Source organism: Thermobia domestica, chromosome 14 (genome assembly GCF_964235325.1).
Source record: "Thermobia domestica chromosome 14, izTheDome1.hap1.1, whole genome shotgun sequence".
Classification (NCBI taxonomy): domain Eukaryota; kingdom Metazoa; phylum Arthropoda; class Insecta; order Zygentoma; family Lepismatidae; genus Thermobia; species Thermobia domestica.
In genome coordinates, this window is record NC_137467.1 from 171,967,032 (window position 1) to 172,077,912 (window position 110,881).

Sequence of the window (110,881 nt, forward strand, 5' to 3'; positions counted from 1 at the left end):
TTATTTGGTTATAACTATGTTGACCTTTGACCTCGATGGCCACTATTTTGGAACTTGTGGTACCTGATGACCTATTACTCAATGTGGAAACAACACCTGAGTATGTGGCTCCGTTTTCGAGATATTAGGTTTTAAGTATGTTGACCTTTGACCTCGATGGCCACTATTTTGGAACTTGTGGTACCTGATGACCTATTACTCAATGTGGAAACAGCACCTCAATACGTGGCTCCGTTTTCGAGTTTTGACCTTTGACCTCGATGGCCACTAATTTTGGGACATGTAGTACCTGATGACCTATTGCTAAATGTGGAAACACCACCTCAAAACGTTGCTTCGTTTTCGAGTTTTGACCTTTGACCTCGATGGTCACTATTTTGGAACTTGCACTAGTTGATGACCTATTACTAAATGTGGAAACACCACCTCAATACGTTGCTTCGTTTTCGAGTTTTGACCTTTGACCTCGATGACCACTAATTTTGGGACATGTAGTACCTGATGACCTACTGCTAAATGTATGATATTCGTACTCAGCATGGTCGAAAACCCCCATATGCCGAGTTTCATCCAAATCGGTTCAAAGAGCGTATCGAATCGCTATGTTACATAGGTATTCATTGTCTTAAAATAGGGGTTGAAAAAAAAAATGCTATGGTGAAATAGTGGTTGGAAAAGTAATCATAAAAGGGAATGAATACACCTCTAAATTGGATGGATGTTGTGTGTTCATAATCTCAGTGTAATTTCTGCTATGTTAAAATAGGGGTTGGAAAATAAGCCATGTTCTTTTATTAGCTCTGCTGTGTGTTCATAGTCTCAGTGTAATTTCTGCTATGTTAAAATAAGGGTTGAAAAATATGCTCATAAAAGGGAATGAATACACCCTTGTGTGTTACGTATTCTTATGTATTATCTGTTCTGCTGTATGTTCATAATCTCAGTGTAATTTCTGCTATGTTAAAATAGGGGTTGGAAAAGGGAACGAGTTCACCCCTTAAAAAGTGGTCATAAAAGAGAATGAATACACCCTTGTTGTGTTACGTATTCTTATGTATTATCTGTTCTGCTGTATGTTCATAGTCTCAGTGTAAGTTCTGCTATGTTCAAATAAGGGTTGAAAAATATGCCATGTTCTTTTATTAGCTGTGCTATGTATTATCTGTTCTGCTGTGTGTTCATAGTCTCAGTGTAATTTCTGCTATGTTAAAATAAGGGTTGGAAAATATGCCATGCTCTTTTATTAGCTGTGATTTCTGCTATGTTCAAATAGGGGTTGAAAAATATGCTTATAAAAGGGAACGAGTTCACCCCTGAAAGAGTGCTCATAAAAGGGAACGAGTTCAATCTGCTCTGCTGTATGTTCGTTATGTTACGTAGTCTGATGTTCTGTTGTATGTTCATAGGGGTTGGAAAATATGCTCATAAAAGAGAACGAGTACACCCCTGAAAGAGTGTTCATAAAAGGGAACGAGTCTTATGTATTATCTGTTCTGTTGTGTGTTCGTAATTTCTGCTATGTTAAAATAAGGGTTGCAAAATATGCTCATAAAAGGGAACGAGTTCACCCCTAAAAAATGGAGGTCATAAAAGGGAACGAATACACCCCCTAAAAAGTGCTCATAAAAGGGAACAAATTCACCCCTAAAATGGAGGTCGTAAAAGACCGTGGGTTGACAGTTCACGATGCTCGATTTCTCGTATCCTCCCTGTGTCTTCCGGCATAGTGTGTCAGGCGGCACTGGGAAACTCGTTGTCTGCTTCAGGCGGGACCGAGAAAGTGGGTAGAGGGTCAGTGGCGCAGAACTGGCATTTTTCTACTACTGATCATACAGCTTTCATTACAGTAAACATTCGTTGGACATAAGAAAAGTGACTTACCTTACACCTCCGTGTTTGTTACTTTAACTGTATATTTATTTCCTCACTGGGAACGTACTTAGCACCACTTTTATTACTGTGTCACTGAATCCTTACCTTTACTCCTACTGTAGTTTTAGTTTATATATATATATATATATATATATATATATATATATATATATAAACAACATTTGCACCAACTATTCCGTAGACTTAAATTCGATTTATGATCACTTCTGATTATTCACTGTTTGTATGAACAAACTATTGTTCTAATATAAAATACCACAATATTTCAATTTATTGCTCTAACGTGGTTGCTGCTGAATTCAGTTTTTCACCACGAAACATGAACACTGTTTTCACAGGCAGATTTACACTCCTCAAACATTAATGTGAATATTAGATCTCATGTCGCTAAACCACTTATTTTGACTCTGTATAGTTTGTCTTTAACTTTTCTTCTAATCAAACTAAAGCACTTATTTTTAGTTTAAGAAATGAAACTGCGAAATAATTTTAAACAATTCAACGCTGAGTGAAGGCAATGTGGCCGGATCTAACTTGTAAAGTGAAGTTATAATCCTCTGAAAACACTTATTGAGATCTTGTTACTAACTGGTAAAGTCAAAATATATTGCATTATTTAGAATAAGTTTGATGTATATCCTTCCTGTCAAGTCTTGATAATATAGATTTCAAAACAGAAAGCTCATTATATAGTTAATTTCAGTAGAATTAAGTTCCATCTCCGCCTTGATAAAATAATTAAATGTAATGTGCTGATGCCGCGCAACAATACGGGCGTAACAATGAACATAATTTATACCTAACCTTGTGTTACATTAAAAATTTCAACAATAACATCCTTTTTAAATAACAACAACTACAATATACATTAGAAGCATAAATAGCACAGACAATTAATTAATATGTACTTTAATATTAATCCCTACCTTTACTTCACCCGCAGACATTTAGAATGCATTTCGAACCCAGGTACTTCGGGTGGCACCAGGAAATCTGGCAGCCTAGTCCATAGCCAAGTTCTAGCACGCTTTACTAAGGTATTCGATTGTTGAGGATGATCGGTTAAACGTTTATAGAGAAAGGTGTATGTGGTATTTACTGATCTAGAAAAGGCTTTTGACAGCGTGAATCTGGAATTGTTGGAAGTTCTAAAGATGGTTGGGTTGGAATGGAAAGATCGAAGACTCATAAGAAACTTATACATGAACCAACAAGTACGTGTTAGAATAGAGGAGGAAATGACAGAGGAGAGTGCAATTGGAAGGGAAGTTCGGCGGGGATGCTGTCTCTCAATTACATTACTTAATATTTATCTAGAAGAGATGGTGAAAAAGAGTCTACAAAATGAAGATAACATTTCAGTAGGAGGTAGAATGATTGGGTGAATACAGATGATATGGCGCTTGTTGCAGAACCTGAAGAGAAAATCAATAAAATGTTAGAAAACTTGAGAAAGGCTGTGAAGAATATGAGATGAAAATAAACGTTAGAAAGACAAAAGCCATGGTGATTGAAACGAAGGGGTCTGTGTCAAATATAGAAGTAGGAGGGGAGAGAATAGAACAGGCGACTAGCTTTCGATACCTGGGTAGTATTACAGGGTGTCTACTAAAATTCCAAAATGAAATTTCGTGACTTTTTCGTGACCTTTTCTTTACCAAATCATAAAATTTCCTAATATTTTCAAGAGCGAATTTGGGTGCGAATTAGGCCGAATTTTCATCCGTGCGATTAAAACGTACTTTGCTTGCGAGTTGGTAGCGTCTAAAGCCGACCATAGACATTTTTGGTGGTGAACTTTGACGTTTTATAGAACAAAATTTTCCAATCTGTACTTACATTTGAACAGTTAAAAAAAATCGTGACCCAAAAGCTAAATTTCGTGACTTTCATGACCATTTTTTTGATTTCGTGACCAATAGACACCCTGTATTACTAGTAATGGTATGAAATGTGAACATGAAATAAAAGCAAGGATAGGAATGGCGAAAGAAGCCTTTAGGAGAAAGAAAATGCTATTTTGCGGGGCCTTGAAAAAGAAGCGTGTTGAGAAAAAGACTCATAAAATGCTTCGTGTGGAGTATTGTACTATATGGGTCAGAAAAATGGACATTACGTAAAAATGATGAAAAACGACTTGAAGCTTTCGAAATGTCGGTGTGGAAAAGAATGGAGAGAATTAGTTGGGTCTAGCTGAAAACGAATGAGTGTGTGTTAGTAATTGTGGGGGAGGAAAGAACAATTTTTAGATATTATTAAGAAAAGGGAGAGAAACTGGTTGGGACATTGGTTAAGAAGGAACAATATCTTGAGGGACGTGCTAGAGAGTACGGTGGCAGGAAAAAGAGAGAGGGGCGAAGAAGACTACAATTAATGGACGATACCAAAACAGAAAAATCGTGGAGCATGGAAGCTTTTCAGCTACAGCAAGTGACCTGCCAATTATGGCAGAATACCTATGATGATGATGATGACTAATATAATTAACGTAGCCATTAAGCGAATAGGGGTAGGATAGTCAGTTTGTTTCCGAACAAAGATATACATTTAAGAGATAATAAACTGGTTATGAAGAAAAAAATAAAAACACAAATTATACACTTGTATGTACTTGAAATATATTTGTAAAAAATACAAGATTCAAGCACCGGGTGGCTGATCTTAAATCAACCACAAACAATAGTTACGCAATAATTAACTCCACACAAAATAAATATCGTACCTAAAATTAAAGTTCTTAATTCAATCAAAATGTGATAATTTTTTCTATCACATTTTACAAAGAAAAAAAAATAATATCTTATCACCTTCCAATCAGTACAACAGTATTTGTAGTCCCCCATGTACAAAAGCATTAAGTAATCCTTATACCTCAACAACAAAGGAATTATAACTTAAACAACTGAGGATATTCAGAATATAAAAAATTCCCCGTATTTTTCTTTCTTTCTCTCAGTTTGTACAAAAGAACGAAATTTTCACAGCTCTCAGATTGATCTTGCTTTTTGTTTAGTTCCTGGCGATAGACAGTAGAGCAGCAGTCCCGCGGTTTTATTTATGTTACAACTATATTACAGAATATTGTCCAGAGAAGATAGAATGTTATTATTATCTACAGTACAACTAGTTATTATCTAAAGCAATTCATTTTTGTTATTATTATTATTGTTTATTTCTGTACAATAACAGTTTCTGTTGGCCTGAGAACTTAACTTTAAAAAAAAAAAAAATCACTGAATGAGAAACAACAGGCACTGTGGTTGAGGGTGCAATGGCACTCAATAACATCCGTCCATCCAATCGGCTTTGGCCACAGAATGAGTACTGCTGCTGCTACTACTACTACTGTATGCCGCGCTTCTGAAACGCATAGAATCAAACAAAGGCAATAAATTATTAACTTTTAACCACATTCTAAACGAATAATTATATTAGAACAAACACATTCTTAACTGTGAATAAATGACGAACTGATCAATACACTAGTTGTACGAGGTATGATTAAAAAAATATGGTGAATAATTTAAGCTTATATGAAATCTGAGTTACTCTTCAAAGTACTGTTCTTGGCTACCAATGCACTTATCCCAACGTTAAACTCATAACTGGAAGTATTTCTGAGAAGTTTCTTTTGGTAAGACGTTCAGCTGCTTTGTCGTGGCTCTCTCAGTATCAAGAATGGGGTCAAAACGTTTTCCTTTAAGCGCGGTTTTAATTTTTGAGGGAGCCAAAAATCGCATGGTGCTAAATCTGAAAAGCACAGCAAATGTACAGACACGAATGTTTTTGTTGGCCAAGAACTCGCGGATCAAAAGCAAGGTGTGGCACGGCACGTTTTCGTGGTGAAGAAGGAAGCCATTTGACCAATTAATCGGTGGTTAAAATGCTTTTCATGGACCCATACGAGATGTTTAATATTTAGGAAAACTCTCGAATAGTGATTCGTCTGTTTGAACAAGTGCTACTTTTTGCACGTTTCTATCTGCTTTTGATGTCAAAGGACATCTCGATTGTTGCTCGTTTTCAATCGACTCTTTGCCACTTTTAAATCCCTCATATCACTTGTAAACGGTCCTCAATCCCACCGCTTCATCGCAATACACTGATTTTGACATTTCGTGAGATTTTTGACACTTTTTTTGCAGTTTAGAACAAAACTTAACGTTGACGCGTTACAGACATTCTTAACACGTCCTCACTCTTCTGCCTCTGGAAGCCAACTAATATATCACAACTCGTTCAAACTCAAACAAACAACGTGTGCGTGGGTTTTCTCGGGGTTCTCCCGTTTCCTCCCACTTTCTTCATTCCACTATTTCATTCATTTCTCATAATCACCACCTCCTTTAGCCTAACCGGCATAACCGTGGGACGTAAAACTCAAAGATTTCATTTTCGTTCAAACTCAACATTGACTGTACCAAAAGTTTAGGCTACCGGGCTTCCTAGTTGAAAGGAATACAACATCGATCAATAGATGGCACTGTGCAACTATTCACCATATTCTTTTGACCACACCTTGTATATTAATAATGCAGTGATAACGTGTCTCAGGAAGGCAGTGTTCAATTGTACCATGTTATGCAAAAACGAACTACGCACCAAAATTAGAAAATCCAGGTAAATGTGACAGTTTGTTTCTTGATGCGCATTCGAAACGTTATGAAAAAGGAAATGAGCGAAAGAGAGATCATTTCACTTTATCTGATACCTACACTACTGTTCGACATCAAACTTTATATTCAGTTTTCCTAAAATTATTAAAATAGCACTTAGTTCGTTTTCGCATAACATGGCGTAACTGCTGAAACTGATAGCAAGAAGTTATAATTATTACCTAGTCAATGCATTCAGATTTTAAATTAACTTTCTTCAACTCCATGTTCCTTGAAGTACCCAAATATTTAATAACTTCTAACCAAAGATCCATTCAATAAATAACCGGAAAAGTTGTATTAAAAAAAATACAAAATTTCGACTTTTTTTGGGGGGGGGGTCATTACATTTCTGTCAGCTGAAGAGTTGAATCCAATGGAAATTCACCGTCAGATTGCAGTGTCATATGGTGGAAGTTGTTTGAGTTGAACACAAGTGTACGAGTGGAAAGATAAATTCAAACGGGTGTACAAGGGCGGGGTGAAAAGTTCTCCGCTTGACCCAGAGATGGCACTCCAATCAGCAAAATTTTATTGTTCTTGCCTGGGGACTCTTTTCAGTTGTTCGTATAACAAGTGTTAACTTGTTCTCTCAAGTAGTTTGTGTGCAGGAATTGTTGCAGTTACACGTCTTGCTTGTTAGTTGTGAAAATGCATAAACTTAAATATCGTGCTGTAATCAAATTTTTCGTTTTGGATGAATTAACCCCTACGGAAATTCGTCCGAAGTTGACAAAAGTTTACGGGGGGACTGCTCCTTCCATGTCAACCGTTAAAAAGTGGGCAGCTAAATTTAAACGTGGTCGCACATCCTTCGAAGATGATCCACGTGAAGGAAGGCCGAAAACCGCAACCACACCGAAAACAATCGAAAAAGCGCATGATATCGTGTTGGACGACAGGCAAGTGAAGATGACAGAGATAGCTGCGAGTGTGGGGATATCGGAGGAACGGGTGCGAAACATCTTGCACAAAGAACTAGGGATGCGGAAGCTCTGCGCAAGATGGGTGCCGCATTTGCTGGGTGTCGACCAAAAGCATATGTGAAAACGATTTTCGCAACGATCTTTGGACCGATTCAAAAGGGATCCGAACGATTTTGTGCGGCGATTTGTGACAATGGATGAGACAAGGGTTCACCACTATACTCCAGAAATGAAACAGCAGTCCAAGCAGTGGGTGGAAGCCGGTGATGTAGCGCCGAAGAAAGCGAAGACGATCGTATCGGCCGGAAAGGTCATGGCCAGTGTGGTTTGGGATGTGAAAGGGATCTTGTTAATAGATTACCTTGCAGAAGGGAGAATAATTACCCGCGAATATTACTCCAACCTTCTTGACCAGCTGGATGCCAAAATTCGCAAGAAGAGGCCTGGCTTGAAGAAGAAAATCATCATTCACCAGCATAACACACCTGTGCACAAGGGTGTGTTGCCGATGGGAAAACTGCGGGATTTGGGGTACGATTTGCTCGGCCATCCCTCATATTTTCATGATTTGGCACCATCGGACTTCTATCTGATCCCAAACTTGAAGAAATTTCTTTCTGAGGGACGCTTCACATGGAATGAACAAGTTGAGAGGGTCGTGGATGACTATTTTCACAAACTTCCAGACTCTCACTTCCGGGAAGGAATACAGATGGAGAAAGGCTGGACCAAGTGTAATGAAGTTAAGGGAAATTATGTCAAAAAATAAAATCATTTTTGAACTGAAATGTGTAGACTTTCATTGTCAGGCCGAGAACTTTTCATCCCGCCCTCGTAGCAAGTATTGAAGAATTCACCACGCCCAGGACGCTGTTTGTGCAGCCACGGAGAACAACATTGCGAGAGTTGGTGAGTTGATACGGGAAAATAGGCGTATTATGGTGAGTGATATTGTAGCAAAGATGAACATTAGTGTCGGATCAGCCCGCCATATTGTTCAGGACGTACTGATGTTCAAGATTGGTTTGAACCCTTCTGCTAACAGAAATGTAATGACACTCCGCTGGTCCACGTTGGTGCAAACCTGCAAGGGTGCCGCCATCTTGTTTCACTGTCCCAGTATCCTGTTCGCCAGCCCATCTGATAATAGTTCTAAAACACCACCAAAAAATAACAAAGTAGTACAAACGTTGTTGACAGTTTTTAAACAACTTTTCCTGTTATTTATCGAATGGATCTTGTATAACGGAAAAGTTACACATATTTATTACAATATCAATTTGATACGAGCAAATATTAATGAAGCAGAAACATTGCGCGTACTATTATTTTGTGTCGTGGCAAAATCTACTGTTCGAAGAAACTGGTAAAAATAAATACGCAATGGTATAATAGATGCAGATACGTATTATATACTCACGCACTAATTAATTATTTTGTTGTAAATCCTTAGTGAATTTCAGTCTCTTTTATACTTATATAAAGATCCTGTGCAAAGTTAAAAAAAAGGAAGTAATATTTCCGCTTAATAAGCCATCTTTTCATTTGTATGTGAATCAACGTTGCAACCTTCACCCATATATTTATTTTCGTTGGTAAAATTTTCTGAAATCTGGAGATTTCATGAACAACGAAATTTTAATAATAATAATAATAATAATAATAATAATAATAATAATAATAATAATAATAATAATAATAATAATAATAATAATAATAATAATAATAATAAATGTAGACAAAAATTGACTTAATCCTGATCTTTATTTAGGAAATTCGTGATCTCTATCCAAAGAAGTCGATACATTAATAATATGCCAGTTTTTCCATCACATGTTTGATTAATCTGGTGAAGGATTTTTTTTAATACATATTTAGAACCTATTAGGTACTTGGATACTTCAAGGCACATGGAAGTAAGTGACGTTATTTTAAATAAATTCCCTACGTTCTATAAATAATTATGTTTAGATTTTTTTTATTCAGTTAAAGGAACGTAATATAAATAAGTAAAAAATAAAATTCAAGAGCTTTTCCTGAAATATTAGTCAAAATTATATGCACAGAATCTTCGGAACAAATGAAGAAGAAAAAGGAAAATTAATTTATTACTCGCAAATAGTTTGCTTAGCTCTACTCTGCCCTAGACATATGTCAACTAGCTATGTCAGTTTTTTTTCTTCTTGATCAAATTAGAGTCAGGAGTAAAACACAGTACAGTATCTACAACTACAGTATCTACAAGAAATCCATCCTCCTTACAAGTTTGCTTGAAATTATTTTATTATGGTTTATTGCGAAGTCTAACAATATTTACCTACAACATAGATTTAATTAATATAAACGCTACAAACACTTTTTTTCAGGCACGTGCGTAATTACAGAGCTTCTTGTCCGGTGAAAATTAAGATATCGTTACATAATCACGAATATTAATTTGCATACATCAATATTCTTCAGATATATATATATAGCTGACATCTTATAGCGAACAAGACAGATTCCAAGGAAACGAATTACAAATAAAGAAAAGTAGTCCTGCATATTACATCATGACTAAGAAAGGAAGGTGCAATATATGGCTATGGGAATACCTTGCTCTTGGAGCTGGGATCCGTGACTGTATCGGGATCCTGGACTGGGGCCGTGGAATACTGCTCGTAGGTCTTGCAGGTTGTGGCCTGTTCTGATTGACGTTCACTGAAGGCGGTCGGAGACCTGATACCATTCGTCTCTGTTGATGTTCAACAGGCCTAGTCACCTATAAAACAAAAGATCAACTTTATTAGAAAGTCTTTTACTTTCATACAACGTGGGTCATAAGTTGCTTGACAATTAGATATTCAGTTCTCAATTGACTACAGTACCACAAACTTATTAAAGTAAACAATACGACATGGTGTGGTTCGTGAATAATACATTGCATGAAGTGATTTTATAAAGGATTTAAACCTTACTACACTTATAATTAGGTAAGTTTACAATAAACAGTAAATCATGAAAGTATGAACTTGTGTTCGTAATTCAAAAATAGTGGTTACATGGGAGTTCAGCGGATCGCAGCTCAAGAACTTCCTGCCTGGAAATAATGACAGTAAAGATAAAGCTATTTCTGAAATAATTACGGATCCAGAACATTTAAAAGGGAAGGTTACTTCTGAATTTAATAAATTATCATTCAACAATATCAGTGACATCATATATTCTTCTGTGATTCCAAGAAGTAATGTGTGCATTGAAAATGATGGAAGACATTTTGTACATTTGATTTTACTTAATATTATGATACAACTTGAATCAACTACATAGTTTCGTACTTGGTAAAGAATTCATTACAAAAACAATTCTGGCAAATGACTTATGGTCCGCCCTGTATAACAAAGTATCCTAATGTAAGCATTCGAAAGGAATGTTTCGAATACACAAGACAAACTACGGGTCATGGTCATTCTGTGGGATATCTGTGGGTCACTTGCGGGATATTTGAGAATTTGTGTTGCATAGATCTTCCACAGAGCTAAACAAGCCTACAACCACCCCATAACTCGAGAGGCTGAGTTCGGGTGCTTCGACGCACCCCCTTGCAAGTTCACAGCAGTTTTCATTCCTGTAGAAAATGGTGGTGCTTGATACAAAACAATATATGAATACTGTTAACGAATGCATCAAATTTATTGAGCAAGCTGATAATCGAATGATATATTTTGATGACAGGTAATTTGAAAATCGGCACTGATTCTTGAAGGAAGATTGTGAGATATTTTGTTTCTGATAATACAATGGAATGATATCTTTCAGTTTAACGTCCAACAATCATGTCCTTTAGGCTAAGGGAGACAGATGATTAATGCAAATAAATGATGATGGAATTGGAGTGAAAATGTGGAAGGAAAGGAGAGAACCCTGAGAAAAGGACTATTCTCTCTAAAATTCACATTTCTCCCAATACGGCCCGGGCGATGATAGGTCACCCACTTCTACTATTTTACACAATATATAGATTATTATTAAATATAAAGAGAATGGATATGCGTCTATTTCCAGCTTTTCACATAGAAGTCAGCTAGAACCATCAAAATATGTACAAAGACAGATCTTCATCAGTTCTAATCATTTACAAAGCTTTTGTCAAACTTTATACAGGGTGCGGCAGCGTTCATAGCGTAATTTGACTTGCGTAGTACAATGACGTACTGCATGAATGCGCGCCAATTCGTGCCGCATGCGTGTACTAATGAACTGCCATTTCGAGTGTGACAGTGATATGGAGCGGTGGAGTGCACAACATCGTGCCTTTGCTGTTGAAAGTTATTTCAAGAATAACGACTCTGTTATTGCTACCCAGCGTCTATTTCGGCAACATTTCAACTTGGGACGTCATGGGAAAGTTCCAGATGGACGGAGTATTGTGAGGTGTATACGTGCATTTCGAACAACAGGTTCTGTTTGTAATGGCAAACCGGGAAGAAGTGAAAGAACTGTGCGTACACCAGAAGCCGTGGAAAATGTTCGTGCTGCAATATTGCGTAGCCCAAAAAGATCTGCTCGTCGTCATTCGCAAACTGTACATATGTCCGATCGCTCATTCAGGAGAATATTGCACGAAGATCTCCAATTTCACCCATATAAGCTGCAGAATGTTCAGGAAATTAGGCCTCGCGATTGGGTTTCACGAGAAACATTCTGCTTAACCATGCGCGATCTCCTTCGCCAAAATCCACAAATGTTTCACACCATCCTGATGTCAGATGAAGCTCATTTCGAGTTGTGTGTTCAGTGAATAAACAGAAAATGGGTTACTGGAGTGATGTAAACCCGCATGAACTGCACATCAAGCCCTTGCACAGTTCTCGTGTCACAGTGTGGTGTGGATTGCTTCCTTTGGGATTATTGGCCCTTACTTCTTTGAAGATGACAGCGGTGTGGCTGTAACTGTCACCAGTGAACGCTACCTAAAGATGCTGCAAGACTTCGTTCCTCCCCAATTAGGTATAGTCGATGTGGATGTGCAACAATTATGGTTTCAACAAGACGGAGCGACCTTGCATACAGCTAGAATTTGCATGGATTTCTTGCGACAGACATTTCCAGGTGGAGTAATTTCCCGTTTTGGTGACATTTCCTGGCCGCCTCGCTCACCTGATCTTTCATGTGCAGACTTTTTCCTTTGGGGCTACCTGAAACAAGAAGTGTTCCGAACACATTGTGCCACCATTCCTGAGCTGAAGGATCGCATCAGAACTGCCGTCGGCAATGTCCCAGAGAATACGTTACGCCGAGTTATGGAAAGCTTCCAACGCCGCCTAGATGAGTGTGTTGTGCAGATGGGGCATCATTTGACAGGAGTCATATTCAAAAAGTAATCCACGCAATGGGCAATGACTTACACATTAGTAAATGGCATACCTTTAACTATTAATTGACATAAGAGGTAATAAATAAATTACAGTTACTGCCTGATGGTGTGTTTTTAATATCCTACTATGAACGCTGCCGCACCCTGTAGTAAGTATGTGTATTAAACCAGTGATTCTCAACCTTTTTTGACTGGCGACACACTTTACTGAACGTCAAGGACATAGCGACATTCCTGTTTGATATATTTTTTTTAAATATCTATTATAATAGTAAAACCAATTAATTTCTATAATAACTCCATATAACACTGAGCATTATTGCTACGTTGGAGGTGTTGACTGGTACAGTCTGTCTCGATTTTAACTAATTATTACTAAATTCTTCGTGATTTTTAAATTCTAAAATTTCGTGACACACCTTAGGGGACTGCGCCACACACCGGTTGAGAACCAATGTATTACTCCATCTTTGTGAATGTGAGGTAGGCAACCCACACTACTCTACTGTTATCAGGGTTATTGGTCGATAATCAACAGGGGCATTGTCATTATATATTTCACGCATTTCTTCACTTTCAAAGATGTTGCATAAACATTATTTTCCCTGTGCGAAGAACGGACATTTCAGCCAATAAATAATAAATAAAACAGCTCAACGCTATTAATTACAGTTTTTAATTTACGGTGCTCAGTACTGAAACTGGAAATCGTACACTTGTACCACTTTCAGTTTGAACAGACGGATAGAGGTAAAGATGAAACTATCCTTGGGATGGTGAATCCGTAACAAAAAGTCATTTCTCGCCCTTTCTTACTGTTTTTGTTCTTTAGAAATCAATACTGAAACCGGAAGTGGTACTAAATTTCTACCTCTTCCAGTTTTAGTAGAAGGGTGAGGATGGAATCTATAGTTGGGAAGCTGAATCCATTTCGAAAAATATTTTTTTCGCTATCTCTTACAGTATTAACTCCAATATCTGTTAGACAGACGGATAAATATAGCTCTTTTATAAGATTTCCCATACTTATACGTAGCATAGTTTGGAATTCCAAAAATGCACTGCCAAATATAACTCACTCCATGGCATATGAAACCCGTAGGTTCAATGCCGCATTCACAAAAGCTCTCCACTGACTTCTGTCTTCAGCCAGCTGGTTCCAGTTTCTTCTCTGTATTCCTATTCCTGAGAGATCCATCTTAATACTATTCTCCGAACTGCATCTAGGACTTTCTAGTGGTCTTTTTCTGTACAGTACAACAGGCATAATTATCATTTTCTGTATTTTAAACTTCAAGTTCTTCGACACAAATTCGAGAAGACAAAATATATTGGACTGGATAATAAAGAAATCCTTGCTTTCAGTCAACATATGGTTTTGATCTGTTAATGTTGATCCTAGATATTTGAAGTATCCACTTTTTCGAAAGTATTATCTCATATTTTGACGGATCCATATAATTTGTAGTATTACGATCCCGGCGAACTTCCATATTTAGTTTTCTCTGCATTTACTTCTAAAACCCATGATCGTGCAAGCGTTTAATAGGAAAATAAAATTAAATATTTCAGTTTAACACCTCACGATTATGCCCTTTAGGCTAAGGGAGATAATAATTAAGGCAAGTGAATGATGATGGAAGAGCTGATGAAATGAGAAAGTGGGAGGAAACGGAAGTACCCCAAGAAAACCCACAGACACGAAAGCGCTTAATAGGACCTCCGCATTTCTTTGTATTGCTCTCCTATCATCTACTATATTACATCATCAGCATATGCCATAACCTGGTGAATATCATTCAGCTCTAGGTCCTGGTTGCTATCTTTGATTTTCCTTATAGCATATTCTAGAACAAAACTGAATAATAATGGAGACAACGCATATTCGTGTTTCAGGCCATTCTCGACGTGAAAGCTCGTGGACAAATACTTCCCTACTCCGACTTTACTTTGGGATAAAGACTGCAGAATGAATTTATGAACTTACCTCTGCATTAGAATGTATAGTCCTTGTGGGCGGCCTTATTTGCGGTTTCACTAGTTGAGCTTCACTACTTTTCGGGTGCATAGGTTTACTTAACGCACTCCCTTGATATTTAGGAACACCATCTACAAATAAAAAAATTAATAAACACAGTGAACTATGTTGCGTTCGCCACTTGTTAACTTAATCGCATACTGGAAGACCATACATACATATACAGGGTGTAATAAAAAGGTACAGCAAAATTTTAGGGGTGGATTCCTTATGGGTGGACAAAACGGTCATATGACCATTATGTCGGGAAATGCATCGTTACAGAGTTACGGTCATTGAGCCGCCTGGCGCTTTGAAACAGTCACATTCTGGTCGCTTCTTAATGTGACTCAATTTAAACCTCAATAACTAAGCCAGGGAGATAATTTTGGTATCTATGTATTCTTGAAGGACGATGATTTCCGCCGATATGTATTTTATGTACGTGGAGGGTACCAGGGCGGACGGGGAGGGTAATTACTTTTTTTTTGCATCAGAATTTTGGGGATAGCATTCCTTCCCCCTTAGGGATACATCCACAAAATGCATATCGGCGGAAAGCTTCATCCTTAAGGAACACATTGTTGCCAAAATTATTCTCCTAGCTTAATTGAATGGGTGAGTTGAAAAAGGAACACATTCCAAAACCTCAACTTTCAAACACTGGGTGGAAAAATGAACACATTCCAGAAATATGTTCGATTTTTCACTCATACTTTCCCGGAGACTTCAGTAAAGAGGACCTAAAATTAATGAATGACTTCCTTGTTCCGCTCAAGCGGTGTAGGTACATATAAAATGAATATAACTATCCCCGTTTAGCTTATCTATTTTCTGGAATGTGTACCTTTTTCAACTCACTCATTCAATTAGGGACTGAGTTATAGAGGTTTAAAGTGAGTCACATTAAGGAGCAATCACAATGTGACTATTTCACACCATCAGGCGGCTCAATGGCCGTAACTCTGTAACGATGCATTTTCCGACATACGGTCATATAAACTTTTTTGCTTGTCTACCCATAAGGAATCCCCACCCCTGAAATTTTGCCGTACATTTTTGTTACACCCTGTATACAGGTGCGGAAAAAGTCCCGGAACGGTCCAATATCTCGCGAAGTATAAAGATCAGCAAAACAAAAATAACACAGGTTAAAATAATTTTGAAAAAGCTATCTAATGATACCAAACGCAACCCTCTATCCCCACTCCCTTCGGGCGTACGGGGGTTACTTTAAAATTTTAAATGGGAACTCCTATTTCTTATAACACATTTGGATTCTCCAGAAAAAGTGACAGTGATTTGACCTAAAATTGAAAACAGTGTCTTCACACATGACGGTTGAATCGACACAAAAAAATGGCGGTGTACCAAAACCTTACGAAAATGCTAATTGTCAGTCCCGTGCTCTGTAGCAGTACGGTTTGCGTATTGGATTGCGGAGTCAGAGATTCTGAGTTCGATCCCTGTTCAAGGCAGCTTCTCTTATTTTATTTCCCCAAAATAAATTCCATACGTTTTACTTCAATTAGTACTTTTTTGAAGTTACATAGAATACAAATTTCGATAATTTTTTTGCAAACTAGCTTTATGAAGTAGTTCTTAGTAATAGGGTTATTAGGGTTAGAGTTCATAGGGTTATTTACAACGAAAATAAACCATTTTTGTCGCCATTTTTATTTTCTTGTAAATTAATAAATATGGACAAATACATTGTTTTTATCGAAGTTAAAATGTATGAATTCATTATTTGGGTATTAAAAATTCACATAAAATGTTACTGTGCGCGGGAATCGAACTCATGACCTTTGATCCGCAGTCCAGTACGATAACCGTATGGCCACAGAGTACGATACAGACAGGCCACATTTTCATAAGGTTTTGCCGCCCCCTTTTCTTCTGTGTCGATTCAAGTGCCATCCGTGAAGGCACTGTTCTCAATTTTGGGTCAAATCATTGTCACTTTTTCTGAAGAATCCAAATATGCAATAAAAAATGGGGGTTTCAATTTAAAATTTTAAAGTTACCCCCGTACCCCCGAAAGGGGTGGGGATAGGGGGTTGCGTTTGGTATCATTGGATAGCTTTTTTAAAACTATTTAACACGTGTTATTTTTGTTTTGCTGATCTGTATATTTCGCGAGATATTGAACCGTTCTGAGACTTTTTCCGCACCATATTATATATATATATAAACATATTAATATTACACTATATTTCGCTTGGGCCAATCACTTACTGAAGCTAAAATCCGTGGTCCTAAACACGGAATGCACTGTATTAATGTCACAAACATTTATGGGTTACTAAGTGAAATCAAGTTGTATGAATATATTAAATAAACAAATAATATACTAATTGCCAGTACATGAATAGAAATAATTAATTCTAAACATTTTGTTACCAAAGATAATATTTTATTGTGATACACTGAACTGAATGTAACACTGGTGGTATAGATTTTAATTGAGTAAGCTGATAATATAGTGAAATGAAATGAAATCTGAGTTTTACGTCCCACGGTTATGCCGGCTAGGCCAAAGGAGACGGTGATGAGTAATGAATGAAATGGTGGAATGAAGAAAGTGGGAGGAAACGGGAGAACCCCGAGGAAACCCATGCACACAGTGTTTGTCCACCACAAAGTTCACTTGGCAATAATATAGTGAAGCTAGCAACACCAATAATATATGGAGCTCCCTTGTAGCTATGTGGATAACGTACGCGTCTTTAGTGTAGGAGATCCGGGTTTGATCCCGACAGGAACTTACGTAGTTCGGATCCCGCAATAAGCTATAAGTCTTCGTCTCATATAGCCTCGCTGTAGAAAGGGACACTCTAACCACTCCACTCATATATGGTGTTGAATTAATGAACTTCATTGTACATGCGAGAAGCACTTAAAATACAGTAAAGCCCGAATTATCCGTACGCGCCGCCAAAAATTTTTTAGTCCTGGTGCAGTCGCGTTCAATTATTGTTTACTGTTTTTTATTGTTTACAATACAGAATTGTTTTCTGTTTACTGTTCTTTATTTTAGTGATGTAGACGTAGAGCAAAGGTTTCCGTTTACTGTATGTACATATTTTAAAAGTTCTATTACGTTTTTTGTACAATGAAACGTAATTTTATGCTGAAATATTTTTTCGTGTTTGGTGTTTTCACCTCATTTTTAGTCTTTTTTGGGTTCTCCGCGACTTTCGCTATTTGCCAACCAATTCCGCAGATAATCGCGGCTTTACTGTATATGTATAAAAAAAAAAAAAATCGAAGTGTTTTTATATTATTGTGTGTTCTATACGCTCAATAACCAATCATATAAGGACTACTCAAAACATTAAACAATTATAGAAAAATACGTCTGTCATTTTATTATGATCGTGTACATGGTAATAGATGTGTTCGTTACAATGAAATGTACTCTTATTAAAGAACAGGATTCCTGTAGATTTAGGACTTTTCAAACTGTTTGAGATGTCCAATCGGAGTATTAAGGAGGTTAAAATCATCAGAAAAACTACATTCTATATTGAAATGTGTATGTCAATGTCAAAACTTTAAGTCTATGAACATCTGTAAGTTACTGCAAGGAGATGCGACTTTTCGTTTGGAATCCGTGACGCTTCCAACTCTGGTGGGGTTTTAGAGGAAAAAGTATTCAAGGACCACGAATTGGAATTTAAGCTGAATATGTGGTCAGCACATCTGCTACCGTCGTTGTCTCTGGTTTTCATCGAGTTCATCAGCAAGGCTACCTGAGACGTGGACCTACAGCTTAACGTAGGAATCGAACCACGTAAGCTCTCACTGGGAACTGAACCAGCGTACGCCGCGCCACATCTAAGTATGCTTACCATATAACCATGAAGGAGCTGCTTTGTAGACAGAGTTCGCTACCTCTTCATCTATGTAACTCCCTAACAGCTTCACAGCCCCATCTGAAATCGAACTCGGGATCATACACATGAATGACATAATTGATAAATGAAATGAAATCTTTAAGTTTTACGTCCCACGGTTATGCCGGTTAGGCTAAAGGAGACGGTGATGATGAGAGATGAGTTAAATGGTGGAATGAAGAAAGTGGAAGGAAACGGGAAAACTCCGAGAAAACCCACGAGCACGGTGTTTGTCCACCACAAAGTCCACACGGCGCGAGCTGGGATCGAACCAGGCACCCCAAGCACCGGAGGTGAACGCTCTACCACTGAGCCACCGCGCCCCCAATGACATCATTTGAATACAGGATAGTGAGGTAAAGAAGGAATCCTCCTGAGGCCCGAGGCTAATTTTTGGTTGCTCATGCAACCATTGGGTTCTTGCGATTTCATGTGTCGCCTTAACTTCCAGTGATCGTGAACTTGATGGTGGTTCAAGCAAACTTGTAGGGACGTAACGGATTTTGCCGAAGTTTTCGGCCACAAGTGGTAGCACAGTCGACAAGTAACCAGCAGTCCTACTAAAATGGACGTGCCTGCAAGACGAGGTATGTTAATTTTTTTGATCATCATTTGTAAGTTATGCAATTACCTTTTTTTTTTTTTTTTTTTTGGTAAAATGAATGTATAAAGAATTACCACATATACTTAGAATTCTGAATTTACAAATAGTGTGATCGTAATGTTTGATGAAAGTAAGTGGTTGCTGTAACAACCATTAGGTTATTATTGGTATAATCTGGTAGTTGTTTACGTAATAATTGCATTATTTGAGCCTACATTTTATAGAAGTTTTATATATATATATATATATATATATATAATATATATAATATATATATATATATATATATATATATATATATATATATATATATATATATATATAAAACACGTTATTCTGACGGTTGCTAGAGCAACCTTCCACTCACCTTACAGTTCCATGTTTTTCAATAAAATGTAATGTTACGTTTTAGTGAGTCCTCAATACTGTAAAAACTATAATGAAACATTTTTGCAACACTCAGGTTGATCCCGGGAATCAGGAGGTAGAACTGCGGACAAATGATGATATTCTAAAACATTTAGGAAAAACAGCTCTCAACACACTTTAACACAATAAGCGCCCCATCCGCATGCACTTCCCTAACCATGTTGAGATGAAGCTAACTGAATAGAAAAGAATCCTTACCATTTGAAGGAATGGTAGTTATGGTCTGGGAGCCGAAGGGACTCCCTGCAGGGCTGGAATGCAAGGAATCACCAATCACAGAACTTTGGGAACTACGTGTTCTCGGAGGCACTCCATCAACTGACGAATGGTCCGAACTGTAGTCCTGATTGTCCGAATGGTAACCATGGTTGTCATCTTGACATTTCAAGATAGGTGATGGCATACCTTCTGGTTGATCATGGGGACCAAAACCTGAAATTCACACACAGAAAAAATGTTTATTATTATATTAAGAGTATTAGCATTATTCACATTTATAATACTATTAGTGTAAAAATTACCTAGAGTTAGTTATAGTTACTAATTTAAAAGTTTAGAAGTTTTCCTATCTAGCATGCATATTAACAATTCCGAATCTGGCAACTTTGAAACCAGACATGGTCATACCAACTTTACACACTTGAAAATCTGTTAATTCCTTTTAAAAAAGTAAAAAAATTGATACAGGTAAATGTTGATTAAGTAAGGAATGCACCAGTAGTGCGGCAATAACAAAAACAGTACCACGAGCTTGCAACAATTCCTTCTTTAAAAAAAAAAAAAAAAAAAAACTCCATTTTGTAGTGCCACACCGCCACGACTGACAAGCAGCAATTGACAATGTGTATCTTCCGCGGTAAGTATTCGTTTATATTCCCTTCATGTTTTTTTCTTCTTCTATTTTTATTCTCCAACAAGGAAACAAGGGCGCAGAGGAAACCGACAGCTTGAAAGTGCAAGAAGGGTTGCCAATCTCCCAACACTGCCCGGAGTGCCCGAGTAAGAAATACATTCTGGGTGTCTCCGAACTAACGAACTAAATCTACGGACTTACATAATTACTTGTAATTAATTACCTGTCCAACTGATACTTTATAATATACATGATTAGGAATTAAATTGATGGCCTTTCGACATCCAGGCCTACGTTTAGCCCGTCATGTATGAGGGATGACATCCCTCCGCGATCACACTACTCAGGTAATTCGGGAGGAAGGAAGGAAGCGTCCTGGGATTATGTTACGTATCATCCCAGCATTTGCTTGGTGTGAATGAGGAAAACCTTATTGAGGTTGGCTGACCTAAAGAGCTATTACACCTTTTCGACCGAGTTTCCCCACCGGAAATCGAACCCGGGACCGCTCGCACCAAATGCTAGTATGTTAGTGGCTATGCTACGTGGGGCTGCCTTATATGCACACTGTACAGTATGTTGTACTTAGATGTTGTTAGTTACCTAAAGGGATTTTTTTTTTTTGATGTAACAAAAGACTAGGCTTAAATTATTTTCATTGTTGCGCCTGTATTGTCGTGCGGCACTAACACTGTCTTTACTTCGTGGTTTGATACAGAGGTGCAGAAGGAACTTAGTTTTGATGGAAATAATAATAACTAATTCTATGGCCTATGAACCAGGAACTTCAAAAGCTCTCCACTGACTTCTGTCCTTCGTCAACTGAATTCAGTTTCTACTTTGTATTTCTAGTATGTGAGACCATCTTAATATTATCTTCCCATCTGCGCCTAGGTCTTCCTAATTGTCGTTTTCCGATTTGATTTCCAACTAAAACTTTGGAAGTGTCCCTACTTTCTTCCAGTTTGTCTACATGACCAGTCCACCTGAGCCTCCTACATTTGATGGCACTAACAATATTTGGTAAACGATATAAATTACGCATTTTTCCATTATGAAATTTCCGCCATTCTCCATTCCCGTTCCTCTTGGGTCCGAGTATTTGTCTCAGGATTTTATTTTCAAACACTTCCACAGTCTGCATTCTTCCCTCAGAGTAAGTGACCATGTTTCACAACTATTCAGCACAACAGACATTATTATCGTTTCATATATTTTAAGCTTCAAATCCTCGACAGAATTCGCAACAACAAAAGATTTGGAACAGAATACTAACATGAATTCCTGCTTTCACTCGACATTTAATTTCTTCGCGGAATCTTCGACTTCTGTTCAAAGACAATTGAACATTTTTAACAATGCAGAAAACCGAAAGACAGTTACCTTATCTGCTGGCTTTCTCAACTGTACATTTGTGTCATTCTGTATCGGTACATTGCATTTTATTGTAGCTATTTAATTAGCAAATTTATTTGTGATAATCCCAGGTTCAACTTTTATGTGTATTTGAAAAAGAAAAAAAAAGGCTATAAATATCAGAAACGTCCAACTTTGAATGTTCCTACAACAATAATAACATAGTGAAATGGACGAGGCAAAGCGTATACAAAGTACTAAAGCAGTGTCTTTGTTGTAATGTTGTATCAGGTTGTCTAAACAGTACTGAGTCTTTGAAAGACAAAATGGAGGAAATATTTATTGTGATTTGACGCTACTTGTTTTATGAAAAAGTCATTACCCATTTTTTGCAACAGATGGCGCTACTTTAGTTTTGGAGTACTAGAGCCATTCACATTTATTTTATTGCTGTTAGTTAATGGGGTTAGACTGTTCGTCTGACATAAAAAAAAGCAAGAGAAAATCTTTCAAATGGTATATGAACACACTACAATATCCTGCCTGTAACTTTAGGGAAGATTTTGAGGGGTAAACCAGCCCCTATAAGGAAAGAATGATATGCACCATCAATGATGTATTCAGCATATTCCCAGGAGGAAACTGTGCTATTATAGCTTTTGTCCATAAACTGAATCATTTTTTGGGAGACATCTTGAGTTTTTGAGCACTTTCGCTGCCAGAACTAGAATTTAAGCAACAGCAATGACACTCTTGACCTCGAAAATATGGAAACTTCCTCTAATATGCAACCTTTTATTTCTCGTCGAATTTGGTCACCATCTTGGCTTTCATAGTAGTATGAACCACTTCAGATGATCGGATTATAGTTTGCAAGTCACAAATATATTTCTTGACCTCGAAAACTTAGGAACAGATATATCACACGGCAATATTTCTACCTATTTTTGAAAATAAATTTACAGACCAGCCATTTTGGATGCCATCTTGGGTTTCGGCCATTAAGGAAGCAAAATTCGACTTGGAAACATTCCGATTTCTGTTCAACATGATCTCACTACCCTAAAAATAAACGTTCTCCAAAGGTCACAAAAATATAGTTAAAATCACTTGAGAGAATTTTTCAGGAATGTTTAGTATACCACTCGCTTCCAAATTTTCACCGACATACCGTTTCTTAAGCGTTTGTATTATAGAAAAAAGTTATTGAACTTTTTTTTAAGCTTGATTCAAGATCTTTTAAATGGTGTATTGAAACATGACAATATTATGATTGGTAATGGATATGATCATTTAAATAGATCTATGTCTCTCGACATGACAGCCATTTTAACGTCGTCACCACAAGGATTCATTACCTCTGATCAAGTGTCTCTCGGTGGTTCTTTTATACACAGGGTGGCCCAACAGTAGGTATACAGTCCCGTAGTGATCAACTCATTGCTTTTCATATCATTTCTTATTTTTATCCATCAGATGACTTAGTTTCTTAATTATTTGTTTTTAAAGCATTTTTACTTATATTTTAAGCTTGGAACAGCCGAAGCAAATAAATCCATAAGCTAGAATGTTATATTTGATCAATGCAGGGGTGTATACCTACTTTTGGGCTACCCTGTATATACAAAGTTAAAGATAACGGTGCTCTCCATGTCAATCAGTACCAACGATGCTTCACGAAATTCTGTGTGCTGCGGATTTTGATCTTAACCCTAGGTCAGTGGGGAGGGGGGCTTACCGAAGTTCTTTTTTGATTGTTTACATAAATGTGGGGTCTCAGTGTGGTGGGATTTTAAAGGTGTCGTATCTTTCGAACCCTCACCAAGGAACCAATCAATTAGAACTGTATTGTTGCAAATTAAACAACTTGAACGAATCCACAGCGTTCAAAGATTGTTAATCGTACACGTGTTGTGTTTCATCACGACGAAACGAAACCACATCTAAGTTTTATCATTCGTTAAATAATAATAATAAAAAAAAAAGTTTGACAAGGGCGACGATCCTACGGGGCAGGAGGGCCCTGCCTCCCAATGCTCATGTGGACCCCATATATTTTTATGAATATGTATTTTTCATGAATATACAATATTTGACATAATTTGAAATCAATTTGTCTTAAAATACTCATATATACCTTCTTAGACCCTTGACTGAAACGAAACACATCTGAATGGTTCCCTCCGCTCACAGTTACAGAGAAGTCTGCGACCTTGGAGTTTTCTTTTTCGATAATCTGATAGTAGATATTATTTTGACTGTAGGGGAGCCAGCCATTACTCACGTGTCAAGGCTTTTTTTTTGCGGTGCATCTATAGTGCCAATTTAATTAATGGTATACGACAGAGTGACCGTGGTTGGTAACACTAGTACCAAAGTAGGGGCTGCATTGTCCCTCTGCATGGGGTAACAAACGTCAAAGACAATCTCTTGTTGGCCCTGTTATAGCTCCTAGTACTTCAAATAGAAACGGTGAACAAAAAAGTACATCCCTCTGAATTACTATTTTAACTTACCACTACGGAAAACGCGGGATGTAAAATTACTTAAAGCATTGTACCAAATGTTCTATTCTAATTCAATTGAACGAACTCTCAAACTCACCGTCCGTTACTCTCTCCGATTTTGGCGTAGACATTTGTTTTAAGCCTGAAAGAAAAAAAAAAAACAACTATTATAATGCATCAATGGAAGCCAACACATACATTCAAATATACATAGAAAGAAGAATTTAAGAAAAAAAAATATCCCCAATTACAACTTACACATAATCGTAACAAAATGCACATTCGTTAATGTGATATGGTTTATAATTTAAATTTATCTTTCTTTTTTTTTTTTTTTTTTTTCTATATTCCTTTCTATTCTTATACACATGAAGAGACATACCTTGGATCACAAATTTTTATACTTCAATAAGACGGCTTCAGTGCCCTACAAATATATCATATGAACTGTGTACTCTTCACAGATTTCTACAATTAACCAAAAAGTGACTCACAGTTACCTAGAGATTCAATCTAATTTTCACTTACAGGATAGACATTAAATTTCACTGATCAGCACATGAGCTGTGCATGACACTTCATGAACTGTCCAAGAAACCAAATTCGTTTCACTTGTAGAAAATGATTACCAGTTATCTGGAATTACATTCCATTCTTACTCACAGGAAGAACAAAAAAACTAAAATTCATCATCATCACAGGTATTCTGCCTTTATTGGCAGGTCACTTGCCGCAGCTGAGAAGCTTCCATGCTCCACGGTCCTCCGCTAACTTCTTCGTCTTCGCGTATCATCTTTCTGTTTTTATATCATCCATTAATTGTAATCTCCTTCGCCCCCTCCCTCTCTTTCCCGCCACCATACCCTCTAGGACGTCTCTCATGATACATTCTCTTCTTAGGCAATGCCCCAACCAGTTTCTCTTCCTCTTCCTAATAATATCTAAAAGTGTTCTTTTCTCACCCACCATTTCTAACACACTCTCATTCGTTTTCCGCTCGACCCAACTAATTCTTTCCATTCTTCTCCACACCCACATTTCGAAGGCTTCCAGTCGATTTTCATCACCTTTACGTAATGTCCACGTTTCAGCCCCATACAGCACAACACTCCACACGAAGCATTTTATGAGTCTTTTTCTTAACTCTTTATTCAAGGTCCCACAAAACAGACTTTTCTTCCTCCTAAAGGCTTTTTTCGCCATTCCTATCCTTGCTTTTATTTCATGTTCGCATTTCATGTTATTACTAAGAATACTACCCAGATATCGAAAACTATTCACTTGTTCTATTTTCTCCCCTCCTACTTTTATATTTGGCACAGACCCCTTCGTTCCAATCACCATGGCTTTTGTCTTTCTAACATTTATTTTCATCCCATATTCTTCAAAGCCCTTTCCTCATTTTTTCTAACATTTTATTGATTTTCTTTTCAGATTCTACAACAAACGCCATATCGTCTGCAAATCTTATGCATCTAATCATTCTACCTCCTACCGAAATGCCATCATCATCTTGTAAACTCTTTTTCACTATCTCTTCTAGATAGACATTAAATAGTGTTGGCGAGAGGCAGCATCCTTGTCGAACTCCCCTTCCAATTGCACTCTCTTCCGTCAGTTCTTCCTCTATCCTAACACTTACTTGTTGGTTCATGTATAAGTTTCTTATGGGTCTTCTAAACTAAAATTAGTGATGTGCAATACATATTTTTCAAGAAGAAAATTTTGTTAGTTTTGAGAAATGAGGTTTTTTACTTTTCCCTCAGAAGAGATATATATGAAGAGACGAACTTTAACATGTATGTTCAATTCACCAACTTTTAGATGTCAACGATAAAAGTGAGTGCTAACACTGAAACAGTCTCAATGAGGCACAAAACTTCCTGATAGTGATACGAGATAAGGCTGTTCACTTGTGAGTTCATATCCTATAGCATCTTTCCGCGTTTTCATTGTAATTTTCTAAGCGCATGGTCCTGCGTTAGACCCAATGGTACCTGTCTCAGATACAAATGGAGTAGTGGTTTAAATTCCACTTTAAACGGGAAGTCCTGTTTTATATCACCTCTGTGTTTAAAGTAGAGATGTAAATGAGCGAACTTTTCATAAGCAACTTTTCCCGAACTTTCGCTTTTATTTACTAATTAGCGACACTCATTTTATAATAACTTATTCTGAACATAGTGTGATGACTGTGAGCTAGCTATGTGTTATACAGTATAGTTATTTGCACCATAATGATACAAGATGAACTGACACATATTGACATTATACATGATATGGATAAACACGTAAACATATTATTGTAACTAAATTAGTGCTTTCCACAAAGAAAAAAATATTAAATAAAATGATTAATTTTGTATTGGTAATGCGTGAGTTTATGATATAAACTTGTTTGTGCAAGTCAAATTTAAGTTTTCGGTTGTCAGCATCATGTAAAATTGAAGATTTCTGCCGAAAACATACTGTTTTATGATATAGGCTTGAAATTTGAAATACATGATTGTAACGCTCCGTAACGTCTTTTGAAAAAATGTGAGAATTATGCACTATTAGAAAGAGAAAAAACTAAAATAAATTTACTTTGATTTTTAATATAGCCATGTTATATACCAAAATGTCTGTAATTTTACAGGGAATTTTTAAATGGACAATTTTAAAAAAATGAGCCGAACTTTCGCGCGAACTTTTCATGAAATTTTCCAACACTAGTTTAAAGATGTTAAAGTAGGATCATCATCATCATCATCATAAGTATTCTGCCATTATTGGCACGTCACTTGTCGCAACTGAGAAGCTTCCAGGCTTCACTGCTAACCTCTTCGTTTTCACGTACGATTTTTCTGTTTTGATATCATCCATTATTTATGATCTCCTTCGCCCCCTTCCTCTCTTTCCTCCCACCAAACTCTAGCATGTCCCTCATGATACAGTTCCTTCTTAGCCAATGTCCCAACTAGTTTCTCTACCTCTTCTTAACAGGTTGACTGCCATGAGCATCTCACCTTATTTTTCTGTGGGGCCATGAGCACCATATATGATGCTCATTGTCACAAATTACTGTGAGACCATGAGCATGACATATGGTGCTCGGTTCCCATTGGTACATTTTCGGGAGAAGCAAAATATCGCGACAAAAATGTGACATGACTATCCAAAATTCAGCCAAAGGTAAGAAGAAACATATGGCCTCCTGGGAGCAGTTCCCTCAAATCACCTTGGCAGTCAACCTGTTAATAATCAAAAATTTTCCTTTTCTCCCTACCACTTCTAATAGCCTCTCATTCGTTTTCAGCTCAACCCGGCTAATTCTCTCCATTCTTTTCCAAATCCACATTTCCCAAACTTCCAGTATTTTTCATCATTTTTTCGTAATGTCTATGTTTCTGACCCATACAGTACAATACTCCACACGAAGCATTTTATGAGTCTTTCTCTCAACTCTTTGTTCAAGGTCCCACAAAATAGTCTTTTCTTCCTCCTAAAGGCCTTGTTTTGATTTCACGTTTGCACTTCGTATCATTACTAATACTACCACCCAGGTATCAAAAATTAGTCACCTGTTTTATTTTCTTCCCTTCTACTTCTAAATTTGACACCGGCCCCTTTGTTCCAATCACCATGGCTTTCGTCTTTACCAATATTGCAAATAGGATCAATCAATCAAATTTACTACACGGTATTTTATAAAAAGACTGATGCTTTTGTTTGGTTGTTTATTGATGTTTAGAGTCCCTTTTCAGTACTGAGACTAAAAACGATATCTTTCTTTTTAACGTCCCACGATTATGCCTTTTAGGCTAAGAGAGATGATTTAGGCAATAGAATGATGGAATGAGAATAGAGGAGGAAACGGGAGTACCCCGAGAAAACCCAACCGACATGATGTTTACCACAAACCTACTTGGCCGAAGATTGAACAAGGGACCCCACACACCAAAGGTAAGCGCTCTACCACTGAGCCACCGTGCCAGTACCGAGAAAATATGAGACATAACCTGCAGTTTACGGTGAAAAATTGGAGCGCCGTAATGCGTTGCTCTGTCACCGGGACAACGTTTACTAAAGGTGCGCGGGCTAGCCAGAACAACAGAAGGCGGAAAACAAAATATTGTTTTTTGCTTGTTTTCTTAAGATCAATTGAGTGAATTTGTAACAGATAAATTGAGTGATTTTTTCTCTCTTATTACGCTTACAGTTTAGTTCATTTGAAACTTAGAAGTAAAGGTCTTGTAAGTACTTTGGCGCCATGTGATGTGATTACGAGTACCAGTACATGTTTTGAAGCACGTCGATGAAGAAAACAAAATTCCAATAATAATTAAGGATATCGACGTACAAAACGGTGAATAAAATCTATTGACCTTCAATATATATGTTCTTAAAATTCTTAAAATATAATTTAATCTTGATCCGAGACATTTCGTAATTCTCGCCTCTCGCAGATATTAGTAGTTTAATGTATTACAGTATACATTAAGTTTTCAGTTAAATTCACTTTTCATATGCCCCATCAGGTCTTTAGTTAAATTGTTAGCACACTTTTATATTATTTCACTTCAAATCTCATATCAAGATTAAGTATGAAGTTAAAAATTATGTTTAACATCAGAAATAGACGCATGTTAATAATAATAAGTAAAACTTAACACTCATTGTGTCTTGCTGTAATTTTCCTAAAAGGTTCTGGCAGTTTTGCCTGCCATCCAGTAGATTAGATAATAAAAAAAAAAAATCTTTAATCTGATAGTTTTACGACCCACGATTATGGCAGAATTGGGGAAATAAGAATGTGGGAGAACCCCGAGAAAACCCCCGGACACGATGTTCCGGTAGGATGGAAATCTTTTTACTGGATAATCATGTCATCTTGCACTTTTGTATGTACAGAATTAAGAATAGGGTCTAAAATTCATTAACTAGGTTTCTCTTCACTTCAGGAGTTTTTGGAGAAAAAAAGGTACATTATTTTTATCTCTTTTTCCCTCCGCTAGTTAGTATAATATATATGTAAATAAATAAAAGTGACTATGTTTGTGAGTTAGTAACTCTTGAACCACGAGACCGATCTCGGTCAAATTTTCAACACAGATAAGGTCCGGGCCTGGAATGGTATTTATCATTTCACTTTGACGGTGCAACAGTAAGACAGTGGAGAAGAAGATATTTTATTTATATATATATATGATAGAAAATGACTGATATTAGTGTCGAATTCGTACTTTCCGGGGTAGCTTGGATGAACAATGAACAGTGACTCTTTCGATGCCGTTTAAATCCAAAACATCGTCTATCAGAGAGCGCTTTAGTAATAGTAAAAAGTGACCAAGGATGTTATAAATAGAGGATCTGCCCATATGTATCTTCATCCTATTAAATCGATGAAGCAAAAAAAAAAAAAAAAAAAAAAAAACAAAAAAAACAACGGAGCATCGGCACGTCTCATTGGCTACTCTCGTTTCCGCCATCGTCTTATTGGCTATTTTCGTTTTCGCCATGATTGTTGGCTCAAAACATTGCGATCCTATTGGGCGGAGTGGGCAGAGTAGGAATGGAGAAACTGTGACGTATGGCTTCAAGATTTTGTTGTAAGGGCAGATCCTCTATTTTATAAGATCTTTGAAAGTGACCGACTGACAGAACATATTACCAATTTTTCTTATTTTAAGCCAGCGAGGCCGGTATTCGACGCTTAGTACGACATAATGAAAAATTTATACGAAATTATAAATTGTAAAAAGAAAGAAAGTGGAATCTCCCATTTCACGTCGGACGGTCTCACTCTCTATGTTAAAAATTACAATGATAAATGGAACGACTGACGGAATGAGAAAGTGGAAGAAACAAGAGAGCCCTGCGAAAACCCACAACATTATTCAAGGACCTGTGATGAACCAGGAATATTACGGCCTATGTACGAACACAATGTTATTGAACCATCTCACTGATTATTACTGGTCATCTCACTCTACTGTTATAGAGGTCTTCAAAATTTGAACGTCTATTATTCTGTATCGTCCTTAGTTTCCAATACTGAGCAATAAGTCTGTTATTGTATGTTTTCGTTTAATATGTAGATTTGAAATTTATAATAACCTGACGTAATGCCATTTGAGGAAGAAAAAAAAAACTCTTATGTTCGGTTGGCAACATTATACACCTGGAAGTACTGCAGAGTATGTCAAAGTATGTATCTCTGTTGGTATTTGCATCGTTCAAAATTTTAGCGTTTTCTATATATTAGATTGAACGTTATAAAAACATTTCAAAATAAGTGGTACACATTATATATATTTGGTCTGGGAGACCCAGGTTCGATTCCTGGCGGGAACGATAAGATTCCATAATGTCATCGCTTCCCACTTACGCTTCTTACCCCAATGTCGATGGGGGATGAACTTAAAGGGCATCAGGAAAGTCACAATTCATCGCAGCGACTTCGAAAACTATGGATTAGAGACTAATATCAGTTGTTTTCGTTTATTTTTACACGTTACCCCTTTCCCACTTCACCCTTCTTCACAACCCATCCCGATAATATAATAAAATCCCGAGTTACGCCATGGTCCACCCATATACCAAAAATCATCAAATTTGGTGGAACGGTCAATGAGTAGATGGCCACCAATCATCATTATTGTTGTTATTTATATAGAAAACTAGCAGAATACCCGTTCTTCGCATGGGGAGAACACGTTTCATTTTGCACATAAAGGGCTAAATTTGGATTTAAATTGCACCGGAAGTGTCACTGTTCATCTTAGTGATTCAGAAAAGTATGGGTTCGGCATTAATATCGCTCATTTTTGATCAATTTTATATATCTTCCCTCCCTCAAGTTGCGGGGCTGAATTTGGATTTAACTGACATCGGAAATGACACTGTTCATCTCAGCGATCCCGAAAACTATGGATTCGACACTAATATCGGTCATTTTCGATCATTTTTACATATCCCCTCGCCGTCCTCTACGTTGCACCTTTAAAGTGAAATGACAAAAACCATCCCAGGCTCGAACCTCATCTATGTTGAAAATTTGATTCAGATCTGTCGGATGGTTCAAGAGATACGAAGTCGCAAACATAGTCAAATTCATTTTTATATATATAGATTCGCCAATGAGTATAGATTCGCCCCCCTCCTCCCCCCCCCAAAACAAGGGAAATTTCTAAAACGCTGGGATATGTGAACTCTAAGGAGTTTATATAGTTTCAACTTTCTAGAGTTTATATAGTTTCAACTTTCTAAACCCTCTAACTCCTCTTAAAATAAGCCATTTCGGAAAACTAACCTGATAATATCCAAAGATCCACTCATATAACGAAAATAATTAATATTGGTCCAAGGGCGTAGGAGTTAACCGTCAAACATTGTTACATTTCATTTATATATGCATATATAGATAATAGATACACACACAAATTATTAATAAATCTGCTGATAAAATTACACGCACACACAAACATTATATGAAAATTAATCATTAAGTTATATCTAGTATTAGAAGGCACACGAACTCATGGTAAATAATGCCACACATTTCAAACGTTAGTAAACACTATTGGGATTGCCACGAGAGATAGGATACTTACTTTCCTCTTGCATCCGAGCTATCGTTTGGACATCGCCCACATTTAATAATCGATTAGAAAAACTACTGTCGGAGGCACTGCTTAGACGGTCCTCTTCTCCACTATCATACACTAACCTCCCTTTGCGGTCCTCTTTGTTTCCCTCACTCCCATCCATCACCACAAACGTATTGTTCAACGCACCACTGCCATCTAACTTAGTGGACCTATTACAAATAGGTGAGCTGGATGCAATGGCACTACTGGGTTTATCAAAGGTTGCATTCAATGCGGTACTTACAGACTGAGGATTCGATTTTACACTGTCTCTATTCTCTGATACACAAAAGGTGCCATCCAGTCCCCGTCTGGGAGACTGAGAGATCACAGTCATTTCATCGTCACCAACGCTTCCATTGTTTTTGAATCCACTACCTGCAGATTCTAAGATTCTCGTCGTGTTCCGACCGTTCTCCTCGCTTTCAAAATCATACAGTGCCGGTCGAAGACCTAATTTTTTCTTCGGTCTCGTGAAAGTTCGAGTATCGATCGGTCGTCTAACTCCTGCAAAAAATTAATAATAATAATAATCAGATAATATAAAATACTGCTTATTTTATTAAGAAATAAAATCTCAAACATTTTGCAATTTATTCAATATTCAAAGAGTGAGAAAGATACGACTGGACCGAGAATAAAACTCAGGACTTCGGCTTACCATTTGATGCGTTAAAGAGGGCACAGGAGTGAATACAGCTAGTATGGATTAAGAGCTTTGATTTGACATGGGACATAAACACTTTTCATTACCATGTGTATTAGAAGACCATAAGCCAACTCCATTATAAGTAAAAGATACGAAAAAATGCAAAGAAAGAAAAATTGTTGGAAATAGGTAGTTTCCAATCTAAATTGTTATTTTTTTTTATTATTTCCAGTCGCAGCAGCCGTTTAGACTCCACACTGGTAAGACTCTGTATGTTAAATGAAAAAGATACTTTTCCAGTTCAGTAACCTGTTCGAAAGAACGTAAAGGCAAGCGAAAATGACACGAGGAACGTAAGGATGTGCAAAAACATGAGGAGCGTAAGGATATGTAAAAATGGCATGAGGAACGTAAGGGTATGCAAAAATGACACGAACGTAAGGGGACACAAAAATGACAAGGGGAACGTACCGGTTTCCCAACAATGTTGTATTGTTAGTATGATGAGTGCCCAAGGAAAAAGACTGCTGAGCTAGCAACGTTGCTATTTCATTGAACATACGGAGTCTTACCAGTGCGGAGCCAAATAGCTGTGCGATTAGAAAAATTCGACCAAACTTAGATTAAAAACAACCTACTTGCAACAACTTTCTTCTCTTTTCATTATTTTATATCTTTATTCGCAAACGGGGCTGGTCTATGGCCCCGGAATTTGGTACTCCCTGTATATGACGAAAAGTGTTTACAACTCGTGTTATATCGAAGCTCTACTCCCGCTCCTTGTTAACCACTACCTTTTCAATCTGTTTCCTTACCAGCCACACACTTTCTCACTCTTAAATTGGGTGCTTAGCCATAAGATCACATAACATTTATCAGTTACTATTAAATAACAGACAGCCTGATATTCTATTTGTCTTCAACAGATACACTTAATAATAATAAAGAATTAACTCTTACAGTAGGAAGAACACTACAACTATTTACCACCCATAGTTAGCATAGTAACGACTACGCTGAGAGCATTCACATTCGTGTTTAGCACGTAGAGTCCATTACGACATTTAAAAGAATGCATCTCTCTCCTCCAAAAGAAAACTAACTTTCGATTCTATTTATACTATACTTTCCTCAGACCGTAATTTAAAAGTGCACACCCTATTTCTCTTCAAATTTCATAGTAGCTGAAATTCCTTTCTTCGTACGGGAAGAATAAGGTTTATGGGAAGTATGCTGTGTGCAAAAAATTATTTTACATAGTTTATCAGTTTCCTCACATAAAATCGAAAATTATAATATTAAAGAAATTGTCTCCCTTATCCTTCTTCTCTTCCTTAATAGCAAATTTTCTAGAACGCTAAGACATATGTTCAGTTAACTTTTAATGAAAGTTATATGCTAAGTTCCGTTTCTTTTAACTTGATGGGATTGTGAGATACTTTGTTCTTAGTAAGAAAGAAAGAAAAACGTTTCGCTACTTAAGATATGTATTTTAATCAAACTGAAAGGATAAAAAAAAAAAAAAATCAACACAAGTACAAAAAAGTTTAAAATTCAGTTCAAACAGTTCGATCGTTTCTTGATATTAGGCATCTTATGAACACAACATCGGAAATTCAAATTATAGAAACTGTTCCCTCAGAAGCGGAATTTTCGAAAAAGATAGGATATGTGTCCTTTTATTATTATTATTATTATTATTATTATTATTATTATTATTATTATTATTATTATTATTTAATGTGTTTATATGCAGTTTCATCTAAACCTGATATTCTATTTTTCGGAAAATCCTGGATTCCTTTCTTCCCCCTTACGATACGCATTTTAATGAAAATGAACACAATAAAAACCCAGTTCACGAGAGAGAATATTTTGAAGAACAGCAGACAAACCCTATTTCATTTTTATTTATATGATTGGCAAATGTAAAAGAGCTCACCGAATATAATCAGAAACTGATTCTTCACACAAGCAAGAATGAGAGTTGCAAAATCAAAATTATATCCCGTTATTATAACTGCTTTTGTAAAATGAAAATTATATCCTCTGGCTCTGAAAAATAATATTATAACTTATTAAAATTAGCTATGAGCTGCTTCGTGGCTAAATGGTTACGCGCTTATGGCGGGTTCGATTTCCGGGGGAAGCTTATGTGGCTCGGATTCCACATTAATCAGTAGGTCCACGTCTCATATAGCCTCACTGCTGAAAGGATGCTAAACTCAAAATCAATTCAACTAAAGTTAGCTATGTGCATGAGCACACTCTTTACACTTATACTCATCCGACTAAAAAGGGTAATAGCGATCCGATGTTTCCTACTACATGTAAGTTCAGCTACTAAGCCTGAAGTGGCTAATATCCACAATTACAATACGAAACAAAGAAGACTAATACTTTTAATCAAGCACACTACCAATTTTGACAGTGAAAAATATATGAAACACTATAATGCAATAGAATCAATATTTTTAGTTTGAAATCAGTACTTCCAAACTGAATCCGATATTTCAGAGTCTGCTCGTTGTTTCCAAAACCCATTAAATCACGGATAAGTGTAATTCTTTCTTTCAAAAAATATAACGTATCTCACCAAAATAGCCAATGTTCCTAAAATACCTAGGTAGTTTCACAGCTGGCAAGTGCTCTTCATCTATCTATTTTATAAATCAATAAGCAAGTTTATACAATATAAGAAAATGTAATAACTGAACTTACTGCGTTCAAATGCACTGAACTGTTTGAAGAATTTTGACTGTCTTTTATAAGTCCTACGTCTATGCACCGAGGCTAAGGGAGACAATGATGATCCTAATGAACGAAATGGTGAAATGAAGAAGTGGGAGGAAACTACAGAATCCCGGGAAAACTGGGAACACAGTGTTTGCCCTCTACACTTGATGAGAATTGAGAGTTCTTTCTGCTCCCTTTGTCAGTAGCTCTGACAAACTACTCTGAAGACATTTTCCACTTTTTCTATATGTGCAGCTCAAACACGACGAGTTTAACCCTTGTGTACTACCAAGAACATTGTTACACAGGAATTGCCATGGGGCCTTCTAGAACACCATGCACTATCTAAATTATGTTCTTTACGCAGAACCATCAGACAGACAACTGAAATTTTTAGAAGGCATCTTTAGCATACACTCGAGATAGAATGCAAGAAAAGACTGAATTGTAATCTCACTTGATTAAAGATGTATCATGATAAACAAATCTGGGGTTCCAAAAGACCCCATGGTAGTACACAAGGGTTAAATTCTTGTTACTGTAAGTCTTTTGTGCTTGAACAAACTTTTTTTTTTCGGTTACCGCTACAAACACTGTGCACTAGAACTTCTTTCGTAATAACATATGTAATGTAAAACTAGTCTTGTAGAATTTTATTCACCACTCAAAAACACTTGTAAAAGTTTAGCTTTTATCTTACAATCTATAACCACAACAGAAACTTCACAAGCGTTTTTCAATGGTGAACACAATTATTTCTACATCACATATGTCATCACAAAAGAAGTTCTGGTCCACAGTTGATCGCTCGAAAGAAGAGTTCTTCGAGTACACATGATTTAAATTAACAAGAGTTTAAACCTCATATTTTCAACTTGGCACACGAAAAAAGTTCAAAATGTAATTCTGAAAAGTAAAAAGAAGAAAAAATTGTTCTATATGTGTTTTCTAGAGCTACTGATGAAGATAACAGTGACTGCCGAAACTGTTTAGTGCATTTGAATGCAGCAAGTTGTTATATATTTGTACTAATTATATAAATATGCGTTTAATCATTTCTTTAAACAAGTAAGCTTCAACTTAGTTATTATTAATTGACTCTATTCAATGCATAAGCTTAATTAGCGTAACAGTGGAGCAATTAGCATACAATTATCAACTAGTAAAATCTACATGGCTTATGTTCTGTGAAGTGATGTTTTGACAATTGACAAATAACGAATTTTTTGTTTCTTGGCCAATATATCATGGTTTACCGTATTTGATGTCAGTTATGGATAAAGAAATACGTGAATTTCACCGATTTTCTACTTGGAGCGACCAAGGTAATAGCAGCAGCAGTTCTTGAAAAATAATTATTTTGGCATAAACATATTAGCATTGTGTGTTAGTCACATCATTTAATACTCATTTCAATCTTCGTTTACACATCCTAACCCTAACTTCCATCCACGGCTACAATTATTTAATGGCTTAACTTGAAGTTTGTACAAGGTCGTAGCTAGTGATCAAATATTAGGCGCTCTCCTTGCTGGTCAAGTGGCTAGCGCATGTGCTTTTAGTGCACGTGGTCTCGAGATCGTTTCCCAGTGGAAGAGCATAAATATTTAAATTCATCATTATTCATTTTCATTAATCATCATTATAAAGGACATGAAAACGTGGGATGTTAAACTAAAAGACTTTTTTTTTTCTAATATCAACGATCTGCACATTGTTTACAAAAGAAGCTGTATTGCTGTTTTACGATGCAATTTCAAGGACATTGTTATTATAAAACTAAATAAATACAACAACACACTAAGCAAGGCTATGTGATAAAATATACATAAAAACACAAACACGTCACCGTTTCAACAGCCCAGCTGTGTCTTCATCAAATTTCCACTCCTTCTCTGAGTACAAGTCTGATATGTTGAGACTGTTACGTGTTTGTGTTTTTATGTATTTTTATGACATACCCTTGCTCAGTGCAGGAGCGGATCCAGGGGGGGCGATCGGGGCAATCGCCCCCCTCCCCCAGAAGAGGAAACTTTCTTATTTTATATATATAAATAAAGCCCATCCCAAAGTTTGGAGCCCTTAAAAGTAGCAGTATGACAACCCACCGCCCACCCCCAGAAGTCTGTCCTGGATCCGCCCCTGGCTCAGTGTGTTGTGTTTAGATTGACAATATGAAAACAAGGCCTGATAAAATAGTTATCTTTATTGTAACAGGGAAACGTCTTAGTCTCTGTGCAACACTTCCTGCCTGATGTCAATAGATGGCGCTAGCGTGCAGAGACAATTTGCAGATTTACAACTATTCTAACAACTTAAAAATTGCATTGTTTCAACGTATATACTAATTTCAAAATAGGAGGGCCGTATATATATATAGTTAGATGCACTGATTTGTGTAACCTGACGTTAGTTCGTGGGCAAATTGAAAATGTTGGATGTAAAGCATTAGAACTTTTAATTAATCAATATTTTAACCTATAATGTACAACACGCCAAAGGCTTTAGGAGGAATAACTACTTCGAATTATGATGGTTTTCCGCACGAATCTTTATACATTCTTCAGTTCTTAAAATTTCCTTATTAATAAATACATTTCAGGATTTCGTGTAAAGAGTTGTATTTGAAGTGTTACAATAACACATTACTTTTTTCCTATCTCGACTGGTGTAAAAACATCTACAAAACAACATTGATAAGTATGTTATTTAATTACGCAGATGTAGTCCAAAATACATTTTTAAAAAAACTATTATTTACATACACTCAATTACAAATATATATTTACCTCTTTCTAATTCATCCAACTTATTCACTAAACTTTTCCTTATTATTTGCAACTCATAATCTTCATCTTTCTTCAGCCATTCATACAAGCTACACTTCTTTTCTGATCCTGGGTCCGTCCGTTTTGGTGCATACAACCTGTAATAATAAACAAAAAAATGAAAATGAAATCTTTGAGTTTTACGTTCCACGGTTATGCCGGTTAGGCTAAAGGAGACGGTGATGATGAGTAATGAATGAAATGGTGGAATGAAGAAAGTGGGAGGAAACGGGAGAACCCCGAGAAAACCCACGTACGTGGTTTGTCCACCACAAAGTTCACTTGGCGGGGGCTGGGATCGAACCCGAGACCCCAAGCACCAGAGGGGAACGCTCTACCACTGAGCCACCGCGGCCCCAATGTAATAATAAACAGTATTATAGTAGAGCACAAAAAAATTTCTATCATAACGTTATGATTAAAATATACATAATGTTTTAAAACGACACCGACCACGTTTTGGAGGTGATTCTTGACACCACGATAAGACAGAAAGCATAGACCAACCTGGGTGCACAAATGCTTCCTTTTGGAGTTATAGGCGGCTGAAAACATGAAAAAATGAACTTTTAAAGATCAATAGCTCCTAAAATATGGAACCTGCCGTAGTCGGGTCAAGACTTCACTTAGGAACTAGTATGTATCCTATCCAAAATTACATGTTTCAGAATCCTTCGGTACTTCCGCAACAATTTTTATAGAGGTAGTTGGTGAGTACTTCAAATTATATGCCCATAGCCGTGCAGAACTGATTAATTAAGATAGTGTAAGATAAAAGTTAACTAGGTCTCATTATGACGTTGGCCAGGTGTATTCTGGAGTAGATAGGGAGCTTAATATCGCTTTCTCTCAAAATTCGTCTTCAAGACGAATGACTCTTTGGATACATTTATAATTACACTGTGTAATATTTATGTTATATATTAATGCCGTCAATCAAGGTTGGTATATTTTATGTTTTAGACAGCACGATCCTCAAACCCCAGGATCTTTAATATTTTATATTACCTTTGTTGGTTGAAATATTTTATGTTTTGGACAGCACGATCCTCAAACCCAAAATCTTTGATACTTTATACTACCTTTCTTATAATCCTTTGTAATTAACAAAGAAATAACAATAATTTGCTACAGTAAAAAATATAGGAAGTTCCAATTGATTTATTTTCATTTGATGGCTAATTGGTAACTGTGAATACCTAGGTTATTTCTTAACTATGTTCTAAATTTATATAAAATAGACTATTGTATATAGAAAAATTTTCTTCTGACGCACGCACTAGTTTTCAAAACCAGGATCCAATTTTATGCATAGGTTTATACGTTTCGATGTTAAATTCTAGTCACTTATATTAAAAATACAAGGTTGTTTAGTGCACAATCTATCCCTCAAAGATAAGAGGGATTGAATGCAAGGATGAAATTTTGTAAAGCAGCAGTGTATGTCTTACGCCCATGTACATGCCATGTAGTTTGACGGCACGGCATGTCTTACGCCAATGTTAACACTGAAATACTAACTGTCCACTTTGAGTTTTTTACAAAAAAAAAAAAAAATTAGTAAAATTAAATAAATGAATAAAATTTAAAACAAAAATGAAAAAAAATAAATAAAATGATGATGTTGTGTTTCTGTATGACGTTCACTTTCCTTAAGACTATGGTTGCGTGAATGTGTCACTGATTGCTGAACGCGAACCCACCGGGCCCAGACGGGCAAGCTGTCAACACTCACTGACCCATCCACTACACCAATCATCTCCGGAAAGTAGAACTCAAATCGTCCCAAAATGTGAAGTTTTCTAAGCTTCCCTCATTCTCACTCGCAGTCCAGTATCCCGATCCGCAGGTCATAGCCTGCATCCCATCAAGAGATAAGGTTACAAACCACAACCCGACAGAACAAGATAATGACCCAAGAGTGAAACTGACGGTGAATGCTTCGAAAATCTAAATGTTTGTGTTTACTAACCCAGATAAAAAAAATTCTCGAATCAAATCTAAATCGCGCAACGGGATGGAATTTCAAAAAAACCTGAATGCCAAAGTGAATTTAGTTGATCTTATTAACGGAGTGAAATTTTCTGGCAGGTCTGTGATTCCAACCCCGGTCACACTAAGTGAAATCAATTCTGTACACTTTCAAGACGCTATGATTTACTTTCGTTACACTGTTCACGTACTGCTTTAAACACTTTACTTCCTGAGTACTAACAATACTATTGAAGTTACTTTACTACATATATTTAAGTGATTTAGCTTTGCACTGGATAATGAAAGATTTTGTTTCGACTCGCATACTTTATTACACTAACTTCTTATATGATAAGAAATGACAGGAGAATACATATTTAAAAAAAAAAAAAAATCGCAAAGGTTGGAAATTGAGGAAAATTCCTGACATAGCAGAATGAATAAGCTTGTTTGGATACAAATTAATTAGAATGACATTTTCTCTCCACATCTCGTGGGTGACCTTCGTGTGTTTTAATTTCTATTGACTATAAACAAATCATATGTCATCACATTTTGTTACGAAATAGAAAAAAAAAAAAAAAAAAACCTTATTACAAAACACTATACGACACACGTACTACTTTCCATGGCTATGTGCATACTAATTTTCTTTCTTTTGTATTTTCTCTTGGTCAAGGTTGTGTAAAGTGGGACTGGCACAGAGGATTTATACCAGTAGGGTGACCTCTTGTATAAGCTCAGACCTATTCACATTTTCTTCCACAACAATAAATCATTTTCTTGACATTAAAGAAAATACCTATTAGAAAATTCAAATCAAAATTTACACTTAACCTAATCCCTAGCCTAACTATCTAAAACTAACTTAACCTAACACATAGAAAATTCACTTTGTCAGACATATTCATAGAATAGTATGCACAGCCGGTTCCAAGGACGTACAGAACATTTTTCAGTCAGCTTTCCAATTCTTTAAATAAAAAAAAAAATCTGCATAAGGTTTCAAAACTGAACTTTTGTTTTGCTAATTAAGGGAATTTCCAAAACACAAAACGGATATTTCACTGTTAAAGAGCATCTCCCATTATCAATAGCTATGCCAGCACCCTTGTTATCAATGTGAGCCGAAACTTTGTATATATTTTGTCTCATCGTATTCAAACTACAGTGAAGGTAAGCACAAACCAGAGAATGGATTAATTTAGTAATATAGCAGTACGGAAAAATAATAAATAAAAAAAAATATACGAGATTACATATTCAAAATATAATTTTGAAGTGAAATGTATGTACTCGAAAGTCTACACATTTCATGGACTGTTGGTAACAAACGTCCACACTGAAACTCCAAAGAACAATCCTCCCCCCTCCATTGAACGAGTGATTTATGTTACATCGTTGAGTCTGTATAATGTACAACTTAGGGAAAACTACGCAGCGTTTAGAACATTTTATAAGGCATCACAACACCAATAACATAACACATTTTTCAATCCGAAAGAGGTTCGAAATTTAGCAGATTAGTGTGGCCGAAAACAACAATAATTTTGATGCTATCGTCTATAACTTACTTGATATGTTCCATGGAAAAACTAATAAATACTTCCCTCCTACGTCTGATGGTTGTTGTTATTCTTGAAGCAATATTCTACACCACCGCCTCTTACCGAGCGATTACATGGTGTTTTCCAAAAAATATTGAAGTTCTCCTTCGAAAACCGGGCAATTGAACTGTACCAACACAATGGCTTACGTCAGCCACTCACACCCTGACGTATGAATTTTGCTCTCACAACTGTAGCTTCATCGTCCATTGAGCACAGCAAAACACTCTCTGTATACACAGACTGCCCAAAGACATCAAAGGTATCAATTATTTAGTGTCGTAACCTTTAAATACTTCTCTTTTCACGTTTTTTTTATGGACTGAGATTATCGTACGTCCATCACTAAACACCGCTTCTGGAAAAGACAAAGACAATGGGAAGAAGATCCCTAATTGGAGGTTCATTGTGACGTAACTATACGATGATAGGCATTTCTCTCAAGATCAAAGGAGCCGAAAAATCTCAACCACAACTGTGATTGCGGAAGATCCAATCACAGATAATTTAGATTAAACAAAGGGATGCTTCAAGAAGCTACTATGGCTGACTTTACAAATGAAAATTTTCAATAAGATTTTTGAAATAAAAAATTGTGAATTCTTTTGAAGATCCCCTAAGCCAAAATATGAATGAAAATTGATTGGAAAGGATTAAAAACGATTAGAAATTACCTTATTTCCTAAAATAATATTATATTTTAGCTAAATATACAAATAATTATTCAATGTAAATATATTACCATATATTTCCCTCTAAATATACTAAAATCAGTAGTTCAAGGAACTTAACGCAAATTTCGCGACCTACTTCAAATCGAGTCATTGATTTAATTATATATATTAAAATAAAATTTTAATAAATATAGAATTCATATATACACTGGTTGCCCAAAACTTCCGGGCCATGTTACATTATACGATGTATAAGGTAACATCCTCCGGGAGCTTCGAAAAAAAAAAAAAAATCTAACTTAGAAGTTCTAAGTTAAGCTCCTTTTTTTTTTTTTTTTTTTAACCTAACATTTTAATCATAAAATACACTAATGCAATGCAATCAATATAAGAAATGTTTTGAAGATTTTCCAGAGACCTTAAACCTAACAAAGAATTTATAACTACACTAAGTGAAAGAAAAGAAAATTGGACACAAAAATAGACACAAAAACAAACAAAATTTACCTTTATCTAAATTTAACCTACGATTCTCTTTCTTTTTTTCTTTACGACTATGTTTTGTTTCTGTTCAACCTCCCAACAGCTCTCTCCTCTTTTCTTCAGAGCATCGAAATAATTTTAGGTTGTCGAAACTCTGAGTGCCAATATTCTCTCCTTTTAGACTTTGTAGTCTAGCTGAGTTTCTAGTTAAAGCGGAAACAATGTATGGTCCTACATAGGTGTCCATGAACTTGGCAAATACTTTCTTTGGTATGGATGATACGTGATGTGTTTTAACCATTACCAATGAGCCTTCAGTAATGGTGTCCTGATGTTTATGCTGTTTTCGTTCCTTCTTAGGCACAGTTGCTGGACTAGATATGACGAGTTTCTTGTCTTCACTGACAGGAAGTGATTCTTTTGGCCAAATGAAATTCTCTTTGAAGCTCTTGGACGCAGAGTAGCATAGGAAACGCTCTGCCGGTGTGCATCCAAGTGCATCACACCAGGAATGGTTACACAAATCTTGGGCGGCTTTTAGAAAGGTACTCCATTTGGATTGATTCTCGCTACAATAGAGGCGGAGAATGCGGTGGAGGTCACGATGTCTGCGTTCGATAATGCCATGGGAGGAAGGATGGTATGGCGTGGTAAGTATGTGTTTGATTCGATGTTTTTGACAAAATTCTCGCCAGACGCGCGACAAGAATTGCGGACCTTGGTCACTCACCAAATACTTAGGATAAGGTAGTTGATAGTAATATCTTTTCTCGAGGACAGCCACAATCTCCCTCGTGTGAGCCGTCCTAAGGGGGAAGAAACACACGAAGCGACTGTAGACGTCCAAGATAGACAAGATATACTTATAACCCTGACTCCTAGGAAGGGGCCCGACCAGGTCGAGGCATTGTTTCTCGAAGGAAGCAGAGGCCTCAACATGGCAGGGTTCCTTTCTGATCACCCTGTACGAGTACTTAGTTCGTGCACAAGGAAGGCATTCTTGAATATACTTAGTAAAAGTCGCACGCATACTTTTCCAGTGAAACATGGCCTTAGCGAACGACAGACATCGCTTCACACCAAAATGGCCTTTGTTGTGAATTGCCGAAACCATATTTTCCACCAAGCTGGCAGGAATGACCAGCAGCCAAACAGAATTTTGAGAATTTCTAATATAAACTAAATGATTCTCCACACGTATCCTGTCATTGTCTCGAGAACCCTTCCAAATGGCGTGTAGCTTTCTACAATACGGATCTTTCCGCTGTTCTCGCCTCAGTTCCGCGACATCCAAGAGGTCAGCGTCCTCCGCGGTCAAAATATTTATAAAATGATCCTCTTCTGCCTCAGGAATTTCTGGAGGATAACGGCTCAATAGGTCAGCGATTTCATTATCAGAGCCCTTGATGTGAACAAATTGTAAATCGAAACGTTGCAGTTTGAGCAAAAGACGAGTAGTTCGAGCATCGAGATTTCTCAAACTGAAAGCATACGTGACTGCAGCATTGTCACAATGGACCGTAGTCCGTCGACCCAAAATGAAGTAGGAGAACTTCTCGCAAAGGAAAAGAACAGCTGCCAACTCCAACTGGAAAACTGACAAGGAGGCCTCATGCGGTTTTATTCGCCGACTCGCGTACGCAATAACCTCCGGGTCATCCTGTCCCGGGGGAAATTGTGCCACGTAGCCAGCCAATGACTCCGCAGAGGCATCACTGAACAGATGAAAATCCAAATTGAAATCAGGTTGAGCAAGAGCAGGAGGACTACTTAGAAGTTCTTTTAGATGATCGAACTTTTCTAATAACTCCGAAGAGTATTCTATCTTCCGGTCCTTCTTAAGAAGATCGTAAAACGGAGCAGTTAAACCTGCGAAGTTTGGAAAATGTCGCTTTCGCCATCCCACGAGACCAAGAAATCTCCGTAGAGCCTTCTTAGTTCGCGGAAGGGGAAAGTGACGGATGGCCTCATTACTTTTAGGATTTATTTTTACAGAAGATCCTGAAACAAGATGACCAAGAAAAGGAATTTCGAATTTGAAGAAATTGCATTTCCGAAAATTGAGAGAAAGATTAGCCGAACGAAGAGTGTTGAAGACCTTTTCTAAATGCTGGAAATGTTCGTCTATGGAAGATGAAAAACAAAGTACGTCGTCCAGGTAAACTATAAGAAAATTTTTGAAGGTTTCTAATCCAAAGAAGGTGTGCATGACAGACTGGAAAACCGCTGGTGATGATTTCAAACCCATTGTTAAACGAGTCATTTGATACTGACGTCCTTTGTAAACAAAACTAACATATTTGTAAGAGTCTGGATGGATCGGGACACTATGATATGATTGCGTACAGTCCAACGAGGTGAAGATGGTTGCACCACTGACTCGCGCGATTAGATCGGAGATCGGCTCGACCTGAATCTTTGGTGCAATCACACGCTCATTGATACCACGCAAATCAATCACGGGCCTTAGCTCTCCAGACGCCTTACGCACAATATGTACAGGGCATCTGTACGGTGAAGGACCTTCAACAATAATCCCAAGTTTTACCCACTTATCTAAGACTTCCTCAAACTCTTTTTGAAGATGAATGGGTACAGGATACAACTTTCCTACCACCGGGACGTCGTCGGAAAGCTGTATTCTATACGGCTCGACCTTTATTATACGGGGATTCTCTGTGAAGAGACACCTGAATCGAACTAATAATGAGAATAACCTCTCCTGAGAATCCGAATCGAGATCGGTTCTCTGAGAAACAAAGTTCCGAAGTTCCTCCTTCGTGACCGATGGCTGAAATAACGAGTCGTCCTCTTTATCTGAAGTTAATTCGGCGACAGTAACCTGGCAACAATGCTGCTGTTCCATGTCAATAGAGATGGTCTGTCCCGAGTCTGATTGAAGCAAAATTTCTTTAGACTTACAATTTAGAGAAAGGTTATACCGAACGAAAAATGGAAATCCTAAAATACAATGTGCTTTTAATTTCTGGACAACATAGACTGGGACTTCAAACACACAACCTTGGATAGTGAAGTTTAAGATCTGGAAACCTTTAACTTGGAATGATTCGTCTCCTGCAAAACCTTTTAAAGAGATATTAGTTTTCGGTCGAAGTTTGGCAGAAGGATAGATCTCTTTTATTCGCCTCCAAGCATCTCCCGAGAGCAAATTCGTATCCGCTCCAGAATCTAGGATACAAACCAAAGATAACTCTCCTACCGAACAAGTTAGAGTGGGTGAGGGATAGGACAAAAGAACACTTTTTTCCGCACTGGAGTCACACTCCCTCTCGTCTATCACGAAACGAACCGAGAACAGAGGCGTGCCCGATTTGTTTCCCCGAATTCCGGAAGTTACCAAAACATCTAATTTTGAATTTTGAGGTTCGAAATTAACTTCTGGACAGGTTGATGCCAAACAAAAATTTTGATGTTCCGTTACCGAACCTTCTTCCTTTTGGGGAGTCGAGGAATTCATATCGCAGTCCACAGTCTCCCCTAATGAGGGCTGCGACATGCATTTCCCGAACTATTCCCATTCGCTTCAGATGACTGCGCCATCGGCGGCATGAACGTCGTATACGGTGAAGGCCAACCAGTGGACATAGCCATGTTCACCGCTGGGGAAGGAGTGGATGTGGGAGCTGCCACTCCTCCTCCAGGAGGCAAATTCGGCATGTACCCCGGATAGGCTTGCGCTCCCGGTATATGGTTCGAACTCGGCGCGCACTGTTGGGATGCACCTCGATGACATCCAAAGTTCATTGCTCCCGATTGGTAGTTAGGGTTGGAAACATATGGAGCATTCTGGTTTCCGTTCCCCCAGTTTTGCCTTCGGTTGTTGAACCAGGGTCTTCTGGCCTGAAAATTTCTTCTGCGACCTCGGTTCCCCAAGAATCGATTGCCATTTCCATTTCCCTTGGCATCACCATTCTTCTTTCCTTCGTCCTCCTCCGTCTGCGACGAAGTGTCTTTAGTCTGTTGTGACTTTCCGTTCTTTTCCGTCTTTTTCCCTATCTTGGCCTGCCGAATGTGCAGACGCTTGAATTTCTTATCTGTCACTGGTTCCACAGGTTCCGGATGACCTTCTATTTCGGCTATCTTAACAATCAGATGCTGAATATTCTTGGGCTCCACGGCTCGCAACAACTTAGCATCTCCAGCCGGCAGACAATCTAGAACTATTTCAATGAGTTCCGTCTCGTCTGGATGTTGTGCCACAGCATAATATTCAGCTATGACCTTCCAGGCAAAGTCAGTTAGCCGGTTATACTTGGACCGGTCAAATTTCATTCCTTGGATGAATTTCTTCTGCAGGCGTTCCATCCTGGCCGAGAAATAGTGCTCCTTAAATAGACGCACAAAGTCCGCATAACTGCTGATGTCTTTGCAGACCGTTTGGTACCAAGTCTTGGCCCCAGCCGACAAACAACACGGTACCAAAACCATGCGTTCGTATTCCGACGCAGAGATTATCTTAAACGCCTGTTCTAAGTTTTCAAGAAAAGACCTGGCCAAACCATATTCTCCTGCGAAGTTTGGTAAGTGATTTAGCTCCGACAGCCTTAAATTTAACGCTCTATTCCCAGAACATCCCTCATATCTGCCGGGATTCAGGGGAGAGTTGCAGCCAATCACAGGGCTCTTTGCATTATTATAATTTTGTCCAAAATTCGAGTAAGAGTTATAATTTGGTCCAAAAGGTAAGTTGCTTGGCATCGATACCACTGTGTGACTACATATTCCCTCCGGAATTCCAACAAACGAAGGAGTCCTATCCGCAACAGTACTGGACACTACATGACTTAAGCTACATACATTGGAAGTCGAGACCGAAGCCTGAGATCACGTCAATAAAGGATTTAAAGCCCTAGAGGCAACCTGACCACTCATGATATCCCCACAAGCGGGACTGGAATTGTTCGTGACCAACGAATGCGAATTTAAGTCAAACGGCCAGACATTCTTAGTGTGAACGTTGGTCGGCTGACAGACAGAGACTGTCACCGTTGGGACAGTACGAGTCTCCCCAACCGAAGAGACTGGTACATCCACTCGGGTGTCAGAGTCTGTTCCGTCAGAGTCAATCCCTTCACAACCAACAAAGTCACGTGACCGCTTGCGACCGACGCGACCTGGTTTACTGTGCTCCCGATCCTTCACCAAAGTTTGGATCTTAGCCTCGAGTACGTCATAAGATTTCTGGGTGCTCGACTCGAGATGCGATAGTTCTTTGGCGAGCTGATCACATCTGCGATTTTGTTTTTCTACTGACAACCGGAGATTCTCCTCGACGGTGTCTACCCGCGTTGTTATCGTATCCTGAAATTCCCCCACCGAAGTGTACAAATCGCGAACTTCGTTACGGAGGTCCGATACGTCCTTGTTTACATTTTCAACCTTTTCATTTACTATTTGTAACATTTCTGATTTCAAAGTATCGAATTTTTCATGAATAATTTGGAAATTACTTTTACACATATCAAATTTTTGGTTCATGACACAATCAACCTTTTCAAATTTTTGATCCAAAGTTAGAGTCAGAGTTCGACTGAAACGTTCTAGCATTTCCGCGAGGTCTACTACGGGTGCAGTTGAACCTGCAGTTCCCGTACTATCTCCACCATCGTGCAAACTTTTCTCTCCCGTAACGTGCGACGTGGTGTCCCGTTCCTTTCCACTTTCCTGTGGCTTTGGTAGCGATCGCACAGTCAGCTGTTTGGCCACACAAGTTTTACAAAACCAGGGCTCACTACACTTATTTAATTCTTCTACCTGTTCATCGGTTATACTATAGCACTGCGCATGCACCCATCCAGAGCAACCGTCACAATAAACACTAAAGCCCTGTATTTCTTCACTACAACATACATATTCATCCGGGCTACGGGATTCAGTACTTGACCTGCTACCAGCAGACATCTCCATTTCATATAAATTGTTTTCCCCAAGTTACACATATACAAACTCAAGAGTGACTACACATCGTTCAAGGAGTCGTTTGTCACAACAGTTCCCCATTACATTACACTGCTCTTTCAATATGATTCACTTAGCACTCACGAAAGGTTGAAATAACAGATCCTGGCTGTGGAACGCCAATTTTACAAAAAAAAAAAAAAAAAAAAAAGTTAGTATATAAAATAAATGAATAAAATGTAAAACAAAAATGAAAAAAAATAAATAAAATGATGATGTTGTGTTTCTGTATGACGTTCACTTTCCTTAAGACTATGGTTGCGTGAATGTGTCACTGATTGCTGAACGCGAACCCACCGGGCCCAGACGGGCAAGCTGTCAACACTCACTGACCCATCCACTACACCAATCATCTCCGGAAAGTAGAACTCAAATCGTCCCAAAATGTGAAGTTTTCTAAGCTTCCCTCATTCTCACTTGCAGTCCAGTATCCCGATCCGCAGGTCATAGCCTGCATCCCATCAAGAGATAAGGTTACAAACCACAACCCGACAGAACAAGATAATGACCCAAGAGTGAAACTGACGGTGAATGCTTCGAAAATCTAAATGTTTGTGTTTACTAACCCAGATAAAAAAAATTCTCGAATCAAATCTAAATCGCGCAACGGGATGGAATTTCAAAAAAACCTGAATGCCAAAGTGAATTTAGTTGATCTTATTAACGGAGTGAAATTTTCTGGCAGGTCTGTGATTCCAACCCCGGTCACACTAAGTGAAATCAATTCTGTACACTTTCAAGACGCTATGATTTACTTTCGTTACACTGTTCACGTACTGCTTTAAACACTTTACTTCCTGAGTACTAACAATACTATTGAAGTTACTTTACTACATATATTTAAGTGATTTAGCTTTGCACTGGATAATGAAAGATTTTGTTTCGACTCGCATACTTTATTACACTAACTTCTTATATGATAAGAAATGACAGGAGAATACATATTTAAAAAAAAAAAATCGCAAAGGTTGGAAATTGAGGAAAATTCCTGACATAGCAGAATGAATAAGCTTGTTTGGATACAAATTAATTAGAATGACATTTTCTCTCCACATCTCGTGGGTGACCTTCGTGTGTTTTAATTTCTATTGACTATAAACAAATCATATGTCATCACATTTTGTTACGAAATAGAAAAAAAAAAAAAAAAACCTTATTACAAAACACTATACGACACACGTACTACTTTCCATGGCTATGTGCATACTAATTTTCTTTCTTTTGTATTTTCTCTTGGTCAAGGTTGTGTAAAGTGGGACTGGCACAGAGGATTTATACCAGTAGGGTGACCTCTTGTATAAGCTCAGACCTATTCACATTTTCTTCCACAACAATAAATCATTTTCTTGACATTAAAGAAAATACCTATTAGAAAATTCAAATCAAAATTTACACTTAACCTAATCCCTAGCCTAACTATCTAAAACTAACTTAACCTAACACATAGAAAATTCACTTTGTCAGACATATTCATAGAATAGTATGCACAGCCGGTTCCAAGGACGTACAGAACATTTTTCAGTCAGCTTTCCAATTCTTTAAATAAAAAAAAAAATCTGCATAAGGTTTCAAAACTGAACTTTTGTTTTGCTAATTAAGGGAATTTCCAAAACACAAAACGGATATTTCACTGTTAAAGAGCATCTCCCATTATCAATAGCTATGCCAGCACCCTTGTTATCAATGTGAGCCGAAACTTTGTATATATTTTGTCTCATCGTATTCAAACTACAGTGAAGGTAAGCACAAACCAGAGAATGGATTAATTTAGTAATATAGCAGTACGGAAAAATAATAAATAAAAAAAAATATACGAGATTACATATTCAAAATATAATTTTGAAGTGAAATGTATGTACTCGAAAGTCTACACATTTCATGGACTGTTGGTAACAAACGTCCACACTGAAACTCCAAAGAACAATCCTCCCCCCTCCATTGAACGAGTGATTTATGTTACATCGTTGAGTCTGTATAATGTACAACTTAGGGAAAACTACGCAGCGTTTAGAACATTTTATAAGGCATCACAACACCAATAACATAACACATTTTTCAATCCGAAAGAGGTTCGAAATTTAGCAGATTAGTGTGGCCGAAAACAACAATAATTTTGATGCTATCGTCTATAACTTACTTGATATGTTCCATGGAAAAACTAATAAATACTTCCCTCCTACGTCTGATGGTTGTTGTTATTCTTGAAGCAATATTCTACACCACCGCCTCTTACCGAGCGATTACATGGTGTTTTCCAAAAAATATTGAAGTTCTCCTTCGAAAACCGGGCAATTGAACTGTACCAACACAATGGCTTACGTCAGCCACTCACACCCTGACGTATGAATTTTGCTCTCACAACTGTAGCTTCATCGTCCATTGAGCACAGCAAAACACTCTCTGTATACACAGACTGCCCAAAGACATCAAAGGTATCAATTATTTAGTGTCGTAACCTTTAAATACTTCTCTTTTCACGTTTTTTTTATGGACTGAGATTATCGTACGTCCATCACTAAACACCGCTTCTGGAAAAGACAAAGACAATGGGAAGAAGATCCCTAATTGGAGGTTCATTGTGACGTAACTATACGATGATAGGCATTTCTCTCAAGATCAAAGGAGCCGAAAAATCTCAACCACAACTGTGATTGCGGAAGATCCAATCACAGATAATTTAGATTAAACAAAGGGATGCTTCAAGAAGCTACTATGGCTGACTTTACAAATGAAAATTTTCAATAAGATTTTTGAAATAAAAAATTGTGAATTCTTTTGAAGATCCCCTAAGCCAAAATATGAATGAAAATTGATTGGAAAGGATTAAAAACGACCAGAAATTACCTTATTTCCTAAAATAATATTATATTTTAGCTAAATATACAAATAATTATTCAATGTAAATATATTACCATATATTTCCCTCTAAATATACTAAAATCAGTAGTTCAAGGAACTTAACGCAAATTTCGCGACCTACTTCAAATCGAGTCATTGATTTAATTATATATATTAAAATAAAATTTTAATAAATATAGAATTCATATATACACTGGTTGCCCAAAACTTCCGGGCCATGTTACATTATACGATGTATAAGGTAACAAGTTGATTTTAGTTTAGCGTCCCTTTCAGCAGCGAGGCTATATGAGACGTGGACCTACTGATTAACGTGGAGTCCGAACCGCATGAGCTCCCGCCGGGAATCGAACCCGAGTCTCCCACGCCAAAGGCGCGTACGCTAACCGCTTAGCCACGGAAGAGCTCTACCACTTTTCTTTATGGATCAAAAAATCGTCTAAAGGGAGGCCACTTAAGTTAAGGTTCAAAGTACGTAAATTATAAAGTATGAAGTTCATAATGAATTCATTACAGTTTGTTTTCAATCCATCAGGGTTGGATGGTTTAAACCAGCTGTTTGTCTTTTTTTTTTTTTTTTTTTTTTTAATGAAAAATGCTTTAAATCGTGTGAACTTCATGTTGACGTATCCACATATCAAACCTTTACATTAGTTTTATCTACTTTTCACCTTTTAATCAAGGGGTCCCATGTTCAGTTCTCGGTCGAACCACAGCCCTTCTTTCAAGCGTAAACCAAGTAAGTTCGGGTGTTCCTTTAAGAGAAAGTCTTCTCCTTGATAACCTTGATATTTCATAAGGATATTAAGCCTAAACATACGAAACGAAACCAAATTATATATTTCTGCTTGCTTGAAAGCCTATTGTTTTATAAAGGAGCCAAGGTTGCTTCAATATACTGATAGAAATTGGCACAACTCATCAACTGCCTACGTAGCTTCCAACATTAGCTTGGATTGGACTTTGCTTTAATTTTATTGAATGATATCTACCTACCAAATTTGTAATTTAATACCTGAGTCTTAGCGTACTGATTACGATAAGTTGACCTTAAAATTTTACATGCAAATTCATTTAAAGTAATAACAGGATTTTCCCAATGGCTAAGGCATGAGTTTCCCGATTTATATGTAACTGTATAATGTTTTTACTTGTGTAACTGTTTATCTTTTTGTCCTTCTGAAATGACTCTTGACAATTTATTAACAACTAGGCCTATGTAAAGATCAGTACAACGTATTTTTATCAGGAGTCCTTCGTGAGTGAGTCGGCAGACTCGTCGCATTTGTGACCAATTAGTCCCGGTTTAGTATCCAAATGGACAATTCCTCTTGGATGTAAGCCGAGAAGCGGTTTGAATTCCGCTTAAGCTTATGTGACCTCTTCCAACATAATCCTGTTGTTGCATAACAACACCAAGGCGAAACAAACTTATTTATGTCCATATGTAATATAAATACATAGAGCAAATTATTTAAAACAAAAAAAAAAAAAAAACTTTTTTAAAAAAAATAAAAAACATGGTTTCTGTCAATCCTGCACATAAAAATTATGAATATCTCCGGGTAGAAAACTAACGAAGAGGGAAACTTGTATTTACAGTCGGTATGGCGACCGAGACGTAAACTATGAAAGTTAGAGTGAAAAATGAGCGGCTGGATAGGGAATAGAACTCGGGTTGCCGGTTACCGTGCAAGAGCGCTAACCATTTAACTGACTGGTCAGTCATGAGCCATACAAACCACAAGGCGCGGCGATTATGAAATAAATGATGAAATCAGAGTGGAAGAACCTTGTCCCTCTCCCACAGTACTGCGATAAATCATCTTTCCGTTACTACTTCTTACAAGTGGCATATATTCCTTACAATTATTAAACCTCACACGGTCACTCGGAACTAGTTTCATAATTTCAAGACTAATAACATTTTCGAAAGGAAGTAAAATATTCTCATTCTTGATATTCTACTCAATACTTCCTTTACAAAGGATTCCATGGTACTCGACGTTCCCTTATCTTCTTTTATCTCTTTAGAATTACTACTTATCTTACACATATGTTGTATGTATAATTACATCTGTTAGCTATAGTTTCTATTTGAGATAACATCATCTTCCATTAAATTTTCTACATTCCGGCAGCACGTTTCCCAACAGTCATGCTTGTTTCTTTACAGAAATTATTTCGTTTTACTTTACAAAAACTCATCCTAACAGTAACTTCCTTTCTACTTCTACTTTGAAAGTATAGGTAAACAATGCGGAAAGTACGATATCATCACCATACAGTAAGAGCTATACTGTTCCTTTCCATAAATCCATTCCAAATGCTATAAGGTGGTCTCACATTTCATGGGATCACAGTTTTGTAAAATATACGGAAAAATCTGAATTCTAATTTAAGAAGAGGATCATATAGCAAATCGGGAAGTATGCAGCTTTTACCTGTAACATGCGTAAAAAACGAGAATATATAATACAAAGTCTGCACTTGCAAGCACTTAAGAATGTATCGTTCAACATGGAAGCCATACCAGCTTAAATCATGATCCATAATGATCGACATTTCCGAAAGGTGTCCAACTGGTTAAAGTGAGCGGTCTGACTTAACACACTGGCAATGAAGATACTCCCCGAAGAAAGAAAGAAAAAAAAATGTAAGGAAAGGTCGGAACTCTGCGATTCAAACACTAGAGAATGCGGAAGCTGAAAGTTTAAAACTGGAAAATATAAAACCTTACGATTTTAAGGAATATCTCACATGTATAACACGGTAGAAATATGAAACGCAAAATATTATAAGCAAGTCATGAAGTGCAGTGCTATGTCACGGCAGTGTACAAAGTTATCATAGAAGTGTCCGTAAAACTGTATCAGACGCAAGACGTGTGTTTCTGTCATATAAAGTGTTCTTCCATTGTCCTCATTTATCGGTATATTCACCATCACTGACGCGCCTGCTCCCTAAGGACGCACCCCCGCATACGTACGGACCCCTTGCTGCGCTCCTACCCTAACTCGATTAAGCCATATGTGAACACTGTGTATTTATACTCACAATCCTAAAGTCAATCTGCACCCATTAATGCAACATCTCTTTTAAGGAACATTTTCTAAGACAATAAGAGTGCATTTTCTGCTAGAAGTGGTTCATATTTCACGAATACAAGTACGCCCTCATAAAATAGGATACCACATGCCATACGGTAACATTCACGTTCCACGCACAACCTTCCATTTTTACTAAGTATACTTTTATGACCAAACTTGCCTTTTGACCCACTGGGAAATGGGACCCCGAAGAGGTACCACTGAATGAGTACCGGTGCCACCGAAGCAGGGTTTGAAAAAACCCGGGCTTTTTTGAAAAAGCCCAACCCACCTGGGCCCATATGGGTTTTTTCGGGTATTTTCGAAATATTTCAATGTTTATGGGGTAAAAGTGTTAAAATGTAATTTATATTTCAGGATTGTCATTGTCACAACTTGCAACAATTTTCTACTCACTGCTATTTTGAAAAAAATGGCCGCCATTTTGAAATTTTACATTCGATCGCCGAGAAAATCTATACAGCAAATTTAGCATATCTCGTGCTTCCACCGTCAAAATTTCAACTTAAAAGACTGAAAATTGCGCTTCGTAGCGTGGATACTCACTGTTTTGAAAAAATGGCCGCCATTTTGATATTTACGTTGGTATGCCGCCAAAATCTATACAGGTAATTTAGAGTGTCTCGTGCTTGTACTCTGAAAATTTTATAAGAAGAAATGAAATGTCCAAAGGTATTTCAGGCAAAGGCGGACGGACAGTAACTAGTGAATGGTGAACTTAAAAAGCCGAAAGTTGTACCCTGTAGTGTGTGTGGTAGAGGCAAACAAACGAGTTGAGTTGATTTTGTGTTTAACGTCCCTTTCAGTAGCGAGGCTATATGAGACGGGACCTACTAATTAACGTGGAATCCGAACCACATGAGCTTCCTCCGGAAAGCAAACCCGGGTCTCACGCCGAAGACGCGTACACTAACCGCATATCCATGAAGGAGCTCGGCAGACAACGAACAAATGTAGATTAAGTCATCCAGAAGCCTGACTGACGTTCGCCAAATATGAATACCAAAAGGGGTCTATTAATTTAAAACAAAGATACAATTCATATTGTATGAAATAAATAAACGTTACGTTTTAAAATGTCTTATATGAAATTAACATCTTCCAGTGTAAATAAACCTGCCATATTTTCTTCATGAGAATACGGGACACCTCAGATCCCCCTCCCCTTTCCTCAAGTTTCCAACACAATGCAATGAACTGTAGTCTGGTTATGAACAAAAGTATAATAGGCCGCGGTGGCTCAGTGGTAGAGCGTTCACCTCTAGTGCATGGGGTTCCTAGTTCGATCCCAGATCGCGCCAAGTGAGATTTGTGGTGGACAAACACCTTGTGCGTGGGTTTTCTCGGGATTCTCACGTTTCCTCCCACTTTCTTCGTTCCGTTATTTCATTTATTTCTCATCATCACCGTCACCTTGAGCATAGCAGGCATAACCGTGAGACTAAAACTAAACGATTTCATTTTATTTAATTTAATTTTTTTTTTTCAAGAATATAATAGATGAAAATTCACTAAGCAGCAGCTGCTTTTCTCTGTTCGTACCCTGCAATTAATTGTACAGACTGAAGATGCCTAAAAACTTAAGATGTGCTATAAAAATGCTTTACAGGAAAACAATATGCAAATTATTTAAATCAGTGGTACAATCTACCTTCAATATTCTTCGCGCGTTTAGCAATATTTATATACAGGCTGTATTTGCCAAAATTACGTTCGTCAGTTTAATCTGATGAAAAGCCGATTTTTCTCCCTCGTGTAATTGTCAGCACCAGATTTACATTTTTCTCAGACCTGGACCAAAGCACAATTCTGTGCCCCTAGCCTATGAAAAAGATTATAATTCTTGCTAACTTATCTAATGTGTTGCTGAAGAAAAGGTTAGTCATCTTCCCTATGTTTGTAAATGTAGAAAAGTAGCTTTGTAAATTTCGCTCGCTATCAAGTCGAACAGGGTGATGTAATAACTTCCTCGAAACTGTTACATGCAACAGCGTACTGTTCATTCACCAACTATAGGATTCCCAGCCAATGTCAGATTTTTTTGTTTTTCACTTTTGCAGGGCTCATAGTGGTCTGGTCTCTTGTAAATAGTTGAAAAGTGTCCAAAAGCACACGAAAAAGTGACCAAAATCTCATCATGCCCCTTTTTTTATCTGTCAATTTCTCAATCACCTCTCTCTTTTTGTTGTTTTGTTTCATCTTGTCTTCTTTACTTACTTCCTTAGGATTTCTAAGTATGCTTTCTAGTTACGGTAAGCAAACTTCGCAGATGTAAGAAGCTTCTGAGTAAGTGGAACCAGTTCTGGGCTACTTTCGAATTTCTTCATCCCAGACATTATCTTTAACTTAGCAGAGTTCTGAAAGCCGTGAAATATTCAAATTCATACCTACTCTTAAGAACATACAAGAAGCATAATGAAATTTCGTGACTTTTTCTTTACCAAATCATAAAATTTCGCAACACTCTCAAGAGTGAATGTGGGTGCGAATTAGGCCGAATTTTCATCCATGCGATAGAAGTGTGGTTTGCATGCGATTTGGTAGCGTCTAAAGCCGACCATAGACAAATTTTGACGTTTCATAGAACAAAATTTTCCAATCTGTACTTACATTTGTACAGATAAAAAAAAAATCGTAACCCAAAAGCTAAATTTCGTGACTTTTTCGTGACATTCGTGACCGATAGGCACCCTGATAACACAAGACGAACATGATGAACCACACAAATACACATACACACAACGTTGAGCGGAGCGTTAACTATTACGAGAAAAAACTAAAGACTATTATAATAGAAGAAAGAATAGACACAGAAGGGTTCTCAACCCCACCTTGAGAGATTAAACATCTACCAACCATCCACTGTGCTTTAGAAAGAATAAACTGAAGTGAGAATAAAGCTGGCAGCAAGTACTGAAGTTTTCAGAGGAGTAACGAGTAACAAGTTTCTGGCTTTTTCCATTTGTTTTTATAATATTTTTCTTAGAAAACTGCCAATGCAAGACATAAATCACATGAAAAAGTCACTTTACCTCCCAAAAAAGTAACTTTTAGTGACAAATCTAAAAAAAAAGTAACTTTTAGTGACAAATCTAAAAAAAAAGTAACTTTTAGTGACAAATCTAAAAAAAAAAGTAACTTTTGGTGACAAATCTAAAAAAAAAGTAACTTTTAGTGACAAATCTAAAAAAAAGTAACTTTTAGTTAAAAAAAAAAAAGTGACACGCTATGAGCCCTGCTTTTCGAATAAGCTGATATTGATAGCAGAAATGGAAGGGAGTTAAAATACGAAACATTTCCCTGTCCCAACTAAATGTACGGGGACGTGGGACACTCGGGCCCAAAAACGAGACTGTCCCGTTTATTTACGGGACGTATGGCAGGCATAAGCGTAAAATAAATAATTTTATTGTTGAAGTATTAATTTCCGATCCTTCTGCATTTAATTCAGGAATTTCCCGAGCACTTCTTTCACGGCGTGTACATCAAAACTGCCCCTAGTACGGAAATTTGAACTCATCACTTGAAATAGTAAGCATTACATAGTCTTCAAAACCCCGAGCATTAAGCTTCTTAAATTTGACAAGAATTTTTACACTATTGCTGGTGTTGATTTTACAGAATGCGTATTTGAAGAGTAGCAACAAATGACCGAACTAAACTGTTATTGTTGGAAAACCAAATTTTACTGAAGAATACTTGTGTTTTACATCAAAGGCAGGGTTGGCAAAAACCATGGTTTTTATTAAAAAAACCAAAAAAAACGTTTTTTTTTTGGTTTAAACCAGGTTTTTATGGTTTAAATAATTTGCTCTATATATTCATATCATATATGGACAGAAATAAGTTTGTTTCGCCTTGATGTTATTATGCAACAACAGGGTTATGCTGGAAGGGGTCACATAAGCTTAAAGCGGAATAAAAACCGCTTTTCGAGTTACATCCGAGAGAAATTGTCCTCCATTTGAACTCGGAACCAGGACTAATTGGCCACAAATGCGATACGTCTGCCGAATCACCACGAAGGAATCCTGATAAAAATACATTGTACTGATCTTTACATGCTTCTTAATATAACTATCGAGAGTCATTTCAGACGGACGAAAAGATTAACAGTTGCACAAGTGAAACCATTACACAGAATTACATATGAACAATTTCAAAGTACTACGGAGTACAGAAGAACTAATTTAGTTCAAGTTAGTTAACAACGACTTTTATTGGTCCAAATTAAAGAAATACACCGACTTAATCTGCATATCAATAAGAAAAGTGAATAAAGATACGAATTATTTGAGTCCACTTTGGCTCAGACTCATTTATACATAAATAGATACCAAAGATACTTATTTCACTAAATGCCTTTCGTGGGGTCTGTATGACCCCCCCCCCCGCACACACACACACACACAAAGTACGGCATTTTCGATGTAGGTTATAGTTAAGGAGCCGTACTTCCCATTTAGGGAAGGATAAGAAACGCCATACTTTCAGGAATTATTCATTGACTATCTAGGATGTTAAAAAGTAGGTAATAGACTGAGTTCTTGCCCTTGTACTTAGGGTATTTAGGTAGTGCAACAGTAAGATGTATCCTCGTGCACGGGAGATGAGAAGTAGCTGTTCTTAACTATTACCCGATGTATTTTATCAATAGTAAACATTGAAACGAAACAATATTTAGAATTTTTCTTCGATTGCAATTACATAACAATAATAACAACTACAAAAAATCACAAAATAAACATTTATACACTTAAAAAAAAAAAAAGTTGCTTTTGTAGTATAATCTTTTTGAGTAATGAATGGGGAATTTAGGTCTGAATATAATACGAATAATATACGGGAGTGAAACGTGATAACCCACAAATGTGTGTTCATCAAGATTTTTCAAACACTTACACTTTTGCGAAGATTTTTGTTTTTTTGTTTTTTTTGAAAAAACCAGCTGGTTTAAACCAGCCAACCCTGATCAAAGGTAAGAAATAATACTAATAGTTTTACTAATGTATTTACATATGCACTATTAGTACCGGCACCTATGATCTTAAACCCGTCAAACGTATGAGTGATAATGTTCCTCGGTGTCACGAAGTCGACGAGCACACTATTCACGGAAAATATTTTCTAAAGAACTAAATTGCTTATTTTACTTCAAATAGGCTATAAGCTAATTCATACATTAATTTTTTCTATAACTATCTCAAGCTAAGGTAAGTTTTTTTTTTTTTTTTAATTCATTTAATGCATCCAGAACTTTATAAAGGTCTTATGTTGAATGTTATTGTATACCTTAACGTGAAAGCCTCTAATTCGCCCAAGGAAAGTCTAAAATCTGATAAAAATCACTTACAATGTGATCACCTTAGTTGTACCAATAATATACTAACAAATAGGTCAAAAACCCAGGTGGGTTTTAAAGTGGTTTATTTCAGGTGGGTCCAACCCGAAAAAAACCACCGGGTTTTTTCGGGCTGGGCCCACTTGGGCAAACCCTGCACCGAAGGCGCAGAGACGGGCCACGCACTATTTGTCATTGCTGTCACTTGAAATACCCTGGAGATATTCACATAATAGCACTGCCTTCCTTTTAAAGAATTACGGGTTAACTTTAGTGATGCCCCGCCGTTTTTACTAAAAATTTGGAAAATTTACAGGAGAAAAGAGATAAGAAATGGTGATTTGGAGTTCTTATGTAATCTTTAGATATCTAAGCCTGGAAGTAAAGTTAGGTTTATTACGAGAAATTATATGTAGAAGCTGGTAGTACTATTTGCAAGACGTAAAACTTATGATGCTTCAAGAGCATGGGAGTTGTGTTTCAGAACATAACCTAAACTTTTTTTTTTTTTTTTTAAAGGTTTCAAACTGGAGGAGTACCTCTAAAGTTAAGCCAGAATTACAGCAGGCCTATGTTATTTTTACTTTAGTTTAGTGGTGTCACCTGCATAGAAGTTCATTACGCATTTGCCTTTCTTTGTGAAGTAACAGATTTTAACGATAAATTTTGAAAATCTTGACCCTCAAATGTTCAACTGAACACATCATAAAACTACATCGTTAAACATACAAAAATAACTTACAAAATGTTTAGTTTAAAAGTCAAATTGCCATTACTTGGGCAGACGGTTCTACCAAATTTTGACATTCTCACATGTTCGTTTTTTTTTAATTTTATTTTTTATTTATTTTTAAGCAAAGTATGTACTAAATGAGGAGTTCCATTACTTCATGCTGATTGACTTTAGGAGGTCTCAGTATGAAGTGTGGACGTACGCCATAAACACTGCAGTGCATAAAACACGAACCAACTTGTGCAAGGTGACCATTAAAAAGCACGAATGCTAATCTAACCAAGCCACGGCAAGAGCGTAGCAGGGAGGCCCAAACGGTAGCGAATGGTGCGTCCGTATGGAGCGGGCACGTCAGCGACGGGAGATACACGCACAAACGAGGATAGTGAAAGAGCACACTTACATATACAACACTTGCACTACTCTTACAAATACAATACGTGCACTATCATTTAAAATTCATTTCAATATGCTGACAGTAATTACTCATATTCACACACCGTACTCATTCCTTCATAAAAAATGTTTCACATCGTATTTTATCTATAAATTTTCTATTTGGTAGAACCGTCTGCTCGAGTGAACCCGTAAAATGAACAGGGATCATTGGTACTTGAACATCTGGTACGATGCTTTCTACAAGTCTATACTTCAAAGTACAATTAGGCCTTTTATTTTATTCTACCCGTACTACATACATATACAATATTGTTTGTGTACTCTACCTCGAAGTAAATCTACTTTTACCCGCCCTTTTTTTGTTGACGGTTTTCTATGGAACGCCAGCACTAAACATAATTCGGAAACAAACCTCAATGTGGAAAGCTATGCTAAGCACAAATACTTTATTCTCACTATAGAATTACGTTAGAACTTTGAATTACATAGTTTACAGATTTAATGTAAATTACAGGTCACAAAAAAATCAAAATACGTCATTGCGTAACCTTTGAAATGCGTTGACACTTACCACGTCTCTTCATCAGAGAGATCCTCGTGTTTCAACTCAAGAATTTCATCTTCGATTCGTTCACTTTCAGCACTGGCTTTTTTCCCTGTTATTTCGGTTGATCCAGTGCCGCTAATAATTCGAGTTTCGATCACTCCATTTCTAATGTTTTGTTGTGTTCGCAGCATTTCATTTTGCAGTTCAAGTTTTCTTACCATGTCCTGCAACTTCTTAACTTCCTCGTGAGGATTCACTACGTCTGTCACTTCTTCCATGTTAGATATTTCCTACAAAACCTTACAGATGTAAATCTACAAATCATTAAATAAATAGACAATTTTGACTTATTTCCTCTAATTCGTTAACATACTCCCACTTCCCTGACATGACCTCAATTCAGTGTAGCCAAGCCGGTTTGCATTGTAGTGCCATGATTTATATTGCCTTAGGTCGCCAAGCAAGTTTAACCCACGTTAAGTTTTCTCTTTCCTTTTATCGAATCCTTTCTCAATTACAACTTTGTACTTGCATTTGTAGATAGTCTATTCACAATTTCAAGGTCGATTATGAACATTAATCCGCGATTCGAATCAAGGATTGTTCTAAATCTTTCAACAGAGCAAGGTTAGGCAAGTGACGTAAGGTGGGAAATGTGTCAAGCAAACGCTGCCGATTATATAGCATGTACAGAGAACAATACTGACACGAATGCTGATGACAAGCTTATTATGTTGAACAATAATTTACACTTCTTCAGTGGCGTAGCAGCTGCCCCCGCAACCCCCGCAATGCGGGGGGGCCCCGATGTATAGGGGCCCCGAAGTCTTGCAATGAATAAAGTTTTAAAGAAGTAGAACTTCCACCTTACTTGTGTCGGCTTTACAAGTGGGGCCCCTTCTCTATACTTTGCGGGGGGGCCCGCAAAAGTGTGCTACGCCACTGCACTTCTTACATCTTAGATTCTGTGTGAATCTAATCAAAAATTCAAAGTAGAAAAAACAGCAGAAGTAGTATTTTTTCCATACTACAAGAACGGTATGAGATATTAAAATGCACTTTTTTTTTTCAAGCTATTCCCCAAAGAATAGTTTTTATGCTCCCCGGAAACGCTCTACGCAAACCGGAAGTGGTTCAAATCGATCATTTCTGGTCTCAACATTCTCACCATACAACAGAGCAATAATAGATAGCGACAAACCGTTTTCTCCAACCGACACAGTGAGCCTTATGCAGAGTCGTTCTGATGCGTGATTAAAGCCATACTAAAGAGTTCGACTAACATGTTTCCTGCAGTAGACAATCATTTAGTATGACGCTAATAAACTTCAAAACGACTCTGCATAATTCCCAGTGTTTTAAAAGTATATGTCATCACATCTAAAAACACTCTACCGAAATCGCAATTGGTTGAAATTTACTAATACTTCTCGTTTCAAATCTGAATTCCGTAGAGCGAAAATTGTAAGAAATATCAAGAAACTTTTTTTTTTTTTTTTTTTTTTTGCAATTCATTCAGCTTCCCCAAAACAGTAGCATAGCTAGAATTTTTTCAGAGGGAACCAGTGATGGGCCCAAGAAAATTTTGACAAATTGTATTCACATTATATATATATATATATATATATATATATATATATATATATATATATATATATATATATATATATATAGATATATATAGATATATATGTGTGTGTGTGTGTGTGTGTAGGGGCGGATCCAAGGGGGGCTATAGCCCCCTTGAAGTTCAGGTATACACTGGATAAAATGGGCTTCAATCCTGCTTTACACTGGATAAAACGGCAAACTATGGTTTAGCCCCTCCCTTGAGCATATCCTGGATCCGCCACTATCTATCTATCTATCTATCTATCTATCTATATATATATATATATATATATATATATATATATATATATATATATATATATATATATATATATATATATATATATATATATATATATATAATGTAAGAATGTGTGAATTTGCGTGTGTTCAAAGTAAATGTTTTCATCTTTCTTGTTCATGATTTTACTCTTTTACAGTGAAAATTTAAGAATTTACTATCTCAAACAACTAGGACTCATTAATACAATTGATTTCTAATGTAAGCAGTTATGAATCATGGCATTTAAAGTATGTGTGTCTGGTTGATTTAAGTGGAAGCAGAGAAATACACTTTTACAGGTAAAGAAAATAAAGAAAATAACTTATAGATTCATGTCTCTTTCTATTCTTGTGGCCAGCAGCAAACTTATCAACAACTTTTTCAAGATCTAACGATTTAGCAATTTTCTTCTCAATATAAAGTAATCCTAAGTTTTTCAACCTATCATCAGTCATTGAATTGTGTATATGTCTTTAATCTTTTCAAACATCAAAATGACCTTTTACATGTAGCACTAGAAACAGGACTAGCTCAGGAGAGTAATGCTCGCGGAAGTAGGAACGAAGAACACAGTTCTGATTGGTTGGCGTTATCCATTTCTTGCCACGTTGCATTGAAATAGCAGGAAACAAAGGATTGTTCGTGGCCGAGTGGGCTAGCGTTATATACTAGTAACGAAAATCTTTTTTGGCGTGAGTTTAAACCCGGCCCGAGGAAAGTTCTTTTTTTACATTTTTATAACACTTTTTAAATTAAAATAATATGAAAATTATACTCAAAAAAGTGATTTACTTACTTTTGTGCAGATAAGTAGTAGTAGTAGTAGGAACGGGTTAGAAGCCCCGCAGGGCTCGTTTTGTTCCCCTTGTACTCCATGATATAGGGCTCGTTTTGTTTTCCTTGTACTCCATGATATTAATTTTGTGACCAACTTAAAACAACTGGCTGGGATAGCGCATAAAACAGCTGGCTAGAGTAGCGCGCAAAAAACGTACTTCCGGGAGCATTACTCTCCCGAGCGGGTCGTCTAGAAACTGGTATAGTCATAGATATGATATCTAGCTTGTAGGTTTCTAGGAATGCGTTTTTGTAGACACAAAAAGATAAATGAAATTCATCAAGAAATCAACTTTGGTTTTCTCTCGTGTTCATACAACTTAATTGTGTTTGGGAGGATTTTGAGTTCACATTTGAATATTTCCAAATCACTTTCATAATGCTGAGCCATAGGCATAGGCTTGCGCAACGTGGGTGCCATGGGTGCCTTGGCACCCCCATTAGACAAACTTTTTTATGTAGAATTATTACAAACTGAGAAGAGATTACTTGTAAATTATGTCCCGTCTGCATGTGTGCCGTGCGTCGCCGACGCAGCGTCGGGTGCAATGACACTATATTTTCTTAGGGGAAAGGGGGGAGGACGACATTCCATATGGTGGTACTTTAGATCTGGCACCCACATTCCCAATGTCCTGCGCACGCTAGTGGCCATAGGATTCACGATGTTGTAATTTAGAATGTATTCACTTTTTGTATGTAGAGCGGTAATTGATCTAATGATTTTGCTACATAATCCAAAGCAGTTTTCCATCTCAGTGATTGCCTTATCAATAGTAGGCAGAAAAATGTCTCTTTTATATTATCTTTAAAAAAATCGTTTTCTGCCTCCAATGAAGGAAGAGATTCATCCAAAATAAATTTGTGATATTTCGATGGCAAATGTCTAGTTGGTTTTCACGAGGAACTTCTATTATCTATCTGTTCCCGGCTCTGGAATTTTAAGACCATTTTCTTTGCATCTCCGAACATTCTTGATAAATTTGTTCGAGTGTTGTTCGTTGAGAGTCATATTCTCCAGACCTCATCTTCGACAGCGTTTGAACTAGTAAATCTACAAGAATAAAAATCTTCCGACATATCTGCATCTACTTGAGATAAGGCGAAGTTCAAAGTTATAGCATGGCAGCAGTCATCTCAAATTTTACCAGTTCTAAAACATTCCCTTTTGTACAGATTACACTAATTTGCAGGATGAAATGATGGAAGTAAATAAATATCACAAGTCCAGATTTGGTTTAATACTACATAATAATATAAATAGTTGTTTGGTATATAAACTGTATTAATAATAATAATAAAGTAAAAAGTGATGGACAAGGACAAGTGTTCTTAAGAGACAAACGTCGCATAGACACAGGAACTGAACTCTAACAGGACACTGATTTGCCGTCCCAGCCCACTTTAAATTTTAAGCCTTGCTCTTGAAGCTTAAGTTTCACTTTAAAGTAAATTGCCAATAATTATCATGTATTCTTAACATTTCAGAAAAATGTTCCGATTTCACACTCTGAAAATATGGTAGCATAATCAGTGAGGAAACTAGACATTTGCGCCCAGGGAAAATTTTGCGATTTGCACCCCTTTCATCTACATATGCACCAATAAAAAGCATATTAGTTTGCTGGCGCACGGGGCAACTGCCCCGGTTCCAGCCTCTTGTTTTGATCTGACCGTAGTTCAATTATTTTTGGTTACTGTTACTCTTGAGCTCTAAAACTAAGGAATGAATTAGCCTTTTCTTCATTAAAATGATGAAGTGAATACTCTTTGAAGCAAAAAGAGGAAATGTTCTTCTTTCCCTAATATCAAGCAATATCAGAACAGATATTTCAATGGGAACTCCTTAAGTTACAGCAGAAAAAGTATGTGTGGCCTTTTTCTTTCTTTCGTTTGTTTACCTTCACTAGTTTTTTTTTTTTTAATTTGAATTTGACGTGAATTGAAATACACAAATACTTCATACCCACACCGAATGGCCAAAACTCAGCGGCAGAACATCAGCTAAGATTAGGAAGATGGTGTGATCGATCCCTCGTGGATAAATATTTCGACTGAGGAGATTTCTCGATGTCACTAGGGAAATTTTTATGAACCTATTGACTAATTTCCCTCATTTCTATCCCCTGAGCCTTAAATTTAAATGTAGTTGAAATACCTTAACGCTACTATCCTGTAGTCGATGCTAAATAATTATTGTTAGTTTTGAGATTAGATTTGAAGGAGGGGTATTAATTAATATATCCTGACGAAAATTCATATCACCACTGATTTACTGCTCTGCATAATTCCTACAATGTAATTTTCTCAGAAATGCTTAATGCTTAATTTTCTCAGAAATGCATATTTTGACAAAGAACAAATATAAATCTGTGATAAAAGTGGGTATTCACAGACTGAACTTACTGAATGGAATATCTGGAATATTTGGAACTTGTATATGGACCAGTTCCACAAACTCCTGATATCTCTCTGATTACTAAACATCAGAAAGCGGGATGATGCAACCTGGTCACGGGAGTAACTACCACTTTTACACAAAATAGGACTACTGCTGCGACCAAGTTGTATCATCTTGGTATCTTACCTTAAGCGTAGTAATCAGGAGATTATAGCACTGCTTCTTCAGAATTTCTCAAGTAGTAACAGTTTTGGAATTAAGCTACAGTTAAAATCGTTTAAAAGAAAATATTTCTGAACGATTTATTTATAAAGAATCACTGGTTTTTGTTAGCCTCATTTCCCCAGGCTTTAGTTAGTAGTATAGGTTCACAAGGCGCTGATTCCGTTTTCCTTGGATATCGCTAGTATCGTAGCAGAAGGTATCTACAGAGTTATCAACGGCCAGGAGCGTTAGATAAGAGGGGGAGAACCAGTATCAGTATCAAAGAGTAGGTGTTGGTAGTATTCAGTATCTTAATTTTCTCGAACGATGTACGAACAACAGAGAGAATGACAGAAATAATACAAACTTTTTGCTCTCTTCTTTTACTGTATATTAAACAAGACGGCTCGATATTAAGATTATTTGATAATAATAATAAAACCAAATTATTTAATGGGTGCTATGCATTTGTAATGCAAATTAATTACTTAGTTTACGAAGACTTCTTTCGTCCAACACAAGTGTAATGTTTTACAGCAATGTAAGTAAGCATCGAAGAATGAGAATACTTTCAACATCGAACTTTTAGAATGACTTTCAACATCGAAGCGAATGAGAATACTAACTGATTGTGCTTTTTTTGTGTGTGGTTCTTTGTCCAAAACAAAGAAGATGACCAGATAGGTGACAGAGGTTAAAAAGAAACGTTCAGATGGTGAGGTTAATGTATGACCTTTACAGATTTCGATAAATTAGATCTTGCTGTACTACAAACAAAAACGAGACAACCTTTTAGTCGGAACGCAGACTATTGAAACATACGATATTCTGCAGTTGGTAACTCTGTCTCCGAGATATGTTTCGGTAGTAGTTTCACTTATGACTACTATCAACTCACTGTTTTTCGACCTATTGCAGTATCACTCTGTGTGGGGGGGGGGGCAAGAATTTGAGCAAGGGGGCCTGGCCCCCAGGCCCTCCCTTGGTTCCACCACTGCCCCAAAATAGGTTCCATTTCCTCCGTTAACCCTCTATTCAAACCAGAAGTGATTCAGAGTAGTGATTTTCGGATTCAACTTTTATCGCCATAGAACAAAATCCTAGCACAGAACGCATAGCGAGTTAACTGTTTTTTGATATGAATTAGGGGTCCTAGGAACAGGTTCTATCTTTGATCTTATTACTCTATTGCAACTAGTAGTTAACTACTTTAAGTTTGAGCATTGAATTCGTATAGTTTGGAAGTCTACCGTAGTTTCACACTTCCAAACGAAAATTATTTGTTAGTATGAGTTTTCAGTTAAATGATGTCAGCGTAGTTCTTGGCGCCCATTTTTCACATTTGATACCGATTTTCATGGCCAATCATATCACACCTGTGCTTCGTCAGGCTAGCTGATTTCCCGACATTGTTTTCCAGTGATTTTCAGTTTGTCCCCAAACCTCTAAAATACTCCAGAAAGAAGCCTGATCTCAATCCTGAGAATATGCCATGGTCTGGACCAGTTGCATGCAATCTCAAAAGAGACGTTGCAGTGTTGCTTCCAACTGTGGGGAACCGTTGGGAAAAGTGTAAGGGAAATCAAGGGAGCTACTTTCAACGAGATAATAATAATGATACTAGTGTATTCAGGGAGTGGGTCCTGGGGGTCTGAACCTTCCCATTTTTAAGAAAATTAATACAATTTTAGATGCAAATACAATAAATTATATGAATTTTACATGCCCATTTTGCTTGTTGGACCCCTTCGGAAATAAATCCTGTGTACGTTCCTGACAACAATACTTCGTATTATTAGGGGTTATTGCATAGTAGGCCATGAAAGTAAGGAACAAGATACACAGACTTATTCACCTTATTTGGAACAAGGAGGAATCGCCACAAGAGTGAAAAGAATCAATCATTGTTCCAATTCACTAGAAAGGCGACAAAACTTATTGTAATAATTATCGAGGCATTTCTTTACTTCCAAAATTCTATAAAAATCCTCTCAAATATTCTATTAACAAGATTGATCCCATACGGAGATTAAATCATTGGAGATTATCAGTGCATATTTAGGCGAAATCGATTAACCATCGAATAAATATTTACCACTCGACAAATACTCGAAAAAAAGTGTGAATACAGTACACCGGTACATCAATATTGATTTACGACTTGCTTAGGAGAGAAACATTCTACATCATTCTTATAGAATCTCTAATACCGAAAAAGCTAATTAGATTAATGAAGATATGTTTAACTGAAAACCAAAGTCCGAGTAGGAAAATTTTTGTCTACGAGCTTTCACGTCGAGAATGGCCTCAAACAAGGATATGCGTTGTCGCCATTATTATTCAACTTTGTCCTGAAGTACGCTATAAGAAAAATCAAAGATAGCAACCAGGGCCTAGAGTTGAATTGTATTCACCAGGTTATGGCATATGCTGATGATGTAAATTTAATAGGAGAACAATAGAAAGAAATGCGGAGATCTTATTAAACGCTTGCAGGGACATGGGTTTAGAAGTAAATGCAGAAAAAAAACTAAATACACGCAAATTCGTCGGGATCGTATTATGGCAAATTATGGATGCGTTAAAATATCAAATAACAGTTTTGATAAAGTGGATAGTTTAAAATATCTAGGATCAATACTAACAGATAAAAACCATATTCATTAAGAAATTAAATAAACCATATTCATGGAGAAATTAAATGTCCACTAAAAGCAGGGATTTCGTGTTGAGAACAAGATCCTGAGTGGAATATTCGGACCCAAAGGGAACGGGAATATGGGGAATGGCGGGACTTGACAACGAGGAACTACACACACTGACGGAAATGGAAATCCCAACACCAACACCTACACTCACCTATAGTTACAAGGACGCGCATGCACTGCCATGTAAAAGTGGAATGGGTGGAGCCGTTAGACACGTAGAGTGATTATTATATGATTATTATATTATAATAATCACTCTACGTTGACACGTGCCACGCTGGTGAGAAGCAGTAGTGTCATTGTGCTAGTCTACGGTAACACGTGCTACGAGTGTACAGAATGCCTCGAAGACGACAACGAACTGTTTATTTGCAGGTAACTCAGTTTGAACGGAGCCGTATGGTAGGGCCGCGAAAGGGTGGGTTTTCATATCGTGACATCGCAGCAAGAATCGGTCAAGACGTCTTCATTGTTGGCAGCAATGGTCCCGGGAAAGCACTACTACCAGAAGACTGTGTTCCGGGCCTTTCCGGTCCACAGGAGAAAGAGAGGGTCGGCGTATTTGCAGGATGGCCCTGGCAGATCGGAGGGCGTCTGCAGCCAAAATTCGAGCTGCAGTGACACCTGGCGTCAGAACAAGAACTGTTGTGAATCGTCTATTGGAGTGTGGGCTCCGCTCTAGACGTCCTGTGGAGGGTCTGCCACTTACTCCTAAGCACCTTCAAAACCATCTACAGTGATGTCGCCAGAGAGCCCATTGGAAGGAAAAATGGAACTGAGGTATTCACGGACTAGAGCCGTTTCTGCCTTGGTACCAGTGATGGACGTACACGAGTCAGGAGGCTGTCTAATGAACGTTTGTTGCCAAGCTGCACAAGTCGTCATCATACCGGTCCGACCCCGGGCATTATGGTATGGGGAGGGATTTCATATGACCACAGGTCCCCTCTAATGATTATTCCTAACACCATGACAGTGCACATCTACATTACATTGGTGATCGAACCCAGGCACGTAGGCAGGATTTCTTGAAGGGGGGAGGTCCGCGACATGAAATACTGTGGTCATCACACCTGGGGATCGATCATTCTAAACTATTTTACTAGAACATATATTGGTTCGTTTAGCCAGGATTTTGTAACGGGGGGGGGGGGCGTGACATTAAATTATGAAGGCCTAGGAACTCGATCAATCTAAACTACTTTACTATCAACATATATTGGTTTGTTAGGACGATAAAATGAAGATATGTTGGTAAGTATTTTAATAAAATATGAAAAATTCTCGAGTAAAATAATTAAAAAAAAAAGTATTGAAAAAGATTTTACAATATTTACGTCCTTACTCTGTTCATTCAAATATAACAATTTTTCTTTCATTATGACTCCAACAATTATAGAAAGTACATATTCACTATTACAAAAAGTACATAGTCAATAATGTCTTGTAAAATATTTTACAATATCTACGTTTCTTTTTTGTTGAACCAAATGTTAATAGAATTTCTTTCCACATTTTTTTTTATTATTCCGTCAACTACTGTCTGTTCCAAATGACAGGTTAAAGGAATAGTAGAAAATTGTTTTTGAAATAACATGTTTGATACTGCAAGGATGCGATAACGAAAAATTATAATAATGTCCATGCTGTTATACAACAGTAGTATAATTTCGGAAGCTTGAAATCTCCCTGACCAGTAGCAGAAATTCTGAGAATTCCGTAACTTTTTCTAGAAATTCTGAGAATTCCTTAATTTTTCTAGAAATTTCAAATTCCCTGACTCTCGCAGGATATCTCGCTTACCTCACCATCATGTATTGCAAGTAATACAAATCTCCTCATAAGAAAGAGTAACCAAAACCCTCTATTTTTTTTAACGCGATCCTTCTTTTTCTCATTTCATTTTGCTTCTCCCTTCCTTAATTTTTTTCTTTTCTGGTGTTGAAGGGGAGGTCCGGACTCCCCCTTGGCTACGTGCCTGTTCGAACCCAATGTTCTCCCGTTCAGGAACGATATGGAAGGTGTCCTGTTTCAGCAAGATAACACTCGTTCCCATACCACATCTGCAACTCTACATGCTCTTCAAGATGTTAACGTGTTACCTTGACCTGCAAGATCTCCTGATTTGTATCCAATAGAACATGTGTGGGACATGATTGGACGACGCCTCCATATGCATTCTCAAGCAGCAACGACCATCGTCGATCTGACCTTACAGATGCAGCAGGCGTGGAACGCAATCCCATAAGATGACATCCGCCACCTCTACGATCGATTGTCTGCTCATATGGACGCCTGCATTCAATGAGGCGCTGACTACACTATATACTAAAGACGAATATCGTCCACTTTCGTGTGGCGGTGTACCTGCATTCTCTAAGTTCTGTACTTCAAACTTGAATCAATGTAATAACACTTGTATATGATTATTGTGTGTAAGTTTCATTCACCTAGCATAACTCCTTCTTGGTGTTGGGATTTCCATTTCGGTCAGTGTAATTTATACCGTTTACCAAACATTGTTAGGGTCATCAAATCTAGGAGGCTCAGGTGGGAGGTCACGTAGCCAGAATAGAAGAAATTAGAAGGGTTTCCAAAGTTTTAACTGGAAGACCAATCGGAAAACGACCATTAGGAAGACCTAGGCTCAGAGGGGAGGACAGTATTAAGATGGATCTCGCAGAGATAGGAATACAAAGTAGAAACTGGATCCAATTCGCTAAGGATAAAAGTCAGTGGAGAGCTTTAGTGAACACAGCATTGAACCTCCGGGTTCCATAGACCAGTGGTTCTCCAAGTGTTGTCCGCGGACCCTTATGGATCCGCGGCACCTAGCCAGGGAGCAAGGGCGCCCATCAGGGGGGCAAAGTGGGGCGCTCGCCCACCCTAAGGGAAAATTGTACTTGGAAACCAATAGAATTTTTACATTAGTTACAGCAAAACTTGAAACTATATTTGAAACGTTTGCGTCCCCCTTGGAAACCACAACATGGGCGCCCTTGCCAGGGGATCCTTGACGCCTAGAAGTTAAAATGTTTTGTAATAAAATGGAACTCACAGTTGTTATGCAAGAGGTAATTTTTTCAGTTACTAAAAAGAAAGCAATTAGAAATTATACCTACGTTTGAAAACTTTAATGTTTTCCTACTTTATTAAGTTTGATATTTAGTCTTAAAAGTCACTGTATTTTCAACTGAAATTTTGTTCACTAAGAAACAATCATGTATCTTTAGAATAAATTGCTTATTTCATTATTTTTTAAATGTTTTCTTGTAAGTGGTTATTCTAATTAGTATTTTTTAATACCATGTGAAATTTCAGATGGCATTGCAAGTGGGTTCCCAGATCACTTTCCGAATAAACAGGGGATCCGCGTTATGGGAAAGTTTGAGAACCACTACCATAGACCATAGAGTTAGTTAGGCCATGTAAAGAAACAAGAATAAGATGTTAGGATAATATTTTCTTTTTTTTTTAATTTGTCCTTTATCTTTTTAATGTCAACCCGTCAACGGGGCACACCCTTTCCTGGAAAAGAGAGAAGGGTAAAATCCACATATAAGGGAAGGCATGTATAGGATATTTGCGTAGTGTGCGAATCATAGGGATAATTAATTCATTTATTAATCTTTATTAAGCATCAATGTGATTTTACATTAATTTGCATACAGTAGATGAATCTGCATTCCAGGATCATGAACGATGAAGAAATGTCGGATTTCCCCAACACACATTACTATAAGTCAGCGTTTCCCAACCGGTGTGCCGCGGATGGGCCGCTGGTGTGCCGCGAGGAAATCGAGGTGGTTGTCTCGTTGTCGTGTATTGTCAAAATGTTATGCACTTAAAGAACAACTTCTATTTCTGTCAGAAGAAAGTGAATATGCTGATTTCCTTAGTGATGATTCTTGGTGCAATAAAGTTACTTTTCTTACTGACATATTCCAAACATTGAATGCACTGAACAAAAGCATGCAGGGAAAAAAAATGAAAATATTCTAACTTTAAGTGGCAAAATTTTCTCATTTAGGGAGAAACTCTCACTTTGGGAGGATAGACTTAGAAAACAAAACAAATGTGACATTTGAGATTACAAAGTGCTGTAAAATTGACACAAACCTCTCAACACTCATTTCAGACACATTGTTTTTGTTGTGTACCAATATTGAGAAGTATATTCCTACGCTTCAGTTCAATTCATTTGACTGGGTGAGGAACCCCTTTGCACCTTCTGTTCTACATTCAGCAGAATTAAATGTACAGGAAAAAAGTTAATTGGTCGATGTGAGGAATGACCGAGGTTTGAAACTTCAGCACTCGCAACAAGTAATGACATCATTCTAGATTTCTCTCCGGAAAGAATATCCAGCTATTCCTACAAAGTTCTTATATCCTTTTCTACATCCTACTTAAGTGAAGCAGGATTTTCTGCAATGAATACAATGAAGTGTAAGAACGGGTCACAACTGTTAACTCCGAAACATGACATGAGGGTGTGTTTAACAACTATCAGTCCACAATTGAAGAAGATTATGAAAGAACATCAAGCTCAAGTCGAACATTAATTTTGCTTCATGAACCAACTTGTTTTACTTATTTTTTGAAAACTGTAACCTTCATATATTATAATTAAACAATTGCAACCTTCAATAGATAGTATTCAAAAATTTTACATTACTAATAATATTGAACAATTCTAATATTCATATAATATTTGTAACGTATATTAACCATGTTAATAAATTATAAGTTTCATACTGTGTTACTTTTCTGTACATTTTAACGTTGAAAAAAGTATTTGTTATCATTGTTCTGACCATTATTGATACTTTATTTATTTTTTATTTATTGAACAATTTCCCAGATACAGCATAACTTTGCCATTTTACACAGGGACATGCTAACAAAAGAAAGAAAAAAACAAGACAACAATAACAACAACAACAGAAAAAAAGAGTGTAAAAGTAAAACTATTCCGTCAAAGCTCGTTTAATTGCTCTTTCAAACACTGGGTAGCTCGAAAAAAATGTCCACATCAGTTGTTATTTGATTATAACTGTTTGGTATTCTATAAAAAAGAGACCTTTGTATAACAGCCAACCTAGGACGGGCAAGATGGAATAGGTGGGTATTCCGAGTGATGCGGGAAGGGACACGTAAGGATAGTTCCTGAAGTAATATTTCCGATCTTAAGGTTCCATTAACTATTTTATGTAGATATCTCAGGTCAGAGATAATTCTGCGTACTTCAGGAGTCTGAATATTAAGATGTCGCAAGAGCTCCTTCTTAGATAATATTCGAAGTGCAGGAACACGAAATCGGACTATAGCAATGAAGAAATTGAGAACAGAATCAAGTCTGGAGAGATGTGTAGGTGCTGCCATGGCCCATATGGGAGAGCAGTATTCGATCTTGGGCGCTATTAAAGTCTTATAAAAAGTTGCTAATGAAGAAACAGTGCGTAGTTCGGTGAATCGATAAAGAAGTCCCAACATGCGCATTGAATTCTTTAGTATTGAGGAGATGTGGTCAGAGAAGGTGAGTTTTGAATCAAAGATGACACCAAGATCGTTATGACTAGCAGAATGTGTGATAGGGGAATCGTTGATATGGTATGTGGAGGGAACAGGAGACTTTTTCAAAGTAATAGTAATACTGTCACATTTCTTACTGTTGAGTTTCAAGTGCCACATTTCACACCAGCCTGTAAGGTAATTTATGTCTTCTTGTAGAGCAATTGTGTCATGGAGACACGATATTTCTCTGTATAACTTACAATCGTCAGCAAAAAGCAGAAGGCCACTAGGTTGAGCTGATAAGTGCGTGTAGAGATCATCCATATACAGGACAAACAGTAGAGGCCCAAGTACACTCCCCTGAGGCACCCCTGAGATCACGGGTTGGGGGTTAGAAGTCGCCCCTGAAAGAACAACTCTCTGTTTACGGTCCTTCAAGTATCTTGTGATTAGAGAGAGAAATTTGCCATGTACATTAAATCTATTGGAGAGTTTATGAAGAAGATGAATGTGACTGACAGAATCAAAGGCCTTCGAGAGATCAAAGTAGATAACATTCTATTGTTGCAGAATATTTTGTAACTTGAAATCAGTGGCGTAACTAAAGGCTTGGGGGCCACCCCGCAGACAGCGTGCAGTAGGGCCCCTTCTCTACGTCCCACTTCACGAGTTGGAGGCCCCCGATGGCTTGGGCAGCCCCGCAATGCGGGGATTGAGTGACCCTTATTCACGCCCCTGCTTGAAATGTTAAAATATTTTATTCCTTTCGATGAAGCAAACATGTATACCAATTACGTACATTTGTGTTTTGAAAGTGCAAGACATTTGTTTCTTCGTTCGTTGTTTTATGACCTCCCTTCTTAGTGAAAGGAAGGATACAGTTTTCGTAAAAAGAAAGTGTATTTTTAAAAACCTGAGTCCTATATTTCATTGCAATTGTTTTCTATTTTTAAATTAGAATGAAAAATAAGCATAATGATTTACCACTGAAAGGAAAACCAGTGACCGAGCTTACTTCCCTGTAAGATCAGTAATCACAGAGAAAAAAATACTAGGGTATTTTATGTCTACATTAATAATAATAATAATAATAATAATAATAATAATAATAATAATAATAATAATAATAATAATAATAATAATAATATCTATGAGTGTGCCGCAAGAATTCAAGTTACACCCGTAGTGTGCCGCAAGTTGAAAAAGGTTGGGAAACGCTGCTATACGTAGAGTAGTTAATGTGCTTTAAACAAACACGGAAATCTATAAGTTTAGGAATGTAGAATACTATTATTTACAGCTACAGAAAATGTTTTAAAAAATATCACTGAGTAACAAATGGGGGAAAGAATAATTACAAAAATGTGTTTAGTTATACATTATTCGGCGTAAGCTCTAAACTCCGATAAACAAAATATTTGTATCCTTCCGCTTGTCACAAATACGATTGGCTAGTGATGTATCACTCCCACTCCCCACGGGGAGGAGCAAATTATACACGTGCATTTTGACAATACTGTCTCGTGTTGTCCAGATACTTACAGCAGCAGCAGAAAAGAAAAAAAAGAAACTCGAAAGATTAAAAAAAAAAAAGTATTTAAATTTCGCTCGTAAATAATTGTTGCGTAGTGAGTAAAGGTTTGCCTTGTTGGTGTTTCACCACAACACTCGCGGAACCGGGATTCATGCCAGTCATCTTTCAGCGTCCACAGTTGAGTTGGCGCCAGAATTACTGCGGATGCTTAGTGTTTATTTCTATTGTTTCATTAGCCACACTCGATTGCAGTATTATTAGATAATCCGTATTATATTTTTGTCATTTATAATAATATAGCAGTTTTATATGAAGCTTCATAGTAAAAGTAATAATGCAATCACATGAATTATTTTGCGGAGGAGTACAAGCGTCGGCAGGACAACAGCAAATCAGCGAGATTTAGTTTCACGTGGCTTTGTTTATCGCAGTTTAGAGCTTACGCCGAATAATGTTTAGATAAAATATGTGACACTAGAATTTCATTTAAAAATAATATGCTAAATGTGAGCTAGTGCAGGGAGCACAAAAATTCCGTATATCATAAGAAAGTATTATTATGTTAATCATAAGAAATCAAAAGTATAGTTATAGGTGAAAAGTATAGTGTTTGCTTCAAATACAGGAAACAACAAACACTATACTCATGTTTCTCTAAGGTTTCAAATTGTTGAGACACAAAGAAGGGATCGCCCGGATGAAGAACACAAGTCTGGTGAAACCAATGAAAATATTTTGTACATTGCACCCAATCAGCGGAATTGTTTTTGAAGTAAAACTACCCTCAGCAAATACCACAATAATTTTTTTTTTTTTGAGTTTTCTCATTTTTGTTACTGTGTTTTGCAACATTTTTATATCTGTACATTCTTTTCTGTGTCACTTCCTTTTGTTTTTTCTATTTTACTATTTTTCTGTGGAGATGTTACTTTGTTACTATTGTCTTTCGCTTTACATTACCAAATCTTATATTCTTGGGTGAGTCCATACGCGTATAATATAATTAACTTTTCTTCTGGCGTGTGTTCATCTTCTTCAGAAAACGTGGTATGTTCATTAAAATGTTTCTTGCAGTTAACTTTCAATAACCCGTCATGTAATGCATCCGGGGAATTTGCAAAAGCTCTTGCAGCATAGCAAATAACATTTCACTCTTTACGGCCTCTATGGCTACTGATATTTTGTTCAAATTCCAGGAGCATTTCGTGTTTTTCCGAATGTAATTTCAAACTGTGAGATAATGGAGAAAGGATGCAGACATTCTATTATCTATATGTTAATACTAATGTAGTATTTTTGCTATATAGTTATTAAAATCATAACGAAAGGGAAAAAATGCATCTGTCGAATGTGCCCCAAATGTGAGTGTCGAAAGTACCCCGAATGTATATGTTGCACTATATTTTATGCAAGTTAGAAACACTGAACACTGAAGCATCAACTACCTGTGACAGCACAACTTTCAGCTGTATGCTGTCCACCATGAGTACTGAACAATACAACTTGTACTTCCAAAAAAGAGCTTAACAAAACATACTCACATTTTACATTGACCCTTCATTTCCCACATATCTCTCACACCTTACTTCATAAATTTAGATCTTTCTCGACACTTTTATAGATATACATTCCAAGTTTCATTGTTAGTACTGATTACGTCAACACCTTCACTTCCAAGTAGAATTGACAGTATTATAAGCTTAGAAGTGTCGGTAATCCCAACTGTTGGTATTCTCCCTGAATGTCCATATATGCAGTGGTGCTATTCAGCCGGTTCGCTAGAACCGGTTGTTAAAATATTTCGAGTTCGCACAACCGTTTGTTATACTCAGACATAAACACAAACATGCATACGTATTAATACGCATTACCTAACAAAGAGTGAAAGAAAGAAGCCAAACAAATTTCTGAAAACACTGCTGTACTTTTCCCACTTGCTTGCATTGTTGTGAAAACAAACAAATTGGAATTGTTTCAATTCAATTAGCAGACGGAAATTTGAAAGAGAGGGCGGCAAGAAATTTATTTGATGCGACCAGTGTTGCCACACATGGTACAATTGTACCAAATTCAGCCCCTTTTGTCATTCATCGGCCCGTTGGTACCACGCTGGCATTTTCAGCCCCTTTTGTTATTCATCGGCCCGTTGGTACCACACTGGCATTTTCAGCCCCTTTTGTCAAAAAAAAAAAAAAATTGGTACAATTCTACCCAATTCAGCACCATTTAACAAATACGTGTCACACTTTTAAAAGTGTCAGTAGGGCTTCCTACATCTCACATTACTCATACTGTGTGTTGGATGGACTCTAGAAAATGCTGTTGAACATTCATTCTGTGACATTACACCGCATAACGTTACGAACTTTGTGTGGAAAATTCGTAATTGGAACTATGCCGAGAAACAAATGACGCTAGATGGGCGTATCTGCGTCGCACGTGAAGGAGACGAGGAAGAAGCAGTATGGTGGAAATTTTAGCTTGAAATATTAAAAACAAAAAGAATCACAATATTCTTCTTACAGTCTATTATCCTCCTTCGGTCGTGAAATAAGTGAGAATAAGGTGCAATAATTTATATTTTAATATTTTATTACAATGTACTGTTTACACAAGAACTCGGAGATGATTGATTTGTTCCTCGTTTTATACATTTCACATATGGTCTTAGCACCGTTTTGGCCTATTAGTCACTTTGAAATAGAGGCGCGTTTGGTTTCCTTTCAATATATACCGAAGATGATAGCTATTTTCCCTTTTAATTTGCGGCCTCTGTTATACTTTCTACATGCGAGTAAAGTTTAATATACTTCCACTATTGTTCGGGGTCCTCCTATTTGGATGATTTTAAAATGTAATTTTTCAAAAGAACACTTTCTTGATTTGGACTCTTAGAAGACGAGGGGGTAGGAGTGTTCTAGAACGTAACCTCTTTTGGTTTCATCTTCGTGTTATAGAGTCTTGTATTACATTGGTATAAAATAATGAATTCAGCCCTTTCAATTTGGTACTATTTTTCAGCCCACTCCAGAGCTAGGACTGTGGCAACACTGGATGCGACCAATAAAGTTTCCCTGTCATGTTAATAAAAGGTTTCCATATCTTAATTGTTAATTCTTTTGAGTGCTCGATATTTGTATCGGTAAGAATAAACATTTAAATTTTTCAGACAACAAAAGACTGGTTTTGGGAAAGCTTTCAAGCTACATGCACTAAATCTGACTAACAAAAATAGACCATTCTGTCATGTGTTTCCTCCTCCTTCAAGGCAGTTTTGTTTGAACGTGGCGCTGGAAAAATAATACAAACAGTTCTTAGTTCGAACCAAGTTGATAAAATTGGTGTTGCGTTCAAGGTAACCAAGAAAGTTTTGTATCTTTTTGTGGAGGTCTGTGTTCCATTGGCCCTCACACCATGAGCTCAATGCACATGGAGATAAGGCGAATGTCAGGTGTTGTTATGGATATATCCAAAATACTACCTGGTTGTGGCAGTTCAGTTATACAGTGAACTTGCGTAAGGACAGAGTCAACGTGGAACCCCCACAGTGCGTCATAAGGCGTGTATGCTGTACGAATTCAAACTAGGATCAAACGCCGCTGCAGAGGGGCGGAAGATATGCCAGGCCTTTGGTGAGGTTGTCATCACTACGCGAACACTGCAGCGGTGGTTTAACAAGTTTAAGAACGGCGACGAAACTCTCAAAGACGCGCCACGTGCCTCAAGACCAACATATGTACAAAATGAAGATCTTCAGGCAGCAACTGAGGCGAACAGTGGCCAGACATGTGAGGAACTGGGACTACAATTCAGTGTGAGTGGAGAAACCATTCGGCAGCACCTCCATCAACTTGGGAAGCACTACAAATTGGGTTGATGTGTCCCACATGATTTGACTCCAGGTGAGAAGGCAACGCGAGCAGACACTTGTTTCTTTGCTGTCTCGTCTGAGGAAGGAACCATTTCTGGACAGAGTGTTGACATGTGATAAGAAATGGGTTCTATACGAAGCTCCAGGGCGCCGTCATCATTGGTTAGCATCCCATGAACCGTATCGGAAACAGCCGAAACCAGTACTGTACCAGAAGATGTTCCTGTGTATTTGGTAGACTGCTCGCAGCATCGTGCATCGGGAACTGCTACCAGCTGGTCAGAGAATCAATGCAACTGTGCACTATCAGCAGTTGATCCCTGTTCAAGAAAAACACAAAACTCTGGAGCCAGCACTTCTGAAGGGCAAAGGGGTCCTCCTGTTACAGAACAACGCTAAACCTCACATGGTTAGGATGACCCGGGACACCATTCTACGCCTTGGATAGGAAATACTATTGCATACGACATACTCCCAGGACATTCCACCTTCCGATTATCATCTGTTTCATTCCTTTCACAATCACCTTAGAGAACGCCAGTTCAAATCCTTAGTTTACCTCCGGTGCTTGGGGTTCCTGGTTCGATCCCAGCTCGCGCCGTGTGGACTTTGTTGTGGACAAACACCGTGCTCGTGGGTTTTCTCGGGATTCTCCCGTTTCCTCCCACTTTCTTCATTCCACTATTTCACTCATCTTTCATTATCACAGTCTCCTTTAGTCTAACCGGCATAACTGTGGGACGTTAAACTTAAAGATTTCAATTCATTTCATTTTTCAAATCCTTAGTAGAGGTGCAAAATGCACTTGATACCATCTCTTCACGGCCTACCAAATTCTACCGCGATGGAATCCAAGGGCTTCCAGAACATTGGCAGAAGATGGTCGATGCTGGTGTGGACTAGTTTTGATCTTCCAGGTACGTGTTAGATGACTTATAGATGTACGAAGGTGGTGGGTGAAAAAGTGACAAAACTTTCTTGGTTACCTTATACCTTCTGGGTATCCCGAAAGTCCCCTGACATAGGGTAACTCAGTTATTATGAGTTACAACAAAATGTAAGAGAGGAAACCGTCTCCGAATATGATGTTTTCAATCTAAAGTGAAGGAATTTTTTAAAAACCAACGAGCCGTTTGGGCTGTACACTATTTATGCTCCCAATTTTAAATGAAAGTGCAACGTTGCCATTAATAGAGGGACTGAGGGAGGGGAGGGCGGGGCGGGAGATGGATAAATTTTATGAGGGCTGACTATCTACACGTCAGCGTAATAGACAGTAACTTCTGCAACTAACTAACCGGTTCGATTATATATATACAGTAAAACCTGTCTTCAACGGACCCTTTATTAAACGGAAAACTGTCTTAAACGGAAATATTTCACGGTCCCATGAATTTTGAAGAACAAAATGTGTAAAAAGTCCCTTCATTAAGCGGAAATTGTGTTACGCGGACAACGGAAAGAAAAAATAAACATTTAACGGAAAATTCTGAGTTCCGGACTACAGCGTTTAGATGTTTAGACATTTTGTGAGACATATACATTACACTGTCTGCGATAAAATGTTAGTTCTTTTGTTAAATATATCTGGACAGTGTTTACCTTCCCCAACCACTACTCATATTCACACCCACAAATTGTCCTTAATCCCCGCAACTTAATCAAAAATCATACGGAATGTCGGAAAGAAGAAAACGAGATAGAGGAAGAAGAGGAATACGATACCGAGTTCGAAGAAGAGTGTAGAATAAATACATATCAAGATGCTCTCAGAAGTTTAAAGGAACTGAAAAATTTGTCTTACGGAAAAATTATTCTGATTCACTTAGTATAATTTCTCAGGCTAAAGTGTATGCGGAAAGTCAAGCAGCCAAGCAGCAATGTACACAGAAAACCCTGCTTGGCTATTAGAAAAATAAAGAAAACATGTGCAGAGTATATTTTGTATTCATTTTAATTTTTTTGTGTATTTATTCGTAGAAGAAAGAAGTACTGCAATCGAACAATGTACGTAGAGCAATATATTTTCTCAGTATGCCCCTTTATAAGCATGTATTTTTTTTAAGAGGAAAGGTCTACCTCCACTAAGCGGAAACCTGACTTTAACGGAAATTTTTGCAAGTCCCGTTCGATTCCGCTAAAGACAGGTTTCACTGTGTATATATATATATATATATATATATATATATATATATATATATATATATATATATATATATATATATATATATATATGTGTGTGTGTGTGTGTGTGTGTGTGTGTAATGTAAGAGAAATGGTTGTTATGACATGCATGAGGTGAGGCAGACGAGATAACACTAAGGAGCTGTTAAAGTAACAAATGAAGGTTGTCTTGTCTTTTTCTCAAGACTAACGAGTGACAAGTGGAGGCCCATATTAATAGACATGGAGTTTGACGTCTCAAAACATACTCCTTTTCAAACAAGGCCAGCTTCCGTCTCCGACTGAGTTACTATATTACTAACTACTACAATACATTTTGGGATTCCTGCTTAATTCTATGTGATCTTAAAGAAAAAAAAAAAAAAAAGGACTTTGATAAGGTGTGACAGCCGACGTTGATCTATAAACAATAGACTTAAACTTCCTGTGTTCTGCATCCGATTCATATTCAACTTTCTTATTTGTCGTGTTGCTTGAATCCGAATGTAACCTTATTTTTATTCTTTACAGTACTAATTATTTGTACACACAAATGTTTAAGACAAACCATACCTATTGCAAGTAGAAGTGCGATTCTCACTTGAGATTTTACCATTCATCCCCGCTTCACCCACTGACGGAGGGAGTTCGGAAAGATAATATTCTAAGAATTAGATTTCCTCCTTTGCACAGGCACGTAACCAGGGGGAGGGGGATCCGGACATGAAAAAATGAAACCAGAAATGAAAAAATTAAGAAAGGATGAAACAAAATGAAATGAGAAAAAGAAGGATCAGCGTTAAAAATAAACTACAGAAAGCTTTTGGTTACTCTTTCTTATGAGGAGATTTGTATTACTTGCAATACATGGTGGCGATGTGAGCGAGGTATCCTGGAAGAGTCATGGGATTTGAAATTTCTAGAAAAGTTACGGAATTCTCAGAATTTCTAGAAGAGTTACGGAATTCTCAGAATTTCTGCTACTAGTCAGGGGAATTTCAAGGGAGATTTCAAGCTTCCGAAAGTATTGTAACGTGGACATTTTTTTTTAATTATAAATTATCGTCATCGTATCTTTGCAGTATCAAACATGTTATATCAAAAACAATTTTCTACTGCTCCTTTAACCTGTCATTTGGAACAGACAGTAGTTGACAGAATAATAAAAACAAAAAATTATGTGGAAAGAAAGTTCTGTTAACATTTGATTCAAAAGAGAAAGGAACGCAGATATTGTAATATACTTTACAAGATATTATTGAGTATGTACTTTTTATAATAGTTGAGGTCATAATGAAAGGGAAGTTATATCTGAATAAATAGAGGAAGGACGGTAAATATTGTATAATCTTTTTCAATACATTTTTTCATTGTTTTACTCAAGATTTCTTCATATTTTGTTATTAAAATACTTATCAACATACCCTCATTTCATTGTTCAAACAAACCAATATATGTTGATAGTAAAGTAGTTTAGATTGATCGAGTTCCTGGTCCTTCAGAATTTACTGTCACGCCCCTCCCCGTTACGAAATTCTGGCTAAACGAACTAATATATGCTCCAGTAAAATAGTTTAAAATGATCGAGCCCCTGGTGTGATGAACACAATGTTTCATGTCGGGGACCCCCCTTCACGAAATCCTGGCTACGTGCCTGCTTTGTATTATATCATTTTTACTTTATTCATCTTTCTCTCTGCTGCATCATTCTCGATCCATAGAATGATAAATACCTCTGTGATATTCTATACGAGTTTTATTCTGTTCATTTATTTCCAATCGTTTCCATATTAGTGGTACTGGCCGTTTTATCTGATACAGATACACCATATCTTGGCGGCCATTTTGAAAACAGTAACCCACATGAAAAATCTTTTACCACAGCACTCTTTAGAGTTTGAAGGTCTATCGAACGAGGTATCAATCGATCCATGTTTCCATTTAATATTTCGAAGTTGGGTCCTGGGCCCCCTTCAAGGGTGGCCCTGGTGGACACCGCGATAACACCATTCGATGTGCCCCATAGCATTTCATATTTGACTTTTTGTTTGGTTCACTGTTTTCAACCGTTTTTGAGATATTTTCGTAGAAAGATTAAAGTGGACCACCTTGTCTGTATGTATATATATACAGGCGCGGATCCAAGGGGAGGGCTATAGGGTATAGCCCCCCCTTCACCCTCAGGTATACACTGGATAAAATGTGCTTCAATCCTACTTTCTTTACACTGTATAAAGACGCAAACTGTGGTTTAGCCCCTCTCTTAATCATATCCTGGATACGCCACTGTATATATATATATATATATATATATATATATATATATATATATATATATATATATATATAGTATGGCGCTAACTTCGTTGTACAAAAGCAGGGGAGTGATTCCTGGGAGTAAAACAAGAAAAAAAGTTCCAATAAACGGGGCGAAAACCCCATCGTTTACGTGTTATAGGCTGCTGAAATCACGAAAAAATGAATTTTAAAGGTTCATAGCTCCAAAACTATGAGACCTACCTTGGTCGGGTCAAGACTTCACTTAGGAACTAGTATGTGCTCTATCCAAAAATGCGTTTTTCAGAATCCTGAGGTGCTTCCACAGCAATTTTTAAATAGGGAGTTTGACTACGGGCCTATGATAAGTACTCTCCAACAACCTCAATAAATATTTTTCGTGAGTACCTTAGGATTCTAAAACATGTATTTTTCGATAGAGCACATACTAGTTCCTAAGTGAAGTCTTGACCCGACTACAGTAGGTCCCATAGTTTTGGAGCTATGGATCTTTAGAATTAATTTTTTCATGTTTTCGGCAGCCTATAATACGTAAACGATGAGGTTTTCGCTGTATGTTTATTCGAACTTTTTTGTTTCTTTTACTCTTAGGAATCACTCCTCTGCTTTTGTACAACGAATTTACCGCCATACTACTGTATATATATGCAGGGTGCAAAATTTCCGGTCGCCAGGTCGCCACTGGCAACTATAAATTTAGAGCTGACGGCCAATGTTCAGTAGAAATGGTTTCTGCCTAAACTCACAAGGCTGCTCAGTTTCTGTTTTGCACGAAAATAATTGTCACTGAGGGAGAAAAAATACGGAAAGTGAAGTCTTCACAACGTTGTAATTCGCCCCTCCTTTCTCGTCCTCAATCGAATTTGCTGACAATTTCCATCAATAGCCCTTCACTTAAGGACTTTGATCCGAATGCTGCAATTGACAACTTGCATTTTAGTGCAGAGAGAGTGTTACACAAACGTGAAGTCTTAAGGTAAGATATTTTTTTTAACATGTATATGAATTGTCCAATTCAAAATTGATCATCCTGAATTTAATTGTCTTGTTTTGAAATTTTATGCCCCGATATAATCTCTTTCCCTGTCAAACCAAATGCCGTGGGGCAGTGATGCCCACCCCCCTCATGTCCATGACGCACCCCCCCTCAATTGTCTATCGGTAGGTGTTCTTCCATGAAAAAAATCTTATCGATTAATTTTTACACCCCGTCAAACATATTTATATAGATTTTAACTCCCCCCAAATATTTCAATGACGCAGCTTGCGTCATAGCCCTGCCGTGGTGGGCTCATAATTTGTACGTGAGAGATATTTGCGACCATCATTTTTGGATTGGTAACTGTCTGACTATGAAATTTTGCGGCCTGTATATATATATTTACACAAATGATCGGAAGTTGCCGATATTAGTGTCGAATCCATAGTTTTCGAGGTCACTGGGATGAACATTGACACTTCCGATGCAATTTAAACCTAAATTCAGCCCACAATAATAATATTTAATTTTTATTTATATAGATTACTTATGATTTTCTGATTTTTTATTATATTTTCCTTTTTTCTATCGATTTGCGTTGATTTTAGTTTAGCGTCCCTTTCAGCAGCGAGGCTATATGAGACGTGGACCTACTGATTAACGTGGAACCTGAACCACGTGAGCTCCCGCCGGAAATCGAACCCAGATCTCCCACGCCAAAGGCGCGTACGCTAACCGCTTATCCACGAGGGAGCTCTTTTTTATCGGTTTTTTATCTGACTAACGGAACATATTAATATGTTTCCTTATTTTAAGGAGCTCCTCCGTGGCTAAGCGGTTAGCATACGCGCCTTTGGCGTGGGAGACCCGGGTTCGATTCCCGGCGGGAGCTCATGTGGTTCGGATTCCACGTTAATCAGTAGGTCCACGTCTCATATAGCCTCGCTGCTGAACGGGACGTTAAACTCAAAATCAACTCAACTCCTTATTTTAACCCAGGGATGCTAGTTCTCCTTATAAATCAATAGGCTAAAAAATAAAGGTTGCATTAATTTCTCAACACAATTAACCAATGCAAAGTTATTACTTTACCGACTAATAGCGTTCTTTAGCCTTGTTCAAGAATTGATTACGAAGTAGGAACGGAAACAGATAACGTATTGCAAATATTGCACATTTAGTTAAATTATCCACCCTTGATGCAAACATTTAATTAAAGAAAAGATGGAAGAAAAATATATTTGGGAGAAAATCTACTAGAACAAATTGAAAGACGACTTTTAAAATATTTTTTTCTACATTATTATTCAATCTAGTGTTTAGGTCTATTTAGAACAAAATTTTTCGCTCTTGTTAGATTTCTTCAAGAAATTACTTTAACTATTTACTTATTAATTTCCCGAGTCACGTCTCGAGACCTTATACATGGAAGTGAAGATGAAATCTCATCAGCATCTAGTGAACAAGATTCATTTGATATGCAAAGACAATCACCCATGTAGGAAGTTGCAGTCGTAGTTGACTGACTCTCGTCCTAGCCTCACCCACATGTTTGCGGACGTCGGTCGTCTTGAGAACAAATGAAGTGGTCCTGATGCTGCAAATTTGTTGGCACACCCTTTATCTACTCAGTCAGCAGGATCTATAGCAATTTCGGTTAGAGACTCCTATTTAAGCTCAGAATTTGTTATTGTTATAATCGCTTACTCTTGCACACTCATTGCAACACAAAAAAATTATTCACGGCCCCTTCATCTTTCTCATATAGTATAATATGTTCTTTAAAAGGATGCATGCAGTTGAACAGGTGGAAGATACTGTATATATGCATTGATCAAGTTTACGACACGTGGCCACAGTTTAAAGATTCCTTATCGAGAAGCTGAATAATTTCAATGACGAGATGTGCGCAGCAGCCAATGACCTGGGCGATGTCAACTTTATATATATGTACTATATATACAGTGAAAGTCATAAGTAGTCGTACACCGACTGCAAGCTATGATTAAATGCCCGTAGCTCCGACTTTGTTGGATATAGAGCATTGAAACAAACGGCACTGCATTATCCATAAAGTTATTTATTATTCACAAAACAAACGTTCTGTGAATACGATAACATAGACAAATAATGGCAAAAGAAACAAAAATGAACATGATTTTGATGTGTCAAAAGTATTCGTACACTTACGAAACGTCCAGAAGGAAAATAATTGAGCATAATTCAATACTTGGTTGGGTTCCCTTTGGCCCTAATTACAGCTAGAAGGCATTTCGGCATCGAGTGCATCAAACGTTGCGTATCTTCGACTGTTATAGAAGCCCATTCTTCGAGTGCAGTTTGCAAAGAACGTTTACTCGTAATGCTGCGCTTGCGGAGTTTCTTTTCGAGTAAGTGCCATAAATGCTCAATTGGATTAAGGTCAGGCGATTGAGGAGGAGTGGTCTGTTGCTTTGGGACATTGTACAGTAACCAGAGCTTTGTATTGTGTGCCGTATGTTTGGGATCATTGTTCTGTTAAAATATAAAGTTATCTTGCAGCCTATTTAATCAGCACTAGGACGTAGATTTTTCTTCAAGATGTCAATGTACATATGCTGATCCATAGTACCGTCAATAATTTTCAGCTTTCCCACTCCCGAAGCACCCATGCACCCCCAAACTAGCACTCCCCCACCTCCATGCTTGACGGTTGGCCGCAGATTTTTCGGGTCCATCTCTTTATTTGGCTTCCGCCACACAATTTGTCTACCGTCGGAACCAAAAACATTAAATTTGCTCTCGTCTTAGAATATCACTTGGTCCCAGAAAGCCACATCTTTGTTCACGTAAGCTTTTGCAAACTGGAGCAGCTTCTTCCTATTCACTTCGGAAATAAAAAAATTCTTTCGAGCAACACGTCCATTATACGATTGTTTGTTGAAAGCACGACGCACAGTGCTTTCTGAAACTGACATACCTGATTTGGCTGCTTCTGCCACCATCTGTGGAGCACTGATTCTTGGAAAATGAAATCTTTGAGTGACACGGTTATGCCGGTTAGGCTAAAGGAGACGGTGATGATGAGTAATGAATGAAATGGTGGAATGAAGAAAGTGGGAGGAAACGGGAGAACCCCGAGAAACGGGAGAACCCGTCCACCACAAAGTTCACTTGGCGGGGGCTGGGATCGAACCCGGGACCCCAAGCACCAGAGGTGAACGCTCTACCACTGAGCCACCGCGGCCCCACACTGATTCTTGGGTTCTCCTTAATTCCGTTCAATAGTATACTCTCACATCGTCTAGTGATCTTTCGTGAACGTACACTTCGCAGCATGTTTTTCACTGTATTTGTTTCGCAGTATCGATCTATGATTGATTGCACGATCGAACGCGGTCTTTCGATAATATCTGATATCTCCTGTAAGGATTTGCAGTCGTTATGAAGCCTTATAATTATTTTTCTTTGTGCTTGTGTTGTCTTTGTCCCTTTTCGACCCATTACAGTATGTCTTTCGTCTTGAATCAGTCTTTGATCTTGAATTATGTTTCGCTGGCCTGTGGTTGTGTTTAGCTTTGCAAATCACCAGAGGGCGTTCTAACCGCCAGAGGGTGTGAACACCAGCTCGAACAGCTGGTCGCTTTTATCTTTAATTTCAGTGTACGAATACTTTTGACACATCAAAACCATGTTCATTTTGGTTTCTTTTGCCATTATGTGTATATGCTTCCGCATTCACGGAACGTTTGTTTTATATATAATAAAGAAATTAATGCAAAATACAATGCCTTTTGTTTCAATGCTCTATCTCCAACAAAGTCGGAGCTACAAGCATTTAATCATAGTTTGCAGTCGGTGTACGATTACTTATATATATATATATATATATATATATATATATATATATATATATATATATATATATATATATATATATATATATATAAAACTGTTTTGAGATTGCAGACCAATTCGTACGACACCACAGCTTTTTACATCTTGTCTTGCTGCTTATTAAAAAAAAGAAACATTACTACTAAATAATAATAATAAATGGCAAACGTCTCATTATGCCCTTCACACTAATTCTAAGTAATCACAATAATAAGATGTCACTACCTGCACTATCGGTTGCCTATGATTTCATGTCAGAAGGGCCTGAATAAAAGGGCGAGAACAGAAACGCCCGAGTCAAAACGGCCCCGCGTCAAAAGGGGCCCGGGTTAAAAGGGCTCCGCGACAAGAGCCCCACGTCAAAAGGGCCCCGAGAGAAAAGAGCCCCGCGACAAAAGGGCCCGGTTTGAAATGGCCTCATGGCCAGAAAGACTGAAATCAAAACAGGAGTGGAAATGAAAGATGTACGAGGGAATAGTGTTCCCTTAGTAAGTAGAAGTGTTTGTCCAACAGAAGGAAGAATATCAGTGGTTATTAGGAACTTGAATGGTGATCTTAACTTTGTTTGGTTGTTGTTTGTTCTGCAACAAACGCTATTGCTTAAGTCGGTTCTCGATGAAAGTTTACTGTCGCCTGCGTCTCTCTGAGTTTGTATTCTCGAAACATAGTCTAATCACATTATATCTATTAATGACTGTTCCCTTAGTTCTAAAATTCCATTTCTGCCCCTGGATCAAAGTATAAAAATACATATTATGTGAATAATATTCTCTTGAAAACGTTTGTTTAATTTTGCTGAAAGAACAGACATGTGGATCTCCATACAGGGTCAGTCAAAAGTATTGGAACAGAACAATAATATCGACACGCATGGAAGGAAGAAAATCAAATGTTGCAATTGGTATTATTGCAAAAACTGCATTGATTTGAAGTGTGGTCAACGTGGAAGCCATCTTGAATTCCGCTATATTGCAGATCGTTCATTTTTTAAATGGAAAAGGCTATGATTTATATTTATCATATATAAGAAGCAATTTAGGCTGTACCCCATGCCGTAAGCGTCGGTGGACCACTGATGGACAACTAGCGACATCTCGCCAAAAATTGGCTTCCCCGTAGTGACGATCCGTGGTGGCCCCACTTCCGTTTTGAAAATTATACCACCAGCGACAGAGATGCAACGAAACGCCAATGAACAACAAAATTACTCCCACAAAATATGTTAAATCTCCTATATGCGTAATTTGTTTACGTTAAGGTGAGTCTAAAAACACTAAAAAGGTTTAAATAAAAGTATCCCGGAGTGGGTGCGAACCACCAACTCTTTGATTACTAGGCGAGTGTTCTTCCGACTTGGCCACGGAGGTGATGAAAAAAGCGTCGCTTCTAGAGTGATAAATCGTTGATGTCTTTTTAATTTAGCTAATCAGAGTGCTCCTGTCACCGTGTACATTCGACGATAACCGTTTGGGATCAAATAAAATTCGCTCGCCATATAATTTTATAACAAAATGACGCGTGTCTATTTATTTTGTTTCGTGGTTCTTCCATATTCACTTTCAAATGGTCGGTGACAGTTGCCATCTAAATTCATACAATTATACGCACTCATCTCAAGATTCTTCACTTCATGAGGTAGAGAAGGGGTTACTTTTGACCTCTGAAGATCACTTTAGGAACAATTCGTCAGGAAAAGTAATATATAATAATAACCTCATGCACATGACTGGCGATAGTTCGTGTTGGTCCCTTTGCGATTTTCCGCGACGAACCGAAGGAGCGCAGACCAAAATGAAGTCCTCGTTGCTACGCAGTGGCACTTTCAACACCCCGACTCTAGATATATCTTTCGACTCGACGAAACCCTGCCGCCAGTGGCACACTAGTAGCAATCTTTCGACTTGTCGCTATAGCGACGATCGACATTTACCGACAAGTGGGCCACTAGGTGTTGGCGACGTTTACGGCATAGGGCATATTCCCACAAATGAGAATATGAACTCATTTTTGACACAGCCATCTGTTTATGAGATAGGGTGTTTTACATTCTGTATGTATCTAAAAAAAAGCACCATGGCAGGGCAGTAACAGGCACATGGGCAAAGGAAAAGCAAATGTTACAGGTCGGTCTTAGTCTTAAAACTGTGTTAAATAATCATGGCAGCCAACTTGAATTCCGCATATTATATACCATACAACATTTTTAAATAGAAAGGGGTAATTGTGTCATAAATTTAGGCTAGAATCTTCCTACAAACGATAATCTGAACCGATTTTTGACTGACCACTATTCATTTACAATATAGCGTGTTCTACGTTTGACATTTGTTTCTGGGAGAAGAAAGTATTGGAACAGGGGAGTAATAAAGAGGAATTCATTGTGTTTTAATGTTTATGTTCGTTTGCTCACGTTTGTAAAATATTGTGAAGTCAAATAGTAAAGGGTGGTAACAATATTTAGTCTGGTCAGTGTATTGTACCATATGGAGTTAATACGGGAAGGATATAATAGTAGAATTGCTAGAAAGAAACCATGTATTATCCAAATTCAGAAATATAAGATACTTAAATTTTCTAGAGCTTTCGAAGATAAACCCCAAAATTGGTGGGAATGTGTTATTTATCGACGAATTTCAGTTAAACCCACATGGATATGATGGCAGAATAATAGTTTTTCGACAAGGAAATACAGAGATAAATGTCAAGAACTTCTAGCCTACTATAAAGTACGGAGGAGGAAATGTAATGGTTTGGATTATATATGTTCACCAGATTTTGGAGAGTTAGTGTGTATTGATGATATTCTGATAAAAGAAACATATATTAACGTTCTTAGGACATATCTTCACAAAATTACAAAAAATTGAGAATGAAAAGAACTTTTAATTTTTATCAAGATATTGATCCAAAACAAAGAATATCTTGTTAGGAAATGATTGGGAAAAACTACCGAAAAGTGCTTGAAACCCCACCGCACAGTGCTGGCTTTAACCCCGAATTTTTGAACTCAATTGCAACGTAACGGTAAACGGTTTGAGAAAAGCATTACGTACAGCGTGGAACAATATTTCGCCACACTATACCAGGAAAATTGTAACAACAATGCCGTAATGCTTAAAGGAAGTTATAAATGGTTGTGTGTTTGCACATCAACAAACACCTGCAACCTTTTACTTTCCTGCGTTTACGTGTCTCGTTGCCTGTTCAGATACTTTCGTCTACTAGATGCAAATGTCAAATGTAGCACCCTATTTCGCAAATGAATAAAGATAGATTTTTTTAAAAACTGAGTTCTTTTTCTCATCTGTAAGAAGATTCTAGTCTAAATTGATGTGTCAAACCTACCCCTCTCCATTCAAATAATATTGTGTAATATCAAATAACGCGGAATCAAAAGTATTTGCCATGACGTCCATACCCCATTCAATGCAGTTTTCGCATAAATACCCATCTGCAATATTTAGGTCTACTGTTCCTCCGTCCAAGCCAACACAAACAAATCAAATAGTATTGACAGAATATTTTTCCTCTAATAAGTATTTTTATACTTCTGAGGCTTTTCAGGTTATATCGCAGACTTTTTTGACGTGGCTCGGCCCTTTGGCTTGGGCCCTTATGACCTGGTCCCTTCGGACACGGGCCCTTCTGACCCGGGCTCTTTTGACTTGGGCCTTTTTGACGCGGGCTGTTTTGACTCGGGCCTTTCTGTCCTCACCCTTTTGTTCTGGTCCTTCTGACGTGACACTTTGCCTCTATAGTAGTCTTTAGGCTTTATTTAAACGGGTGAGTTTCAGCATGGTATGAAGTTTGAGATAGTTGGTAGGGGAACTCAAATCAATAAAAAAAATGAGCGGCTTGGACAAATATAATGCAACATCAGATTTTCTAACTTTCAGGTAAACTGCAAAAGAAGGTTGGCTATTCCCACGCAATTCAATACAATGGCACATACCAAAGAAACTTCTATCATCTGCAAGCGCATTTCTGAAATTAACCTTTAAACGGCAATTGACGCAACTACCACGTTAAGACTTTAAACCTCAATAGCGCATCTCCTAACTAAGCTAGGAAGATAAGTCTACATCTTTCCAACACTAAATTGTGAAATAGGAGGGATACATTTAAGTTGTATCTTGGGCACTGGTGCGAAGCTTGGCCTTCTAAATTATAGTACATGGTTAACTTTACAAAATTCTTTTCGATCAGCAAAACTGAAGCCTGTATCTAAGATACAATTAAATGCGATTGCTGAAAAAGATAATTTCGTAGTAAAAGGGTCGATAGAATTAACTTTAAACATTCAAGGGAATTTATTTGGCGTTCCAGTGTTTATAGTCAAAGACATGAAAACAGATTTACTACTGGGTTCACTATTCTTTGTAAAGTTCAATGTCGTTTTGGATAGTAAGAATCGGAAGTTAACTTTGAAGAACAACAAACAAGAAACTGTAATGTTGGATACTTCTTATCCAAAGGTTTTATTGGTACAATTAAACGCTAACGATACAGTTAATGCATATAATACATTATCGAACGAACGGGTTACATTACCTTCGGAAATGTAAGATTATGGAGAAATTTCGGAAAAAGAACTGAGTGGTTATATTAAAGAAAGAACTGATTTAGCCACTGGGATATGAACAAAATTATTAGTTTTATAAAATATACAATGCGTTTGAAAAAGAAATTCCTAATTTCAATGTGTTCTAGAATCTGTACAAAGTGACATACACTATTCTAGATTGTGGTGTCTGATTCATCAACTCTCCAAATTTGGCTCACCTGCAGTTGGCAGGTCTGCTTGGCCTAGAGACAGCACCAGTGCTGTTTTTTTCCTCTGTTTCCTCAGTTCAGTCCAGGAAGGCGTGCAGTACAGTGCAACTCAGCAACAATGTATACTCTGCAACAGAAAGCGCAGTGTGTTATTTGGCTTGGGTAAACTGAGTCAGTTATAACAGTGCAGCGTACTTTTAGACGTCAGTATAGTGGTGAACCACCTACAGCAAAAACAATCCGTCATTGGCTAAACCAGGTAGACCGAGAACTTCTGATGTTGTTGATCAGATCCGTGTTCCTTGTGTTCGGAGCCCGAAGAAGTCATTGGCCAGACGTAGTCTACAATTAGGAGTGGCTAAAGGTACTGTGTATGATGTGCGTAAAAGACTTAAGTTTCGAGCCTACAAATTGCAACTGTTACATGAAATTAAAACTTGGACAGTTATACCTGAAATATTGGTGAATACGTGGTGAGAAGTGGAATATCGTCTCGACGTGTGCAGGGCCACAAATAGATCCTACGTTGAAGTCTACCAAAATTAAACAAAACTTGAAGGAATTCTCTTTCATGATATGTACTCATTGATGTAAGTTTTCATTCATTTCACAATGAAATGTATACTTAAAACTAGGGAGTTCATTTTCAAACACCCTATATTAAGAACTGTAAATTGTGTGCCCCCGAAGAAAATTTTGGAATCGAATAATAGTTCGAGAGGATTTGCATATTGACGCTGATAAACCTCATCAAAAATTATGTATAGATTTGGTTGGGAAACAGCCTTGCAGTTACGGATATTGTTTTATTTTATCGATGATAGATGTGTACATGTTACCACCCAGAAATAAATAAATAAAAGAAAATGTAATTCATGCATCTTACTTGTGTATTGTATGACGTTCACCTTCCCTTGATTGAAGTGTGCCCAAATGCATTGCAAGTTTAACCAGTCACAAACCTGTTTGGGTCTCCACAGAAGTGCGCCTGGCAACCCACAAAACATTCGTGCACTCCACCATCATGTGGGAACGCTGAACTCAAACGGGGTAATGTGTGAAAAAATTCTTTAATTCTGCGCAACAACCGAAAGAAAAAAAATAAAAATAAATAAATTTTTGAAGGTTGTTATGTCTACTTTTGGGTTCCCCTCAAACGTGATCTGTATTATTTCACTTTCTGTTGGTCTTTTTCTCTGAATTATTACAGATCATTGTTACTGAATCCACCCTTGTCCCATTTTTGCTCAAACGTACCTAGATTCCTTAAACTATTGGGTTTTCTCTGTATTTAGGTAGAATTGATATTCCACATTTACAGCTCGTGCTCGATAGAGTAGTTTCACAGTGATCAGGAATTGATGAGAAGAAAATTTGAGTATTATGATTCATCATTAATCAGTATGAAATTGAATCGTAACGGTAAACTAAGCATTATCACCTCTTCTTATTTGCCCTTTAATGATATATAAGTGTGATTCATGTGATCTATGCGCTGGTTATGCAAGCAAGAATTATTTACTAAGGAGCAATAAGATCCACTAGGAGCAATATTTGGTTATTGTATGTATAAGTGATAGGATCGGATTTCTTTTGTAGCAAAAAGTTAGCTTAAGTTAGCTATGTTAGGTATAGCATAGGTGTAGTAGGTTAGGTACATTATTTAGTATAAACTTATTATTATTAATTTTATGTGTTTGTAAGAATGTAAGGATTGAAAAGTCCGTATTATCGAGATATTTATGATAATACCGAACATAACAAAAGCTGATAAAGCGAAAAAAAATTGTAATGCTTGGAAGTGAATGTGAATATATTGCTATTTTAAAAATAATGTTAATAATTTTGTTTATGTTAGAGCAAATATGAATCAATTATTCCTATCTAAAATGGGTAATCCTGTGTTATTAAGCTCGTTATTTTAAAATCTTTATGATTTATAGAGAAAGTAATGTGCTTAAATGTAAAATGCGTAAAGTAGTGTGAAATGCGCTTAAATATGTTGTTATCAATTGGCAAGGGATGTTCCTTATTGTGCAATTCAGAAATCTAACTGAATACAGAAAATCAGGCATAGATGCCAACATATGACATATATGAATATAATAAATATATGAATAAGCATGCGTTGAAGCCAGAAGTTCTTTATCAAACAAATTGGCTACATAAACTGGAATTTATATAAAAATATGTTGCGAGCTGCATCATGCACCTGGTGATTCATAATAAGTCTGTTTAATGTAATCTTTAACCTGGATATGAATTATACACGATTTTGTTAAACATTTGCCGATAAATTTCATTATGTTACGAGCTGCATCATGCACCTGAAAATAATAAACAACAAGAGTGATAGATTTTCGAAAAATTGTTCTATTTCCATTTAAACGAAGAGTAATGTAGATTTGATAGAATTATATATATATATATATATATATATATATATATATATATATATATATATATATATATATATATATATAAATTCTGTTTCCTTAATATTATAGTAAGTAAGATGCGCTTAGGTTTCTTGTTCGGAGTGGCACTACCGCATATTTTTGGAATATTCATTTATAAATTTGAATAAATAACCATTGCGCGTATAAGAACAATTTGGACTTTAAAATCGTAAATTAAAAATTTTGAGTATGCTTTAAAAAAACTTTTGGCTATATTAGCCATCATCTGTTTGATTGAGTAATTGTTCGGATGAAGGAGAGCGTTTTAAGATGACTATCACGGCCAAGATTATTTCATTCAATCTGGTACTGGGCAGTTGAAGTAACTGTTGCGAAATATAGCCGTTTTAAAGTGGCTTCTACAACCCATGATTAGTTTCTATGAAGATAAGAATAAATATTAATTCATGATTATTTATATTCATTTTTTATAGACAAACTGAGGCCATAATAAGTTTGTCAATATTTTGAGTTTCGCTTTTTTACGTAAATTATATTTATCTCCAGGTAAATTATATTAGTAATTTCCGGTTTCAACCTTTATCGACAGAACGAGAACGGTAAGAGATAGCGACAAGCTGTTTTCTGCAGTGCATACAGGGTGTCAAGAGAATGTACTATCACAGCCCGCACTCTACCAAAAGAGGAAATAGGTGAAGTTTACTATTAATTCCGGTCCCAATACCGATTCCCGTAAAGCAAATGTGGTGAGTGATATCGAAATGCAGTTTTCTTTCAATCTCCTCCTTTACCCTCTGTTCAAATTAACGATTTCTGGCTTCAACTTTTTATGTCCATAGAACAAAAACAGCAAGAAATAGCAAGAAATGGGTTTTTTATGTGGATTCCCTATAAAAGAAAGATTCTATCTTTGATCTTATTAATCTATTCAAACTAGTAGTCATAGATGTATTAGTCATATTAAATAAAGTCCAAAGTCTCGTTATTAAAATATTTTCTCATGTGAAAACTGGGAATTATTCATATGACGGTACTAGGGTTTGGCTGCTATATGATTTGTGAAGGGAGTTTGGCCAAGGTTTTAGGCCGTGTACCCACCGTCACTGTCGAGTCCATCAAGTTGTAAAAAACAAACAGGACTTTCCTAATCCACGGTCTCATATATGTTGTGTTCGTGTCTTTAAACGTCTCTTATAGTCTCGAGGGGAAGATTCATAAGAATTATATATTTCACCAAATGGGATATAGGCCCCTAAATGATTGTAGACGAACGAACGCGCACGTTAACAATACCGAGAAAAACGTACGAACATTAACGATTCCGAAAGTTCATACGCCGAAATACGTGGTCATTATTCGAAGCAAAAAACACATTCGTTCTTATCACCATTGGGGGTATGTGATGTCGTTAAGTAGTAGTTCCTCTGGAAAGGTCCTTAATCGTTTTTCCTTTATTCCATTGCCTTCAACAGAATTGAGAAAGAAGAAATCTAACAATCATTCTTCTCAGTTGATCGCACACCTCACAGTTACATTTTGATTATGTAAAATTTAAAATGTTCACATAGGAAATATGGGATAAATTTACGTTTAAAAATTCACTTTCTCACTTTAAAATATACTGTTAACTTTTATGTGTTAACATAAAACGTAAAAAAGATTATTGAGCTAGAATCGTACGAAAAGGCTGGTAATCCTTTTAGTTTCCAGTTCTGACCAAGGATATTATAAATATTTATAACATCCTATTTATAACATCCTTCGTTCTGACTGCCCGCGCTCGCCCAGAGCAACGTTGCCAGACTCACAGCTCGAAATTATTCCAAAACCTGATCGAAATTATGCTAGATTCGATCAAATTATGCTAGATCCTCATAATTACTAATTCAGGAGTTTTAAAAGAAAAAAAAACAAAGCTGAGATACGATAACGTAACTTAAAATACGCAGAGCGCAAGAATGGTGGAAAGAACTCAATACTTCACGCACCAAAGCTTTAACTCAACTAGACTAGTGCAGTCGAGTAGAATAGACCGTAGATCTCACCAACTCAGTCCGGAAATCTCACCAAAATGGGCCTAAAATCCGCCATTTTGTACCAAAATTTACCCAGAGACCGGAAATCTCACCAAAATTGCTTCAAATTCCCCTCATTTTTCACGAGAATTAGTGTACAGACCGCAAATCTCACCGAAATGGATGCAAATTTCCTTCATTCTCACAAGAATTGATCAACAGTACGAATTTCTCATCAAAATGGATGCAAATTTCCTCTGATATGTTTTATCATATATTTTAATACAATTTATGTTGATTTATACAATTTATGCTGATTACTTACCGTTTTCCCCAATCCTTTAAGAAACTTATTTCGTCCTTTCTTATTCCTCCCTCAGGTGGTGAAAAAATAACTGAAGGAACTTCAAAACATGTCCACACAGGTCGTTTTTTGTTAATCTTGAACGCAGTTGGTCTTGGTATTCAAGAAATTAATTCTAAAGAAAGAACACACATATAATGAAAGAATGGGATGTCGTAAGGTGAGGTAACTAAAGGGGGAAGGCGGAAAACAAAGGATAAAAAAGTAGACTTATTGGAATATCTATCCTAAACAAGGGGAGGTAGAGACAATAGGAACCCTTTGTAACCGTAAGAGATGCTCTTTGTGTAATACTGTCACGTAATTTCATCATCCTGTCATTAAAAGAAAGAAGATACTGTCATTTAAAAGTGACATATGAGTGTATGAGAATAGTCTAACAGCAGGAAGTTAGACAGACATGTCAAATAATTTAGTTTCATGTATTTAGAAAACATGGGAAATGTCGATAAAGAACAAATGTTAAAAGCACAGCTATATGTTAGCTAAGAATGGTGGGAGGGAGAGAACCCTTTGAGGTGAAGTAAAGAAAGGGAAGAGAGAGACAGCTGCTTGTATGTGTGTGTGTGTGTGTGTGTGTGTGGCCCAGGGTGTTGTGGGAGGGGCGAAGTGTGCTCTCCTTTGGAGTAAAAGACCTTGTTTAATTGGGACTGTGACTTCTACCGCATGGAGACTGAAAATATGTGAAAAAAAAGAAATAGAACTCATTATTCTAAGGACAGAGATTTTAAGAAACAGATAGTTAAATGTTACGTGTCACTTTGTAAAAAGTTAATGTATTGCCACATACTGAGGGACGGGACATAGGATTGCATGGGGGAATTGTAGTTTCCTTTTGAGCAAAGGACCACTTTTTTAATTGGCGTGCGAGTTGATACGCATTTTGTTAAGGACCTTGCCACATACGTAGAGGGAGAGAAAAAGTGGCCCTTTCTACCTGAGTTTTAAAGGGGGAAAAAGGGTGAATGAATTGTGTACGTAATACAACTTTCCCTTTTGTGCTTTTTGGAAGAAGTCTTCAAACAAGATTTCTTTAAGGTATTTCTGCATAAATGATTTTATCCTTTTAAAAACTAGATTATTGAATTAATTATTTATGAATATTAATGAGATGATAATGAATATTAATGAGATGCTAAAGAAAGGGTTACAAAGAATGATTTTTTGTGTTTTTCGTATATTTAGAGATATATTGCGGATATATGTAATATAGAGCACTACATATTGTACATAAATGTATGAGATAATGTGGGAGGAAATGGGCGCAACTCTAAGAAACGTATTTTATGTATTGATATTGTATTTTCAGTAGCTGATATGGGATCTTAGCATAGAATATCATCTTTTGGATACTGTATGGGTCTAATGGTGTACGAAGCTTAGACGAATAAGAAATTACATGTATATATGAATATATGATTAGTTTGTAAGTGGGTACATGTATGTGTAGCTGATATGGGATTTTAACATAGAATATTGTCTTTTGGATACTGTATGGGTCTAATGGTGTACGAAGCTTAGACGAATGACAAATTACAGGTATATATGAATATGTGATTAGTTTGTAAGTGGGTACATGTATGTATGTATGTATATTGGTTTTTGATATCGGGACAGGAATATATGTATCATATTGTAGACATATTATCTTTCGTTTGCATGTAAGTGTTTTAAGCATGTGTTGTTGGGTTGGGTAGCTTTAGGGGCTATACTAAACTGGATGCAAACACCTGAAGTGTTTGTATTGTATTAATATTGGTTGTATTGTATTAATATTTGATTGTAACCTTATTTTATCGTATTGTAGAGCTGTATATCTTGTTGTGGTGATATGCTAGGTGAATGCAAACACATCAATTGATTGTATTATATTAATATTGGATTATATTGTAGGCTTATATTGTGACTCCTTATGTATATAAGTGTTTTAGATTACCTTGAATAGCATGTTAGGATGTATATATTGTGATTTTTACGTACGTAGATGTTTGTTAGGCATGTCCTAGTGGTATTTTAAGCACAAAGGATATCACTGTGGTATAAACCATTTACTTATAGATATGTTTTCACTAGAGTATTCTAATGATATATATTGTGATTTTTACATACGTAGATGCTTGTTCACCTTGTAGAAGACATTATGCCATCATTATGGTTTCCAACTTAGGATGATTTATTGTAGGAACATAAATATGATAAATACGTATAAATAACCTTATATGAAGCATACGTATTCTTCCTTTATCTTATATAGAATACAGATACTTCGTATTATATCAATATTTGTTTGGATATAGTCATAGGAATAAAACATATTATTGTAAATTGTAACGCTTTATTGTATTTATATAGTCTACAATATTCTATTTCCAATATTGGCATATTTATATACATATATAGATATATTTAAATAAGATATTTACTATACTTAGAATATTCTTAATAACTTATTGACATATTTACATTATGTATACGTAGAAGTACCAACTGATAGGTCTTGTGAAAACTTATGGACATATTTGATGATATTATGACTATGTTATGACATCATGGTACCTTTAGACAGTCTACTATTTACATATTTACTTACATATATACAGAATACCAATCATTTAACACACTTAATACTTTGATAACCATATGGCAATGTTCTATAGTTGGTAATACTGTTATGATTTAATCGTCGTCTTTTATTTTGAACTTTCTGATGTGTTTTAGTTTCAGACTTGGATATGATGACAAACCCAGGCTTACGAACAATTCTTCCTGGATTGTGTAACTGTTTTTTCTGAGCTTTATCTCGAACTAGTTGAAAAAAATGATCAAAGTTAATTTCTTGTCGTGTACGATGATTTAAAGTTATTCCTCTAATTTTAAATACATAATCTACTTTTCTGTTTGAACTTCTTTCAATCTATAGGCATAATTTTTTGGCCCTAAGCCTATAAATGCATCAATTTCCCAGCCATCAGGAACTTCATTAGTTAGTTGACCTAAATAGGAACCCAAAGAAAGTGGAGGCTTTTCATTACGTGGTTGTACAAACATAATACTATCAGTGTCGCAGTACAATACACGATCAGGATCTATAGCTGTTACTAACTCGTAAAGTTTTAGACGCGCCCACGACGTGATGAAGGCTGCAAGGACAACATTGGAAAATTTCCATGGTTTTTTTGTTCTCAATATTTTTATGATAGAATGAGATGTTGCTCTCCAATAGGCAATACAGTTTGTACCTCATATTGTGGTGCCCATAGATAACTTAAAAATTTTTCTGGAGTATCTATAATTACAGATTGAGATAAATCTGTTCGCTGTCCCCATTTGCCGTATAAGGAATTGAGAAATATTTTGGAAATATATCTTAGACCAGGATTTGATTCAATGTTATTTTCCGTTAACTGAATGCATTCATGAACATAATAGTCTGCAATATACTTCTCTTGATCTTGTTTAGTTTTGCACCAGCTAGGAAATCCTGAAGACTCCTGTTTCATTTTTAAGAAGGAATTGACATAATCTTTAAACAGATTATTTTCTGAATCGGATAATTTGAATTCCCAAATTTCGATAATTTGTAGAATTTTGTATCCGAGATCTAAAGCCACATGAAGTTCAGGAGTACAGTATGTACCAGTAAGGACACGCTCACTATCATTATGCATGCAGTTGTTGGCACTTTGTTCCATACACGTACGACATAACCCAAACAAAAGGCGATCATTACATGTATATGGTAAAATTGGAAAATATAAGTGTTTGGGAGGTAAGATACTACATTTGACTAATCCATGAATACTTTGCACTTGTGGAAAGTCAGGTCCCTTGTATATTATAGGTTTACCTATAGGCAATGGCTTACGTGCCATTACCCAGGGGTAAAGACTGGTAACATCATAATATGCTACAAACTCTTCGCTGGTACATTCGTACAAGGCATTAAAACATTCTGTACGTCCACCATGAAAACTATCTTTAGGTACCAGATGATCAACAAGATCATGACACTGTGTTTGAATAAACTGTTGTAATTTTTTATCATTTTTTACCATGTGGTCCCATTCACATTCCCACATTTCAATGACATTAAGATTTAATTTTTTAAGAAATGCTATTTTTGTGGTGGTGTTTTCATACCGATCTTGTAATGATGTACCTTGCTTAGAGGTAGAATCTAGGGACACGTGTCGTAGTGTAGGATAACAGTTTAAACACCCGTGATAGTAACATCCATGAAATTCGTAAAATGTATTTGTTTTACTTTCAAATCCATCAACCTTATACCTCCCAAATTGTTTTTCCAAGCCATTCCCAGAATGGAGAATTTCACTACCAGTAGTACGTTCTAAGTATCGTAGCCAATACATTGCCTTTAGACTTTGACGATCACGATGGTCAAACCCATAGGGTGGAATAATTGGAATAATTTTTTTTGGGTAAATATAAGATACGATATGTTAGTATTGCCAAACTAGCAATAGTCGACGCGACGATAAAACATTGGATACCATTTGTTTTGTCTTCAATTAAGTTTGAAAATTTAATGACAGCCTCTGCTAAAATTTTAACATAATTCCGACAATATTCAATCATTTCCTTTTGGAGATTATACTCCTCATTACTTGCAACACGTTTTTTGTGCCATATGATAAGTTGCTCTCGATCTTCAGTGCTCCTTGAATCAGGATCAAAATATTTTAGATCAGGAATTTTGCCTATATAATTTTGGTTTTCTAATGTATTAAACAAGTATGGGAAATCTCCCTTTCGTAAATTTGCAGAAAGACCTAACGTCTTAGGTAATTTAGATAATTTAACTCCCATATACAAATATGTGTCACGGAAGTAAATCTTTTGTCCTAAGCGCATTTCAATAATTTTTTGCCCTGACATTATTACTTCAGGTGTAAAATGATGGTTTATTATCAAAGTTTTAGCACAGAATTGCATATCATAATTACTGCCATTATGGGAAAGCACAATGATTTTTTTAAACATTGGTCGAGTTATTAATACATGATTAACAAATTCTTCAATGTTGTTGAAATCAAACGAACGGAATCCATTTTTATCACCGCATACAAAGCATGTATCATCAAGCTTCATGTCCTTACACTTGTAACAAGCATGAATACAATTTACAAAATTTACGTGATGTTCTTGTTCTCCTCGTTCATTTTTAGGAAGCAACATTGTTTCTACATCAAAGATAATGTACAAAAAGGTATCTACATGCTGCATCATAGCCGTTTGAACAAAACAAATATGGTCATCGCTTACATATGTGTAACATGTTTTACAATAACGTTCACCACATTCATGTTCAGACTTGCGTGAACGCATGTCAATCATAGTACCACAATGGACACAAATTTTCTTTGTTTCGCATAAACTCTTTCCGGAAACATGTATCGTTTTATGATTGTGAAAACATTCATCCTTAGAAAACAGTCTATGACAATCAATGCACTCGAGTTTAATATTATTATCATTATTACAAACATTGTGATACTTTTCGCACATTGGACATTTGAAGTTACACTTATGATTTTCGATATGATGATAACCTTCCAAACAATACTGACAATAATTTTTCTTGTTTAATAGCGTTGTAATACTAGTAATTAATTCATAGTGTCCCAAAGTATACAAAATTAAAATTTTCTTTGATGCATGTATTCCAGGATAAATTATATTGTAGTTTCGAGTTAAACGATTTTTTCGTAAACAACAATTTGATAATGAGGCGCTAGCTTATTTTGAAACTTTTTTACATCATTAATAGTACATCCATCATGGATTTCAATGTCAACTTTAGCACTGACACATAATTCCTTTGCTTGTTTCATCAATCGTTCAGGATGATTTTTCAATTGATATACAAAGTTATAACGATGATCAGCCCTACCCATTCCAAGAATAATACTTTTAGGAAGACAATACACATCCTTTTGTACAGGAATAGTACATTGTTCCAGATGTGTTACAAGATCAACATATTTTGCTGAACCCATAGTTCGTCCCCTACCTTTACGTGAATCAACAATATGAATTTTGAAATTTACTTTATCACCTAATAAATAATTTTCATTACTATTTAAAACATTTTCAATATTACGAAATAAAAGGTCGGAAGTTAAATTTGACTTTTGACGCCACGAAATGTATATTGGTTTATTAAGTGTGGAAGCAGAACTTTCTATTGTTATACCAACATACATATCATCATCGGCATCATTTAACACATGATCTTTTACAAATTCAAATAATAACTGAATATATTTTTCAGGATCATCTATTCCACCAGTTTGCATACGTTCAATTGTAACTTCCTTTCCTGTAAGTCCAAAATAAGTATATTGTTTGGTTGTACTATTAACAATACGAAAATATTCATTTGTTTTACCACTCTCATACATGGTAGGTTGTGATACAGTATTAGTATTAGGACTTGGAAAGTTTTCAAAATTTTCCATGAACACGGTAAAGTCATCTGTAGTTAAACTATCAGCTTTTCCTTCAGACACAAGTTTCATAAACTTCTCACGAGCTAAATTCTTTATATTATCTTGACGAAAGAAGCCTACATGATATAAATCAATAATATATTTTGCAGACTTACATTTTTTCAAAACAACATGAGGATCACAAGCAAAATGCATAAACAACGCCTGCAATAACTTGGAATAAGCTTCATTGCTTACCCTTGCACCCGTAGCATGACATTGTGTTATCACTTCCCATGTAAATAAAACTTCGTTTGGATTTTCATATCCACGTGCTTCTTGTGCTGACAACATGGTACAGATGACAGACTGTCCTTCCATTGTATTATTGACACTAAATATGTAATTGTAATTTGAATTATTGTGTCTTATACAGTAAATATTTTACACAATGATGTACACAGAACTTTGATATTTGTTTTCACAGTTTTTTTAAATGACAAGGTTTCGTAAGTAGACTTTTATGATATGATTTACAATGTGTTGACCAAAGATACACTTTTTAAGAATTTTTTACACTTACCAGTAAATATAATAATAAAACTTTCCCGAACTTGTTTCAGTTCACAACAGATTTAGTTGTAAGTTTACCGACACTACACTTGAAAGCTTGTCGGGAATTGCACTAACACTTGCCGTTAACTACAATCATAAAACTTCCCGTAACTTTTTTCAGTTTAGTATCGATGCACTACCACTTGTCACTCACTAACTATATTTTTAGTTCACCGAAGATATACTTTTAAGTTTATCGGTTAATCCTTTAGTACTTTCCGATAATTGTAATTTACAAATTGCCGTAATGAAATTGTTTTAGACTAATTACAGCACGCAGAGTACAAACAGGAAGTGTGTTTACTTTTTATTGATTGTTTATTATCAACACTAATAAATGGAAATTCCAAGAACTCCACACGAAGATTTCCGAAGATTGCCGAAGTTTCCCGAAGTTTTCCGAACATTGCCGAACCTAACCGAAGATGAACATGAGAGTTTATCCACAATTCTTGTACATGTTGGTTAATGTACCACACGAATGGTTCCGAAAATTGCCGAACTTAACCGAAGATGGACATAAGAATGTATCAACAATTCCTGTACACGATTGGTAAATGTAACTTCCAAAAGACTAGTAACTTTAAAGATCAGCAAAGATATACTTCAAAGTTATTATTAGATGTAACTTTAAGAAAATTGGTATTTTAAAATAAATGATTTAACAATAGAGAGTATACCGATGATTGGCTTTACTTTAACAGTAGTAATTTTATAGTGCGCGGCGCGGCTTGCTGCGCTGGATTTATACTTTTAAAATTTAATCTTGAACCCAAACGCATTTAGTTTTGTAATCTCGTACCCAAACGCATTTAGTTTTTAATCTCGTACCCAAATGCTATTAGTTTGTAGCCTCGTACGCAGGTGCTTTAACATATTTTAAATTAGTAATAGTAATATTACATAATATGATATAATTTGTAAATGCACTATTAAAGTTTGTAACACTTCAAACAATTATAGTTGCTTGTTTTTTGTATGCTCTTTCATTGTGTTAGCGGGTTTAAAAAAATTGCTTTCTTAGCAATGCTAAGAATTTGTTTTGTTTACCTTGTTGTAGAATAGACCCTAGATCTCACCAACTTTGTTCGGACATCTCACCAAAGTTGGTGCAAAGTCATGTTATTAAAATAATGACGTTCTATTCTACTACATAATGTTTCCTATATGTTTTATGTTTGTATTTTTATTTTCCTTTGTGTATTTTGGATTGCAACATTGTTTTAATCTTATTTTGTATTTTCCTTTTCAGTTTTGCATTTTTTTAAATTTGTTTCCTCCTTGTTATTTTCATTATGCAATTTGGATTGCAACATTGTGTACTTTAAAATTTTTTGGTTCTGCATTTCTAGTTTTCAGTTTGAATTTTTATTTCTTCACATGTAATTTTTATTTTGTTTTGGAATTTGTAATGTAATATTGTATTTTAAAGTTATACTTTTAATTTTCTTTTGCAACTTGGATTGCAACATTGTGTTCTAAGCTTGTTTCTGTATTTTATATTATCAGTTTTGCATCTTTTATCTTGTAGTTTTAATTTTCTTTCTACATTTTTTTATTTTTTACTTTCTGTATTTTGGATTGCAACATTGTGTTTTAAGTTTTGTTTCTGCACTTTACTTTTGGGAGTTTGTACTTTTAATTTGGATTGTAGCGTTGTTTAATTTTGTTTCTGTATTTTCTTGTCAGTTTCAATTTTAAACTTGTAGTATTAATTTTGCTTCTGCAATTTTATTTTCGGTTTGTACATTTTGTTTGTAAGTTGTATTTTTAATTTTCTTTTCCAATTTAGATTGCAACATTGTGTTTTAAGTTTTGTTTCTGCACTTTCTTTCAGAACTTGTTCTTTTACTGTTAGTTTTTGTATTTAATTGCAACACTAACTTAAATTTTACTTCTCCATTTAACAATCAAAGAGTTTCATGTAATAAATTTTAAGTTTAACCGACGTGTGTCGTGTTAAAAATAACTTTCTTATATTGAAGTTTATGTTTTGTTAACAAAAGTTGAATTTCTAATGAAGCGAACGAATAAAATAATTGCAAGTATGTTACTTTGAGTTTCTATCGGAATTAATTGTAGGTTCACATTTTTAATATTTTCAAATTATCTTTCGTATGCTCACACGTAGTGTTCGAGTAATTTATTACAAGATGTTAAATAAATAAGGAGTTTGCACCGCAAACGATCCAGTAAAAATTTTGAGTTTGTGTAACAATCGAATTATTTACAAGTTCACAGCGTAACTGCTCTTACGATTTTGCACATTAATTTAAATATGATCACACTCTATGAGTGTTCTGTTAAAAATTATTTATAACTTCACAACAATTTTAATATGTTGACATTAAACAATGTTAACAAAAAATAAGTTGAGCTTCTAATGAAGCAATCAAATAAAATAATTGTAACTGTTACTTTCAGTTTTTATCGGAATTATTTATAGGTTGACACAACTTTTAATATTTTCAAAACGCCGTTTTTCTTCCAAGTTTGCACAGGAAATGAGTCTTTCACAAAGAAAAACAATAAAACTAGTTTAAACAGGTTTAAACCCATACAGCAAGGTAAACAAAACAAATTCTTAGAATTACTAAGAAAGCATTTTTTTTAAACCCGCTAACACCATGAAAGAGCATACAAAAAACAAGCAACTATAATTGTTTGAAGTGTTACAAACTTTAATAGTGCATTTACAAATTATATCATATTATGTAATATTACTATTACTAATTTAAAATATGTTAAAGCACCTGCGTACGAGGCTACAAACTAATAGCATTTGGGTACGAGATTAAAAACTAAATGCGTTTGGGTACGAGATTACAAAACTAAATGCGTTTGGGTACAAGATTAAATTTTAAAAGTATAAATCCAGCGCAGCAAGCCGCGCCGCGCACTATAAAATTACTACTGTTAAAGTAAAGCCAATCATCGGTATACTCTCTGTTGTTAAATCATTTATTTTAAAATACCAATTTTCTTAAAGTTACATCTAATAATAACTTTGAAGTATATCTTTGCTGATCTTTAAAGTTACGTCTTTTCGAAGTTACATTTACCAATCGTGTACAGGAATTGTTGATACATTCTTATGTCCATCTTCGGTTAAGTTCGGCAATTTTCGGAACCATTCGTGTGGTACATTAACCAACATGTACAAGAATTGTGGATAAACTCTCATGTTCATCTTCGGTTAGGTTCGGCAATGTTCGGAAAACTTCGGGAAACTTCGGCAATCTTCGGAAATCTTCGTGTGGAGTTCTTGGAATTTCCATTTATTAGTGTTGATAATAAACAATCAATAAAAAGTAAACACACTTCCTGTTTGTACTCTGCGTGCTGTAATTAGTCTAAAACAATTTCATTACGGCAATTTGTAAATTACAATTATCGGAAAGTACTAAAGGATTAACCGATAAACTTAAAAGTATATCTTCGGTGAACTAAAAATATAGTTAGTGAGTGACAAGTGGTAGTGCATCGATACTAAACTGAAAAAAGTTACGGGAAGTTTTATGATTGTAGTTAACGGCAAGTGTTAGTGCAATTCCCGACAAGCTTTCAAGTGTAGTGTCGGTAAACTTACAACTAAATCTGTTGTGAACTGAAACAAGTTCGGGAAAGTTTTATTATTATATTTACTGGTAAGTGTAAAAAATTCTTAAAAAGTGTATCTTTGGTCAACACATTGTAAATCATATCATAAAAGTCTACTTACGAAACCTTGTCATTTAAAAAAACTGTGAAAACAAATATCAAAGTTCTGTGTACATCATTGTGTAAAATATTTACTGTATAAGACACAATAATTCAAATTACAATTACATATTTAGTGTGTCAATAATACAATGGAAGGACAGTCTGTCATCTGTACCATGTTGTCAGCACAAGAAGCACGTGGATATGAAAATCCAA

At 36.6% G+C, this 110,881-nt stretch overlaps 1 protein-coding gene across 1 annotated transcript; it reads right to left on the reverse strand.

Annotated features, from left to right (window-relative positions):
- Nucleotides 1-5,039: 5,039 nt before the first annotated feature.
- On the reverse strand, nucleotides 5,040-62,631 carry LOC145670470 (uncharacterized). The gene is made up of 8 exons (XM_081739183.1): nucleotides 62,070-62,631; nucleotides 38,301-38,437; nucleotides 32,091-32,633; nucleotides 24,593-24,637; nucleotides 19,978-20,211; nucleotides 14,818-14,939; nucleotides 10,069-10,235; nucleotides 5,040-5,253 (listed from the first exon to the last, which is right to left on the reverse strand). Exons 1-8 carry the CDS (start codon nucleotides 62,321-62,323, stop codon nucleotides 5,172-5,174), a joined length of 1,584 nt encoding a protein of 527 aa, XP_081595309.1. The 5' UTR covers nucleotides 62,324-62,631; the 3' UTR covers nucleotides 5,040-5,171.
- Nucleotides 62,632-110,881: the final 48,250 nt, after the last annotated feature.

Bases quoted from the DNA above. Each gene is read 5' to 3' on its own strand.
- LOC145670470 (XM_081739183.1), bottom strand. From the start codon at position 62,323: ATGGAAGAAGTGACAGACGTAGTGAATCCTCACGAGGAAGTTAAGAAG. The intron at 38,438-62,069 runs GTAAGTGTCAAC...TTATTATTACAG, and splicing joins CTCTCTGATGAAGAGACGTG to GTTGTATGCACCAAAACGGA. The intron at 32,634-38,300 runs GTAAATATATAT...AATTTTTTGCAG, and splicing joins GTTGGATGAATTAGAAAGAG to GAGTTAGACGACCGATCGAT.